Consider the following 128,070-nt stretch of genomic DNA (forward strand, 5'->3'; position numbering starts at 1 on the left):
AAATATAAATCAAGTACTTTCCCCCGTTTTCCTTCTAGATAAGAAAGTGAACAGAGGATGGAGCTGCAGTTGGACAATCTTCAGCAGACACTGAGAAAGAGAAAAGTACTGTGCTTATCTGCAAGATCTCTACCCTGAGGACTATTCCAACTACACCTGCTCTAAGTGCACATTCATTGCACTGCTGAAGGAGAAACTGGAGGATCTGGAGGCACAACTTGTCATGTTGAGACCACTGAAAAAGAGTTCTGGAGAAGGCAAAAGGAAGTTTTCAGAGTGAACATAGGAAGAAAGAGACTCTTGCAAGGAAAACAGGAGCCCTGGGGGAGGAAGATTAATAGCTGTAACTTGGAGGATTAAGAGAACCAAGGAAGAAAGCTCAGATTTCCTTGGAAGTAAAAACAGCAAGCAAACCTAAGGACAATAGTACGAAAGGACTCAGATGCTTACACCACTGCTCAGAATACAAGGAACAAGCAGGGAAAACACGAGGACAGTATGATATTGTTGGTATTACTGATACCAAGAGCCTTGGTGGAGCAGTGGGCTAATGCCTCCTTAAGTAACACCAGCTGCCTGCAATTAGTGCAGGTTCGTGTCCCACCAGGCTCAAGGTTGACTCAGCCTCCCATCCTTCCGAGGTAGGTAAAATGAGGACCCAGATTGTTGGGGGCAATAAGCTGACTTTGTAATAATGCCGCTTGGGGTTTGTGTGAAAGCCCTAATAAGCAGGCATATACATAGAATGAAGGCTACTGCTAAGCTTGTAAGCCGCCCTGAGTCTTCGGAGAAGGACGGGATATAAATGGAATTAAAATAAATAAAATAAAAATAAATCTGGTGGGATGGAGCCTATGATATGAATATACTATGAAAGGATATAATTCCTTCAAAAGAACAGACCTAATATAAGGGAGGAAATTGCATTACACATAAATAATAATGATATCTGTATGGAAACTCATGCAAGTTTGCTGAAAATGTCTGGGTGAAAACTGTTATGAGTGTGTATTTCAGACCATCCCAACAAGAGAAGATGCAGATGAAATTTTCACAGATCAGATGGCTGAGTTGTCCAGGAAACCTATCACGAGGTAACGGTTAATTTCAATTACCGCAACATTAAATAGAAGTCACATTCTGTGACAAGTGGGGAGATCTAAGAGGTTCTTGATATGTCTTGCAGACAATTTCACTACCCATGACTGAGCAAGGAACTAGAGGATCAGTTATACCGGATTTACTATATAATCCTGCAATCCCCAATATTGCAGGCAGAAAGTAGATAGTCAGATTAGTGCTCTAGCTTTCAAGACAGCTGACCTCAATAACTTAAGGGAAAGAGTAGGAAAGATGCCATGAGTGAACATCAGATCAGAAAAGCAGATGGGTTGGGAAATTCTGGGAAATAAGATAACCATGTTATAACAAAGAGAAAGAAACATGTGAGACAGCTGATGAAGTCAGCATGATTGCACAAAGAACTCTCTGATAAATTAAGAAACAAAAATGTCAAGTTTAAACAATGGAAAGAGGGGTCTATAACAAAAGCAGAATTACTGGGATATAGCCAAGGATGGAATCAGAAAGATTAAATATTAGCTGAGATGTACAATGCCAACAACAACAACAAAAACAAAAGGATTCTTTGACAAAATGCAGAACAAGAGGAAAGTCAAGGAAATGTCAATTCGTTGGTGAAGATAGCAATATGATGATGGACATCAGAGAGAAGGTGGATTGCTTAACTCCTATTTGTCTTTTCGCAAAATGAAAAAGTTGCTCAACCTGTTAGAAGCTGCACCATGGGAGACAGAATAGAAATGCAAGACAAAGTAGGCGATGAAGTGTGAGCGAATGCTTTGCATGAATTCAGATTGCCAGTTGGAAGCAGGCATTTGTCCAGGATGGTTTGAGGATTCCTGCCCTGGATAAAGAGTACGACTAGAAAACTTCTAAAATCCTTTGCAATCCTATGATTCTATGATTTTGATATTTAGTCATTTCATTTATAACTAAACCCATAATTTCACCTACTTCCCTGCATACATTTATCAACTTCATAACATTAAGCCACCTTCCTTCAACATTATTATATCCTTTCTTTTAATTTAATAGACATACAAGACATATGTTTTTCAGTACATTCATTGATTTATGTGATTTACTACTTAGTCCTCTTACATCCCACATTGTTATCTTCCTATGGCATGGTCATCACCAGATAAACCTACAGATATTGGATCCTCATTTGCTACTCATCGTGGTTTTGGTCAATCAAGGCTTTTGCATAGTGCCTTTTAGTAATATAGCAATTTCAATTACATTTACCTACTTACTCCCATTTGTGCCATATCTAGCATATGCTACTATGGTAAGGCAATACTAGTTGCATTAGTTTAACCCTATTTTTCCAGATTGCCACTAGTGTAACCAAGCTCCAGTTTTATTTCAAGCATGCTCATGTAATTTTATGCAGATTAGGATCTCCAATCTAGAAATTACTTCTCACCAGTATAGTCGCCTCTCACTACCTACCACATCTCACCGGCTAGGAAATGACCATTAGTTAGCCCACAGTCAGGGTGTAGCTGTTTAAGTGTATAGTTCTGTGTTATGTGGATGGGTTCGTGTTGTCTCTGTAACAAATGTATTATTGTGGTATGTGGCAATGACCTTGGGAGACAGGAGGAAAACCTTCAGACTAGACTAGGGTCAGACATGCTCAGCTGAGTCCTCATATGGAATGGGGGCATGGCAAACATCTCAGAAAAATCCTCCTAGTTTCTTGGATGGTAAAGGTGATGGGGGAGAGAGGAGAAATGTACTTTCAGACTTGCAAGATTCTGTTGATGTAACCTCAAAATAGAGTTAGTAATTCTAGGTGTGCTTCTTATCTGGACTACCTCACAAAGCTGATCTACCTTAAGAGGAAAACCGTAAACCATAAACACATACTCCCATTGATATAAACTATGGGCAACCTAGATTACTTCAAAATAAGTGTAGCAATTGCAAAGACTGGACATCTATAGATTCACTTGTTCTGACTCCCCCCCCGACATATCCTTATCTGAACTGAGAACAGCTAGCAAGGGCATATATTCATCCATAGTGCCATTAAGTGTACTTGGCCTCCTCACCACTATTCTATATTCTGAGATGATATGTTAAACCACACAGTACGGCCTCTGCATTTTCAGGGTTAGGATTTCACCATGCAGGAATTAGCTCATTTTGCCTGGAGTGCCTTCAATCAATTTCAGCTTAGCTTGCCTGATTGCATAACAGAGCCCACCCAACAGACTCTTTAGAAAAGGAAGCAAGTAGCAAATGATGGGAACAGGCTTTTTATCCAACTGGCTTCTTGCAGAAGTCTTGGCTTTCCCCACACAATTACTGAATTGCTAATAAATGAGCCTTTGGCTTAGTTAATGAGGCTGCTTGTGGCCAACGATGACCTCCATGATCTAATCTTCATCAGTTGTGACCATAAAGGAGAGAGAAGAGCAAATTGTTTAAGTAAAGCATCTAATGGGGGGGGGGAATTAAAAAGCTGAGACTCTGTTTCCAGCATTTACTTACTTTTCCTTAAGTCTTGTTAAAATTTGGCACTGCATCGGGTCCAAACAATGAAAAACAAAATGTTTGGGATGTATTTCTGATCCTTTGTAATTCCTCCAGTTATTTTGTAAAATCCTGAAATAGCATCAAGGACTATCTCTGTCTAGTGTACAAATGCTAAATTGAGGAGCTTACCTGATCCCCTAAGTGGACAATATCAATTTGATAATGCTGGCTATTAGAGCTTTCTCTTCACATATCCACTTAGTATCTAGTGCAGGTTGGCTGCAAGCCTGTGAATCAGTTGGATGTCCTTTATTATTATAATAATAATAATTTGGAAGGGACCTTGGAGGTCATCTAGTCCAACCCACTGCTCAGGCAGGAAACCCTATACCATTTCAGACAAATGGCTGGCCAGTCTCTTCTTAAAAACTTCCAGTGTTGGAGCATTCACCGCTTCTGGAGGCAGGTTGTTCCACTGATGAATTGTTCTAACTCTCAGGAAATTTCTCCTTAGTTCTAGGTTGCTTCTCTCCTTGACTAGTTTCCATCCGTTGCTTCTTGTCCTGCTTTCAGGTGCTTTGGAGAATAGCATGACTCCTTCTTCTTTGTGACAGCCCCTTAGATATTGGAACACTGCTATCATGTCACCCCTCACCCTTCTTTTCATTAAACTACACATACCCAATTCCAGCAAACCGATTGTATAGCTTGAGAAATTTTAAGCCCTACCTACAAGGTTGAATCTGAGCAGAATAAAATTGCACAGAACAGCAACAATATCCTGCAATCACACACCTGCATGCACCTTTCCACAAATATTTTGCCCCACCCCTGAAGATTTCAAAAGCCTGCAAATTTGCAGTTAAACTTTATTTTACAGATATAAATTTTAGATATAAATCTAAAAGATAAATAAACAATCCAAATCTGCTCGGTTTGTAGATACATGGGATTTCTTTGCTTCCCTTGAGCCAAATCCAGAAATGACAATAGGGGAAAATTGTGAGCCATTGTGCCTGTGGTGAAAAAGATGTGTCTAAGTCAACCTTTTTCAATTTTGTGCCCTCCAAATTCACTGGGGTAGAATTCTCAGTCTAGGAAGTCTGGCCTACATCTACCCAGAAGTGTCTTTAACTTGAAATGGCAAGCAATTTTGGGCTTGTTTATATATACCCAAGGGTGGAAAAGAGAGAAGGAAAGAAAGCAGAAAGTCAGTCCTACAAGCACATCTCAACTAATTCCCATTCTTTACTTTGGGAAGCCAACACAACAACAGATACGGGAGGTCTGGATATATGATGCTGTGTGCATTACTTCACTTTCCTTCTCCTAACATTTCCTGTGCCTCCTTTTGTGGGTCACACATCTGGGCCTTGTTTTGTCTGGCATTTACAGTTAAGCAAGCTGGATAAAGGAATAACCATTTTTAGAGAAAATCCCTCCTCCTTCTCTTTGTCATCAGTTATCTCCCGGAGAAGATAATCCAAAGCTACTTCAAAGTCTTTTGGAAATGGCCAGGATTCTTTCTCAATTAGAGCCCAGAAACAGTCCTTTCCCTCAAAGACGTCAGTCACCCGTCCTTCTTCCGCATAAGCATTTGGTGCCTTCTTATCAGGCATGTGTTGCTGTGGCAAAGTATCAGACTTCACCTCTTGGCTGTCTCTTTTTCTATTGTTTATCACTGTCAGCAAAAGTCAGGGTTTTTTTTTTTTTAACTTTAGATTTGTTGATTGCTGCAATTTGATGAGGAGTGGATGGGCACATCCATATGTGATTCATTTTGAAGAAGAGGAAAAGTCAGAGTGATGGGAAGTATCATTACTGAAAGGTTAGGCCAAGCAAGAAATAAATGCAGACAGCACCAAAAGCAGACAAAAGGGACCAGACGTCACTTTCAATTACAAATAAATGAAACACAAACAGACTCTCAATTTGCAAGATGAGTAGAGGAGGCTAAGGAAACCTGTTTCTAGTCAAAGTGGAGGACAAGACGTAACCATGAACGCAATTGTTCAAAACTACAGAGAGCATTATTTAAACATCGGAATACAGAGGATCACACAAAGAGCTAGGGGGAATAACCCTACACAAAAAACTGTTAGGCTACTAATCCTGTACGCTCTCTAGTTGATTCAGAGTTTTGCAAACAAGGGACAACCTCATGCCATCTCTTGAATGATCTTGCCTTTGTCCACACTTTTTTCAGAGTTCTGCTTCCACCCCCACCCCCCCGTCATGTGTATAATCAACTTCCCAAAGTTTGCTAAATGGCAATGTTTTAAAGATGGATATCGGCAATAAGCAAATATAGAAGAAATCCTTCTTCCTCTGGTTCCTTGTCTTTTGCTACCCAGAGAGTTGTCCTTCTGGGAAGAGATAAAGCTGTTACATACCAGATCTCCTCTACATAACTCTCTGGCTCTCCGAACAACTCCAACTTCACTTCCTTAGTTTCAAAAGCAATGAATTTTATTGAGAGCCAGGCGCCTATTTCACCAAACATAAACTCACCGTTATAAATTTGACATTTCAGGCAACAAAATAGAAGATGCCTTCTTTCTTACTGACTTTTTGCCTTTGTACTTATTGTTGAAAAGTTTCATATATGTATATTTTATATGTATAATTTCAGGAATGTTTCACCCAAAAATAACTCCTGTCCTATATAGCCTGTAATGCTGAGAAAGGTAGAAGGAAAAAGGATGATCACCAGCAAGGGAAATGGACTGAGTTATGTTCCAGGTTGGTAACAAATCCTGCTGGAGACAGTCTATCAATGTAGTCACTAAGAGTCAGCGCCAGCTTGATTGCATATCACCAATCCATTCCATTCAGCTTTATAAGTAAGCTATTCCTTACTTTGTCATGCAGTTACTAAATTTACTTTGCTACTTAGTGTTTGGAGGGGGGAAGATCAGTGTATTCCTCTCCCCATCACACCTCCTTAACTTTGTTGTTCCTGGGTTGCAAGCTCCTGATTGCTTCTCACCTTTTTAACTCATTGGTAGAATATTCCATTCCCAGGCAAAATGCCCCATGTGTACCACCGACCCTGCCAGCAACAAATAAATGACTTCTTCTTTCCCCAAACTCAACAAAACTAATTGCTTTCTGGCCTAACATATTGTACGAGCTGACTGTGCTTGGTAAAACATGGTTTAGATTCTGCATGTGCAAATAAACTAACTATGGTTTATTAAATTAACTATTGTTAAGCAAACAATGATTTAGCTAGCTGAACTGGGATTTAATTTGTTTTTCATAAAACAACTTTGTTCTAAATGCATGTGACCAGGAACTGGTCTAAAGTTACTATCTTGTTGGTATTATTTAGACTTCATGAAATTTCTATGGTGGAATGGGGGGAAGCAATTATGACATTCTGGAAATAATAATAATAATAATAATAATAATAATAATAATAATAATAATAATAATAACAACAACAACAATAACAATAATAATAACAACAACAACATCCCATGGTTGAAGAAGAAAAAATGGCTTTAGAAGAATATCTGAAGGACAATGATGAAGATGCACTGAAATTAGTATATCAGGAAGGCTTACTGACTACTGGAGACACCAAACTGGGCTACAAGACCAAATGAAGAACAGAATAGAAGCATGGGAAGACAAAGCACTACATGGCCAGTACATTAAAAAAAATAGCTGGGAAAGCAGATAATAACAAGACCTGGCAATGGCTAAGAGCAGGAAAATTGAAGAAAGAGACCAAGGGACTAATTCTGGCTGCACAAGACCAAGCCTTAAGGACAAATATACACAAAGTCAAAATTGAGAAGACAGCAACAGACAGTAAGTGCCACCTATGCAAAGAAGCTGAAGAAACAGTGGACCACCTGGTAAGCTGCTGCAAGAAGATTGCACAGACTGACTACAAGCAGCGGCATGACAAAGTAGCAACAATGGTGCATTGGAAGATCTGCAAGAAATAGCATTTGCCTGGAAACGAGAACTGGTGTGATCATAAAATAGAGAAAGTCATAGAAAATGATAAAATTAAACTGCTCTGGGACTTCAGAATTCAAACAGACAAGCACCTGCAACATAACACCCCAGACTTAACAATTGTCGATAAGAAAGACAAAAAAGTCTGGATAGTGGACGTGGCAGTGCCTGGAGACAGCAGAATAAATGAGAAGGAACTGGAGAAGATAACAAAATACGAAGACCTACAAATAGAAATAGAAAGATTGTGGCAAAGGCAAGCAAGGGTAGTACCAATAGTAATAGGCACCTTGGGCGCAATCCCAAAACAACTGGAGCACCACCTGAACACCACTGGCATTGACAAATTCACCATTAGTCAATTGCAAAAGGCGGCTTTACTAGGAGCTGCTTCCATCCTACAACAATATCTGTAATACCATCAAACATCCACATCTGCCTATCCCAGGTCCTTGGTATGGACTTGATAGGTCGACAAAAATGTCCAATCCAGCCTGAACATCTGGCTGACTGTATGAATAATAATAATAATAATAATAATAATAATAATAATAATAATAATAATAATAATAATAATAATAATTGTAAAGAGCCTTGGTGGAGCAGTGGGCTAATGCCTCCTTAAGTAACACCAGCTGCCTGCAATTAGTGCAGGTTCGAGTCCCACCAGGCTCAAGGTTGACTCAGCCTTCCATCCTTCAGAGGTAGGTAAAATGAGGACCCAGATTGTTGGGGGCAATTAAGCTGACTTTGTAAAAATGCCGCTGGGGGGGGGCAAAAGCCCTAATAAGCAGGCATATACATAGATTGAAGGCTATTGATAAGCACATTGATTTGTGCTTCTTAGATTGTAAGCCGCCCTGAGTCTTCGGAGAAGGGCAGGATATAAATGGGATTTAAAAAAATAAAAAAAATAATAATAAAGTTGGAAGGGACCTTGGAGGTCATCGAGTCCAACCCCTTGCTCAGGCAGAAAACCCTATACCATTTCAGACAAATGGATGTCCAATCTCTTCTTAAAAACTTGCAGTTATTATTATTATTATTATTATTATTATTATTATTATTATTATTATTATTATTATTATTCCAAATTGGCTCATTTCTTTCTCTCTTTTTCTGCTTTCAGCACTTAACCTGTTATTTATAATTTTATCCCTGATTTCCTCACTCATCAATAAATTGTTATGCATAAAATTCAAAACCTGGCAATAGACCAGTCCTGTAAATGACCATTCATTGATATGTCCAGTCTTTTGAATTGCTTCTACACATTGTGTATTTTCTACACAAAAATCAAATCCTATTCCCCAACTTTTTAGGGTATAAATGACCTGTTTAGGAACATGTATCAACTTCTATAGGAACAGATATCAACAAACATAGAATCATAGGGTTGGAAGGGAGCTCAGAGGTCTTCTAGTCCAACTCCCTGTTCAATTATTTATTTATTTATTTATTTAGTTACATTTATATACCGCCCTATTCCCTGAGGACTCAGGGCGGTTTACAGGGAATTAAAAAATCCACCATACAAAAGTTAAAAAACCAAATTAAAAAATATTAAATTGACCCTGTATACTTAAAACCCCAGTTAAAAATTTCTCCTCAGCCTGGGCCTGAGAGCTCAAAGAGCCAGGTCTTCAGGCCCCGGCGGAATGATCGGAGGTCGGGGGCAGTCCTCAGCTCCACCGGCAGCTGGTTCCAGAGGGCAGGCGCTCCCACTGAGAAGGCCCTATCCCTGGGTGTCACCCGCCGGCAATCTCTCACCGGCGGCACCCTGAGCAGACCCTCCCTGTGGGAGCGCACTGGGCGAAGGGCGTTTGATGCCGGCAGCAGGTGTTCCCTCAAATTATCCCAGTCAAGAGATTCCCTAAACACTGACATCCTCTAAACTCAGCTGAAGATCTTACCTAGCCTGGTAACGAAATGTCCAGAAACCAACCCAGAAACTCAGAGAGTGAACCTTCACCTTCAGTCAAGAGATTTTGAAACCCTCCAGAGATGGAGCACCCACAACCCCAGGAGGCAAGCTATTCCATTGGTTAGTTGCTGTTATTGTCAGAAAATTTCTCCTTACTTCTAGGTTGCGTCTCTCTTTGATAAGCTTCCACCCATTACTTCTTGTCCTGCCCTCTGGTGTCCTAGAGAATAAGTCAATCCCTTCTTCTTTGTGACAGCCTTTCAAATATGGAACACAGTTTTCATGTCTTCCTCTGATCCTTCTCTTTGATAGGCTAGGGAGCTCCAACTGTTCATCATATGATTTACCTCCAGAGGCTTTAATATCTTTGTTTTTCTTCTCTGTACACTTTCCAGAGACTCAACATTCTTTTTGTATAATGGTGACCAGATCTGGACACTAGTACTTTAGAGTATTTTACTGGACAGCCTTCATATTAGGATAGACCTATGGTCCTTCCTAAGATATTCCTAGAATATCCTTGACCAATCCTAAATTTACTGATTTTTTTTTGTAAAGCATTTTATGTTGGCTCTGGGTTGAAAAGGTTTTAGAAGATTCTCTATATTCAAAAAAATACCAACCTTGTAAACTTTGGGCAAGAAAAGGCATGGGGTACAGAAGAAAAGGAAGCAAAGTCAATGTGACAAGGAAAGAAATCAGAAGCACCAGGGGAAAGGTATTATGTATTTCTTCACAAAATCTGGTAGGATCTGACTAAGTGGTGAATTCTACACCCCTCAATTAAACAGGTTCCTTAGGAGTCACATGACAGGTTACATCTTCCTGCCACCCTCATCAATCACAAATACCCCCAGCTATGAAGGTCTCTGAGGGATGCCTTCTGTGTCATGGCACCAGCCCTCTAGAATAGCATTCCTCCAAAAATAAATATGGCTTCCATCTTCTAAAAGGGGCTGAAAACCTGTTTGTTCTTCCAGGTTTTAGGGAAGGGTAGTTGATAAGCCTCTGTAAGGTTTTGTCTTTTGGTACTGTCCATGGGGTTTTCATGGTAAAGATACTGGAGTGGGTTGCCATTTCCTTCTCCAGTGGATCACATTTTGCCAGAACTCTCTGCTATGACCAGTCCATCTTGGGTGGCCCCGCACGCTGTAACTCATCACTTCATTGAGTTACGCAAGCCCCTTCGCCGCAACAAGGTAGTAATCCATAAAGGGGCAATAGAAGAAGGGGACAACAGAGAATGAGGTGACTGGATGGAGTCACTGAAGCAGTAGGCATGAGCTTAAAAGAACTCCAGAAGATGGTAGAGGACAGGAAGGCCTGGAGGAACATTGTCCATGGGGTCACGATGGATTGGACACGACTTCGCAGCTAACAACAAGATTTTGTTCTAAATGAGTTTATTTGGAGGATGCAAAAATTGATGGAAGTGGCAGCTAGATACAGCCTCCCCTGGGGCTCCTAAGGGAGCTTGCTGTCCTCAGCATAGGTATCACTTATAACTGGAATAGAAGAAGCCACCCTCAGACCATGAGACTGCTCAGCTGATTAATGCAACACACATACAGTCAAAATATACATCTACTGGAATTGTCCCTTTGGCATAGCAACCAGCCTTCAATACTGGCAGCTTGTAGAGATTCTACAGCGACGTAAGCAGCTTGATAAATACATAATTCCTTCACAAGGACACACGTCCAGAGTGAAAGGTTCATTGTATTCAGACTGTGCTCTTGTGAATCAAAACGTATGCATGCCTTGTCCCTTTTTCCTAATTACAACTTCTCAAAGCACATGGTTTTAATATAAAATCCTATTCCAGGAATGTTCATCCGTCAGAAAATGACAAAGGATTTAGTGTCCTGGGAAATCTTATTTACAATGGACTTACTTCAATGCATTCTTATCAAACTCAGATTCTACCTCACCCCATATTTCAGATCCAGAGGCTGAAAAGTTCTTTTGATCAAACCACAGTGCACATGTACAAGTTACCACAGGGCTAAGCACAACCAGATCTTACTAATCCAAGTTGGGTGCTTTCCAGATGTGTACAGCTGCAGCTTACAGGGCAGCAAAAATAAATAAGGGATATCAGCTTGTTATATCACTTAAAGCTTATCCAAGCAATGCTTCCAGTTTTGGGGAAATTCAGGGTTGAATAACATGAATGAGACAGAATTCGTTGAAGGTTAACAGACAACCAGAACTGCTCAGGATATCAGCATCACATCCTCCAATGAACAAAACAAGTGTTGTTTACATTTCAAAGGTTTCCAGTTGCATGGATGGCTTAAGTTGAACCAGTAGTTGTCAAAGATATAAGCCATCTTCAAGATAGTTGCCAGAAACATGAAAGTTGCAGATACTTCAGACATCCACCAGCCCATGTCTTCACTGGGTGTTGAGCTTGTCCAACTAAACTTCATGAACTTCACTTTTCATCAAATTCATGAAAAGTGTAATAAATAGTGAGTTGCTCTAAGTCAAGATCAAAATTCCCAAATATACCTAAAGACAGAGAATCTCCCAAGTCTCTGTCTTGGAAGTTAAGATAAAGAAATGGAAGTTCATGAAAGGTAGCAATAAAAATGTTATTAAATACAGCTTGTAAGCTTAACTGAGCTTGATGAAAAATGTAAGGATAAAAAAGTAATAAGATCTGATTTCTATATTTTTTGCATCTGAGCATACAAATCACAGGTCCTCTGATGCTGTGCACAGGCAAGTAGTGGCTGATCTCCAGACGTCTGAGCTGGTTTAGTACCAGCAATAACTATTTCAGGCTGGTTCTTGCTCCATTATGCTATTAATTGGGTACAGATATTTATAACTAGTTCTTGTGCTCCCACCTTAACAAGAAGGGTTTCCTTCATAACCTGATTAGCCCAGGCAGATGGTTCAGGTACAGCTCATGTACCATGGGAAAAATACCATGGATGTAGCTATCCAAATGACCATATACAATTCTTGCTTGGGTCTTGGTTTAAAGTAGTCCAAACCCTCTTTCTAAATTGAAGACTTTCTCTCTCTAGTCCATCCAATAAATTCAAAGGCTTTATAGTCTCTTTATGGTAACCCAGATCATCAAGCTTTTGCAAGATGGGCCCTGAGAGACTCTGGGACACTTAGACACCTACATATAATAAATCTCTTCCAAACCAAGAGATATTGTTGCAGTTTGGAAAGCAAGGTTTCCCATCATGAGGCCTCCTTTACCTCCTAAAACTATTTTATAGAAAAGCTGGGATGGTTTCTAGATCAATATGATAACAATGGAAATCATAATTGGACAAATTCTGACTCTGCTGTTGCCACTCATCTCGTGCTGTCTTTCACACTCGAGTTAGGGAAAAGATGAGCAGGCAGATCAAAAGCAACTCAATGGAAAGGGGTGGTGCCAAATATTCCTCTTCACTTCTGACATCTCAGACACCTAGTTCTTACAAATGGGGCACTAAATTCCAAAGCTCATGACAGCAATCATATGTTCTAAAAATTAATTATGTTCTCCAAATATAGATCCTTTGGTAACCAAATAGAGCATCATCTGTGTACTAGAATAACGGATCCTCAGGCTGGAGTACCTACAACTTTATAGAGAAATAAAAAAATAAAACAAAGACCTCTTGGGCAAAGATTCATGAGAGTAGCCAATCATTAAAATTGGGAACTGAAAGGGAAATGAAATGGGGTCTATTCTTCAGGAGAGCATCGCCTCTTATGCAGAAAACCTGCATGCTGGAGACATTTTGTTGCACACCACAGTGATAGAATTGAATTTAGGGGATCCTGAAGTGAAATGGCTCTAGGAAAGGGAAGAAAGTTCATGAGAATTGCTCAGGGGAGGAAAGGGAGGTATAGAATCAAAAGACTAGCTGTCTTCAGGAAATGCTGTTTCCCACTTTCATTCTTAAAACAAATGAGACCAAAGCAGTCATAAAACAGCTCCTCTTTGCAGTGGTGGGATTCAGCCAGTTCACACCGCTTCAGCAGAACCAGTAGCTAATTTTTCGTTGCTCAGGCCCAGATTGGACTTTTGGAAGCAGCATCCACACAGAGAACTGGTTGTTCACATATTTGAATCCCACCACTGTCTGTTTGCATAAGTTGAGAAAAGTCAGGCTTGCGTCTAAGATCCATGTGTGTCTGAAAAAGTTCCAAGAATGAGAACTGCCTGAGTCATATCCCAAAAATCAAATGACAAAACCTTCTTTATTGGAACTAAATCTACTTATGATATTTTATACGTGAGAAGCTCGCGTACCTTGAACTATTCATTATCACATTTTTTATTTATTTTATTAAAACAATTAAAAACACACACTCTTGCTTGTTTGTTTGTTTATTAAAAAAACAGAACAAGGATAAGAAAACAAATCTGAACCATCATGGGAAAGCCTGAGAGAAGAAGTAAGACTTTCTGATGATTTTAATAGTCAACTAGGTTTGTAATGTATCCACTCTGCTTGGATATTTAGATCCCAAGTTGTATTAAGGATTTATAAACATAAGCAAACCTTTGAACCTGACTCAGTTGCTGATTGGTGCAGTTCAGTGGTGGGAGTCAGCCGGTTTGCACTAGTTCGGCAGAACCGGTAGCTAATGTTTTTTTGCCCAGGCCCAGAACGGACTTCTGGAAGCGGCATCCACACAGAGAACCGGTTGTTCACCTATTTGAACCCCGCCACTGGTGCAGCTGCTTCAGCAAAACAAATGCAGTCAGCTGTCCCGTTCTACAAAATAATAACCACCTTCTGCACCATCTGTAGTAGAGAACATTACAATATTAAAACAGGAGATCACCAATGCATAAACACGATTCCCAGGAAAGAGCAGAACTGCATCAGTAACCAAATGTTGCAATAGGATACTTGGAACTTGTTTCATTAGTGATTTCTTGGAGCACCTTCTAACCATATTCTGAGAGTGCTAGTCACATCCACCCAGTTCCCAGTTCCCAGTTCCTATACCTGGCAACCAGCCATGCGAAAGATCTCCATCTTCCCAGGATTCAGGTTGTTTATTGGCTCTTAGTCACCCAATTATCACATCTGGATTTTAATAGAGAATGGTTTGTTTTATTTTTAAACACAAAAGTGTAGTTTTGAAGTCAAAGGGGCCTCTTCTTTGCCTTAGTTTCCAGAATACAAATAAAAGTAGATATTGCACAGCCATTAAAATCCACCACTTTTTTTTACATGTGTGGAACAAAAACAAATGGCTAGGATTACTGTTATGCAGCCATAGCTGCCATCTTGACTTTTTTTATACACCCCATACCCATTCCTTGGACTCTGTGCTGCATTCATTCTGTCTGGTACTTTTAACAAAATCTGGGGATAACCATCTGTTTACCTAGAATACCCTTTGGTCTAGTCTGATAATCCAAGCACTGCTCCTTGGTGGAGCAGTGGGCTAATGCCTCCTTAAGTAACACCAGCTGCCTGCAATTAGTGCAGGGTCGCATCCCACCAGGCTCAAGGTTGACTCAGCCTTCCATCCTTCCGAGGTAGGTAAAATGAGGACCCAGATTGTTGGGGGCAATAAGCTGACTTTGTAATAATGCCGCTTGGGGTGTGTGTGAAAGCCCTAATAAGCAGGCATATACATAGAATGAAGGCTACTGCTAAGCTTGTAAGCCGCCCTGAGTCTTTGGAGAAGGGCGGGATATAAATGGAATTAAAATAAAAAATAAAAAATAAAATATGATGATTAAGAAAAGCTAATCTATAATATATTGCTAGCGGGGTTTTTTTCCTGGTGCAGGATCAAAATAACCAAAACCTTCACAGACATTTTTGTTTTGAATAGTTGAAACGTTTTAATTAAGTAGCTCAGTAGTTATGTAAAAATGGGCGATTGCATAGTCTTAAAAAATACATTGCTTTTTGTGAGCCTTACGTTTTTCTATTCTCTTACAACACTATTAATGTCCCAAATCCAAACTACTGTTACCGTACAGAAGAGGAAAAAAAACAAAAAACCTTCAGTACTACTATAAGTATGCCAACAGCGCACCACAGAAGTACTTTAAGAAGTTCTATAACATGTTGGTTGGATTCTTTCCATACTGTATATTTTTTTGTTATCTTCTTTCACACATGCATGAAAAAGAAGCCTAAATTGTAGTGCCTGAATGAAAAGCAAACGGTTGGTCAGAATTATCACAAAAAAGAATCTGACTGGCATAGCAGAGAAGGCAGTTTGCAGTTTGGTTCTTAACCACTAATGCCTAGAGACGGGAGAAACAGATCTATAAAAAAGCTCAGTAAACATGTCAGTGAAGTGGAAGTCTGAACCATGTCAACAGAGCAGCCTGTCCAAAGCTTGGACTTTGGCAGCAAACGAATGAAGCCATCCTTTCTCGCATTCAAGAGTCGCTCATTGTGCCTCCACATCCCCTGGAAATCATTGGCCATTGGGTAATACTGTATAAAGGTTAAGAGGTAGGACTTGGAGTGGGAAACTTCATTCAGTTTCAAGTTCCCCGTTAACCATCAAGTTCATTGAATGATTCTGGGCCACAAGTTTCAGGCTTGCTTGCAGGATGATGGGGCAGGGAGACCTACTTACATTGTCATATACTGTCCTGAACAATGTTTCTCAACTTTAGCAACTTTAAGACGTCTCCGCTTGCCCATTGAAGCCTAGATATCTTTTAAGTTGCTAAGGTTGAAAAATCCCCCTGGGCTTGCGGGAGCAGCTGTTGTTACTTCACAAAGAAATAGGACATAATAATGAAATAAAATTGACATTTAAAGTTTTGAAATAACACCATTCATCCAGGCAGTCCAAGAAACCATGGCTTCCTTCAGCAATCTCAATTGTTTCACAGACCTAGGCTTTCAGGATTTTTTTTTGGGGGGGGGAGATATTATTAATAACAAGTGCACAAGCAATTTTAGTTAAAAATCCACTGTAGATTTACTTCTTTTTCATTAATCAGAAATAGTATTAGACTGTCAGTCCTTGAAACACTTAACAGATAGGACTGCCTCTTGCATAGCAATGAAGGTTCTTCATCTTCCTGGTTTAAAATTGTTTCCTAAGGCTAACATTCAATCCAGCAATAAGCTAAGGTTTGGACCTCCCATTACTGAGACCGCATCCAAAGTCAGATGGACCAAATCTTCTTGGGAATTAAAAAGCAGTGGGGGAGGCCGAAGACGGTCTCCTGGAGCTCCATTCATCCTTGCTATAGTGAAATCACACTGATCTAGTTTAGGATGTTAAGATGGGGAAAAAAAGGAACTTAAGCCACAATGACAGACATCAGCCTTGAAATGCTTCTTTGGATAAAATTCTCCATGTATCCAAGAAGCCTTACCTGTGAGAGATTGTAGACTGAACAAGAGGAAGTAGTGAACTCTTAAGTCCAGGGTTTTAGATTTATTTCAGGATGGAGAACAGATTTATATTGTTCTTCTGGAAAGCTTATTTTTCAACATGCACTATACTTTTGAAAACCTTTTCATAAGGCACAGCAGATAATAAACTATAGGAAAAAATCTTTACTTCCACATTTCTAGTAACATTCCCCCCAAAAATTCATCCAAAGTCTAGAAAAATGTAGGCAGCCTTCATTATATTGGTATCTGCAGCACTCCAAATCTGCTGCATTTGTTTGCACCAAAACAAAATATTTATTACAAGTTACATACTCTCTTGAAACAAAGCAATCTTTAGTGGGTTACATAAAGTTAATCGCAATTCCCTTATGGAATGCACCTATTCTCTTTTCTGTTCCCAAATTTTAGCAGCAAAAAGGGAAGTTACCATTTATAAAATCATCCATATTTTATATTTTCATAACAGGGTAATAAAAGCAGAAGGGGAAATCTAATCTTTTTTTAAAAAAACCTGAAAACTATTTTACATTAGATATTCTAGTGAGAAACTGTAAAACAATTTATGTGCATTCTAGTTTATGCATACTTGGGGTTAAAAATGAGTTCAAAACCTTTATTTTTCTCTGGAAGAACCTATTTTTTTTTGTTTGTTTTTTATATTGGAGAGAATTTGAGCCAAACCAGGACCAGGAAATAGGGGATGAGAGATAGGAGGCAAAAGAATTTTCTTTTATCCTACCTCTTTTTTTTAATTTCAGAGGCAAGAACAATGTCCTCAGCTGCCGATAGCTATCATCTTTATTTTTGAACGTCTATAGTCTCCAAAGAGAGTGTTCTAAATTCTGAGGGTGCCAAAAGTTAGTACTTTCCTTTGCAAAGTGCCAGTTTCCCATAAAAAAACCCAGCCACTAATCAGTTGATGACTTTGGCCACCTAATGAGAAGGAAGGACTCACTGGAGAAGAGCCTAATGCTGGGAAAGGTTGAGGGCAAGAGAAGAAGGGGACGAGAGAGAATGAGGTGGCTGGATGGAGTCACTGAAGCAGTAGGCGTGAGCCTAAATGGACTCCAGCAGATGGTAGAGGACAGGAAGGCCTGTCCACGGGGTCGCGATGGGTCAGTCATGACTTTGCAACTAACAACAACAACAATCAATTGATGCAAGACAGGACAGGGAGCCTGGTGGATCCAGAGAACTGCTCTTTAGCCAGACTTAGTCACACACTTAGGTATCTCTGCTGTCTTTCACTTATTATCTATAAAGATGACCACATATCTATTTTTTTCCTTCTGCTGCATATATATGAATGGGTGAAAAGAGGATATTGTGAAGCCCTTCAGATTAGATTAGACTATGACTCAGAGGCTCCCCAGCCACTGTGGATGCTGATGGTTATAGTCCAAGATAGCTGGCAGGTAAAAGGTTGGACAGGCTATTGCATAGCACAAGTGGAGCAGAGAAAATTCAAAGTCTAAGTGATACCAGCAGTGAAAAACCACCCGAAAGGAATTCTTTGCCCCACCCTTTTTCTAATTTACACATTTGTATATGTGATTACTATATGCACTTAATTATTTCTCCATTAAAAAAGTTAACAATAAGAGGCACATCCTGATCAGTTTTTTAAAACCACAACATCTTTAACCAATTTCGTAGGCAACGACTCATCCCAAAGTTGAGAGAAAATGGACTCCTAGAGAGCAAAAGTTTTCAGCAGCTGGACCATCAGGTAACTGGGAATTTTCCATTTGGCATCCAGCTGGCATTTTTCATACACAAGACTTAAGAAAAAAATGGTAGCCATCCACAGGGCTCTCGTGTCAGTTTTATTCATTGGGCTTCTCAGATTATAACTATGGACCCCAGTGAGGCCAATTCAGACACAATAGGAATGTGGAAGTATGGACACCAACATTTATGTGTCAGGAGGAAATCAAAGCATCACTTTTGTAACTTCAATTATCTATAGTTCCTCTGATAGCAATGCAAGTACACTTAGTGAAAAGGAACCAGCATTCTTATATGTAAAGTAGCCATCTGAGTTTGCTGCAGGATAATCAGAAAGATACTCAGGGATTAAAAAATGATTTGATTTGTCATTTACCTTCATTTCATCAGATACATAGAATATTCATTTGATGTGGGCCTCTGATTGCAATGCTGCAATTCAGGCAATGTGCTAAATCAAAATATGGTTTGTTAAACACCTTTTAACATGGCTTGTTGAACAAGTCCCAATAGTCCCAAAGCTCTTAACCCAATGAATGGTCATGCATCATATGAAATCCAAAATAAACAAAACTACAAGGCAGCAGAAGAGAATCTGTCTAATGGTAAAATAAGCATAGAAGATACGGGATGACAAATTATTATCCTGATATTCAGTTGTTTAGTGTGATGTAGAAATTTTTGTTGGGATGCAGTCACATGACTCAACATCTCTGATCCTGGTTGAATCTTGGTTCTCTCTCTGACACCTGATATGAGGTAGCCTTCATATTAATTTTGCATGATACAGGTGATGCAAAATAAATTGCTGGTGATTTGTAGAAGGGAGATAAACCCAAAGATTCATTCAATCTAAGCTATGGTTAGCACCAGCCACGGTGTGCTAATGATCCTAGTGTGAATTTTTTTAGACAAAATATTTTTGATCTATTCCAACACAGATCAGCAATTATGTTTTGTTAATGGCATTTAAAAATCTGCTTTTAAAAATTAGAATTCCTACATTCAGATGTTATAGTGAAATGTAGTTAGTTTAAAAATGAAAGCTAATACTTGGGTTATTTTATCCTAGCACATGAATATATCTATTTATATATAAAAAAGAGCCATGTGGAGAAAGAACACTTGAAACCAAGGTTCATTCATGAATGATAAAGAATTATTTCTTAAGTTCAATCATAGGCTGATCATATTATAAATGCAAAGGGCTACATAAAAGCAAGGAAGGAAAATTAGACAGAAAAATCAAGCTACTAAAGTAGCCCAATTATAGTTTAAATTAATCTCTGTATTGCATTACTTAATTAGAAGAGGAATCCCCCAAAACAGATGTGCAATTACATAATAAATCTACAACAGTTCAGACACAGTTTAGTTTAACCTATTGCAAAGAAAAGCTGTTTTGCTTTTGTTATTCTTTGCATGGTCCTAAAAACTCACTCAAGCCACGAAAATGTGTGGCATTTAGCCAATGTTCGGTTTATTCAAATAAGGAAGACGGAATAAAACTGGTACAAAAGCATGTCCTCCAAGTACTTATGAGCACTGGTAAACCAGCATTTGCCATCATTTATTGCTACACGAACATTGCCAGTAAAAGATTTGGCATCTTTTGAAAGAAAGTCAATTCCTAACACTATGCACATTTGCTTAGATTAAATTTCCTGACTTTTTTTTTTAAAAAAAATAGACTTTCTGGAATTTTGAACAGTTAATAGTTTTTCTTTCCAGTTTATCTTAGATGAGCAAATATTGTTTCAATGACACAGTATTGTGATACCCGATTCAGCAAAGACTAAAAATTAGTTGAGATTATCTTACGGAAAAAGGTTTCCATGTGAATTTAAACAAGATTTTCCCAACTTAGAACCCTTCATGTTATAGATTACAAAAGAACAAAGGTAAGTCAGGTTCGCACTGATTGGCATCAGATTAGGAATCACCAAGTCCACCAATATCTACATTTTGCACCATATTTCTGCAGATATTGATACATCTTTGATGTCATATATGCTCTACAAATAGAAAAGAAGCCCACTGCTATTCAAAATATGATTTCCCCTTTTTCCAAGCCAACAAGCATGCACATTTCATGGTGTAAAAGGGATCTGTAAATGGGGGTATACAAGGAAGATACAATTTTGCACAGCTGCTCTATTTGTTATGACATTCCCCACACTGTGCATAAAAGTAGGCATATCATTTTAAGAAAAATATATCAGATTCACGTGCAGATTCTGCTAATTTAGCAACACAATGTTCATTTCATAAATGTGATGTAGTGTTCCTGAAGCCTACAAGACTAAAAATGCAGGCAGATGCAGGCAGGGAAATTCTCCATTTTGAGCCAAATGTCCTAAGAGGCACAGTTTTAGACATCCACCTGGAAAACAATAATTGGACTATAGAGTAGTCCTCACAGTCGTCATGTAGACTTCTTAGGAGAACCCTTGGTTCTAGCCTTTCCTACACCTGTATATAGTGAATTCATGATTCAACTTTCAGTTGCACCAAAGTGTAGGCCAGCAGTCCTCAATAAAAAGAAACTAGTGGGAAAACCCCCAATTTGGTCAACCTCAGCTTCTCAGCTCACGCTCATCCCCATCTCTATCGGAAAGAGATAATTTTAGCAGCATGTTCAGTGGTGGATTCTGACTGTGCATTCTGGAACAGAGTTTTTTTTCAGCAAAAGTCACCTCAAATCACCCTCGGTGGTCAAACTGCCATTTCCAAGGCCTTCACTCCAAAAACAAAACAAAACAAAAAACCAAAAAAAAAAAAACCCCCAACCCTATACAAAACAACAATATTTTTTCCACCAGGACTTGGAGAGGTTTTTCATTTTGTCCGGAGTCCTGTTTTTGGATTTCTTTGGCTGTTGCTGAGTATCCGAGTAGTGAATGCCAGCCACAATGGCTGCATCAAAGACTTCTTTGAGGTTTTTCTGAGTCAAAGCGGAGCACTCGATGTAAGAGGCGGCTTTTATTTCCTCAGCACAGAGCCTTGCGGCCTCCTCCGCCACAGGCTTCTCTTTGCATTTGTCAAGCTCAATTAATACTTTGACGTCTTCCCGGAGGTCCGATTGGGTCCCGACGAGAATAATAGGGGCCTTGGGACAGTGACATCGGATTTCAGGGACCCATTTCTCGGTCACATTCTGGAAAGATGAAGGGCTCACTACACTGAAGCACAGCAAAAAGATGTCTGTGTTGGTGTAGCACAGTGGGCGGAGCTTGTCAAATTCATCCTGTGCAAAAATAAAAGTAATGTGAATAGTAACTTTATAGTAAGAAAAAGACCTTTCTATGCTCCCTAAAACCAATGTGCAGGATAGAAAGTTGTGGTTTTCCTTATTAATATAACAAAACCATTCTTATCAGCTACTAAATGGGCATACAACAAGTTCTATAAAAATAACAACCATAATTGTTTTGCAGAGCAGGGTTATTCCCACCAACTGTACCAAGGTGGCATGTAGCAAGGAACCAGTTGTCTGAATGCTACCTCAGAGAGAAGGAAAGAGGACAAGGAAGGCAAAAGTCCCTGAACAAAGAAAACTAACAACTGTAGAGGAAATTAGAACTCTCCTCCTTGAAGCAATTATATTTTTGTTGTTTTGTTGTTTTACATTATATTATTTAGTTGTGCACTGTTTTAAATTATTTAGTTGTGCACTGTAGCACAACTACTCGGCCAAACCATAAATAGACTGTCCCATATGGTTCCACAATACAGAAGTGAGCACACAAACAGTACATCATTCAGCATGAACATTAGCTGGCAACCATATTTGGAAAACAGAATTGATTCAAGGCAGGGGTGTCAAACTGCCGGCCCACGGGCCGGATGCGTCACACCGAAACCACCCCCACCCCATTGCCGGCAATGGGAAAAAAGTCATGATACGTTGTGACACATCAGGTGACATTGAGAGTTTGACACCCCTGATTCAAGGGATTGGCTTTGCTATGATGCAATCTTCGTTCATTCATTTCAAAGAGGCAGCCTTCTCACAAAAGGCAGGAACTATTGTTGATGTTGGAAGAACAGAAATTACAGGTGGTTCTCGTTATCTGTGGGGCCCTTACCCATGGTTTGCATATCTATAGTTGTTAGGTGTAAGTTTCACCTTGTTGTGGGTTTCGTCTTGCTTTTTGCTACTTTATGCACATGCAAAATTGAGGGGGGGGGTCAGGTTTTGACACATATATAAAGTATTTACTAAGATCTTGTGATCATGAGGTGGGGATGTAACTCCCCTCCCAGACTTCAAGGGTAACCTGTGTACAACATGGATTGAATACCTATATGAATTAGAGAAAATGGAAGAACTAAAGACCTTCACAAAGTGAAGAACCATAAAGTATTAAAGTATTAAAAATAATTCAATCAAAAACCAACACTGCCATATGTGGTCTTCTTCAATTGAAGAAGGCTTGCCTAACATTTCCCAGGAATCAAAATCATAATACTGCCATAAACTGCCTATGCAAATGGGGAAAATCAATTCAGGGCTAGATCAAATCTAACATATTAGCTACAATCTAGCAAACAGTATTTGTGTGTGTATGTGTGTGTGTGTGTGTGTTTGCCTGTCTCTCTGTGTGTGTGTGTGTACACACACACACACACACACACACACAATACCATGGCACAGAATTTGTACATGAGTCATTGTCGCTACTGTTTGCTTTCTTTTTAATAGCTGCTTTGCTGCATTTATTTATTTATTTATTTATTTATTTATTTATTTAATTTATATACCGCCCTTCTCTCAAGAGACTCAGGGCGGTTAACAGGGCAATACGTAAAAAACAGATACAAAAGTTAAAATTATTAAAACATAATTAAACAGTGCCCATAGTACAAATTTAAAATTAAAGTCATAATAACAAACCCACCCCGTCCCATCAGGCCAGGCCCGCTTCCTTAAAAAGATGGGTTTTAAGGTCGCGCCGGAAGGAGCGGAGGTCGGGCGCCATCCGGAGCTCTACCGGAAGATGGTTCCATAAGTCCGGTGCACCCACAGAGAACGCTCTCCCCCTGGGGGCCACCAGTCGGCATTCTTTGACCGGCGGCACCCTGAGGAGGCCCTCTCTGTGGGAGCGTACTGGGCGGAGGGAAGTTGACGCCGGCTGCAGGTGCTCCCCAAGGTATTCTGGACCCATGCCATGGAGGGCTTTGTAGGTCATTACCAACACCTTGAACCTCACCCGGAAGACAACTGGCAACCAATGCAGCTCGCGGAGCAAAGGTGTAACACGGGAGTATCGGGAGACCCCCGACACAACTCTCGCGGCTGCATTCTGTGCCAGCTGGAGCCTCCGAGTGGTCTTCAAGGGTAGCCCCATGTAGAGAGCGTTGCAGTAATCAAGACGAGAGGTCACGAGCGCATGAGTGACCGTGCGCAAGGCATCCCGGTCTAGATAGGGCCGCAACTGGTGCACCAGGCGAACCTGGGTGAACGCCCCCCTAGTTACAGCTACAATATGGTCTTCTAAAGAGAGCTGTGAATCTAGGAGGACTCCCAAGTTGCGAGCCCTATCTACAGGAGGTAATGACTCACCCCCCATAATGAGGGGTGGGATATCCTGAATATCCCGGGATGCCGGTACGCACAGCCACTCCGTCTTGTCGGGGTTGAGACGAAGCCTGTTCCTCCCCATCCAGACCCGGACCGCCTCCAGGCACCGGGACATCACGTCGAGGGCATCACTGGGGTGGTTTGGGGTCGAAATGAAAAGTTGGGTATCATCACCATACTGATGATACCCAACTCCAAAACCACGAATGATCTCACCCAGCGGTTTCATATAGATGTTGAACAGAAGGGGCGAGAGGACCGACCCCTGAGGGACTCCACAAGCGAGAGGCCTCGCGGTCAACCTCTGCCCCCCCGTCAACACCGACTGCGAACGTCCCAGGAGATAGGAGGAGAACCACTGAAGAACCGTGCCTCCCACTCCCAATCCCCTGAGACGCCGCAGCAAGATACCATGGTCGATGGTATCGAAAGCCACTGAGAGGTCTAATAGGACTAGAACAGAGGAGTATCCTCTGTCCCGAGCCCTCCAGAGATCATTCACCAGCGCGACCAATGCCGTCTCCGTGCTGTACCCAGGCCTGAAGCCCGATTGGTACGGGTCTAGATAATCCGCTTCATCCAGGACCAGAGGGAGCTGATGCGCCACCACACTCTCAACAACCTTCGCAAGGAAGCGAAGGTTGGAGACCGGACGAAAGTTATTCAAAACAGCCGGATCCAAGGTAGGCTTCTTGAGGAGAGGTCTCACCACCGCCTCCTTCAAGGCGGCGGGAAAACTGCCCTCACTCAAAGAAGCAGCTATAACCGCCTGGAACCAGCCTCGTGTCCCCTCACGGGCTGCATAAACCAGCCAGGAAGGGCACGGGTCCAATAAACATGTGGTGGAGCTCAGCCTCCCCATGATCCTGTCCACTTCCTCTGGAGTCACAGGATCGAACTCCTCCCAGATGACGTCGACAAGATCACTCGTGTCCTGATCGTCCGATACTGCCCAATCGGAGTCCAAACCGGTCCGAATCCGAGCGATTTTGTCCGACAGATGTTGACTAAATTCCTCGGCACGCCCCTGCAAGGGATCCCCACTGACCTCTTGGTTAAGGAGGGAGCGGGTCACCCTAAACAGGGCGGCCGGGCGATTATCTGCGGACGCGATGAGGGCAGCGAAATAGTTAGATCTCGCTACCCTCATCGCAGTGAGATAAGACCTAATATGGGTTCTTAGTCGCAATCGGTCGGATTCAGATCGGGTGGACCTCCAGACGCTCTCTAGGCCCCGTCTCCGACGCTTCATCTCCCGGAGCTCCGCGGAGAACCATGGAGCCCATTGGGATCTGCGCCGGGTCAGGGGCCGCAAGGGTACAACTCGGTCAAGTGCCTCCGTGGCCGTCCTTTCCCAGGCCTCCACTAAGGCATCCGCCGAGCTGTGAGCTGGGGAGGCAGGTGGGGCCCCCAGCGCTGCCTGAAACCTCTCAGGGTCCATTAAGCGCCTGGGGCGGAACCATTTAGTTGGCTCAACAACCCCACGGTGGGGAGTGGCAAAACGGAAGACCAGCCGCAGGAGATGATGATCGGTCCATGACAGGGGCATAACAATTGGGGAGCCCCCACCAAGATCATCTAACCACCGACCAGATAAGAAAACCAAGTCAAGGGTGTGGCCTCCCTCATGGGTTGGTCCATAAATTACCTGCGTCAGGTCCATGGCCGTCATGGAAGCCATGAACTCCCGAGCTAACTCAGATACTCCTCCCAGGGATGGTAGATTGAAGTCTCCCAAAACCATTAGTTTAGGAAACTCAATCACCAGCCCTGAGAGGATATCGAGAAGCTCAGGCAGGGCTGCTGCTACGCGACTAGGCGAAAGGTACGCGAGCAGCAAGCCCAACTGCGCCCTAGGACCAAACCTCAATAAGAGAGATTCACAGAGATTTACTTACTAATTGGCCAGTTTAGCTTTTTACACCACTCTATTACTAGTTTGATAAATGGTGGCAGCGGCAGAAGCAGAGAATGAGTAATTACATATACCCCAAATTTTTCTTCAGCTTAAATCTGTTATCTTAAACTACATAATATTTATACATTAATTAGATTTATCAGAATAGCATGTGGTTTTCTATTATGATCCATTGGCATGGGATTTATTCAGAAGGGTCCCTTCCATTGTCTTTCTTCTAAAGCAGGGGTGGGGAATTAAGGTCCTTTTATGACTTGTGGACTTCAACTCCCAGAATTCCTGGCTGGCTCTGGAATTCTGGGAATTGAAGTCCACAAGTCATAAAGGGGCCATAGTTTCCCACCTCTGCTCTAGAGCTTTGGAGGTAGCAAACTGAATGGCTGCATACATAAATCAAATAAACAAATTGAATAAATCAAAATCCTGGATTTTAAGTTGACTTTAGAAACATCTTCCTCGAAATACAACTGCTAAGATTGCATTTCACATTGAGCCAGTTTTAATACTGTTGTGGTTTTTTTTTTTGACAAACCACAAGGGACTGCTTCTTTCATACAGTAATAAGCTCTGGTTTAAAACCATGGGATTTACCCACACTCTGATAAAATTACAGTTTAACATAAAATGTGAACCCAGCCAAAATGAATTTTGTTTCTGGTGAGGTATTGGCTCATGATTAGTGATCCAAACCTTGGATGACTTTAATTTTTACTGTGACAATGGTGCAGTTATTGCCACTGTAACTGGGTCTGTCCACCTTGCTGCTGTTTGTCAACGTCTCCTTAGACCAAAAGTTCCCCTACTCCCTGGATCATGTGGCTTCTTTAAAGAAGCACCAACAATGCATGCATGCCCAAACCTAACCTGAAGCATCTTTTGTATTCAAAGAACAACACTCTTCTACCAGTCTCTGCCTTTACATCTCTTTCACTTCTGTGAGCAGGTGAAATTTGTTTGTTCGTTCTTACTGAATATTGAAGGGTTTTTGCTAATCCAAAAATCATGCTGAAGAAATCTTTAGATAACACAATAGCCTGCTTTAGATTAATATTTATTATTGCCTTCTATTGCAATGATCTGCACTAAAAATAGCCCCTTATGGTCTCCTTCCCCAACTTCCTGGTTCAGTACAATGAACGTTGTCCTGTGCTCCATTATGGAACTCTTTACACAATACGCTTTTGAAAAAGCTTGGCTTTTATTGTTAGATCTGAACTCAACTTCTTTCTTGGAAAAAAGAGAGATCTCAAAGTAAAAAGGGAACAGCTTGATAATTATACAAGTTCCAAGAGCTAAAGTCAAGGAAAGTAAACAGAGGAAAATATTAACATGGCAACAATGGCCTCTTGAAGAGGTAGGATTTATCTCTTGTGCTGGTATTTTAATTAAAATCCAGCAATGTTTGTCAGAGGGCCTTAAATTAACACATGCAAAGAGCTAACAAATACGCTCTGAAATATCCCTCTTGTGCCAACATTTTGTTGCCAAGGTAGAACTTATCAATTTACAAAGGAGGTTTTGGTGGTTTGAGGTTCATATTTGGAAAAAATACAGATGTGCAGCCCCCATTTTCTTGAAGTCATCTGCGGGGGTACTTGCAAAAGAAAACTGAGGTCTAAGAGGCAAGGTTTCATTAGCTCACTTATTTGACAGATTTAACACCCCTCAAGAACACAGAATAAAACAAAGCACTCATCTCTTTGCTAAGGGATCGTGCATGTGGGATGCCGTATGGCAGCTATGTATTCCTACACGGTTTGCCGCTCTAAATAATTGCATAATTAGAAATCATGTCATGCATCTTATAGCTCAGGGGAATAATGGTAAATTTACACAACCAAGGAGTAAATGGAGAGGTCAGGGCAAGGTAGAAACGTGAAAGCCCCTAGATAATCGAAGGCTCTTGTCTCATCCCTTATCATCACCAAACACAGTACAGAAACAGCCTTGCTTGACAAAAAATGGCATTAGCATCCATAGTTCCAAGAGGCTTTCTAAAACCCAGGGGAAAAGGTTTCCAGGGCCTACAGCTGATGCTTCCTCTGACTTGATTATCTGACGTCAATCAGAAGTACTAAAATAAGTGTTATTTGTTACAATGTATGTACCCCACGCTTATCATAAGACTCCAGGTGATTTTAAGTCATTAAAAGGCAATAAAATCTCCAACTTGAACCATCTCAGAAAACTTCATCAAAACCATAATACAATCCAGTGTCCACAATTTTAAAACTCAACACAATGAATAGCACTAGACTTCAAATCTTACAGAATAACAGCATTTTAACTGCCTTTCTTTAGAAATATTGGGGGGAGGGGGTAGCTTCAAGTGAGGGTGTCCCTCTGGGCAGGGACAGTGACTGACAAAACCTGTTCTTTGGGTGCTGTCTCTCTCCTACCCCTTCCTTTGAACTGTACTCAGAAACTTGAGAGAGAGAGAGAGAGAGAGAGAGAGAGAGAGAGAGAGAGAGAGAGAGAGAGAGAGAGAGAGAGAGAGAGAGAGAGAGAGAGAGAGCACTCCATTACTGTTGATGGACATAAGTTTCCAAGACAGAGGAGCACAATCTAGCCCTCAAGGCTTGACTGGACCTAAGAGACCTCCAGAATTTGTTACTGAACTCTAATATGTCATGGACCAGAAGAGGAAAATGTTTTAATACATGACCAGAGGGATATCACAATCACTTTTAATTCTAACTGGATGTAATTGAAATGACCTCAGCTTAAGGTTTCTGTCCTGTTCTTGCCAACTTTTTGGATTTGAAAGCTAATGTAGCCTTCAGCCTAGAAAATGTTATTCAGTCCCGTTATAACTCCAGTGTACCAATGCCCAGACCCCACAAGGAACAAAAAGGCTTTTTCTACGGATTCTGGATGGTAAATAGGCTGCCAGATATAAATATATATGCCCACAAATACAAGTTAATTCTCTTGTACTCTTTCTTTCTTTCTCTCCATTGCACATATTCACATGCCACACACTTTCTTTCACATATAGGACACTCTTGCAAACAAATGAAGCAACTCTTTTCCTCTTCCCACTGTTGCCATATCCTGTTTAGGGACTGTCACTGTCCTGGTGACAAAGAATCCATTATAATCTTGGGCCCTCAGGGTAACAAAATAGCCACTTCCCAGCCATGGCTCAGGGGGGATGTAGGCTCCTGGGCTCCTCGTGTCACCCTGGGAAACCATCTGGGACAGAGTAGCACTGCTCCCAGGCTATCACCACGGCAACCCAAGTGTCCAGCCAAAGGCAGCAGGGGAAGGTTCAGAAAAGCAGGCCATGAGGTGGGCAAAAGGGAGCCAGTTCCTTAATGGCAGCTGTGAGAAGGTGGAAAAGGGTCTTAGGGCAAATCCAACATGGGAAAATCAAGGGAAGCCTCTTCCCCCAAGGTTAAGGACTTCTGAGGATTTAAGGAGGTGGAATCTTCTAAAAGAAGTCTAAGGATGATTTTTCCATCACAGATTCGCAGATGTGTACTGATATACATATGTGAGACACATATACTCACATACACACAGCAGGAAAACCGCTGTGTCAAGTACATAAGCAGCTTTACTGACCTGCCCGGCTGTGTCACAGAGCTGAAGTCTCACTGGTCGGCCATCCACAGACACCACAGCTGAAATGGAAGGAAGGAGAGAGTCAGAAAAACTTTTAACTGTGAATTAAGGATTACATCTGTCCTCACATTAATCATTTAACTTTGGGTCAGTTTGTGGTTAACAGCCACAAGTCAGCTTCTTCTCCCCAGCCTCCTCCCCCCCCTATTCTCAACAATCCCTGGGTTTACACAAGCCCTTTAGGGCTTCCGGCTTTCGTTACAAAGCAGAAAATTGTGACCAAAAGACCTTTGCCCAATACAAAGAGAGTTGTCCCAAACACAAATGAGGATTTTGCCCTGCAAGCATCCTCTAAACATGCTTGAAGATTGATTTTGGGGGGAGGAGGACCAGATTCTGTTTTAAAAGCATATAAACTAGGGAATCCTTCCCCAGTGCTTTAAATTACAAAGAAGACAATACAAATATTTACATATTTCCCCTGTGGAAAAATCTTCTCTTCTTATTCTGCTGTTTCTTCCTTGTGGATTAGGTTTCTCCCCCCCCCCACCCATTATACAAGGTAAAGTGGTTAAGAAATATGATTGATTAATTGATAAATAAATAAATAAATAAATGCTGCTTTTGATTAAGCACTAGAGATAACCTTTTTTGTCATCACTTTATTGTCACTACTCTATCAATCTGCAACACTGATAGCAAAATTGTGCCCTTCAGGTATTTATAACACCAGTTTACTATAAGCATAAGGCAATAAATGTGAAGTCTCAAAAACTGTACAAAAATCAAATACTTCATTGGTTCTTTTAACCAGTGAATTATAACAAACCATAACAACAGCAAACTATATACACTAGTGATTATACAATATTTTAAGAAATCAAATACACTACAGTGATTAAAATAAACATTTAAAAAATGAATACGAAAGGCAAATCTTCCATTGTAGAACTACAAGTTTGCAAAACCCCAGATAAGCTTATTTGGGAGTCAATTTCACTAAATTCAAGGGAACACATTTTCAAGTAAACTTAGATTGGCTTACAGGTCTTGCAGAAATAGGACAATTTAGAGTAGAGATAATCAACTCATATTTTGTATTACCAGAAAAATCCTTGCATTTTGACATCAGGTTAATTAAAGAGTGTCCTGTAATGCTGGCTGGAAAAACATGTTCCTGCACCGAATGAAATTCACACAAAACTCCCACAGTTGGAGCCCTGTGTTTACTGTTCGGTGTTTGCTTTCAAGCACATAAAAACTCTTCAAACCTTACAGAAAAGATTCAACTAATATAGATACTGCACTCAAGGAACCCATCTTTTGGGGGAAAAGTCAAGTAACAATGAATATCTTCTTCCAAAGAGAAGCATGATGAGCCAGTGTTTTCTCACTTAGACAGAAGGACAGTTTCCCACCCCCCCATGCCATCACTGCTAAAAAACTATGGTAATTCCCACAACACTGTCAAACTACCCAGCAGGGCTGTTGTATTACTATTATCCTTCTCATCTTTCCTATTACTTATTTCCTTATCTTCTTACGACTATAACTTTGTTGCTTGTATCTTACAATTTATATTCTTTTATTTAGTATTCTAGTATGATTTATGCTGATTGCTTATTTAGTATCCTCTGACTGTCACTGAATGTTGTTGTCTCTTATGATTTATGATGTTTTTTATGAGGATTAGGATCATGATTTATCACTTATTGCTTGTATATACACTGAGAGCTTATGCACCAGAGACAAATTCCGTGTGTGTCCAATCACACTTGGCCAATAAAGAATTCTAATTCAGAGCACCACCCTTTTCTTAAATATTAGGGAAGTTGTCAGGAAGAATGTAATTACAAACATTCACAAAGCGCACAGCAGAAAGCTCTCTCCACAATGGTTTTCAAGAAAAATAAAAGGAAGTCTAAAGTAACCTGCTGGGAAGGATGAGTAGGAGTTATCCACTATCTTTAAGGGATAAGGATTATGAGTTAGCCCAAAGGATTTCCAAAGCAAGAGAGAAGTGCAATATTGTAGACAATAATAAGAAATCCAAGGCTAGAGAACAGAGTGTAACTTCCCTGACCCTGAGATAACAGAATAACACAGTTGGGAAGTCTAATGCAACTCCCTGCTATATAAACAGATAAACCAAACTATGCCAACACCCCAAAATTACTAAGCTCTATATGCTGCATCACACAGCACTCCCACCAGCAAGCCTTAGCAACATTCCTAAAGATTCTGATTTTAATGCAGTTAACAAGTTACTAGTCCTCATCACCAGGACGAGTGGAAAAAATATGGCCCAGAAGGATCACATATTCCAAAATGAACTAAACAGAAAGAACACTACATTTTAAAAAATGCTACAGGGACAATAAATTCCCTGAATGCACTGAAGATTCCCAATAAAACATAGGAAACACAACGCTACCCTTATAGTTTTAACAACTGCAAGAGGCATATATACACCTTGCAACAAATAAAAAGATGCCCAGGATTTAACACAGTATTTTATATGAATAGCAGCAAGAGCTCGCTACACAAATGGGTATGGAAAACTAGCCGCATGCGTTCCGACTCTTTTTAACTACTGGATCGAGCACAGTAATGGTCAGAAATGGGCTTGCCCGCCTTAAAGGAGAAGGAAGGCGCCGTCCGCATGTTCTTCCTTCTCACAAAAAGGTCGGACAAGCGACTATCGGAGCTGCTTTGCACGCTGATGTCTTTTTCTTCTCTCCCCCCCCCCACTAACCCCGCAGGGATTTTACGAGGTAATTTACGATTGACCCCGCCCCAATCGCAATTGGGGATCGATCCGTTTCGTTGGTCTGCAAGCCTTTCTTGCCAGCACTCCCCTCCGCTAGGAAACAGCGATCTGGCCGGCCGGGCCAACCTTCGCTTCCACGCGTACCTACTTCAGTCCGCGGGCACCGCCCCTTCCCAAGTTGGAAGATTCAAAATCCACAAGAGGAGACGTCGCCGACAGGGCGAGGAATCCCCGGACCCCAATGAGGTCGGAAGTGACCAGAGGAGGGTGTGTGTGTGCTCTCCCATATAGGAACGGAGAGCCGGTAAGGTGCATTAAAATGCTCCCACGAAAACCCACCAGGAATCGTCCCGTCCCAATTACCTGAGAAATTGTCGAAGGCGGTCGGGATGTATTCCGTAGGGTAGCCGTTGGTGGTGTAACTCACCACCAGGCTGGTTTTACCCACCGCGCCGTCTCCCACCAGCACACACTTGATGCTCCGCCGAGGTTCCGTTCCGATCGCTCCGGCCCCTCCGCTAGCTCCAGCCCGGCAGCGGCTCCCCAAGGCAGCCCCCAGCGCCGCCGCTCGGCTGCTGCGGACCCGACGCGGAGGCACCGGAGGCACTTCGCAGCCGCCCGGCAGCGGCTTGCTGATGTAGCCGCTTTCTCCTTCTTGCTGCGGCGGCATCCGCCCGGCTCCGGTGCGGGAGACCCCCAAAGACGACGAGATCCGCCGAGCCACAGCCGCGGAAGGGGGAAAACCGCCTGCGGGAGAAGAGCTTTTCCGGATCCGAGCGCCGAGCTTTCGTTCTTCCCGATCTCTGCAGCTCCGGCACCTCAGGAGACGTGCGATCTCGCTCCTTCAACAGCAGCAGCAGCAACAGCAGGAGCAGCCGTCTTTGCTCGCGGGAAGACTACAGCAGCCAAGCGCTCGACCTGCCCGCCAGATGACATAATCCCGAAGAAGAGCGAGAAAACGAGCCAAGGAAGGCGGGCCAGCCTGGGACGGGCGGGGCTTTCTGGAGAGGGACTTGCCGGCAGGGGGCGCTCCACCACAGCGCCGCTCGACCGGGCCGAAAGCGCGAAGAAGGAAGGCGACGTTTCTGGGCCGGCGTGGAATCAAGCTCGGCTGTAATCTGGCGCTTCCCATTGGCCAATCTGCTTCTTTTCGAACGCTGACGACAATTGGGTATCTCATTTGGCTGGACGTTGGAACGAGGCCGCGTAAACCGGGCCGCCTGCGGAGGCGTAGCGCGATCTGTTCGTTCCAGTCTTTAAAAAAAACCGCTCTTCCCTTCGTTTCTTCAAACTTAATTTTCTTTCCACAGCCGTTTCTTCAATCTTGTCGGGTCCCTTGTGTTTTTATTTTCCATTTTCCCGTAGTTCTTCTTTTTGCACGTGTCTTCCTTCTGTCTTCTGCCAGAATAATTGCATTTCTTTTTCCCGGAAAGGTAATCGAAATAAGATCGTTGTTGTAAAAATCAAATTTAGAACACGTTAAGGGGTGACGCTTATTACGGGATTAGGACTCAAATACCTTAAACTTTCTAATGTAATAAAGCGTATTTTGGAGTTTTTCAGTCTGATGCCACGATAGTACTCCAGCATATTTTCTATGAAATAATATTAGTATAAATCCCATCGAGGTTACTCTTCTGGTTACGGTATCTGGAACACCTGTTGTACAGTGCTATTGAGAATTGAGATGTTCAAGGATAGACACAATGTAGTATAAAGAAGTGTAATGTGTGTGTAATAGGCAACCGGCAACCCTAGCTATTCTGATATATGTTAAGTAATCCAAGAGCAAAGATGTCTGAATATCAATACTTCATTCTCACCTGTTTCCAGCTCTTTAAGACTTTGCATTTTTAAAATTAAAGATATCCATATTGCTATTGATTGGAGATTAACTTTTGCAACTATATGGATGCCACCATGCAGTTTTCTTGGCAATAATGCCAAACTCATTTGCCATTCCCTTCTTCCAGTATATTTTTCATGTTTTCAGTCTGGCCTAAATTTTCAATCTAAATGCTGACCTTACCTTCCGTGTTCCGTGTTAAGACACACAGGCTTGGCTTACGTCCATGCCAAAAGTTAAGCAAAACCAGTCTTGGTTAATACCAGAAGGCAAATGGGAAATCCAGGATGGTAGGCTAGGCTAGACTAGAAAAGTTGGGGGGGAAATTTAAAAGGCAATGGAAAACCACTTCTGTAGTGGTTTTAGTTTTCTGTGTTCAAGTTCCCTCTCATCTATCTGTGTATATGCATACCTGGGTGTGCAAATATGTATACTGTACTTTTTTTAATGAAAATGTCATAAATATGGAGACAACAGGCTATAAACTTTCAAAAATGCATGGGTTACTGAATTATATTAGTGAGAAATATTTATGAATGACATTTTAAAAATTAAAAATGTTTTCTGCTCCCTGTTAAGCCATTGATTGTTTAATACTGAATTGCTGAATAAACAAAAATGGGTTGGATTCATCCAATCATTACATCCAAAAGTTGTGTTTACTCAGTTTATTAAAATGAAACCTAGCAAACCATACTATAGTTTAGGTTATGTTTTAATTCAGCCACTAAGTATAATGGGACTTCCACATAAAAAGCCTTCCAGATGTGGGAGGCTACAATTCCCATTGTTTGCTGCCAATGTCCAGATCTTGAATAAAGAATTAATGGAATAAGTGGAGGTGATTATCGCCAGATTACTGCCAGATAGATTATAGGACAAAGATTGCAATAGAATTGTTTGCAAATATTGGACATTGTGGCTGCTGCAGTCTACCAACTTTATGATTAGCAGAGAGGCGTGTCTCAGATGATGCTACGTCTTCTCTGAGACTGGCTGATGTAAAAGTTTTACTGTCTAAGAAAACAAATAATATTCTGTCTTGCTGCTTTTGGAAACTCATCATTTTTGGCCTCTACGTGCTTATTTTGGTGACACTTTTGCTGACTTTCATCTGCCACGAACTCGGATGCCAAGAATTTTGGTGTTCATACTGGGAATTATGCAGATGGCACGAATGACATAAAGTACATCACATTTGGTGACAACAGACAGTTTTATACCTCCCTCATTATTCCCATTACAGCATCTTTGTCAGTGGGGGAAAATCCACCACCATAGAGAAAGATCATTCATATAGAAACGGTTAACTGATCTTTTGGTCAGATAAATGATTTTGAGAATCCTATTGTGTAGAAGCAAAAATAACTGCAGAGATATAATTACTTAATGAAATGACTGTGTACTGTGGGAAAAATGCTCTGTGTTCATTTTAAACATGTAGTCCAACTTCAGTGTAAGAAACATGAATATTCAACTTGTTCTTAAATTTTCAAAGTTGCTTTATCCTTCTGTGGCCAGTATTGAACTGTAATGTGTCTTTCAGAGTACAGTACACTAGGCTTTTGTTTAACAGGATGATCAACTAGCTGTTGTGTAACACCCCCAGTTAAACCATTTTTTTTGCTATGGTGAAATTAAAAAGACTTTGTTGGCGATGTGACATTTCTTTATTGTACAACTAAAGGCCTTTTTATGTGTAAAATCTATAGATTTCTTTCTGAAGATTTCTGAATACTTTCTTTGAACCTTTGGTATGAACAATATATAAAAAGAAAGAAATGTGATTCATGTTTAGGGACAGAAGCCAGCAAACAAAGTTCAGATCCTAGGATCAGGTCCAAGTATACAGGTAACACCAAAAGAGTTTTTAGATTCAGGTTATGGGCTAGGATTTATACTTGATCTCACTTCTAATGTCAGGTATGACAAAACTAGATTGTTCCATTTATAATAAACAAAAAACAGGACAAATTTACAAAAATAGCATGTGTTGGCATGACTCTATCTTTGCTGATGTCAAGGTAATAAAATCAATACCATATAAAAAGATAGATCATATATTTTGTGGACTGTGCTTCTCAAGATTAACTTCTGAGTTTTAGAAATGCTTTGTTGTGATGGAATTTATGGATTATATGCTGTTCAGTATTTGGTTTATTGATTCATAATCAAACGGACTTTTGGAGTTTATACAGTTTAGTTACGGTAAATATGCTTGCTTGAATCACAATTTTCTATTCTTGACTTTGCATCCAAAAGAATCCATAGGAACACAACTACGGAAATGCATTCCCACTTCAAGTCTTGTTGTGTTGCTTTCTTTTGGGAGGGATGAGCAAGGAATATACCAAGAGTACATATTCCCAGCAAAGTGTGAAGATCACTTCAGCTGCCAAGCTGAAGCAAGTAGACACCTACACCAGATAGCAGTAATATAAGATATTGGAGACAAATTATCACTTAGTGGCAATGGTGAAAACATAAATTTCATGCTGTGCAGGAGAAAGGACTGAAAAACCTCATAGATATATTACCCGAAAAATTCCATAGCTCTCTTGAAAAAAGGAAAAGTTTGCAATTATAGAATCATAGTGTTACCCTCCAGCTCAACTTTCCAAATAAAGTGCAGGATTACTTTCATTTCTGAAAAGCTTACTGGTTTATTGAATACATGGCATGGTATATAGGTGAAGGAAAACTAACTCTAAAATCCCAAGGCATCTAACCATAGCATATAACAAGGACATTCCCAGCCAAACCACCCCAGATGTTCACATAGCTCATATAAACAAATTCTCTTTGTTATGAGAACCGTCTGCTGTCTTCTTCACACCTGCTAAAATGTCCTTGAAAGGTTTCCAGACAGCCTTCTCTCATCAAACTTCCAAAGAATTGGAGAGGTTTCATTTCTCTAACTAACCCAGTCAAAGCATCATTTTCCCCAACTTACTCTAATAGCAAGATAAAAACAAAGAGGCACATACTGTAGCTGCCAAATTTTTACTCTTGACACATAGGACTGGAAGGGACCTTGGAGATCTTTTAGTACAACTCCCTGCCCAAGGCAGAAGCCCTTATGCTATCCTGATCAAATGGTTGTCCAATATTTTCTTGAAAACCTCCAGTGATGGAGCACCCACAATGCCAGGAGGCAAGCAGTTCTGTTGATTAATTGTTCTCACTGTCAGGAAATTCCTCCTTATTTCCAGCAGCGAGGTAGACAGCCTCAGTCATTCAAGGTATAGTACGTAGATGCTGTTAACAGTATTATATAGTGAACCAGAGTTACTCTTGGCGTAACTCTGTTATAGTAAAATAAACACCTTTTGATTTTTGTTTAAATTTAAGCAATCAGCACTTATTTATTTATTTATATTTCAGTTTAAACAATCAGCTTATGTAGAGATACTGATGCTCTAAAAATGTATATACAACATAAGCTTTTGTTTTTAGTTTTCTGCTTCCTTCATGCCTCCTGCAATTAATGATCGACCATGGCACAAGGCAAAAATATGTTTTAGTATAATGTAGTGGAAGTACTACACTTCCAAGCATGCAGATGTTGAAACCCAATCTATTTCTTTAAAATCCTTTAAGGTAGGTATCCAATAAATATGGAAAAAATATTTTGTGCAACTAATGGCATTTACAGATCACAGAACTCTGCCCTACCAATTATGTAGCTTGTAGCTTTACAGGATGTTGCAGCTCTGGAAAAAGTCATCCACGGTATTGCTATCACTGATATCAATGGGGATGGGAAAGGGAGGTCAGAATGATGAATGATGACTTTCCATCGCCCAGTGCGCTCACACAGAGAAGGCCTCCTCAGGGTGCCGTCGGCTAGACAATGTCGGCTGGCGACCCCCAGGGGGAGGGCCTTCTTTGTGGGAGCGCCAGCCCTATGGAACCAGTTCCCCCCTGAGCTTCGGATGGCCCCAGATCTCCAGTCCTTTTGCCGCGGCCTCAAAACACTCCTTTTCCACCAGGCTGACCTGGACTGACGGATTTTAATTATGTTTTTAATTTTTAACTTTAATTTTTAACTTATTTTAATTTTAATTTATTCTACAGGGCCATTAATTTAATTTTCTTTTAACTTCTGTATTATTGTATGTTATTGTTGTTAGCCACCCTGAGTCCTTCGGGAGATAGGGCGGGATATAAATCCCAATAATAAATAAATAATAATAAACATCCTAGCATCTCAGTGCAAGCCCCACCCCTTTTCTCTCGCCTGTGTTGTATCATCCCCCCAAAGGTGGAGCTTGCAGCGTTACAGGGCTTTTGACATTCTGATGAAAGCAATGTGATCCAAGCACTTCTGGTTACTTCTGTAACTGTAAATACTATACTATGTACCCGTGTTCTAGAAGAACAAGACAGAAGGATCAGGTCAAGAAGAAAACAGAACGAAAAACAAGGTGCACTTAAAAGGTCAGATCGCAAGCTAGTGATCTATTGGAATCAATTTGGTCAAGAAGGGAAGATGGTACTGTAGCTGTCCCCTTCTTTTTAGATTAAGCATTTCAAGCATTTAGGAGTCTGTTTTTGTAATGATTCCATTATATTCACAACAATGATCTTAAAAGCATGCTAATTTTTGAAACACAGCAAGAAGAAAGAATAATATTGAATGCACTCCAAAGAAGCTTTCAAAATTCACATTAAATCTTACCATGATATGAAAAAAGTTTGTTGCAAGGGTTTGTTATAGTGCTGATAGGGAGAACAAGATAACAATCCTAGGCTCCTCATAGCAATATATCTTTATACTAAATTGGGATTAAACTAAAAAATGTAAACCCAGCTAACACCAAAACTCAATTCAATAAGGCTATTCCATAAATCAGTTCAAGCACTTCTTTGTTATGAACGGGTAATTTTGCAGCTGAGTAATTAAAATGTAAACCATGATACGAGGGGGTTTAAGAATATTGCCCCAACATACAGTTTTATCTCAATTAATTAATGAATCACTGTATTCAAGATATAATCCACTGTCTCCTTCGTGGGCTCACGTGCAAAGGTATCACTTGAATCCAGTGAGTGATGCTTAGTGGACTGACAGCTAAAAATGGCTTTTGTTTCCATGCTGCCAGACAAGCAGTATATTGGATCCCATTTAAATGTCAAATTATGAGACATTTTCTGGTTATATCCAGTTACCTTTTTTTTTTCCTTCCTAGCATTTTTCTGCAAATGCGGGATTCACTTGAAAGGTTTTTTTTAATCAATTGAGTATTAATTCATTGGTTGTGGCAGTAGTTGACCAACCAGCTTGTTTTCTGAGTCTGACATGGGGGGGGGGTCACCCAACTGGCTTACAGGCCTAAAGTGGGACTAGAACTCAAGTCTCCTGGATTCCAGCCTGGTGCCTTAACTATTAGACCAAACCACTAGACCAGTTGCCCTTCTACTCAGACATAATTAACAGTCTATAGCGGAAGCTTGGGTGGGTGGGTGGGTGGCCTAGTGGGCTTGTCAACCAGAAGATTAGCAGTTTGAGACCCAAGTACTGTGGGATGGGATGAGTTCCCTGTGTTGCCCCAGCTCCTGCCCACCTAGCAGTTCAAAAGCATGCAATTGCAAGTAGATAAATAGGTGGGAAAGTGACAGCATTGCATGTGCCTCAGCATGTAGTCATGGTGACCACATGACCACTGAAGTGTCAATGGACAATGGTGGCTCCTGTGGCTAGGAAACAGAGATGATCACTGCCCCCTAGAGTTGAACGTGACTGAACAGGGGAAACCTTTACCTTTTTAGCTGAAGCATGCTTTCTAATTTAAAACATTTGCTGAAATAATAAACAGCTGAATGACCCAAGCCCAAATTCAAAACAGTTGATGTCAGTGGCTAATGAGTGTCTATTAAATCAAGCCTGCCAACCAAGAGCCTTCCAGTCAAAAAGGGTAATTCTGATTGGCAGTTATTATGCAATTCATCTAGAGGACACAATAAAAGGCACAAATGGCTTAAATTGTAATCCTAGCCATTTTTACTAAGAAAGAAATTCCCCTAGCTTCTTCTGAATAAATATATTTGTGAGATGGGTGGGAATTAACCCTGCAAAATAATAGCATACAAGATTTCATATATAGCTTTTAGTAAATAAGACTTCACATATAACCTTTTATTAGAACTTTTAAAAAGAAAGGTAAGAAATTAATACAAAGTAATATAAAGTAAGAAAGAAGAAACACAAAGAAGTAGCTTCAGTTGAAGCCAGAACATAATTTTTTTAGGACTGATTGATAAACAATTAGAAAAAAAGCCATGGAACATTATTTCAATAATATCATATTTCAAGATGCGATTGTGTTGCGATTATTACATACCCAGAGTTGGAATGATTCGATACTACCCACTATGGCGGAATGGTTATTGGAATTGACAGATCTTGCTGAGATACACTAACTTCTTTGATTAGAGAAAAGACATCTACATTTTTGGTAACTGAAACCTCTTATGCACTTTTTGCATAAAAATAAAAAAATTGAATTTGTGATTTATGGCTTTGATGATTAGAGAGATTATAGAAAGAGTTTGACGATGTAATTTAGAAACAGGTTAAAATATAATTGTACTTATATAACTGCTGTGAAGAATATTGGAAACTATTTCTTTGTATCTTTTTTTGTTTTCTATTTTTCTTTAGTTTTCTTTTCTTGCACTTTTGGCTTTTACTTTTCTTTCTTTCTTTTTCTTTTCTTTTCCTTACTTTATAAAAGCATATGAGATTTCAGATTACCTTTAAGGAGAGAACTATTTCGCCCACATTCCCTCCTGAAAGCCTTTCATAAAATAGGAACTACTACGTGAACCTGTAAAAAAACTGCTAAAGAAAAGGATGGAATGATCTTATACTAACCTGGTCGTCTCTCTCTCTCTCTCTCTCTCTCTCTCTCTCTCTCTCTCTCTCTCTCTCTCTCTCTCTCTCTCTCTCTCTCTCTCTCTCTCTCTCTCTCTCTCCCTCTCCCTCTCCCTCTCCCTCTCCCTCTCCCTCTCCCTCCCTCTCTCTCTCTCTCTCTCTCTCTCTCTGTGTTGTCACTCTTGCTGCTTTCCCCCAAAATCACTTGGTTCCTATGATACCTTCACATATACAAAATAAAAATATTATCTAAAATAATTTTAATCACATGAAAGGCTGGAAAATGTTCCAAATGTAGTCTTAACAAACCAGACATGTCCAACCTGTGACCGCTGGCTGCATTCAGTCCTGGACAACTAATAATGCAGCCCCATGTTGTAATTAAAAAACATTAAACAAGGAAGATTGCTGTTTATTTACATTTATTATATATTTTACATGTGGCCCAAGACAATTCCTCTTCATTCAATGCTGCCCCAGCAAGCCAAAAGATGGGACATCCATGACACAAATATTCCAAATATTGGCAGAAAGCCTCATTATAAAGTTTCAGTGGCACAATTTGGAAGACCGCCAGAACTACAGAATAAACTTTCAGGAATCCCTGCATTCTACGTTTCAATGTGCCAACTCCTGCTTAGTCTTGTGACTTTCAGTACCTATCAGAGATGTAATGACTGATGGAAGCGATGGCTATCTTTACTGCATCTTATCGGATTATTGGCCATCTACCAATTGTGTTATTGTCCTTATTTACTTCAATCCTACTTGAGCTAGAAAGTGTGCAGGTTTCATCTTGACCACACAAAAAGCTGAGTGAGGATCCAAAGGTTTTAAAAAAGAAAAAAAAGACACAAAAAAGATGGAAGAATACCAGGTCACCAAGGAAGAGGCCATAAAGATTGTTCAGAATGGTAAATAAGTTGTCCGGAAAGCCACATAGATAGTGATCACGTTATTCTCTTTCAAGGTAAATAGTGTTACGCAAAGCACAGGAAAGGGGCATGAAGTAGGCGGCCATACTGATTAAAATCACGAGGAAAGGAACATAGCTTTTAAAAAAGGGGGTGGCGGGGAGGGGGAGAAGATTGTTAAGTGCTTGCTAGCCAACAGCAATGCATGCAAGTTAACTCATGCGTTAGTAGTAGCAGAGTTCTTATTCATTCAAATGAAGACTATGAGTTCAACTCAGGTCCGGTGGGGGAAAAAAACCCTACATTTTGATATAACCACACTTGAGCATCTCATTATATGTTCCAAGGTCTGAATCGACCTCCTTCTACACAATACTTAAATTCTGAATATGTCCTGAGTTCACTTCAGTATCCCAATATGTAAAGAACTTAAATGGTGACAGTTTATTTTATCTGGAATTATGGCTTGGTGGCTCTTTTCCTCGTTTTTCTAATTTTCCCCTTTTCTCAAATAAGTTCTTTGTTTTGTATCAAGAGACTTAGTCCAATTGTTTTTAAAAGAAATTCCTCACAAATCTTTGTCACATGCAAGTCTACTTAGTTTATAGCAGCGTTTCCCAACCTTAGGAACTTGAAGATGCGTGGACTTCAACTCCCAGAATTCCCCAGCCAGCATAGCTGGCTGGGGAATTCTGGGAGTTGAAGTCCACACATCTTCAAGTTCCTAAGGTTGGGAAACGCTGGTTTATAGCATGTGTTTTTATGTGTGTGGAGGTCCTGTGTTTCTGGATATGAGACCATAACAATCAGAAACTGATCATTCTGTCCTTAAAAAAAAAACTAGACAGAAAGGACCCTATGAGCTGCAGAAGGATTAAAATACTGACAGAAATTAGGTACTAGCCAGGATTCAGTGACAAAAAGTTTACATATTCACTACATAACTTTCAAAGTGTAGTTTATTGAAACATTTAATTATCCATAAAATTTCATCACTTTTCCAGATCCTATTCGGTCTGGACAGCAACAGATTGAAGGTTTTTTCTTTCTAAAATTGACCTGATAAATGATATTATGCGCCACTGCATTATAGCTGTCTCTGTTACAGTGTTATCATACTACTTCAAATATACAAAAATGATTGCTATCATGATGCCCTCTGTGTTGCAAGTTAGATTTAAATTGCGTCCACTAAATTGTTGGCACATTTTATTTATTCAGCTGCTTTAGTTTAGAGGGAGAAGACTGCCACCTGCTGCACAGATCATCTATTGCTTATGTTTGATTCGGCCAATGGCCAGTGTTCATATAAGTTAATCTATAGTTAAGAGAATTGTTTAATGAATTAAACCCAAATTGATTGAACTGTAATCCGTAATACTGGTTGACTTTGCAAAACACTCTAAGCCAGCGATTAGCCAGTGTTTTATTCCAGCATGATACAGTCAATGTTTTAAAACACAGGCGACTAATTGAACAGACCGAGGATTTCCCAACAACCAGCCTGGAAACTATAAGATGAGGGGAGAAAAGTCAAACTAGCTCAGAGCATGCCAAGACTCCTCACAGCTGATACTCAAAGTTGGCTGGCTAAGCATAGGTATCAGAGGTTGCTAGTTGTTGTGCCTTACAATTCCTAGGAACCTAATCAAGACAATTGCTGGGAGTTTAGTTCATCAGTATCTGATTTGAGACAGGCTGTCTAGTCTTCTTGCATGTAGCTACTGATAATTTAGTTTATTGTTAATCACCAATTTAATTATCTGCCTAGTCTTGCATGTAGCTAGTGATGATGATGACGATTCACCAATTTAATTATTAATATATCAATAAGTAATCTATAGTGAGTAACTATAGAGATCTAAGATACATTTTTTTAAAAAACAAGGTTGGGTAACTTGAAGCCCTCTCTGACAGTGTTTGCTGAAAATTGATGACCATTATGAGGGAAACTTAACATGCATAGAGAATATTGATAGGCCTCCAAGCTTTTCCATAAAATCCAGGAAAACCATGCAAAGAATCTTGATGCAATTTACTATGATATCCATGGTAACCCTAAATGTGATCATGCGCAAACAAAGGTTATCTTGCTCTTAAATTAACATGCTAAAAAAATTAAACACTGCTGCCTACCTTCTGGGTTTTTTTTAATTTGCAAATATCAAACCTTAATTATAGCAAGGTAAAATGCCTTAATTTTGATTGTCCCATAATGTTCATACCACAATACATAATGGTTTATAATATTCAGCATTGTAACTATTATATAATTAAATTAAAAACTAACCAACCACAAAACTTATCTGATTACACATTTGAACTTTGCAATCCTGGCTTGTAACCTGTGGAAAAAGTAAACTAATATGGTGGTTTTGTGCCAGCATTTCTGAATGATTATATATTGGCACATTTGCTAGGATTACAGTATCCTGAACCAAATTAGAGGCAGATTTTGAAACAAACAAGAATGAATCCCCCGTATTATCAGATTACCAACATGTTGGTAAGGACGGGACTGTTTCTTTGCATTTTGTATGTTGAATATGAGGATATAGATTAGAGAAGAAACTATGTTTTGAAAATCACTCTTTGAAGTAAAGTGATATTCAAATGTTTTCTTGAATGGTTACTAACTGACCAAATAATGTCTAACCAAAAGATAAGAGCAACTATTTCAGAGGTTCAAAAATATTAGTATTAAAGCTATGCCCTACAGCAAAATACTGCATATGATAAATATGTATCATTTTCCAGTTGTCTCCCTAAGTAGTTATGCTGATCAAATAAATAGGTAACCGATGGACATAAATGATTGAACACAGCTAATTTCATTCATCTGGAGGTTATAGCATTATTTGTATCGGCATTTAATGTGTCATTTCAGGCTTCAGTGCAAAACATAAATACAGTTAATAGAGTCTGACAAGGCTTGTGCCTGATCTAATTAGCAGCTGAACATTGGAATAATAATCTGGTGTAGCACCATGACGGTGACAATGTGGATTCAGCAATCTTAATCTCCGCATCTCACAAATTTAAGTTTGTTAAGAATGCTTATCATAAATCAATCCAAGACCCATAGCATCAAGTCTCATCTCCAGCCCAGCATCATGGCTAATAGCACTGGATACGCTTTTTCTCCATAAAGGCATCTATTCCTTTTATAAAGCTGCCTTCAAAAAGGGTCTCTCCTATCTTTGGGGAGTGCTTATTAGCATTTTTGTGAATTGAAATTTTGTGGGCATGTTACAGGCATTTCACCAAATGGGAGGCTGGTCTTTCACAAAGCAGCTGTCATAATGGACAATTATAAAATTTATTAATTAAAAAAAGGCTAACAAGGTAGCTGCCTGTTGCTGCCTTTAAGACAGCATCAATTTTACCTTTTTATGTAGTTGGATAGGTAATCAGGGTTCCTTACATAAAACATTGGATAGCAGCCAACCTTTTTTCCCTAAATGATTTTAGGCCTGATTTTTTTTTATTCTTGGAAACATGCTGCTGAAAATTGGTCCTTTGCAACATTATCAGGCTTCTTTTGGGCTTTGATTAATGAAGAGCAAGTGTCAATATTTAAAACCGTCCTCAATTGCATACTTCGTATCATATGATACGAAGTATGCATATGATAAATATGTATCATTTTCCAGTTGTCTCCCTAAGTAGTTATGCTGATCAAATAAATAGGTAACCGATGGACATAAATGATTGAACACAGCTAATTTCATTCATCTGGAGGTTATAGCATTATTTGTATCAGCATTTAATGTGTCATTTCAGGCTTCAGTGCAAAACATAAATACAGTTAATAGAGTCTGACAAGGCTTGTGCCTGATCAAGTTCAAGTGACTGAATATGAAGTAGCCTTAGATATGCCAGAGAGGTTTCTTAGATGACCTTGGGTCAATTTATCTCAGCCCAGCTTACCTAACAGGGTTGTTACGGTGGGGGAAAATAGAAGGGGTGCTAAGTATGCTGACTTACTTGTAAATAAAAAACCTGGACATTGGGCAGTGTTTCCCTTCACTAAGTCTGCATGCATTCTTAGGGCGTGACATAAATTCCTAAATTCCAACTATTTAGTATTGTTCAGATACCCAGATCTGCCCTATAAACTTCCCTCCAATTAAATTGTAGCTTCTTTGGTCTGCTGAGGCCGCTGTAAGCACAGTCCTAAGTGTCATTCTATCTATACATGAAACTGCTGTAACCCTCAGCATTAGGGCTTTTCTTTTGCTGCAGCAAATCAAGTGGCAGAATTTAATTTTGTGTCCTTTGAAATACAGGCCTGTATATCTCCAGTGAATATTAGATTGGTTATGTTCAAAACATTTTTATACCCACATTCCTCTGGAGAAAGGTGCAGATATTCTGCTAATAAATTTTTTTCCATGACCATCAGCTAGAACAGAACATGTATGATAGTCCCACATTCATAACAGTTTGACTCAACTATAAATGTAGGTAAGAATAATTTTCCCCTTGCCTCTTTTTTTCTGGAGTATTTGTTTAAATGGCAAAGTCAATTCACCCAATCTCCATTCCACAATTTTAAAGGCCACAATACAGTAGTAGCAAGTCTAATATTTTCAGTGTAGCATTTAATTTTACATTCTACTGAACATAATGTTGTTTTCTTACAACAAATTGGAGCACTTTCCTAGAATTATTCATTCTGGCTTAGTGCTCATTAGATAATTATATTACACCAGTATATTTTGATAGGGATTCCTTCAATAGGCATTTACCTTGTTTAGCGTATTTATTCTTTAAAAAGAGAAACAAATCTAACCCTCTACCCATATTAATACATAATCACTGTGGGCAAAACTATGGAGTTACTACAGTTTTACACAATGAATATTGCCTGGGTAAATTTTTATTTTTTTTAATCCAGGTAAGCCCCCATCCAATTTCTTCTTGCCGTACCCTAAATGTTCCATCCTTCACTACTTAATTGTACATGGGTGATTTTTCATACCATGGAATTTTCAGAGAATCAGATTTCTTAACATTGTAAAACTGTTCTTCATTTCTTTCTAGTTTTCACTGATCACTGGAGCACTGATGACCACATAAAGACATAATGAACTGAATAGATTACATATCTTCTCTCAAATTAACATCACTGTTTGCAACTGAAAGGATATGTGTAAATGGATACCGTACATGAAAACTTGGATCAAGCACAACTTTTGTGGTTAGTTATAGCACTTTCCATTTCTAACTAAAACGAGTTTCATTTTTTTAAAAGTAGATTTGGCTTCAGTGATGTCAGGAAGCACTGGCAAAACTGCAGCAAAATTCAGAGATAGCGGCAGGCTTGCCTTTTTGAGACAACTATTATATTATTTGAAATTATTCTTCACCTGCTGAAAATCAAAAAGAAGCAAGTGGTATGTTTTAAAGTAGCATTTATTATTGCCATAAAAATATGTGTACAATAGAAATGCTATCATTAAGAGTGCAGACCCCGTGCTGAATGTTAATTTTCAAAAAATTAAGCTGGATTTTTTTTTTGAACTGAACTACGGATTGCAGCTTTTGTAGTATTTCCTCATCACCCGAGAGGGGTTTATGCGAGAATGCTTTGTTTCCTACACCAGTTCTGCTGCTTTAGAAACAAAGGGAAATTGGCTAATACTAAAGATGTACAAAATGTTTCACGCATTAACAGCCAGCTTTAGGAGGACAATGCCCAAACTGATACGCATGTTTTGGCTTGATGGATTGTGAATAGCAAACAAGAGTTGTTTTGTTTCAGGCAGAAATGATCTTTTTGGGGTGGGGGTGGGAGGGGGAAGAGAGACACGCAGGAACCCTGGCACCTGAAGGGAAGGCAAATCCTGGGCCAATCAGGGAGAAAGGCAAGCCAGTGCTACATGCCATTCTGGAATGTCAGCAATGGCAAAGAAGAGGGAAGGTGCCAGGGAAATAGGGACAAGGGCCACCGGGATATGCCCTACTAGAACACTGGAGATGGCTTAAAGGGAAAAGTACTGGGAAAAGGCTGGCGCAGATCTCCTCTTTTCCCCTTCCTTCCATTGGCTGTTCCCAGTATGAGGAGCTATGGCTCACTGGGAAGCATTGAGGGAGAGGAAGGGAAAGAGGAGTAATACATGCCACCTTAGCCCTATTTGGCCCACTTGGATTTTGTTCCATCTGAAACGCAGAATAACCAAAGTATTCTGGGCTTGGGGGTCTGCTTAACTCTGGCTGATACGTAACAATTCAACAGAACGCTTGGAATACAGCAGATTGTTTAAAGCATTTTTCCCATGTCATGTACGTATACTCCTACCTAACGTGAAGAAATCAATAGATACATCTCATAATTTACATTCCTAAAAAGGGTCAGATTTTTTTTTTCTTGAGCACCTAATTACATTTATATATTTAAATAAAATTTATTAACATAAGCAGATGTCATCATATAGGGCATCTTGAAATTTAAACGGTCGCCATCCGACCTTCAAAAAAAGTGATGTTACTTGAGCTTTCTAACTACATCATTTGCTTTCTTTTCCTTTATTTTCTGTCTCTTGTATTTGCTGAACATAATTAACTTACGAGAGCTTTGCTATATTTGATAAGCATTAGTTTATGCATACATGTACATACATATCTTTATGTATGTATGTACACAAATATATACAATCTTTATATAAAAACTACTGAGGCATTACATGTCACACCACTGAGGTAGTACTTTCAGGATTAATACGCATTAGTCGTGAAACATTCCTCAGATCCTGCAACTGCTTAGCAGGCTTTCCAACACCTTCCTCAAATCTTTTTTCCACAACAGGAAGGACAGTTTCATAGAGGAAAGATGCATTTTGCCTGATGAATGCTTTCTTCTCAGGATCCTGTTCACACCGTAAACTGTAATCAACATGTTGGATGGCCACAAGGATTATCTCCATCAGACTTTCTAGCAGAACCATGTGCAGCTCAGGGAAATACAACTTGAGAGCTTCCTCCAAGAAAGCCATGGTCTGTTTCGTGAAAGCCACAACAGTGTAGCTAAGATTCACCCAGCAGTCATCTCCAGTGTACTGGTCAAAACTGGTCACACCACAATTCCTCATTTCCTCTCTAAGCTTGCCTAAGGCTTCAGGGGTCATCAGGTTCATTCTCCTCCACATCTCTTCAGAGTTACGATGTTTTGTGGCCTCAATTATGATGTCTTTGTAGCTCTGCAAAGCCCCTTCGATATCTTTTACTAGTAGGGCATGAATAATGAAGGTCAAATCCAGACCAATACTGCTGAGTTGCTTACAATGTTCCTTGGCCACCTTCAACAACAAATGACATGATTAATTAAATTAAATCTAAAGAAATTGCACAACAGAGAGATGGTAAAATTATCTTCCCATGGGAAACATTAAAGAACACTGACACATAGCTGAGGACAGAGCTTTTCAACCTTTTCACCCATTGTACCACTTTTAGGATATGGCAACATCCAAGTACCACCAGTCGCCTAGCAAGGTGTCAAAAACTTGACCAAAAAAAGAGGAAAAAAGTGATGAAGTACAGGTAGTCCTTGACTTACAGCAGTTTGCTTAGTGACTGTTCGAAGTTACAATGGCACTGAAAAAAGTGCCCCCCCAAGCCACAGCCGAGCAAGACACCCGCCTGCCCACCCGGCTGCGCTCTTCCTCCTGTCCGAGGTTTTTATTGTTGTGAGCATTTCTGTCGAGGATTGGCAGCGGGGGTGGGTTGGGTGTTTGGTTTTTCTTCCGCCCACTTTGCTAGATGGTTGCAGCAGGTTTTGGTCACTTCACATGACCCCGGGAACACTGTGACTGTCATAAATATGAATCAGTTGCCAAGCATCTGAATGTAAATCACAGGACCCTGGAGATGCTGCAACATTCCAGCTGATCGGCGCTTCTTCTGGGCTCAGCAGGAGCACCAGGATCAGCTCCAAGCTCCAGCTGGAGACTGGTGCTGATCCTGGCACTTCCACTGAGCCCTGACAGCCCCGAAGAAGCGCCAATCAGCTGGAAAGCGGTGCTGAGCCCTGACAGCCCTGCAGCTCCAGCTATCTCTCACTCAGGCTTCTGCCGTGCTGCCACCGGTTTAGCTCATTCCCCTCCCCCACTACCCTCTTTCTAGGATGGTCACGTACCACCTGCCAGGTGCCAATGTACCATAGGTGGTACCCGTACCACTGGTTGAAAAGCCCTGGCTTAGGACTACTTCAAAACCAATCTCTGGATAGTATCACAGTGTGGATCATTAATAGATAATTGTCTAATCCAGGGGTGGACCACATTTTAATCAGCTGACAATCACATTTCTTGGGAGAATCTGCTGCCGAATGTCAATGAGGGATGTTAACATCTATTACATAATAGGCAGAAAGATGAAGGGGATGAGGGAAGGAAAGTTATAAATACTAAATGTAATATGAATTCAGAAGGTGGTTCTTTTCTACCAGGACCTAATTCAATATATGGCACAAGTACTTCAAAGTTTGTATAAAGCTCAAAAGAGGCTTTGTGCCACTCAATAAATATGAACAGAGACTGTCTCATGTTTGGAGACTGCATTTCAAGATACATTATTTCTTAAGTTTCTTATTCAACCTGCCCACAAATATACGACAGAGGAAGAATGAAATTTATGAACAGTTTTAAGCCTCATTCTTGGCTTTTATTGTCCCACTTAATTTTATTAAAGGCAACACAGATCTAATCCATGTAACATTACTTAGGCTAAAATTTAAGTAAAAATAAAAAAATTTGCTGTAACCATCTTAATTTAAAACATATAAATGAAACTTGCTTCATACATTTAAAAGAAACACATTTAAATTATTTCCCTAATGTTAATGTCTATATGAAATAAAACTGGATAAAAGACAAGTTTCATTTCCATTACTCCCACCATTTAGGTGAACAGAAAAGAGTAGTCTGTATTCCATTCCATTCTTTTCAGAGATAAGAGAAAAAATAAAACCTGACAGATATGTGCTTGCAACTTGCTTTGAACAGTAAAAAAGCAACATTATAAGGAGGCTCATCCTTTGTTCTACAAAGCAAAATGTACTTTTTCAGGTAAGACAGGATCTGTGGTTAAGATCCAGCTGCTGTGCAAAGGCAGTGCACATGACTAACCTGTCTTTTCCAAATTTTAGAGGGCAAGTCCGTTTACCACAAGCAGAACTGGAAATGAAAATGTTGCTGTCTTCCAGCTCTTTTACCAATTGAACATAGGCATTTTGTTTTGTGTAACAAAACAAAATGCTGTATGTGTATTTCTGCTCTCCTGTGTGGCATTTATGTGTATATATGTATTAGGAGGCATCAGCATAATCTCCAAGCTGCTGATATGACTAGGCAGGAGAAGGATTTAGAATTGAACAGCCACTACATTCCAAAACACTGCTCAAATACTTCTCCCTTAGGGATGCACTGACAGACTTTTCCAGTTTTTATTCCATTCCCCTCCATTTACTTACCTTTACACACTCAGCAGCAGTAGATAAACTCTCCTTACTATCAAACACCTGTTTGCTGAAGGCATCTACAAACATCCGCATGGTAGACCGGGCCCAGACCACAAAAGCTGAGTAACACCCGCTGTTTCCAGCAAAGTCTGTCTGAAACTCTCTTGCAGTCTCTAGCAGGCTGGTAAAGAAGACATGACAAAGTTTGTGAATATACAGCAAAGTGGCACCCTCAATGCGCAACTGTCGGATGGCTGTGTGAACAGCAGCTTCCCTATTTTTCAAGAAAAGCTCACATGCTTTCGTTGACTGGCCCAAGCGAATGAGCTGAGAAACAGCTCGTCGGGTAGCTCTGGGCCCTCCTCGGAGAGACCTATCTGGAGACAATTCAAACACAAGGACCTCAGTGAGCTGTCGGACCCTTTCATCTACCTTTGCTCGCAATTCTTTAACCATCTGGGTCACAGGTTTGTCACTCAGATATTCCTTCAGCTTATCTAACAAATCAACGGCCCCTTCGAAGTCTCTCTGAGCAATGCAGACATCTAAGTCTTCCGGCAGTTCCTGAATCCATTCTAATGACAGATCCACCATTTCTTCTTCCAGTGTTGCCTTCCCTTCCTCCTTCTCCTCTTCTTCCTCGTCTGCTTCAAAAGGATTTGTAGTCTCAGCAGGCAGTGGAAGAGTCCGCGTCGGCACCTCCTGCTCCAGCCTTCGTTTCTCACTGAGAACTCGATTTCTTTTCGCCTCCTCCAGCACTTCCAACCACTCTTTCTTGATCTTGGCATTCTCAGCCTGGAAGATGCGACTCTCGGGGAACATAAGCAACTTGAACATATCCTTCATGGGGGGGTTGTCCTTGACATTAACCACAGCCAGCCCATCCAGCGGGTAGAGGGCATCGTAACGGTACACGCCCCGCCGGTTGGGCAGCCAGGCTGCCACCAGCAGGCAGTCATTCATGAGGAAAGCGTGCACTTTCTGGATCTGCACCATGTGGTCGGCGTCGTATTCCACCAGGTCCCCGTTGTACACCAGGTACTTGCCGGGGCTCTCTGGAAGCAGGTCTCGGCAGCCCTCCACTTTCTCCAGGAGGGTGGTGAGAGTTCGCTGTCGGCCTTCCTCGCTGGCCGAGGCGTCCTTGCCGGAGAGAGGCAGGAAGGGGTTGGCGTGGGGGTCGGTGGCGGCCGCGGCAGCTCGCCGGGCTCCCGCCACAGCCGGGTCTTCTCGCTCGCCGGCATTGGCCTGCAGCAAGAGGGCCTGGGTGACGGTTTCCATGATGCCTTTCTGCTCGGTGAGGATGTGGCTGAGCTGGTACATCTCGCTCTCCAGGTAGCTGATCTCGCGGGCCGTCTCGATGAACTGCCGGTAGTTCTGGTAGACGTTGCGCTTGAGGCTCTGCGCCGTCTCCTCGCTCAGCGCCTGAATGCGCTGCCGGTGCTCCTGCAGGTCCCGGTCGCCGTCCGACTGCTGGGACAGCTGCTTCACGTACTCCTCCGCCGCGTAACTGCCGGACTCCAGTTGCCGCCGCAAACGGCTAGCGCCACCCACGGCGGCCACCTCCCCGAGAGACACCGCCATGCCTGAGCCGGAGCAGCGAAAAGACCCAAAGGGCAGAGACGAAGGAAGGAGGCCCACGGAGGAAACACTCCGAAGGGCGCCTGCGCCGGGAAAAAAAAAGAAAAAAAAAGGAAGAGTCGCTCGCGAGGATCTTCAGGCGAGAAGAGCCTGCGGGAAACGTCAAACGTCAAGGAACGGCGACACGTCGCTCTCCGTTTCGCACGTTACCATAGATGTATCTCGCGTAGACCAGCCTTCAGTTCCGGATGTCTGGAGAGAAGCGCAAGCGCGTTGCAGCATCGAAGCCTAATGAGAGATTTTTTTTACCAGACGTGGGGCTTAGCGCATGCGCCAGATTGAACAGCCGCTTCCGGCGGGTGGATGGCGGCTGGCGGCGGCTCGGATGTGGCTTCTTCCGAGGCACGATGGACGAGGACTTTTTGCTGGCCCTGCAGTTGCAGGAGGAATGGGAAGCGGAGGACGAGGAGGTGCGGGCTCGGACGATCTCCTCTGATCCTCCGCGGCCGCTCTCGCTGATGGACGATGCCTGGGAGTTGCTGGACCCGAACCCCGACGTGAGGGGCCTCTTCCTTCAGTTCAACGAGACCCTCTTCTGGGGGCGCCTGGCGGCGGTGGAAGTAAAATGGAGCCCGCGCATGACTCTGTACGTGTACGCCGGGGAAAGGCATCCCTAAAGAGACGCCCTCCAGGGATGGTGGGACTACCACTCCCAGAATTCTCTGCTGCTTGCAGTTCTGGGAATGGTAGTGCAGAGAATATTGGGGGAGGCGGGGGAAGGAAAGACTGTCTCGCAGGCTCAGGTTGTCAACAAAGATGCCTCTAGAGCAGGGGTCGGCAACCTCGGCTCTTTTATGACTCGTGGACTTCAACTCCCAGAATTCCTGAGCCAGCATAGCTGGCTCAGGAATTCTGGGAGTTGAAGTCCACGAGTCATAAAAGAGCCGAGGTTGCCGACCCCTGCTCTAGAGCTGCTCCCATTGCGCCCCCCCTTTTTAAAAAGGTAGAGCACATCTACCCATTAAAAATTTGCAACATTTTTATCTGATGATGGTTTGATAGCTTAAGTTAAAGGTAAAGGTTCCCCCGCACATGCGTGCTAGTCGTTTCCGACCCTAGGGGCCGGTGCTCATCTCCGTTTCAAAGCCGAAGAGCCAGCGCTTGTCCGAGGACGTCTCCGTGGTCATGTGGCCGGCATGACTAGACGCCAAAGGCGCACGGAACGCTGTTACCTTCCCACCGTAGTGGTCCCTATTTTTCTACTTGCATTTTTTACATGCTTTCGAACTGCTAGGTTGGCAGAAGCTGGGACGAGTAACAGACGCTCACTCTGTTACGCGGCACTCGGGATTCGACCCGTCAAACTGCCGACCTTCTGATCGACAAGCTCAGCGTCCTAACCCACTGAGCCACCGCATCCCTTTAGCTTAAGTTACGACCCTGATATTTCTGATTCTGATGAGCTTTCCTAGTCAGCCAAGGTTGGATTGCCTGATTGCAAGCAGGCAGAGTTTTTACCTGACAGCCAAGCAGGGCATGCATAATGAGATACATATACTGGTCAAGATCAGCGATATCAATAAAGTTTTTGTACTTGAATCTTGGATTTTATGCTACAAGAAACCAGCAGGATGAGGTAGCAGTGTAATTCAGACCGAGGACTGGGCTGCTTTTAAATACTTTTCTACTTCTCTTTCTTGAAAAATTGCCCTCTTATTAGCAAACTAGTAGATCACAATGGATAACTGTTCCAGTCACATTCTGATATGGTAGATTTTTGTTGTTGGGAAACAAAAATGATAGCTTCTGCTTTGCCTTTTAGGTGTGCTGGAGTTTGCTGCTATGAAGGTCATGGTGGAATGTGCTCCATCCGACTAAGTGAACCACTTTTAAAATTACGGCCAAGAAAAGATCTTGTGGAGGTATTGCAAGATGGAATTCTTTCTATAAAGATGGAATGCAGCATGTACATTTCTTGCAGCCTAACCTGGTTGAAGGCATATATAAACTGGAATATATTTTGTCAGTAACAAATCAGATCTCGAAATATGCTTAATAATATCTGGATAATAGTAAGATATCTAAATGTAGCAAGTAATCATATGAATAGCCAGAACTTTTCTATGAATAGAGCACTTTGATTGATACGTTAGTATTCTGTGTAGTTGCAGAAGTTCAGTACTATATATATGTAATGAAGTACTTTTTCCTAGGAATTAGCTCTCATTTGCTTTAAAGAATGTTTTAATTCTACAAAGATAGAAGAAATAACAAATTCTGTATTGTAAAGAATACCAGGGAACTCCCGTGTACTACTATGTGCCTTATTTCTGATCTATACTAGTATTTTACTTTCTTATATAATGAGATGAGAAATGTCATATGTTGAAAATCCAAGATCTGCTTCTCAGACTCTTTTTCTTCCTCATTATAACATAATAGTGATTTTGACCAAGGGCTTCTCTTAGTTATTGGATTTCAAACAAGGAGATACAAAATTTTGTTATTATGAGGATGGAGAGCCTCTGGTCCATGGCCAGTTAGCTAAGACATCCCATCCAGCCTGTCTTAGTTTTCATGAGATCTCTCCTCCATGATTGTTTTGTGAGAGAGAAGCAAGCTATCTTTCTTAATTTGTTTTGCTTAACTCATTAATGGGGCAAAAAACTTCAATGGATCTATTTGCTTGATAACTGCAAACAGTTCTACATAGCTGTGGAATAAATGCAAAGTAAAAACAATTTAATGAATTCCCATTGTACATCAAGTACATTTGTGCAAACCTGAATTCTAAGCATCAAATTTCACAATACAGTTCATATTTTTCTTACCATATGGGAGATAAACCGAAATTGAGAAATTTCTTTAAAAAATATGCATATGCAATTGTCTTTTTTTTAGAAAATGGATACTTAAGTAATCAATTAATTTCAGACTCTCCTGCATGAAATGATTCATGCCCTGTTGTTTGTTACTAATAATGACAAGGATCGCGAGTCCCATGGTCCAGAGTTCTGCAAACATATGCATCGGATAAATCGCTTAACAGGAGCCAATATTACGGTAAAGGCTTTTTGCGATATATAGACTCATTTTGATTCTTCAAGCACAGAATAAGAGATTGCATGATGAGATGGCAAGCCAGTTCACGGAGGGATAGTATACTCTAGCAGAGTTGATATTTTCAGCCAATCCTCAAGAGTTCTGTTATTTGCAAATGTAGTTTCATCTTTTGGGTTGAGGGCAACTAGAGCAAGTAGAAGAATGTATACCTTCATAAATGTTTACTGAAAATGGGAAAATGGGTAGTTGTGTAATACATACAAATGCTGGTAGAAACACACATATTCTGTAAAAAAGGAATGAATTTATTTTTTTTTAATTTTAATTCCATTTATATCCCGCCCTTCTCCGAAGACTCAGGGCGGCTTACAAGCTTAGCAGTAGTAGCCTTCATTCTATGTATATGCCTGCTTATTAGGGCTTTCGCCCCCCCCCCCCCAAGTGGCATTATTACAAAGTCAGCTTAATTGCCCCCAACAATCTGGGTCCTCATTTTACCTACCTCGGAAGGATGGAAGGCTGAGTCAACCTTGAGCCTGGTGGGATGCGAACCTGCACTAATTGCAGGCAGCTGGTGTTACCTAAGAAGGCATTAGCCCACTGCTCCACCAAGGCTCTTATATGTTGGAAGAAGTGAAAAATAGTTGTATTTAAGAGTGTCCTTTTGCCCATGTTAACAATGTGAAAGTAAGGATTTGAGTATACAGGAGAAACATAAGAAAAGTAGTGAGAGTGGGAAGATTAGTCTTCTGGGCAATAGATTACGGTCAAGAATGAGTGGGTGATTAATTCATACGGACTGAACTTTGAATTGATAATACGAAAAATATATATTAAAATAGTTTGCTTATGTAAAGAAAATACATGTTAATCAGTTTGGAAAACAAATATATGAAGGAAGAATCAGTACACACAGAGAAAGTGAAAGATCAAGAAAGTAGTAATTGGATGGGGGTGTCCAGACCCTCTTATACCTGTAATTTGTTTGATTTATTGTTTCTCACTCCTTTTCTGCACTATGAATTATCACTGCTTACCCTGAAAGGGAATATAGTATAGTATAGCATAGCATTACAGATATGTACGTATTTACATAAAATGAAAATGAAAGTTGTACTGTATTTTTCCCCCCTCCTTGGATTAATTTCAGATCTATCATGAATTTCACGATGAGGTGGATTTCTATCGTCAGCACTGGTGGCGTTGTAATGGACCATGTCAAAATAGGAAGCCTTATTATGGCTATGTAAAACGTGTAATGAATAGGGCACCATCTTCCAATGACTATTGGTGGGCAGAGCACCAAAAGAGCTGTGGAGGAACATTTACCAAGGTCAGAGAGCCCAATAATAGCTCCAAGAAGTGCAAAAAGAAAGGTGATCAAGCAAAAATCCTAAGTGATGATTCACGTATGTACCTTTTGTTATTTACCAACTACGTAACTAAATTCTGTAAGGATAAACGAAAAGGTTAATTAGAAAGCTACTTAATTTTTTTTCTCAGCAGTGCTGTATATAGAATAGTATATAGAATTGTGTTCAGTACAAAAGCAAAAGGCACTGAATTTCTATTTTCTACATGAGGGTGATTTGAGATAAACTTGAACTAGTGATTTGGATTCTAAAAGCAGTTGGAACAGAATGACGTTTTCCGTAAGAGACTTTCTCATTTCCTCAGCTCCACTAGTAAATTAGTTTCCCATCCCAGAATCCTTAAATAGGTATATAGTGGATTTTGTGTGCATGTAGGCCTTAAAGTCTTGATTCCTGGTAACTGCCTGGACAAGTCCTTGTAGTTTTCTTGGCAACAGTTTTCAGATGTTGTTTGCCATTGTTTCCTTCCTAGGTCTACAGAGACCTAAGCCTAAAGTCATCCAGCTGGCTTTATGCCTAAGATGAGATTCATGGTTTCTAGCCTTGTGTCTTAACCACTATATCAGACTGGTTCTCTAAAATAAAAATAGAAAAAATAAATTCCACATAAATTAAAATTTAGCTTGTTGTGCTCATATCCCATATTGGTTTTGCAGAATTCTCACTCCACAAGTGCAATTTTATGGCTGATACATCAAATATTCTGGAAACCTTTCAAGCTCTGTTTTTTCCCCTCTCTACCCACAAATAAATCTGCTAAGTTCATTGTGCAATGGGCATTCCTTAGTACATGTAAATATATCAAGTAGAAAGCATTTGGAATGATTGACATTTATTTGAACTAAAAGAACTTCTGGTGTAATTTCAGGAAAAGCTCATGGAAGCCTCATACAGAGCATAATACCTTTTAGTGGGAAAGGATATATCCTTGGAGGAAAAAGAAGTGAATCATCATTAGAGGGAGCTGTAAGTCCAAGCATTAAGACCAGAGAACTGATCCAGTCACAATATCATTCACCTGCTGGTTCATCTAGGTCAAAACCTAAAAATGAAATCAAGTTTGAGCAAAATATTTCCTGCACAACCATTTCCTCTCCGTTTTCTCAGAGCGATTCTGGAAATAGTTCTGCTTCTAGTATCACATTCCCTAGATTTTCAGTTGCTAACCATAAAGCTTATACTAATGTTAATGGCTCACCAGTTAAAAATGCTTCTTTGGTTGGAAAAAGGTCAGAATCAAATTCTACAAAGGCTCCAACAGATATATCTCACAAAGGGACTCCAGAAACCACAATTTCTATATCAGCTACAATGACTCCAAGATCCCAGTCGCCATCTCAGAGAAATAGCAACACCCATAATGGTGGCCCAGCAAAACGAGCCAGAATGGAAGATTCAGTTATGTTTGTCAACTATTTTGTAAAGAAAGGAGAACTCAAGGAGACTAGTAAACCAGCAATCTCAGAAACATCCACTAATGACCAAAATAGAAACGTGTGTTGCCCTGTCTGTCAATCTGAAGTTTTGGAAACCAAAATCAATGAACACTTAGACCTCTGCCTCTGAAATCTTTTAATGTGATTTTAATCTAAAGCTGCTTTGCCCAAGATTTCTCTATCTGTATTTTTATCTACTGTGTTTTATGGAGAAAAGTTTATATTCAATTTAGTTTTGTGTATGAAACTTTCCTCGGTTTGAAAGTTTTTTCTCAGTACCTATATGCTAATAACACAGTTAACACCGAATGCAACATAAGCCTTGAGAAAAGTGTGTTTTTAAGAGACTGTTGCTTAGTTCTATAATAATTTGATCTGATATTTAACAAAAGGCATGTGTAAGGTAAGAAATTGGAAGTGATATTACATGTATTAATTATGTTGGGAAAAATAATTTGCTATTTTTACATTTTTGTTTGGTTAGGGTTTTGTTAAGACGTTTAAATGCTACATAGGAGAATATAGTTTGAATGTGTGCATTTATTGTGTAAGAGATAGACATGAGATTGTTTTTCCCTGAACTTGAAAGCTGATGTCATATAGTAAACAATACGGGCTACTTTTCTGTTTCCACCTAAAGAGATGGCTCACTAAGTGTTCGCTTTAAAATTATGATGTCCTCTTTTTATTACCAAATTTATAGATTTGGGTTGGATTTCCAAAGCTTTTTTCTTTTGAGTTCAGAAGGGTTAGACAGATTATATCTTGTCTTATGCAATTTTTGATCAGGTAGATGTTTTTCTAAATCATAAGTATATAGGGAAGGCTATGTCATGCTACCATTTCATTTATAAAGTGCCTGTTAGAATGATGTATGCCTATTATTAATAACTTTTGAAACTTATTTCCTCTGAGATGGAAATATATTCTTGCACACAACGCAGTTGATTGTCAGCTATTTGTACAATTAAAAATAAATAACTTTTCAGAAATAGCATCAGAAGTAGAACTCTTCCAAAAATAGATCATGAATTTCATAATCTGCCTTTAAATAAAATTTAGAATGTAACTTGTCTTTATAGGTCAGTTATGTTTTGGTGATCTGATGCGATGCTCCTGTACTAGCTTTTGTTTTTGAGCAGCAATGTTAACATAAGCAAGCAAACATCTATTCAGGCTCGCATATTAGTGTTGACTGGAAAACCTACAATAGGCCACTGCTATGAAAAGAACAGCAGTGGCATCCCTCAGGTTCTTGCTCATCTGAGATTCTACCAATCTGCTGATGTTGGTTCCTTGTCAATAGCCTAGAATGACCGATAAGTGGCCAATAAGGAGAGCAGTTGTTGCTTCATTACACGTACACCTTTCTCTACAATGACGCAACCAGTCTCAAAAAATTATTCAAAATCCACTAAGAAATTTTGAGTTGGAAAAATAAATAAGCAAGTCATCCAAATAGAATGTATTGAAATAATAAGTAATATAAATTACTTCCATTGTGGTTATGCTACATATATATACATGATGATGTTGGCAGATATATGTTTGATTGGGAAATGTGACTTTGATGCCATCAAGATCAACTTTATATGTAAGATGCAGGTTGGCAATAACCTTCAGCACAATCATATTCAGCTTCAGACTCAGATGATGGAATGAGAGGAAGGATCTAGATCAGGGATCCCCAACCCCTGGCTCCTGGACCGGCACCAGTCTGCAGCATGCCAGAAACCGATCTGCACAAACAAAGCCCCATTTGTGGGATGCAAGCAGTACACCTCCATAGAGCCGGTCCCTGGTGCCCAAAAGGTTGAGGACCACTAATCTAGATAAAAGGAAATTTAGAGAATCAACCAATTGTCCAAGGTGCTTAGAAATAATTTAAAATAATATTTGTTGTTAGTTGCGAAGTCATGTCCGACCCATTGTGGACCCCATGGACAACGTTCCTCCAGGCCTTCCTGTCCTCTTATCATCTTCTGGAGTCTATTTAAGCTCGCGCCTACTGCTTCAGTGATTCCATCAGCATTAGGCTCTTCTCCAGTGAGTCCATCCTTCTCTTTTGGTGGTCAGAGTATTTGAGTTTCCATGGCTTTCCTCCCCAGGAGCGTCTTAATTTCTTGGCTGCAGTGATCTGTGGTGATCTTGGAGCCCAGGAAAATAAAATCTGTCACTACCTCCATTTCTTCCCCATCTGTTTGCCAGGAATTGAGAGGGCCGGATGTCATGATCTTGGTTTTCTTCTTGTTAAGTTTCAACCCAACTTTTGCACTCTCTTCACCCACAAGAGGTTCTTTAGTTCCTCTTCACTTTCTGCCATTAGAGTGGTATCATCTGCATATCTTAGGTTGTTGATATTTCTCCCGGCAATTTTAATTCCAACTTTTGATTCATTTAACCCTGCCTTTCTCATTATGTGCTCTGCATATAAGTTAAATAGGCAGGGCAACAGTATACAGCCTTGCCAGACTCCTTTCCCAATTTTGAACCAATTAGTGGTTCTGTGTCCAGTTCTCACTGTTGCTTCTTGACCCGCATATAGGTTTCTCAAGAGACAAATAAGATGGTCTGGTACTCCTATCTCTTTAAGAACTGGCCACAGTTTGTTGTGATCCACACAATCAAATGCTTTAGCATAGTCAATGAAGCAGGAGGTAGATGTTTTTCTGGAACTCCCTAGCTTTCTCCGTGATCCAGTGTATGTTGGCAATTTGATCTCTAGTTCCTCTGCCTCTTTGAAATCCTGCCTGTACTTCTGGCAGTTCTCGATCCACATACTGCTGAAGTCTAGCTTGTAGGATTTTAAGCATAACTTTACTAGCATGTGAAATGAGTGCAATGGTGCGATAGTTTGAACATTCAAACTATCTGCCTTTCTTTGGAATTGGAATGTAAACTGATCTTTTCCAATCCTGTGGCCACTGTTGAGGTTTTCAAATTTGCTTGCAAATTTGAGTGTAGCACTTTTACTGCATCATCTTTTAAGATTTTGAATAGCTCAGTTGGAATACTGTCACCTCCACTAGCTTTGTTGTGGCTCAGCTTTCCTAAGGCCCACTTCACATTCTAGGATGTCTGGCTCGAGGTCAGTGACCACCTTATTGTGGTTATCAGGGACGTTAAGCTCGTTCTTGTATAGTTCTTCTGTGTAATTTTTCCAACCTCTGTTAGGTCCCTGCCATTTTGATCCTTTTGCATGAAACGTTCCCTTCCTCTCCAATTTTCTTGAAGAGATCTCTGGTCTTCCCTATTCTATTGTTTTCTTCTAATTATTTGCACTGTTCATTTAAAAAGACATTCTTATCTCTTCTAGCTATTTTCTGGAATTCTCCATTCAGTTGGGTGTATCTTTCTTTTTCTCCCTTGCCTTTTGCTTCCCTCCTTTCCTCAGCTACAGTATTTGCAAAGCTTCCTCAGATAGCCATTTTGCTTTCTTGCATTTCTTTTTCTTTGGGATGGTTTTAGTTGCTACCTCTTGTACAATGTTGCAAACCTCCGTCCATAATTCTTCAGGCACTCTGCCTATCAGATCTAATTCCTTAAATCTATTTCTCACCTCTACTGTATATTCTTCAGGGATATGATTTAGTTCATACCTGAGTGGCCTTCTGCTTTTCCCTACTTTCTTCAGTTTAAGCCTAAATTTTGCAACGAGAAGCTCGTGGTCTGAGCCACAGTCAGCTCCTGGTCTTGGTTTTACTGACTGTATAGAGCTTCTCCATCTTTGGCTGCAGAGCACAGTCAATCTGATTTCTGTGTTGACTGTCTGGTGATGTCCATGTGTACAGCCGTCTCTTGGGTTGTTGGAAAAGTGTTTGCTATGACCATTGTATTCTCTTGACAAAATTCTGTCAGCCTGTGCCCTGCTTCATTTTGTACTCCAAGGCCCAACTTGCCTGTTATTCCGGTTTAAAATAATATAAGCTCAACTAAAACATAAACTACAGTTGTTTGAAAAGTGCATCAAACCAATGTAGTGAAAAGACAGACTGTAAAATACATTTCCATTTAACAATATGGAAAAACAAGCAGAAAATTTGCCAAAACAAATGTAAGTTGACAATTATTGTGTTCACGCATTATGGATTATACTCTATTAAACAAGCTACATTTTGGCTGGATTCAGATAATACATCAAAACTACTCTGTACAAAGAAACAAAACTTTAGGGTATTAACAGCAGACGTATAGATACAAGAAACAGGTTTGCTCCCAAAGCTGATTGGATTATGGCAACAGATATAGGAACAAAAAAAGTTAAAAGATTCACTAGATACAAAAAAGAGGGATGACGTAAAAACTTTGCATTAGAATATTGAGGTAAATAGAATATGAAGCAACTTTTAGAAGAAAAATATGAAGAGAAATGTAAAGGAAACCATGATTATAATCACAGGCATCCATGAAGGGGCCAACATAGAATGAAGGCTACTGCTAAGCTTGTAAGCCGCCCTGAGTCTTCGGAGAAGGGCGGGATATAAATGGAATTAAAATAAAAATAAATAAATAAAATAAAAATGTGTCATGATGCAAAATCTACAACTTATGTGCTTGCATTAGACTGATACAAACATGTAAGGATGGAGTTTGCCTCATGACATCATGTGAGACAAATAATTGTTCTGTTATAATCTGTACATTATGTTCTATGCCTTTTGGGTAATGCAGCTTGAGCATAATTACCGAGTCTAGATGGTATCCATCTGAATTCAATTGACATTGCTAATTAACAAAAATATATAAAACAAGCATAGAACAAGACATACGTGACTTATTCAAGTAACTGATCAAATTTATTCATTTTTTTATTTTATTTATTTACAGGGAGTGCAGAATTATTAGGCAAGTTGTATTTTTGAGGATTAATTTTATTATTGAACAACAACCATGTTCTCAATGAACCCAAAAAACTCATTAATATCAAAGCTGAATATTTTTGGAAGTAGTTTTTAGTTTGTTTTTAGTTATAGCTATTTTAGGGGGATATCTGTGTGTGCAGGTGACTATTACTGTGCATAATTATTAGGCAACTTAACAAAAAACAAATATATACCCATTTCAATTATTTATTTTTACCAGTGAAACCAATATAACATCTCAACATTCACAAATATACATTTCTGACATTCAAAAACATAACAAAAACAAATCAGTGACCAATATAGCCACCTTTCTTTGCAAGGACACTCAAAAGCCTGCCATCCATGGATTCTGTCAGTGTTTTGATCTGTTCACCATCAACATTGCGTGCAGCAGCAACCACAGCCTCCCAGACACTGTTCAGAGAGGTGTACTGTTTTCCCTCCTTGTAAATCTCACATTTGTTGATGGACCACAGGTTCTCAATGGGGTTCAGATCAGGTGAACAAGGAGGCCATGTCATTAGATTTCCTTCTTTTATACCCTTTCTTGCCAGCCACGCTGTGGAGTACTTGGACGCGTGTGATGGAGCATTGTCCTGCATGAAAATCATGTTTTTCTTGAAGGATGCAGACTTCTTCCTGTACCACTGCTTGAAGAAGGTGTCTTCCAGAAACTGGCAGTAGGACTGGGAGTTGAGCTTGACTCCATCCTCAACCCGAAAAGGCCCCACAAGCTCATCTTTGATGATACCAGCCCAAACCAGTACTCCACCTCCACCTTGCTGGCGTCTGAGTCGGACTGGAGCTCTCTGCCCTTTACCAATCCAGCCACGGGCCCATCCATCTGGCCCATCAAGACTCACTCTCATTTCATCAGTCCATAAAACCTTAGAAAAATCAGTCTTGAGATATTTCTTGGCCCAGTCTTGACGTTTCAGCTTGTGTGTCTTGTTCAGTGGTGGTCGTCTTTCAGCCTTTCTTACCTTGGCCATGTCTCTGAGTATTGCACACCTTGTGCTTTTGGGCACTCCAGTGATGTTGCAGCTCTGAAATATGGCCAAACTGGTGGCAAGTGGCATCTTGGCAGCTGCACGCTTGACTTTTCTCAGTTCATGGGCAGTTATTTTGCGCCTTGGTTTCTCCACACGCTTCTTGCGACCCTGTTGACTATTTTGAATGAAACGCTTGATTGTTCGATGATCACGCTTCAGAAGCTTTGCAATTTTAAGAGTGCTGCATCCCTCTGCAAGATATCTCACTATTTTTGACTTTTCTGAGCCTGTCAAGTCCTTCTTTTGACCCATTTTGCCAAAGGAAAGGAAGTTGCCTAATAATTATGCACACCTGATACAGGGTGTTGATGTCATTAGACCACACCCCTTCTCATTACAGAGATGCACATCACCTAATATGCTTAATTGGTAGTAGGCTTTCGAGCCTATACAGCTTGGAGTAAGACAACATGCATAAAGAGGATGATGTGGTCAAAATACTCATTTGCCTAATAATTCTGCACTCCCTGTATTTAATTGATTTTATATACCACCCTATTCCCGAAGGACTCAGGGCGGTTTACAGGGCGAGTTAAAACAATACAAATAAGTACACTTTAAAATAGAATTAAATAAGATAAAATAATAAAATAATAAAAATAATATTTTTATTGTAACCGTGTAGACATTGTTATGAAGAATCTCCAGATTTACTATACTGCATAACAAGAATGTCACATTATTTACATTTAAAAGGCAATTTGTTGTCAAGCAATGTATATATATCGTAGCCCAAAAGGCTGATAGTTTACATTTTTGTACTGTAGTTTTTTCTAAACTGCATTGTATTTTACTGTTATTTTTATATGTATGGTTACTTGTATACTCTTATAGAGAGGTCTCCCTAAATATTAGAAATAATAAAAGTACATCAGAACGTAAACTAAGGCTCTTGCATTTATTTATGTGTTGAAGAAAGACATTTGCTTATTGTTTTGACTTAAAACTTATTCAATTAAAAACCCATTTGTAGTAAAAAGATGGTCAGAAAATTAAATTTCTCAAAACAAAGTTTCTTCCAGCAATGCAAAAAACAAAGTGAACTACTGATTTTATTTAAAGATGGTTTGAACCATCTGAAGATCTCTAACCAATTTAAAAATAACTCATAATCTGAAACCAGTGCTTTATGTAGGCAATTAAAAGTGAATCCTTCTAGTGTCTTCTGACAAGTGTACGTATACAAGTGTAATTGTCCCTTCCCTGGGAGATGACTAGCCTTGAAATGTATCCAGATAGTACATTTTGCTTTTTGTGGATTAGAATAGTGCATTTCAACCTGTGGTATGTCAGCACCTGGCAGGTGGTATGCATAAGACAGGTTGAAAAGCACTGTAAAAAAAAAGGGTAAAAGTGTAGTGGGGGAGATGAGCTGGAGCTACAGTATTGCTGGGGCTCAGCTGACTGCCCAGGATTGGCACATGGTTCCAGCTGATTGGCGCTTCCAGGAGCAGCACGCAGCCTTGGGGAGACAGCTGGAGTTGTACCGAAGAGGAGGGGGGGGAGAGGATATAAAAAGAGGTGGTTTTGGTGGGAAAAGGAGAGAAAAAAAGATGATGGGGAAAAAGGGGATGGAGAAAGAGACAGAGGTTTCTTTGAGACAAGCAGAGGGAGAAGGATAGAACAGTGCAAAGATTAATTTGAAAGAAACAGGCAGAAGTTCATTAAAAGTGTGGTAAGTAGGTGTACAGATAGTCCTCAACCTACGACCACAACAGCCCAAAATTTATGTTGCTAAGTGAGAAATTTGTTAAATGAGTTTTGTCCTATTTTATGGCTTTGCTTGCCACATTCGTTAAGTGAATCATTGCAGCTGTTAAATTAGTAACGTGGTTGTTAAGCGAATCTGGTTTCCCCATTGATTTTGCTTGTCAGAAGGTTGCAAAAGGGGATCATATGACCCTGAAACATTGTGATCATCATAGATATGAATCAGTTGCCAAGCATCCGAATGTAAATCATGTGACCCTGGGGGGGGCTGCAATGGTTAATAAGTGTGAAACATGATCGTAAGTCACTTTTTCCAGTGCTGCTGTAACTTCGAAGTCACTAAGCGAACCATTGTAAATCGAGGACTACTTATATTTTATAACTTTTTTCCTTTGGGGGGGTTCATCACGTTTTTGACACCCTGCTAGCTGAGTGGTGGTACTCAAATATTGCCATAACCTAAAGGTGGTACAATCTGTAAAAAGGTCGAAAAACCCTGGATTAGAAGACACAAGGGCAGGATTGTGAATCTCTGAATTGAGTTTGTGTGGATATACTCAGAATACCTCTCTACGACTCTCAATCAAGAACTGTGTTTACAGCAAGGGAGGCACTAAGGTAGTAAGAGATAAAATGTTTATCATCATAGTGTTGACTTACTAACAGGCCACAGCACTTTTCTCCCTCTGCTTATTTTCCCTCAGCAGCCTCACTTTTAAAAACAATCACAGCTAGATTAGATAATTAAAAACAGGGTTTATAAATAAAGCTAACAGACTTTGGACTACAGTTACAGTGTCACTGCCTGCTAAAAACAGGCACACACACGCGCACTCACAGTTTATCAGATTACAAATCAGTGGCTGTGGCATAGGCTTTAAAAGAGTTACATAATTACAAAATAACCACATTGTTTCAAGAACTTTTATAATCTTTTAATTAGATTAGCTTTACAAGCAACTCCAGAGCTCTTTCAGGAAGGAACACCGATTTTCAAAAGTTACATGACTTTGTAATAAATCTGCAAATGAATCCTGAATTTCTTTGCCTGCTAGATAAAAGTCTTGTTTTACAGCTGGCTAATGTCATGAAATAAAAATAGCATCATGAAGCTTTATCTTTAACCAGGACTAAATAGAAATACAGGCCATAGGACAGTCGGAAACAGGTTTCGATTTGGTGATGCCCCAGGCTGAAAATTTAACTGACGTGAACTGTTTTCAAATGGGCATCAGAGGCCCCGGTTTGGTAAATTTTGTAAATAATGAAGATATTAAAGAGATCATATATCTCCCCAGCAAGCGCAAACGTAAGATGCTGATACCTTTGAATAATGGGACAACAAAGTAAAGTCTTAGGTTTGCATTTTAACACATTAAACATAATACAAAAGCAGTTAAAAGTTAGATTTACTAGACCTAAACTGTGCATTGCGCTGCAGACCAGTCAGTAAAGAATTTACACTCCTTGGCCAGGCTTCCAGAGGCACTTAAAAGATGTGTTTTCTTCTGATTTACCAGGATGGAGAGAAAAGTTAAACTATTGCAAGTTTGACAGCTAGTAAGTAATTTTTGGAGAAGGGAACAGAAGGGAACAACAACAAAAAAACACCCAGATTTTTTTTGTAACTTTCCCCAGCATGTTATTATGATGTTGAATTTTCTCCCTTCTGTCAATGGTCGTTAAGCACGATCCTTGTTGTTTTTCATGTTTTACATGAATAGTAAGTTTTTTTAAATAAAAATTACCGAGCTTTCCATAGAAAAGGACTTTTAAGAATACAAACTATACAGATGTTAAGTTGTATACAGAGAAACATTTCTGTACACTTACTTTATTTTGATTAAGTGAGGCAAAAAAGGGATTGGTGATGCTATCGGTAAGGCTGGGAGAATTTAAAAGCTTCCCCCTTCAGGGAAATCACATTTCAGCAGAAAACTAAAATAAATTTCACATAGCTGGTAAATGAATGTTACTGTTCCTCACTGTTATTTTTCCAGAAACATCAGACCATTGTAAAAATTTCTCCACAGTATGAAATCCTTCACATATTAAGCCTGCAGTGATGCACTTCAGTCTTAATGTATTTAATCTACCCCTGACACTATGTAAGAGGATCAAAGGGCAAACAGTAAATGATGAGGGATGATAATGTTTTGAGAGAAAACGTTATCTCTGATTTTAACTCACACAAATGAGAGAAAGCTTTGAAATGAGTTAAGACAGATCTCCCATCGAAGTAATAGATGGGGGTGTTGCTTCATCTAAAAGCCTAGAAAAGCCCTTACCGTTTAGGTATTGAATGATATCTGTGGACAGAATCCACCTTAGTAATTCATCTGCAGAAGTTGCACAAGAGCCCAGCTTTTCTTTGAAGAACTGCGTTTCCATCAAATGGGTTCACAGATTGAAGTTCCCAGTGGAGTACACCCATAGCGTTCAACACTATGACAGTACAGATAGTGTGAAGTTCACTTAGTGGCCAGCCAGTCACTTAGAAAAACCCAAATGAAACAGATTAAAAAATGGTTACTTTCTGGATTCGGTAAGTTAAGCCATAAGTAACTGACAGAAAGACAGGCATCTTTTTCATGTTGCTTAAGTTTCAGAGAGAACACAATACAATCAATCAAATCAGTATAAGATATGAAAAAATGGGTTCTTAGATGATTATTAAAGTGCTCCTTTTTAGATTTTAGGTAAAAAGACAATCATTTACTGGCATTTCATTTATTTAAATTAAGTTTTATGTGGTAGAATAATGGGGAAAATAGCAGATTTACAAAAATAGATAAATGCTACTTTGGACAATGTTTTGTTCAATTTTGATCACTGAGCCTAGTCATACAAAATTATTTAAACTCCATATTTATCACTTTTTTAAAGAGTAAGATGAACAGCTCTGAACTGAATGTCAAAAGATGAATGATAGAAAATCTCTACTGTTGGGCACTTCATGTGTAAACTGTTTCTTGTCAATGCTTATCTTTACATTAGCAGTCACAGGACTGGAGTCATAGTCGTGGAGTTACAATGCTTCAGCAGTTAAAATGCCATTTGATGCAATATTGAAACCCATTGTTTACTGATTCAAAATCCTGATTTGGTGTTGATTTTCTTTTTTTTATTATTCACATTAAAAAGTTAATAGATCACCAAAGTTTGATGAAGGTGAGGTGAAAAGAGCCAGGATGTAGAGGAGGGAACTGTAAGACCAAAGGCTTTACAAATGTTCTTTTCCATTTGAATCCAAAGGTTTATTTAGTTCAACCCTCACACCTTTTTCACCTGCAAAAAAGGGAGGATATTAATATGGAGAGATGGTACTGATACATGGATTGAAAATAAGTTATAATTTTGCAAAGGCCCTCTTAGCCATCACACTCACCTGCTATTTAAGCAGGAGTTGTGAGTTCAGGAGGATCCCAGGTAGCACACCAGATCTGTTAGGGGGGCAACCCCATCTCAGCACTGAAGTTCGCATAGTCCTAGATCTGGCAACCCCTGAAACCCAACACCAGGGTTCAACTGAAGCCTATCGTTCCCCATCCAGACCCTCACAGCCTCTAAACACCAGGGGAAGACATCCAGGACATTGCTTAATTCACCAGGGGTAAAGATGTATAATTGGGTATCACCAGCATACCGATAACACCCCATCCCATGGTGATGGATAAGCTCACGTAGCGATCTTAACTAGATGCTGAATAGGGCACTGAACCCTTTGGCACCCTATAGAGTAAGGGCTAAGGCAAAGATTCCCCCTCCAACACCCACTGACTAGAATCAATCCAGAGAAAGAAGGTGAATCAGCACAACACAGTGCCACCCACCCAGCATCCTGACTGTTCCTGTTGCTTGTTGAGTTATGCAAGTAGACCTCGAGTTATGAGTGTAATGGAGCCTGCCCATTCCACTCGTAACTGACAAACCTGTGGAGTGAATCTCATACCTCGAACAAGATCACTCCCTTGCTCGTTAAAATGCACACAGCTCATTAAGTGAACAAGAGGTATCTCAGGTGGGGAAGCCCTTGGGGGGGCCTAGTGATGGAACAGGCCCCTAAGACCTCCCCAACCCACTATGATACCTCATACTTCCCCCTCCCTTCCTGCCGCACCAGACCTGGAAAAGATCCATCTCCTCTCTGCCACGGTTCCTGCTGCCGCCTGGATCTGAGGTTGGGGAACGCTTCCATGCCCCCTCCCTGCCACCTGGAAATGGGCTGCTGGAGGGATACATAAGTGTTCCCCAGCCTCAGATCCAGGCGGCAGCAGCCTGGAAAAGGCCTCCGGAGCCTCGATCCGGCCTCCGGAGGCACATGGAAGCGTCCCCCTCTGTTGCAGTGAACAGAGGCCTAAAGTACCATGAGATCATGCAAGATCAGTAGCGTGGGATCTTGCATGATCTTGGAGTCACTTTAGGCCTCCATTCTCTACAAACGCACCGAAGGCCTGGAGCAGCCAAGAAAGCAAAGGATCTCGATCTTTGCCGGGTGAGTACTGAAGGCCTGGTGCCTAGGGAGACCCGGGGCGGGGGTGGGGGAGGGAGGGAATAACCAGGGTGAATATTGCAGAGCCTTTGCGGTCGCTCGTAAGGGCGAACGACTGCCGTGGTGCTGCAATATTCGTAATTTCGGGACTTGCTCGTAAGCACTAGGGGGTGCTCATCACTTAACTTTGAATGAGCGTTAAGTGAATGCTCCTAACTCGGGGATTACCTATATTCTCCTTTTTATTCAGGAAGACAAGAGTGCTCCCTCTTCTCCCCCACAGCAACCATGTACGGTAAATTGGATCATCATTCACTGAATCTCCCACTGAGGGACTATTTGAATTTGGATCTCCCTATTTTAATGGCTGATTCTGTTTTAAAATAGTTGGAATTATTTGGTTCCATATTTTGTACAGTTAGCTGTCTCAAGCAATTTTTGCAAAAAAATAGGACATAAAACCAACAGGTTACTAAACAAACTAAGACTGTTAATTCTGACAATGCAGATCCTTTGATGGACAGTCAGCAAGTAGAAGCAAAATTTCAGGACATTTCAAAGAATCAAGCAAATAGATCCTCATCTTTTAGAAACTATGCAATGTGCCTATTCAAAGGCTACATACTTTCCCCACTTCACTCTTAATTCTTACACAGGAAAAGTAATCTAACACAATATATAATCCTATTTTTGCCAAAGTAGTCAGTTTTAGTAAACTATCCCCCTAGAGTGGCTAGTGCTTGATATTTTAATACAGTGACAGTAAATCAATGTCTATGCTCTAGATAACAGCGTAATTTTGATTAATCATAGTTTTTAAAAATAATTTAGAATTATCCTACTAGACCAAATTTAAATAAGAAATTTGTAAAACACCCAGTAAGAAAATATGGGAACTTACTTACCTGTTAAGTATTTTACTTTTGCACGGGCTCTTTCATCTGCATCAAAATACCACACTGTTATTGCGTACCTTTAAAATAACGAAAAAGATGAAGCAGTAATGGTACATTAAAATCATGTTTCTGTCAAGATTAGTTTAGATTATTTCTATTATACTTGAAAAGTACAATTCCAAAACAATTTATCAGTTTTATAGAATTATTTCCCCCTTAAATGGGGTCCATGAATATCATGATCTTTCAGTTTATATAAATTATTAGGGAACTAGGCAATTTTTAAAGTGAAGCTCAAGATACCTGCTATCTTAATCTCTCTAGAACCGAAACCTCTGTAATTTATGGAAATTCATTTTTAAATCAATATGAAAAGAAGAAATATTGAAGTATCTTCTGATTAATATGCTTCAAATTAATTTTACCAGTCTATTAATTCTTAATAAAACATTTGATGGATATTCCTAACTTACACCATGTAATGGTTCCTTAATTTTTCAATTTAGTTTATTTCAGTTTATTTTTTTGCCATAGCATTAATTAAAATAATACCATAATAAATTAAATTTATTTACTTTTTTTGCAATCTCTGAAAGAGTACAGGCCCAGCCCAAGAACAACATAGAACAATCCAGCCAAAGTTTTTCTTTATTTTTACATTCAATATAATCACTAGACTTTTTCACTAAACCCAACTCCACTAAAACAAGATCCATTAAAGGTTCATTATTGCAAAATAGTAGTCCAAAATTCTAACTTTTTATTTATTATATATTCTACAGTACTTAAACTGATAGACTTTGACTCTGATGGCCCACAATAGCAGCAGCAGGGTAGACCCCCAAATTGCAATAAATATTTTAAATGTGAAGAAAGTTTTGTTCATCTGTAACTTTCCAGATGTAATTAACACAATTAATAATAATTTTTGAAAGCTAAAACAAGTTTTTAACATTTCACACTCTGCCATGCTTCTTTAAAATCTGTATGTACGATTCATTCATCTCACCTTGTAGCAAATGCAGGCTGTACTTCATGAGGGTTACGGCGATCAGACCAGAAGAACAGCAGTCTATCAAATTTAGGTTCAATATCAGCAAACTGGGCTTTGCCTTCTGGGAATATTCGAAGAATACCCCCACTTACCTTGAAAAAAATTCAACAGGAATTCACAGTTTTAGTAGTTATCAGTTATTGTAAAATATTGTTATCTGCTACAATAGATAACAGCAATAATGGCAATACTTCCTAATATTCCAAAATTATTCAGGAGGAAGCATAAGTAATAGAAAATTACAGTTATAAAGGGCCATCAAACGAAGATGGTAGAAATTATCTTCTGGCTGTCTTTTCACAAACTTTCCAAAAGATTATTCTTCCTCTTCCTTCCCCTCCTCCCTTTCAACATATACACTGAACACCACAATTAAAGATATAACACATTTGGTATTTTATCATAAGTATCGTAGTTTCCGGCGTATAAGACGACTTTTTAACCCATGAAAATCTTCTCAAAAGTCAGGGGTCGTCTTATACCCGGGTGCTGAAACTTTAGGGACAGGGCTGGCTGGAAAACCTGGAGCGGATCTCCCATTTAGTCTGCGCAGGGAAAGCGGGACCAATTGGAGAAGAAGCTGCAGTCTGTGATTTTTTACAGGCTGGAGTCTGGGCGTCTTTCCTTCTAAAGTTGAAGAGCAGCTGTAGTCTATCCCAACTTGAAAGGCAGGTGGGGAATGCCGCAGCCAGAGCAACTGCTTAGCTCTAAGGACACATTTGACTCAGGAACTGGGTGGGCTGGCTGGAAAACCTGGAGCGGATCTCCCATTTGGTCTTTTTTTAAAAAAAATCCCATTTATATCCCACCCTTCTCCGAAGACTCAGGGCAGCTTACAATTTAAAGCACAAATCAATGTGCTTAGCAATAGCCTTCATTCTATGTATATGCCTGCTTATTAGAGCTTTCACCCCCCCCCCAAGCAGCATTATTACAAAGTCAGCTTATTGCTCCCAACAATCTGAGTCCTCATTTTACCTACCTCGGAAGGATGGAAGACTGAGTCAACCTTGAGCCTGGTGGGATGCGAACCTGCACTAATTGCAGGCAGCTGGTGTTACTTAAGGCTCTGTGCAGGGAAAGCTTTAGAGTGAATTAGGAAAAGTGAAAAAGTGAATTAGGAAAATAGGAAACGGTTGCTGGAATTGGGTATGTGTAGTTTAACGAAGAGAAGGGTGAGGGGTGACATGATAGCAGTGATCCAATATCTCAGGGGCTGCCACAAAGAAGAGGGAGTCAAGCTATTCTCCAAAGCACCTGAAAGCAGGACAAGAAGCAATGGATGGAAACTAGTCAAGGAGAGAAGCAACCTAGAACTAAGGAGAAACTTTCTGACAGTTAGAACAATTAACCAGTGGAACAACCTGCCTCCAGAAGTGGTGAATGCTCCAACACTGGAAATTTTTAAGAAGAGACTGGACAGCCATTTGTCTGAAATGGTATAGGGTTTCCTGCCTTAGCAGAGGGTTGGACTAGATGACCTCCAAGGTCCCTTCCAACTTTCTTCTTCTTCTTCTTCTTCTTCTTCTTCTTCTTCTTCTTCTTCTTCTTCTTCTTCTTCTTCTTCTTCTTATTATTATTATTATTATTATTATTATTATTATTATTATTATTATTTTATTATTATTATTAAAGTTTAATCCACTTGCACTGTTTTATGTTTACATGTTTGATGACAAACAGCCTTATGTTTATAAGTGACAGTTTTCCTACTAAGTACCTGCATGTCATAAGCATTTGAATTAAAATTACCATATTAAAATCAAATCTGATGTTTTTTTAATTTTTATTTGGTGTGCGTTGGAAGAGGGGTAGTCTTATACGGCGAGTATAGCCCAAACCCTATAATTTAACAGGAAATGTAGAGGGCCGTCTTATACGCCCAGTCGTCTTATACGCCGGAAAATATGGTACATTTATTACATTTTCATTTGAATTACTTTACCAACAACCACAAAACATAATGTTTATTGTAGTAAAAACATAATCTGAGGGTAGGAGAATTACTTAAGGCTAAAAGTCTCAGTTTACATAATAGAATTTTCAATATATTTTTCAAAAGTAGAACTCGATAACATTTTCGGTCCTAGACAGAATATATTTGCCCTGGAGACCCAGGCTTAGTTGCAAATGCAGTCTTAAGAATAGGTATGCCAGGTATTCAAGGGTGTCAGTTAAAAAATTAGGGAAAAACCATCTTAAGTATTTGTTATTATTATTATTATTATTATTATTATTATTATTATTAATTATTATTATTATCATCATCATCATCAACAACAACAACAACAAAAATTGGAAGGGACCTTGGAGGTCATCTAGTCCAATCCCCTGCTCAGTCAGGAAACCCTATACCCGTGGTAGCAAGCCTATGGCACACGGGCCACAGGTGGCATGCAGTTGTCCCAGTTGTCCCTAGGCCTTTAGCTGGGTTTTATAATATCTTTTCGCTTTAGGCCTCTGCCACCGTGTGCAAAAAAAAAAAAAGGTTCAATCAATCAAATTTCAACTTCTCGTGGGAAAAAAAGATCTTGCAAAGTTGGAATTGATTGAACTTTTTAGTCCCACCCTGTCTGCCATTATCACCGCAGCCACACCCAACCAATGGGCCACACCCACCCGGCACCTGACAATACATAAGTGAGTTTTGGGTTGCAGTTTGGGCACTTGGTCTCTAAAAGGTTCGTCATCACTGTCCTATACCATTTCAGACAAATGGCTCTCCAGTCTTTTCTTAAAAACTTCAGTGTTGGAGCATTCACAGCTTCTGGAGACAGGTTGTTCCACTGATTAACTGTTCTAACCGTCAGGAAATTTCTCGTTAGTTCTAGGTTTCTTCTCTCTTTGGTTAGTTTCCATCCGTTGCTTCTTGTCCTGCCTTCAGGTGCTTTGGAGAATAGCTTAACTCCCTCTTCTTTGTGGTAGCCCCTCAGATATTGGAATACTGCTATCATGTCACCTCTCGTCCTTCTCTTCATTAAACTAGACACACCCAATTCCAGTAGCCGTTCCTTATATGTTTTAGCCTCCAGTCCCCATATCATCTTTGTTGCTGTTCTCTGCACTTTCTAGAGTCTCAACATCTTTTTTTACATTGGGGTGACCAAAACTGGATGCAGTATTCCAAGTATGGCCTTACCAAGGCATTGTAAAGTGGTATTAATACTTCACATGATCTTAATTCTATTCCTCTGTTAATGCAGCCTAGCACTATGTTGGCTTTTCTGGAAGCTGCAGCACACTGCTGGCTCATATTGAAGTGATTGTCCACTAGGACTCGGAGATCCCTTTCACAGTTACTACTGTGAGCAAGGTACCACCTATACTATACCTGTGCATTTGGTTTTTCTTGCCTAAATGTAGAACCTTTTTTCACCATTGAATTTCATTTTGTTAAATAGCGCCCAGTGTTCAAGTCTGTCCAGATCCTTCTCTATCTTAAGGCTATCTTCTGGAGTGTTGGCTATTCCTGCCAGCTTGGTGTTGTCTCAGATTTGATGAGTTCCCCATCTATCCCCTCATCCAAATAATTGATGAAGATGTTGAAGAGCACTGGGCCCAGAACAGAGCCTTGCGGCACCCCACTACACGCTTCCCCCCATGTAGATGCAGTTCCATTGAGGACCACATGCTGAGTATGGCCAGTCAGCCAGCTATGAATCCATCTGGTGGTGATGCTGTCTAACCCACATTTTTCTATCTTATCAAGTAGTAGGTTGTGTTCTACTTTATCAAATGCCTTACTGAAGTCCAAGTAAATTATATCCACAGCATTCCTCTTGTCCACTAATTTTGTCACCTGGCCAAATAATGCAATAAGCCTTGTCTGGCATGATCTGTTTTTGACAAACCCATGTTGGCTTTTAGTAATGACTTTGTTTGCCTCTAGGTGTTCGCTGATTCGTTGCTTATCTTTTCCAGAATCTTTCCAGGTATTGAGATCAGGCTAATAGGTCTGTAGTTTCCTGAATCCATTTTCCCCCCTTTTTTGAAGATGGGAACTACATCAGCTCTTTTCCAGTCCTCTGGTAGTTCCCCAGTTCTCCAGGATCTTTAAAACAGAGATCCCCAACCTTTTGGGCACCAGGGACGGGTGCCATGGAGAAAGGTTTTTCCGCGGACCAGAGGGCCTGTGGTTTTGAATATTGCCTGCATCCTGAGGATGGAACTTTGCTTATTTGTGCGGCCCGCTTATTGGCATGCTACAGGCTGGTGCTGGTCCATGGACCAGGGGTTGGGGACCCCTTCTTTAAAAGATATAGTTCAGTGGTTCTGAGATCACATCTGCCAGTGCCTTGAAAACCTTGGAGTGTAATCCATCTGGTCCTGGTGATTTGAACTCGTCTAGGGTGGACAGGTGCTCACTTACCATTTTCTTGCCTATCTTAACTTGCGTTTCTATTCTATTTTTTACGATACTGTTTTTGATAGTGGTTGGACTGGTTTTTTTCTCTTTGTGTAAAGATGGATGCAAAAAATGAGTTAAGTAGTTTTGCTTTCTCCCTGTTGCTTGTCACCTTCTTGCCACTTTCTCCCACTAACAGACCAATCATTTCCTTAACTTTTTTCTTGTTTTTTACATGTTGAAAGGAGCTTTGTTATTTTTTACTTTTGTCGCAAGCCGTGGTTCATTTTGAACCTTACCTTTTTCCTCACTTCATCTTTTGCAGGTTTAAACAACTTAGCATAACACTCAACCACTTATTACAATTAATATAAAAAGAATGCCATTTCTTAATATATGTACTACAACCTTCTCCAAAAATAGAAAGTTACCTTGGCATCCCAGTCTTTATTAAGGTAATATATACATGTGACACATCTTCCGTCTCCATTTGGATTATCCACATGTCGCACATATCCTGTTCCATTGCCTGGGTAACAAGCTACCATTGCCTGCAATTAACAAGAAAGCATAAAACATGAACATAAATTGAGTTTTTCTCTATCTCAAGAAATGGATTTCTGAATTTCAGCATTTTGAAATTCATCTTGTAAAAATATTTAATAAATATGTAAGTATGTGTAATATCCCTGAAACTATTTTTTAAAAGCATATTCATTCAGACAGTTGTCTAACACATTAGGTAAAGATAGCCTTATACATATTGACAATTTGTAAGTGTTAATCATCTGGTATAATTATTGTGCCAGCAAATATGGAGAAATTAAAAAACAAAACAACATCACAGGTCAACGCTCAACAGAGTTTACAATTTAAAGTTTAAAGCAGGAAGAAACCAAAAATATTTTGCTAGAACTTATTCTGGGCTCAGGTATATGAAGGGTCCCATCTCTTGATTGTGATAATGATATTCTTGGCTGCCATGTGTTTTAATTTTTCTAATTGTCATTGTTTTATTTTATTGTTCACTGCTCAGAGTTATTCACTGAGATGGGCAGCTACATAAACTGATGAAATAAATAAATTCATAAGCAATACATCTATATTCAATCATTTTCAAGTGTATTTCTGCTCCCACAATTACTTTTTCTGGTTTTTTCCTCTGCGGCCCTCTCTTGTTCCTGGGTTCCTTACCTCCCTAAACGGCATAAATCTTTTCTGTCAGTAAACTGATATAACTTGAATCATCCACATTGTTTTATTATGGTATAAGAATATTATAATTTGGAGGAGAATACAGAGGGCTCTCCATTAAATTTTAGCCTGCTGTTTATAAATTCTATTGTGACAATAATGTAGGAAACAGATGATTAGTGTTTTTGCTGCTGTCTAAAGTTAGTTTTTAATACATTTATATTAGTGGTGGGATTCAACTAGTTCGCACCACTTCGGCAGAACTGGTAGCTAACTTTTTGTTGCCCAAGCCCGGAATGGACTTCCAGAAATGGCATCCACACAGAGAACCGGTTGTTCTCATATTTGAATTCCACCACTGATTTATATGTAGTTACATGCAAAGAAACGAGAATGACTTTTCACTGGCATTTCAAAACAGTATAAAAAATTTTCAAAGAACACTTAAAACAGACACATGAAGGAATTCAACAATTACTTTCCTATGAGGAATTGGAAAGTTACTTTATATTCTACACTAAAACCTAAGTTTCAAAATGGGCAAGGCAAGGAATTGTAAACATTATTTGGGTTCTACACCTTAAAATAGATTAACAAAAACAAAACAAAACTGCTGTATTTGAATAATATGCTATGTTAAAGCAAATATAATACACTAGAGCTAAACAAGACTGGTTACTTCATATAATGCTAGGACACTGATATGAACCCCAACAATACACTGAATTACAAACTATCCAACAGCACTTTAGACTAGTATAGTGTGTTGTATGAAATCATCATGTCTGTTTGTTTATAAGATTTACATGGCTGCCCATCTTAAGCAACTCTGGGTGGCTCATAACAACAGTAAAACCAGTAACTATAAAACAACCATAAAATGAAACAGTAAACCAATCAAACAAAAGCCCTAGGCCATAATCATCCCCACAGCAAACTCTAATTACCCTCAGTATGGTCAGCTGAAATATATCTGTAATCTTTTAAAGATTATCTCTTTCTCCATTTATCTGCAGTAATAAGTAATTTTGTTGTAAGTACCTTTAGATTTCCCTCCAAAAACATTCCAAAAGAAAATAATAGTTACAAGAAAACTAATAGAACTCTTAATGAATTAAGAAATTGAATACCAAAGGAGTATTTTTTACCAGAAGCAATATAATAAAAATATAGTTTTTATTATATATATATATATATATATATATATATATATATATATATATATATATATATATATATATGCTAACAAAGAATTAAAGGGAGAGTGATATGCATTTCAAACTTATTTGTTTTTGAAATGCATATCAGTCTCCCTTTAATTCTTTGTTAGCAATCTAAAATTTACACAAATATGAGCTATCACTGTTGTGACTACTGCCTGTGGATGGCCTTCGGTTAGGCCGAAACAGTGTGTGTGTGTGTGTGTGTGTGTGTGTTCCAAGCATGAAACATTTTGCACATTCATAGTATGAATGAATTTAAGTGTTCCCGTGCAGAATGTTAAGAGGTTTAAATATAGTAGCCACTGTTTTGTAAGCAATCAAGCAAGCATGCATCATAGTTTCAAGCGGTTAGGGTTTCAAAAGGAAGTTGTTCATTAAAACTAGGGGAAAGTTTTGGTTTCACATTTGACAGGTGCAGCATAATGTGTCTATTTTTGCTTCAGACTTCTTTGTAACCAATCATGGTTTTTACATGTCTGTAGTTCCTTGTTGGCTGATAATAAATAAACCCAGGTTTTTTTGTTTCAGGGTCTGGCTCTTGGAATATTACGGAACGTGTCCCCCTGTGTCTGACCAGGCTTTGAAAACCCTTTTCAATAAAGAATGGAGACCTGAAAGCAGAGATGAGTCCTGAGGCTAGGAAAAATGAACCTCACTGCATTTCATACAATCAAGTAGAAGAAAAAAAAGTACTGTTTCTTATAGATTTTCCCCTCATAGCACTTGTTAAGAGCTGAAGTGGGATCTGATTCTCACCATTAAAATAGTTGCTTTGCATATCTTTAGCATCAGGAAATGAGCAGCAAAATTGTCACTGCTTATAAAGGTTCAGAGAAAGAAACTCAAGATTTAAATCTTGGGAATACATATGGCAAGATTCTGGATTCCGTTAGATACAGAATTTCTTTGAATGCTTGACTTTCTAATTGTTTACAACAAATCTAATAATCTAACTTTGTGTCTGCTTGGGAATACAAAAATGAGTGTGTTCAATTGTTGTATCAGGTACAAAGTATCTTGTATTGATACTTAGTTTATCATTATCATGGCCCTAGGTCAGGGGTAGGCAACCTTGGCTCTTTTATGACTCGTGGACTTCAACTTCCAGAATGGCTCAGGAATTCTGGGAGTTGAAGTCCACGAGTCATAAAAGAGCCAAGGTTGCCTACCCCTGACCTAGGTTATTTGGGGGAAATTGCTTTTCTCCAGTTACATCTACCTGTCCCATAGGTCTGGCCGAAGGGGCATGTTACAGGACTCCTCAGATAGGGAATTTTTTCAAGTGAGATCTAGGAAACCCTTTTCTGCCATGCTGCTCACCTTGTGGAGCATTCTTTCACCCAAGGTGAGGCTAGCTCCAATTTTACTGATCTTCTAGAAATCATTCAAAACATGGTTATGTCAACTGGCTTGGATCCCATAATAGAGCGGAACCTGCCAGATGGTTACATGATGGCCAACTGAATGAATTCTCTATACAGCTCCCCCCATTTTAAAAATCTTTTTAATTGTTGTATTATTAATTGGCTTTTTGGGATTATCTTGTACACTGCCCAGAGTCACTACATGAGATGGGTGGTAATATAAACGTGATTGATAGGTGGATGGTTAGACAACTGGATGGATGGATATGCTTTATTAAAAGTGTTTTTAACAGCTACGTGAAAACATTTTGCATAATATTTCATTTTTACACAATAATTTAAAATTAGTCTTTGTTTCTAAGATAAGTTTCAGATTCTGTGTTCCCATTCAACTGGCAATATGTGATATAGCAACATACTATAACTAAGATACCTTTAAATGTGTTATAAACACAATTTTTTCAGTTTGATTTTCTTAAATATTTTTATTTCAGGACTCCTCCTTACTACTGACCACACAAAGCCCTTATAAACAGAAGAACACTGACACTGTTATTCCCTAAACTCTGCTGAAGATGTTACCTAGCCTGGTAATGAAATGTTTGGAAATCAATCTACAAGCTCAGAGAATGAACCTTCATCCTCGTCCTACACCCAAGCTGTAGATATTCACCACTATTGCAGAGATAAGAAAACTAAAATGCCTAGGGTAAAAATTGGTATGCCACAAACTAAGCCCAATATATCCCAATAAGCTAATTGTCTATTTTTCCCCCCTCAACAACAGCAACACTACAAGTGAGAAAAGGATGCTTCTCCTACAAAAGTGGTCAACTCCTAAGTCAAGAGAAAGCCAACCTGGAAAATAACTAATTCTCTATTAAATAAGCTCAATCAACCTTTGCGGTTCTTTATATTATTTTGCACAAAAAGAATACATAACTTAAAAATAAAATAGAAAAAGGAAAGAATTTATAAAATTTAAGATGCAGAAATGTATTCAACCTACTTTGAGTTCATCTTCTGGAATATTTTAATAAGAACAGCTAAGAAGATGAACTCAAACTAGTATACCATGAAGGCTTATTGAGTACTGTAGAGACCAAATTAGCCTATAAGACAGACCAAAAGAAGAATAGAAAAAAGACAAGGCAAAATATTACATGGCCAGTATATTAAAAAAATCAGGTAAAGTATTATTATTATTATTATTATTATTATTATTATTATTATTATTATTATTTATTAAATTTTTATACCGCCCTTCTCCCGAAGGACTCAGGGCGGTGAACAGGGCATATCTTAAAACTACAAAAGTACAAAAATTAAAAAAGAATTAAATTATTGCCCACAATAAAAACAATAAAATATATATATAAACATTAAAAACCCTAAGTGATTCCCCATCAGGCCAGGCCAGCTTGTTCAAATAAATGGGTCTTTAACCCGCGCCAGAAGGAGCGGAGATCCGGTGCCATCCGGAGCTCAACCGGCAGCTGGTTCCCCAAAGCCGGAGCGCCCACAGAGAAGGCCCTCCCCCTGGGGGCCACCAGCCGACATTCTCTGACTGGAGGCACCCTGAGGAGGCCCTCTCTGTGGGAACGCACGGGCCAAAAGAAGGAAAGCTGAAGAAAGATACTGGCTAATTTTGGCTGTACAAGACCAAGCCTTAAGAACAAATGCATACAAAGCCAAGGAACAAATGAAGCCTCTGCAAATAAGCTGAAAAAACAGTAGACCTAGTTAACTGCTGCAAGAAGACTGCAGAGACTGACAAACAACAGCATGACAAAGTAACAACAATGGTGCATTGGAAGATCTGTAAGAAACACCATTTGCCAGCAAGGAAGAACCTGTGAGTCCACAAAATAGATACATAGAAAATGGAGAAGCTAAAATGCTCTGGGATTTTAGAATTCAAACAGATAACTGCTATAACAATTGTTGATAACAAGAACAAAAAATCTGGATAGCGGACTTCGTTGTACCGCGAGATAGCGGGAAAGAAGAAAAAGAACTGAAGAAAATCACAATATGCAAAGACTTTCAATGATTATGACAAAAGAAAACAAAAAGTACATAGGCACCTTAGGTGCAATACCAAAACAACTGGAGCAACCACAATGACCAAACAACTGAACAGCAACAGCATAGACAAAATTGACTATCGGTCAATTGCAAAAGGAAGTTTTCTTTGGAACAAAACATTACATCCTGTGATGCTGATATCTTTAACACCATCAAACCACACCTGTCTAATCTAGGTCCTTGGGAAGGACTCCATAGGTGGATAAAAATGCCAAATCCAATTGGCAATTAGCAATTGCAAAAAAAATTTTTTAAAAAAAAACAAACAAACACCAAATAGCAAAAAAGGAACAAAGATGGCACAAGTAACAAACTCAGATGGGAATAAAGAAAAAGAGGAAAGAAGGTCCGCAATCACATTTGCCAAAAGCAAGGCCTTCAAAGCCACCCAATCTCAAGGGAAACCTCATTCCAGAGGGCAGCACAGCTATAGAGAAGGGGTACTTCCAGAATTCTGAGAAATGACATAGTAGTTTAACCAAAAAAATTTGGAGTGTGCCAACTCTATTCTACTCCTAACAGCTTTAAACCAAGGTGAACAGAGCAAGACTTTACTGATACCACCTTCAGCATTTATTAGGTTCCCTGATCAAATACCATATTTATAATTATTTAAATAATAAAAAAGTGGAAAGCTGTTCAGTTGCATATCAATTACCTTACCTATACCATCGTCTTTATTTACATCAATGTCCCTGGGGTCTGTTCTCAGAAAGTGAAAATGAGTAATGGCTACAAGCTAATATTTGGTTTGAAATTCTATGAGCCTATAATTTTTTAAAAAAGTAAATTTAGAATGACAGAGAGGTGGGGGGGGGAGAAGGACACAAAGTGCAGCAGGAAAAAGCACCAATAGCTTGCTTTCTGAAACTATGACTGACCTTGTTAGCCAGATAACTGAAATGGTCACATGGCATCTCAGTTAATCATCACTTCCCTCAAGCATTAAGATTTGGGGCCCAGTCATATTCATAAGTGGAAGAGTACCTGTATATATTTCAAACAGTTATATGACTCCAATCAATTTTGCTGATATATAAAAAGCAACAACATGGAATAAAAGCAACTTTATAGAAATCTACTTTTATGGTAAATACTTACTGACCTTTAAAATAAGTGAATAAATAGGACAAACGGATCTAATGCAAAATTGACCAACACATTTATGACATTAAAATCAGAATTGCAAAATGTGTTCAAAATAAATTAAGTTTTGAGTTACAGGATTAAACTAGAACAGGTAGAAGGGATACTAGATGAGTGGCCAACTCTCAAAAATGACTTGCAAGCCTGCCATTTTAAGCTACATTTATTTTTTATGATACCCTTACCTTGTTTATTTCAAATAAGCAAAATTCATTTAGAATGTACTTGCATCTAAGGGCAGCAATATTCTAAGAATGAAATATGTATGATAGTGTGATACATATGATTTTGCAAATGGTTGTTTTCTACAAAGAATATTTTATATAAAGCAAAGGTTTCTAAAGAATACTTTCCATCAAAGGTTTTTATATTACCCTTTTAACGATCCTGGAGTTTTAAAATAGTTGTTCACTCAAAACAAAATATTTTACTAAAGTTAAGCTTATGAGACTTACTCAAAGGTATATTATGACAACTTATGGTTAATATTAATATATCAATAGGCAATACCTGTTTTTTTCTTCTAAAACTGTGCTAACTTCTACGCAGCACACAAATGTATCACGGTCCCTTCATAAACAGTTGTAAGTTATATTCAATTGACAAAATTACAGTATGGAATGAAATTTAAAAAAATGAAATTGAAAAGTAACAAGGCTAGACAAGTTCATTTAAGAAATATAGGTAAATCCTTAACTTGCAGCAATTGAGCCCTAAATTTATGTTGCTAAGCAAGACAGTTGTTAAGTGAATTTGGCTTCCCCATTGATTTTACTTGTTAGGTCACAAAAGGTGATCAATCACATGACCCAAGGATACTGCAACTGTCATAAATATGAGTCAGCTGCCAAGCTTCCGAATTTTGATCACGTGACCATGGGGATGCCGCAATGGTTGTAAATGTGAATAATGGTCATAATGGTCAACAGCATTTTTTCAGAACTGTTGTAACTTCAAATGGTCACTAAAGAAAAGGTTGTAAGTCAAGGATTACCTGTAATCAGAGGGGGGTGGAGTTTTGAAAGCAGAAATAGTTAGTCTGACACATTGAAGTCACCGTACTACATACAGAGGTAGTTATGGAAAAAACCAGGAGTCTTCAAACTTGGCCCTTTTATGACTTACGGACTTCAATTCCCAAAACTCCTCAGCCAGGCATGCTGGCTGAGGAATTCTGAGAGTTGAAGTCCACAAGTCATAAAAGGGCCAAGTTTGAAGACCCCTGGAATAACATTCAGTTGAATATAAGAAAAATCCTATAAAGAAAATTGAATTTTATATAACAAGAATAAAAAAAATGGAATGAGAAGAAAGGTATGTGTTCTAAAGCATCTGAAGTGAAATATTAGCAAATAGTTTGAGTAGTAATCTCAGCTACTCCTGTTCACCAGCATTCACTAAGAAATTTAACTATTTTCTGTAAATAAAATCTTGTTCACATCATATGTCAAATCAGCTCGAGTAGAAAAAAATTTTAAATGTTAATTTTTCTCAATCCGATCATTACATAATCTGTAACTGATTCTACATTTCATTTTACTTTGACTTCACAGTTGTTCCATAAATTATTTTCATGTATAATTATAGGTCTGTGCATAGGTTTTGATTTGAAGGCACAAGATAGTCCAGATCTCAGAGAGCAAATGTAGCATCTCCTAAAGCAGCCTTACCTCTTCTTGGGATTTTGTTCAGGAGGGTTGCCCTCTGAAACTGCTGCACAATTCTGGGAGAAGATATGGGTTTGTGTCTTCAAATCTAAACTGCTACATGGCTGTAATATACACATTCATATTTCAGGAAAATATTCCAGGCAAGCCTTAAATGATTTTTTTCTTCAATTGCCCATAAAAACTCTAGAAGGGCTTTCACACAGTCTTTTTCTTAGCACTATCAAATGCACTATTCCCATGAGGTTCAAAAGCCACCAAATAACATGATTTGTCTAACAAACAGATTTAAGGAATTCATAATTCAGATTATGTACCAGTTTGTCCTATTTTATAAAACAATAAACATTTTTTTCTTAATATATGTGGGACACAAAAGTGTAGATGACTCTTCTCTTTATATAAAGCATGTCAAGCTTGTGACATCACGCAACGTATTACAACTTTTTCCCCATTGCCGGCAATGGGGTGGGCGTGGTTTTAGTATGATGCATCCAGCCCATGGGCCGGCAGTTTGACATGCCTGCTTTATATTAACTGTATTCTTCAAAAGTATATTCTTAAGTGGACAATAAATAAATAAAATAAAAACAGACCTGATTCTCTATGATTGCCTAGCACAATGATTTATAGAAAAATGGGGACAGGAGCCTTTTCCCTAAAATTATACTTACCTAATCATGAAACATTTTAAACAATGGTGCTACCCAATTATATTTTTACTGATGGTTAGCAAAGATACAACTTTTCTATCATACTGGACTTAAGCAGCACATTATTAGTTTTATCACTGATAATTATAAATGTTTATAATATTAGCACATATCCCAACACTTTTTCTAATGAGTGGATATTGTCTGTATTTTAAACCTGATAATTTCTTCCCACTCAGTTAATCCTCATCAAAATTTGCTTTATCCTCTTGGTTACAGACTGAGAAGAGAGCATATAATCCAGGCAATTTCTTCATCTTCAACTAGCCTAATCAAATGTTTATATATTAAAAAGAACTGTTGCTAATCTACATTAGTTTACCTCTATCATGTGCAAAGAAACAAAACCACCATAAAGATTTATAATACTGTCTAATCATAATACAGTTCTGCTGTTATGTAATGTGGTAACACCATGAAACTTTGGTCCTTTATATCAATATAAGATCAAAAATGTATTTGGTCCTAAAAGAAAATTAAAAACTAATTTTATGCTTGCCATAATATCCAAAGTAAAGAATGCCTTTTCAGTTTACTAGAAGAAATAATTACTACACCTCAGTAAGTATAATTGTGCAATATTGACATTAGGAGCCTCGTGCTATAGATAACAAGATGTACTTTTAGCATTAGAAAATAACTAAGACTGAATAGACTGTCAAGAAGTAAATTCAAATTCCCCAGGATTACATCATGATAAATACTGTAGTTCTAGCTAATATAACACTTAGCATCTATATATTATTATAGGCATATGGGTAAAATGAGAGAAGATAAACAGCACACATATTGGCACTATGGTCTGTTTTACTGTTTTTCCCCCCCCCACACACACTTTACTCAAGAACCTCACTTTACAAGAGCCTCATTTCAATCACCTCGACACATGCTCTGAAACACAACTGTGGCATTAATTGGTTATATGAAAAAAAAGGTAACTGTGGCATCAATCGGTGATAGGGAAAAACTTAAAATTTTTCAATATTTTGTCTTCGTTTCTCCTCTATGAATTTTAAAATGGTATTATGGTTGAATTAGAAGCAAGAACAAGTTTTATCACATGGTCATTTGATAAAGGTTTGGGATGGTTTAACCATTGCCTTCATTCATTAATCCAGTGCTTATTTAATACATAATTATTCAACCAGAAGCATTGAAGTTCTACTAAATTCGGCTGGGATTAACCCCAAGCATACAAAAATTAAGAAACCCTCAAGGATCTCTTATAGAAGGTCTCTCACAATCTTTCTCTTGACCCTTGTCGCTCACCCACAATTTGAGGCCTTCAATTAATCTATTAAACCGTCCTAAAACTAAATACGCTTAGGGAACATAAAGAAAAAAGGCCTCTCGCTTCAGATAGCTGCTTAAGTACCAGACTACAGGATGGCAAGAAAGAGGAGGGTGCCACTCACTTTCGTTCTGCCGTTGATTTTGTAGTTACCCAGTTTGCCATTGCAGTGGCGTATAAGATCGTCCATACTGTTCATAAGCTTTCCGATGGTTTTGCAACCAGGCTCTTTGCCTTCCACCCAGGTGATTTTATCGCCACGAATGTCCCTGGAGGAATCGCTCTTCTGACTGACCAGCTGCCCGTCGGTGAAGCGTCCAGTATGGTGCAAAGCAAGAACCTCCTGCTCGATCTGCCCGCCCAGCTCCTTGCCCAGAAACTCATCCACCACGCAGATGCCATGCTTGTTCATGCAAGGCACGATGTACTCCGACGCCAGGCGCTGAGGCACCAGCGACTTCATCTGCCCATTGGGCCGCAGGGACGCCTCGCCCGTCAAGTTGGATTTATCCCGGTAGAAGTGCCCCGCCTCCGCGGCCGGACCTGCCGCGGCAACCGCCGCTTCCTTGTCCTCCTCTTCTTCCTGTGTTCGGGCTCCTGGCGCCAATTTGGCAACGTGGTTGTTCGTTACCGCCGCGCTCTCCTCCGAGTTGGCGTCCCGCTGCGGCTTGGCGGGGAGCGCCGTCGCTCTCTTGGAGGACCTCTCCTCGCCGTCCCGTCCTGCAGCAGGCGGGCGGCCGTGGCGAGCGCCCTGGTGGAAGGGCTGGTCGCCGCCGCCGCTGCCGCCGCCGCCGGACTTTCGAGGCTCAGCAGCGCCCCCTTCCGCCGCCAGAGAGCCGCCGCTGTCGCTTCCCCGGCAGATGAGCTTGTGCTTCTTCCAGTCCTGTCGCTGATGCTCCTTGCTACAGTAGAAAGAGCTGCGGCAGCGCCCGCAACGGAGCAGGTTCTCCATCTTCCCGCACAGCTCGCAGTACTGCCGGTCCCGCTCTTGGCTGGCGGCGCTGCTGCTGCTGCCGCTGCCGCCGTCGCATCCCCCGCCTTGGCCGGCCCCGCCGCCGCCGCCGCCGCCGCCACTCCCACCGCTGTCATTGGCCATGTTCTCGCGTCCCCCTCCTTGGTCGCCCCTGTTTTTCCGCGGCCTCAGGAAAGCGGCGAGTGGCTCACTTCATCATGGCCGCCCCCTGCCCGTCAGAGCTGCGCCGCGGCTCGGCTGCTCCGTCCGTCCGCCGCCTCCTCTCCTCCCGATGGGCGGAGGGCCGCCACCAAAGCCCGCCGCCTTCTCGCCTGCCGCTTCAAGAGGCGCCCTCCTGCTGCCGCCGCCTCATAGCAGCCTCGGCAAACGGGGCGTTGAGGCGTCCTCTACCTCCGCCGACTCCCTTTTCTTCTCCTCTTGCCTTCTCCTCCTCAGGCAGCGGGAGAAGCCAGGGACGCGTCCGCTGCCGGCGCGAGCCCTTCTCGCCCTCGCCTGTCTCCTCTTCCTCTCACCGTTGCCCGGGCCTTGGGGGCGTGGCTTGCGCCGCCACTCTCCGGCTCTGCTTTGCACGTACACCACTTCCAGTCAGTCCACTCCAGAAGAAGGGAAGGGCGAGGGGGAGGAGCGCGCGCGGGCGGGCGGGCGCGCGCTCGCTCCCGAACCACCCCGGAGGTTCAGTAGAAGGCGGACCCCCGGGTGGCCACGCGCGTTGAGGGGCTTTCCTTTCTTTCCCTCTTTCTCTTGCGCGAGGCTCGGGGCCGCGTGGCTGTGGGCGGGGGAGCTTCGCGGCGGCAGCGCCACCCGATGAATCCTCCAGTTCCGTTTTAGCTGAGTTATGCCAGCGTTTCCCAACCTTAGGAACTTGAAGATGCGTGGACTTCAACTCCCAGAATTCCCCAGCCAGCGTAGCTGGCTGGGGAATTCTGGGAGTTGAAGTCCACGCATCTTCAAGTTCCTAAGGTTGGAAAACGCTGAGTTATGCGACCCGGTTGAGCCGATTGAAGGAGATTTTGTTCGCGATTTCGGAATCTCTCTCTCTGTCTCTCTCTCTCTCTCTCTCCCTCTCTCTCTCTGTGTACGCATTTTTTACTTTTGGTTCTCCGAAGCTAAAGCATCCAGCCACCCGCAATTCAGTGTGCGTCGTTTATTTGGTCTGCCAGTCGAACCCAGGAAATCTGGTTGAATAAAGCAAAAGGGAGCCTGCCTACCTACCATGTGAACCTGAACCAGGAGATTTAACAGTGCCGAGAAACGTCGTAGCTGCTAATGTGAAAACACAGGAAGCTTTTCTGGATTTAATGCCCAGGATTCCTTCCACCAGAAGAACGCATAAAGCAGCGGTTTTCCAACATGGCAACTTTTTGACCAATTCTTTCAATAATCGTTTTTACAAATGTATAAGTTTGGTCTATAAATTGCTGAATTCTGGGAATTGAACTCCACACAGTTGCCAAGTTTGAAAAACGCTTGCATAACGGAACCCCCACCCCCATTCTGTATCCAGCTAGGTGTGGATCCTATGTGTAGAAGCTATGTAGGTCGGGATCTTTGTAAAAATTTAGAAAGTTTACATTAAAAAAGATTAACGTTATTACTTAAGAGTGGAGTCTACTGCGTTGTTGGGTCTACTTGGAATTCTATTCGTGCCAGAGGAAAAACAAGTTTATTTGGGCTATCCACCCTCCACCCCCACCCCCCACCCCCGACTTGCCAACCGTGGGTGTATCAAGTTGATTGGTTTTGATTGATTATGGCTATCTAGTTGATGTCAGCTCTTAGTGATCACATATTTCCAATTATCAGCGGGCTTGTGGTTACATAAGGATGAAGAAAAATGTGTATTGCTCCTTCCTTGACCTTGCTCATGATAGCCATTGATAGGCATTGCTGAAAAAGAATATACTAATGAAGTATTTAAAACATATGTGCTAAGATAAGATGGAAATTTTAGAATTAATAAATGGTGAGTAACCTATAGTCCTACTTGTGGTACTGCTGTCTAGATGCTATCAGTAAACAACTTTTGAGCCTTCTATAGCTGATGATCTTGAACATGTATTCAACTAAAGAATATCTTCACCCCGTCTTTCTGAAAAATGTAACCAAACAATAGATTATTTTTGTTGTGATACCAGAATGTGACATGGCCTTGAGCTTTAATAAAGAATTAGTAGTAGCACTTTCATTGTGAGCTTGGATTTTCACATTGTATTTAATCCAGTATTTACGGTAATTGTAATGTATTGATTATATAACAATTTGAATCAGAAAACAAGATCAAAGAAACCAAGTTGTAGGTTAGTGCAGTGCAAATGCTGGCCTCAATATACTTCTATAAATGAAAGATCACTTCATGGATTGATACAGCTTGTTTCTATTAATTTTTCTATAGCCAATCCTAACAGGCTCACAGTTTATAACACTTCTGAAAACTTGTAAGACATTCTTATATTGCCCTTGTCCTCATTTTAAACTCTGTCCTGTGAAAAACTGAAATACATTGTATGGGAGATTTTCAAGTAGCTGCCGTACTTGAGACGTTTGGACTATACAATATGCCCTCTTACTGAAGTAAATGACTTGCTCTTAAGTGCTAAATTCTGATACAAGACAGTTGAGGAAAATAACTTACAAATTCCAGGAAGTTTATCCAGTACAGTAGCAATAGTTTTCTTCATTGCAAAACTATTAGAACAGATTCCTGGAAAAACTCAGCAGTCATTAATTTCTAGAAGAACAAATAGTATACACAAGAAATCTTAACACATCAGTGTAAAAAAATAGAGGCTTTTTTCCAGGACAAACATTGCATTTTGAAAGAAACTGAAAGCATTTGTGAAGAATGCTTTCAAAGGAACTATCTAACATTCAGTAGAGTATAATTATCAACTTATCACATGTAATGTCAGAATGAGAGTCTTAATAATTATACAGCCATGAAGTAATAGGCAGGCAATTTGATAACCTCCAGAAGAATTGATTTCAGTTCAAGTCAGCTTCAGCAGAACGAATTACAAAAATTTCTGAAGTACCCTTGTTTATACTGTAATATCGATCAGTATTAGGTTAGCCTACATGTTTTGGCTTCAAAAATCTGGACTACTATTGGATGGCAATAGATAGGAGATAGTTTTCTATACCTCTGTTTCCCTTCAGTGGTTGTCAGGTTTTCTGGTGGTCCAGGGATGATATGCATAATTAGCACTATCAGTTTGTAGGTTATGTGCTGCAGAACCAGAGTATGCTTGGGGAAAAAAATGCCTTCCATAACCAGAACATTTTAGTCACAAATGTATTTGCCAAGGGAACAATATACCTCAAACATATTCAGTTTGTATAAGTTTCAAAAGGTATAAATGTTGACTGAGTAGCGAATTTTAGAATATTTATGACTCTAGGTATTAAATTCTTGGCAAACAATAATTCTAAAACAGTTCTAAAAACAAAAATGATTGGAAATTGCCTCATAGCATATTAAATTTACAAATGCTTAGTAGAAATCTGTTTAGCAATGTTCTTTCCCTCCCTGCTTTCAAAGAAAGGCACAATCTGGCCATGACCTTACTTTGCATTGTGATGTTTACTTAATATAGTTACATCACCATGACTCAGCATAGAAACATGAGAGTCTTGTGAAAACAACAGTAGAATGCCAATTCCTGCTTTTTTTTGCAAAAATTTGTTTAATAATTAACCTATTTTATGTCCATCCAGTTCTTTTTACAGCAGTTTTTATGCATTGTTTAAATTCTAAAGAACAATCATATACACTGTGACTTTTCTGTTCTTTAGCAATACTTGCATCCTACAAAGCTGGATGTTGTGATATGGAACAATTCAATAATAAAAGCACAGCTTTATAACCCACATGATGTTTGTTACATTTTGCTTTTGAGTTTCTTTGTTCTTAAGCTGTGAACAATAGAATATTCGACATGTGGGCTTTGCATGAAGATCAGTCATAAAGAAAACATCTACATTTGACTGCCTTGTAACTGCTACTAGAATATATTCTAACTTCTGACAATAAGGTTTTATTTTTAAATAGATAACAAAAATGTATTTTTATACATCTTCCACTTCTTTACAATATTGGCTTTAATATTAGGAGCTTTAGGAGAAACCCACTGTATGTGGAGGAAGATGCATGGTTTAGAAACACGAAATATAAATAACTAAAATGTTGTTTGAAATATGTACAATTCTTTCTACAAAATAAGCACATTTTGTCTTGCTAGTATGACAGAATTAGATCTAAAAGAAATGCAATTATGAATTCCTGCATAATTTCACGTTCCAAGAATCACACTGCTATATTTTTCAGGAGTAATGAGAAAATATCAAGTCATACCAAGTAGCTCAGACCATATCATGTAGCTATTGTCAAAGGAGGCCCAGGAGGACCCACCATCTGGTGGAGAATCGATTGATTCACCGGTTTCTTCCGAGAAATCCCTTCACCTATGACAGCAGGGAAACGCAACCTGAAGCAAGTGCTTTATTTTACCATGAATAGGGCTATTGAAACATGAAATTATTGATTTGTTTATTCAAAAACAGCTTGGATCATTAGATTTGAGGGAAAAGACCAATGTGAAATGTATCAAGTTAAACTGGATTTTTTTTAAAAAAAAACAACCAGTTATTTGAATAAGTTCTGATAATCTGACATTCATATCACACTTCTCTTTAATGAACAGGTTCACATATCTCCCTAAGCCAAAAATAGCAGAAATACTTTATTATTTATATCTGAACTAAGGTTTTGTCTAAATTTATTCCAGGTGCAGGATTTTTTAGTTGTAGCTGAGAGAGTATTCAGGCTGCAGATATTCTTTGGCTAGATTTTACTTCTGGTCCTTAACACTTGTCTTTTGTTGTTCCCCCATGTTCTGTTTTCTCCTGAAAATCAGTGGATTTTATATATTTGACACAATGAAAGAGAAAATTCAGAATATACAACTTCTTTCATTTTGCTGAGCATTGTTTCTTTTGATTTCAGTGTTACCTTCTGCCTGCCTGCTTCTTTTAAACAGGCAAAAATGAAGAGACATAAATTCTTATCCTTCAGCAATCTAATCTGCTCTTATTGTCACACAAATTAAATACAGTTTAAAGCAAATCAATAAATGTATCATCTTTGTCAATAAATTCATTTTCATTTTATACCCTTAGCACTTTTCTAAGCAAACCAAATTATGCACAGAGTAAAACCTCAATTTTACAGCCTAACTGGGGAGAAGAAATATCCAATAGACTAGAGCCATATGTCCGTTTAATAGAATTGATGAAATTTACATTGTATGTATATTTACATTATTGTGCAAATAAGTAACTACACAGATAATATAAATTATCAGTCATCTGTACTACTTTGGAAATAATGGACTTTATCCTTTATTCAGAGTTTGTTCAAGCTAATATTTTATCTAGAGGTATGTGTCTTGACTGCCTGTCCATCCATTCATCCATCCAAAACCCTCAACAAAGAGGCCTTCACGTAGTGATGATTTGGGCTGATGCTATTAAGAATTTCTTGTAAAATGTATGTTATGTATAATATGGGTAAGTGCATGTGTGTAAAATGTACAAAGTTTCACTCTGCATATATATTCCTTTAGAAACAAAACAGGAAAAGTTGTTTTCCTTTTAACAAATATGGGCATTACTTATTCATAAGTAATGCCCATATTTGATTCCGAAGGAAGACCAAGATGCTACTCAAGTTAAAAATTATAGACCGATATCGCTTTTAAATACAGATTACAAGATATTTGCTAAGGTGTTGGCTAATAGACTGATGAGGGTTCTGCAACAGGTGATTCATGGGGACCAAACGGGGTTTATTAGTGGTAGGCAAATGAAAAATAATGTGAGGCATATAGTTGATGTGTTAGAGTTTTTGGAAAGGAACAACCAGATCCCTGCGGCGCTAATTTTTCTAGATGCTGAAAAAGCTTTTGATCAATTGAATTGGCAATTTTTGATGAAAGTTTTAGATAAAATGGATTTTGGGGAAAAAATTTTACAACCGATTAGGGCATTATATCAAAAACAAACTGCCCGAATTATAGTTAATAATAGTTTGACAGAAGTATGTAATATTGAGAAGGGCACAAGGCAAGGGTGTCCGTTATCGCCCTTGTTATTTGTGTTAACATTAGAGATATTATTGGTTAAAATACGGAATTCGGAAAAAATTAAGGGTATACAAATTAGAGATCAGGATTATAGATTGAGAGCATTCGCAGATGATCTGGTTGTTACAGTGACCCAGCCAGAGAACTCTGTTGTGGACCTGATGGAGATAATAATACAATACGGGAAGGTTTCTGGATTTAAAGTTAATATACAGAAAACCAAAATTCTGGCCAAAAATATGACAGTTTCGCAAAAGGCTCTCTTAGAAGGATTAACTGGATTTGAGATTGTTAAAAGGGTTAAATATTTGGGGGTGCTTTTGTCACCCTCTAATACAAAGTTATATAAAAATAATTATGAAAAACTATGGGGGAAAATTCAAAAAGAATTGGAGAGTTGGGAAAAATTGCAATTGTCTTTGTTGGGACGGATCGCAGCAGTGAAAATGAATGTCCTGCCTAAATTTTTATTTTTATTTCAAATGATACCGATTCTTAAGAAAGATTCTAATTTGGAGGAATGGCAGCGAGGTATCAATAAATTTGTTTGGGCAGGGAAAAGGCCACGAGTTAAACTTAAGATTATGCAGGACCCTCGTGAGAGAGGTGGTCTTAAAATGCCCAATCTTAAACTATATTATGAAGCTGCTGCATTAGTAGGAATAAGTGATTGGAATAATTTGACACAAGAGAGATTATTAAATCTTGAGGGCCACGATTTGTTGTTTGGCTGGCATGCATATTTGTTGTATGACAAGAAGGTAGACAATGTGTTTAGAGTGCATATTCTAAGACAGGCATTGTTGAGAGTTTGGAAGAAGTATAGACATAAGCTAGATTGCAAGATACCACTGTGGGCAATTCCAAAACACGCAATAGAAAATATACATGCTGGTTTCAAACATGATGTGACTATGTACAAGGAGATTTTGAGCTTGGAAAGAAATGTCTGGTGTTTGAAATCATATAGCCTCTTGCGAGAAGAGAAGGTTGTTCAAACTTGGTTTCAATATATTCAGCTACGGGCCAGGTGGAAAGAAGACCAGAAAATTGGTTTTACAATGACTGATGAAAATTTGATAAAGCAAATTAGAAATCAGGGTCCAGCACATATCAAACGGATATATCTTGCATTGATAGAAATTGATTGTATGATTAAATGGGCCCAAAATATCCAAGAAGTTATTACAATGGATACGTGGGAAAGGATTTGGGTGAGGAACGTAAAATTTACACAAGCTCAAAATCTAAGAGAGAATTTTTACAAAATGTTTTATAGATGGCATTTAGATCCTAAAAAGCTTGCAAGTATGTATCCGAATTATCAGCCTAAATGTTGGAGGTGCGGTGACGAAGACGCAACATATTTTCACATATGGTGGACTTGTAAAAAGGTTAAGGCTTTTTGGATAAAAGTCTGGTGGAACATGCAGAAGATTTTTAAACAGAGGATAAAGTTTTGTCCGCAACTTTTTTTGTTGGGAATAATTACAGATGCTACAGTTGTGGACACTAAGTTGATGTTGAATTTAATTACGGCAGCAAGACTCTTAATAGGTCAGTATTGGAAGAAGGAGGAACTGCCGACTATAGAAGAATGGACTTTAAAGGTTTCTGACCTGGCAGAGATGGCAAAGATATCAGCCTATTTGAAAGATCATTCGCAAGAATGCTATATTATGGAGTGGAGAAAATGGATTGAGTATATCCAGAACAAATACGGGACTAAGAAGTTTCATGTAGCATTTGAATAAGTCTTCCTTTTTTTTCTCTTTCTTTTTTTTATATATATTTTTATATATTTTATATTAATAGTGTTTGTAGTTATCCTATATGAGCTAGAGAGTGATAGATTTTAGAGTTTACTGTTGTTAGCATATGGTTGTTTATGATTCTTTTTTTTTTGTTTTTTATACCTTGTACTTAGCTCTGGGAAGTCGGGGGGGGGGTGAGGGGGGAGGGGTAAGGAGGGAGGGATAGGGGAGGGGTAGGGGGGTTTGTTAAAGATAAAATGTATGATAAAACTTTTCAATAAAAAAAAACAAATATGGGCATTACTTATTCATAAGTAAATTTTAATATGGTTGAATATACAGAATGCAATCTGGATCAGTTACCGGAACCAGAGGTTTTGCCTTCTGAGCTTTTGGACTCTTGCTGGAGCCCCTCTTCAGGGAAATATTCGACCCAGATTGGATCCTGAAACATTATCCTGGGACATGCATATTTGCCTTCATTCATGGTTGGATATGGTTTGTGAAATTTTAATTTAGCCCATTGTTATCAGTGCAGCCAGTGTAATTTGTAAAGCCATGTCCGTGGCTTGTTTACAGTACAATATGTTATGGGTTACCTGCCAGGTGTATATTATTCAATGAACCTTGGGTAAGGAAACCATGACTGAGTGCTGTCCATTTCACAAATCAACAGCATAAAGCACTAGGTTGGAAACAATACTTTGTTAACAGAGTGGACATAGCAACCTAAGATAGATCCAAAGAAAGGAAGACAGTGGAAGAATGACAGTGATTTATGTTACAACCTGATGCACCTCCCATATGAAAAATTATAATAAAGGGTAAAGTTACATACTCACCAAACTTATGCAACAGGCTAGACCTTGCAAAGTTCAGCAACAATGATTTTATCTTCCTGGGTTGTCATAGAGGATTTAGAAAACCAGGACAGCATACCCTTACATTGGAGTATTCAGGATATTTTCTTTAGACAAAATATACTGCTCAAAAAAATAAAGGGAACACTTAAACAACACAATGTACTGTATTTAATAGTAGGATGTCTTATCTTGTGTTCCCTTTATTTTTTGAGCAGTATATATCAGTGAAGAACAGTCCTTTATTGTCTTGCTGCTAATGGCATCATCACAAGATGTGGAATGCAAGATGTTCACCTTTTTACTCTTGGTTACTAATATGTGTCCTTTCTCAATTAAATAATGTTTATTTTGGCATTTGGATCAGCGGTCCAACAATTGCTAGATCTAATAGTAACTTCTCTTGGTTTGCTGAAACAAATATTATTACACTGCACTTCTACATTTAGTCTAAACAGCATACTTTTTTATTTTATTTTATTTACTTGTATTTCCTATTTCTAAACTGCCCATCTTATTTTATCTTGACATAAGCAAATTTATGTTTGGTTTCTCTTCCCCCCAAAAAAACCTTCCCTCCCCACAAATATAACTTTTGTTCCCTCCCCCCTTCCTGCTCTCTGTCTTATACATACATGGTGTTTTTGGCTTTTTGAGTGTAGGATAATGTCAGTGTCTGCTATACTGGCAGCAGACTTTTTAATTGCACTGCCAGCCAAAAAGGAAAAAAAAAAGGTTTAGCAGCTTGTCTCAGAGTCCAACTATTTGTTTTGCTTCATATACTTCCTTCCTACCCAGACCATTCTGACTCACTAACCTGCAGACTCCTTGAGGCTAGCTAAATCAGTCATGCAGCGGTGTGAATTTTTACTGCCTCCAAATTAAGACTATAACATCTGCGCTGCAGAAATTGAGACAACCATTAATGGCAGTAAAAAGATTTTTAAAAAATCTGTTACTCTCTAGTGGCCATCCAGATGTTGGCAACCCAGGTATGATAGCTTTGCTCCAAGGCCCATCACATGAGCTGTCAGAAAAGTAGATCAAGGTTAGAGCAGGCAAAAAAGGTGGACAAAAGTGTGAATAGAATGCAACGTTTTTAAAATCCAGATGATCTGGCAAAATTCCAGGTATCTGGCCACCCTATTCACTGAACTGTCATCGTATATTTTTGTTTTATATATGTCAAGATGTTTTGATTATGCTTGCATTACACATTTTACTATATACCACCCAGAATCCCTCTGCAAAGAAGATAGGTAGTTCTTAAATATGATAGACATACAAACAACCTGGAAGCAAATTCTGTTAAGGCTTAGTGGCATTCAGTCTGCCATCATTTGGTACTGCTGTCTGCCTTGAGTATAGAACAAAAACTGACATAACTTAAATTCAGTGATTTCTATTGGTAACTTGCTATTTGAACATCCAAACAGTGGAGGTTTCTAGTTACGTACACAAATTGAGTTTCTAATTACAACTGTGCATTGTGCCTGAAGGGATAACATAGTAGCGTGTTCATTGAGCTTTCCCTTATTGTCTCTGTAGGGCTAGGCAAAGCTTAAAACCAACTTGAGAAAAAAAAGCTTTGGAATTTGCAGGATTACAAGTGCAACATCTGTTTCTGAATGAGCCACTTCTGAAGCTTTCCCTGCAACCCTGGAAACAGAAGAGGTTGGGGCAGGATGAAAGCACCTGAATGCATGTGTGGAAGAATCCCCTTATTATGCATGTGTAAGAATTAAGGGAATTAAGGGACGCGGTGGCTCAGTGGGTTAGGACGCTGAGCTTGTCGATCAGAAGGTCGGCAGTTTGGCGGGTCGAATCCCGAGTGCCGCGTAGCAGAGTGAGCGCCTGTTACTCGTCCCAGCTTCTGCCAACCTAGCAGTTCGAAAGCACGTAAAAAATGCAAGTAGAAAAATAGGGACCACTACGGTGGGAAGGTAACAGCGTTCCGTGCGCCTTTGGCGTCTAGTCATGCCAGCCACATGACCACGGAGATGTCCTCGGACAAGCGCTGGCTCTTCGGCTTTGAAACGGAGATGAGCACCGGCCCCTAGAGTCGGAAACGACTAGCACACATGTGCGGTGGAACCTTTACCTTTACCTTTAAGAATTCCTTGGTCCATGACTGACTTGACTTGACAGACTTTCAGTTCAGAGAACCATACCTATGACTGCCTATTAATATTTTCTTTCTCTTGTACCTTAATGTTTAGTTTTCACAGTGTACACTATAAGAAATCTATCTTCTAAATATTTAATATTAATTAGCAATCAAGGAATTAAATTTTTAACAATCTAGATTTTTTCACTGTTTTATTTTCACAACGAAAACCTCCTTTTAGCTTTGATCAACAAAGTGTCATAATCGGCATATCTCAAATTTGTAAGTGTTTCACGCGCCAATTCTGATTCCAGCTCTCATTCCTCCCATTCCTGAAGTTCTTACAGTTACTGCGCTGGGCACGCTTCACCCGAAGTAAAACTACGTTTCCCATAAGGTCTTGCTCGACCGTAGGTCTTAAGGGAGCCCTACAGCAAACCGGAAATAGCTGACACACTAATGCCTGATTAGAGAAATGAATGGATTCTTCTGCCTGCCAAAATACTTCATTAGGGGTTGAGAAGAAGCCTGGTTCCTTTTCTGCCTTGGCGGAGTGGAGGTATTAATCCCAGCGAGGCTCGACTTAACAAAAATTAATTAAGCGTGGCTATCAGGGATCGGATTAGACACCCCAAGAGCGGTGGGAGGGATGGATTGGTTGAGGTCCTGACAGGTGCGGAGACCGAATTTGGAGCTAGGGAGCAACGGGGAATCTCTGCTGAGCGCGCGACGAGCCGTTCCGCGTGTCGGTTGCCGAGGTCGAGTCTGCCAGGAGCGGACTTGCTGTGTCGGGATCAGCGCGGGCAAGATGAGCAGCAAAGAAGGTGGCGGTGGGACAAGGGGAGGAGGGAAGAGGCCCTCGCCCGAGGAGCAAAATGCCAGGGCGTGGGGGAAGGCCAGCGGCCCCGTTCGTCACCGGGTGCCTTTCCCAGGCTCTTTATTCAACCGCGGTTCTTCATTTCATGGCTTCGTTTCTAATAATGGAGTAACAAGAGTCGGAAGGGAGACCTTTTTAATCCAACCCCAGCTCAAGCCGGAGTCCTATACCAGGGGTAGGCAACCTGGGCTCTTTTATGACTCATGGACTTCAACTCCCAGAATTCCTGAGCCAGCTTGGCTGGCTCAGGAATTCTGGGAGTTGAAGTCCATGAGTCATAAAAGAGCCGAGGTTGCCTACCCCTGTCCTATACCATTCCGAATAGATCATGGGTCTTCAAACTCGGCCCTTTTATGACTCATGGACTTCAACTCCCAGAATTTCTCAGCCAGGCATGCTGGCTGAGGAATTCTGGGAGTTGAAGTCCATGAGTCATAAAAGGGCCGAGTTTGAAGACCCCTGGAATAGATGGCCGTCCAGTCTCTTCTTAGAAACCTCCAATGGGGGATCACCCACAACTTCTGGAGGCAAGTCGTTCCACTGGTTCATTGTTCTCACAGTCGGGAAGTTTCTCTTTAGTTCTCTCTTTGATAAGTTTCGGTCCTGCCTTCAGATTAAGGAGAACAGGTTATCTATCCCTCTCTGGTTAATGACAGCCCCTGAAATGTTGGGAAACTGCTATCATTGTCCACTAGGACTCCTAAATCCCTCTTGCAGTTACTGTTGTTGAGCTAAATACCACCTATGCTATCTATACCTCTGCGTTTGGCTTTTCTTGCCGAAGTGTAAAACATTACTTTTCTAGCCACTGAATTGCATTATGTTGGATGGAGCCAAGTGATCAAGTCTTGTCTTTCTGGATCTTGAGCCTGTCTTCTAAAGCAGGGCTTTTCAACCTTTTCACCCATTGTACCACTTTTAGGATATGGCAACATCCGAGTACCACCAGTCGCCTCGCAAGGTGTCAAAAACATGATGACCAAAAAAAAGAAAAAGAAAAAAAAAGTGATGAAGTACAGGTAGTCCTCGACTTACAACAGTTTGCTTAGTGACTGTTCGAAGTTACAATGGCACTGAAAAAGTGCCCCGCAAGCCACAGCCGAGCAAGACACCTGCCTGCCCACCCGGCAGCGCTCTTCTTCCTGTCCAAGGTTTTCATTGTTGTGAGCATTTCTGTTGATTGGCAGCAGGGGTGGGGTGGGGGGGTGTTTGGTTTTTATTACCCCCTTCTGCTGGGTGGTTGCAGCAGATTTTGGTCACTTCACATGACCCTGGGACACTGTGACTGTCGTAAATATGAATCGGTTGCCAAGCATCTGAATGTAAATCACAAGACCCTGGAGATGCTGCAACATTCCCGCTGATGGGCACTTCTTCTGGGCTGAGAAGCACCAGGATCAGCGCTGAGCTCCAGCTGGAACCTGGTGCTGATCCTGGCGCTTTTGCTGAGCCCTGACAGCCCCGAAATGCTGATCCCGCTGCTTTTGCCCTGACAGCCCTGAAGCTCCAGCCATCTCTCGCTCAGGCTTGTGGGGTGCTGCCACTGGTTCAGCTCATTCCCCTCCCGCACTACCACTTTTCTAGGATGGTCGCGTACCACCTGCCAGGTGCCAATGTCCCATAGGTGGTACCCGTACCACTGGTTGAAAAGCCCTCTTCTAAAGCACGAGTGTTGAACTTGCAATGTCACGTGACTTTTTTCCCATTGCCAGCAATGGGCTGGGTGCAGTTTTGGCATGACGCATCCAGCCCGCATGCCGGCAGTTTGACACCCCTGTAAGTGTTGACTATTTCCCCTAGTTTGGTGTTGTTTGCAAATTTGATGAGTTCCCCTTCTATCCCCTCATTTAATTCGTTTATGAAGATGATACGATAGCAGTATTCCAATATCTAAGGGACTTCCATAAAGAAGAGGGGGTCAACCTATTCTCCAAAGCACCTGAATGCAGGACAAGAAGCAATGGAGGGAAACTATTCAAGGAGAGAAGCAACCTAGAATTAAGGAAAAAATTCCTGACAGTTAGAACAGATAATCAGTGGAATAAGTTGTGGGTGCTTCAACACTGGAAGTTTTTAAGAAGAGATTGGACAACCATTTGTCTGAAATAGTACAGGGTTTCCTGCTTGATCAGGGGGTTGGACTAGATTAGAAGGAGCTCCAAGGGCCCTTCCAACTCTGTTATTCTGTTATGTTGAAGAGTACTGGGCCTAAGACAGAACCTTGTGATACCCCACTGCATACTTCCTTCCGTGTATATGTAGTTCCATTAAGGACTACATGTTGAGTGCAGTTTGCCAGCCACTTATGAATCCATCTGATAGTGACGCTGTCTATCACCAAGAAGTAGGTTGTGGTCTACTTTATCAAATGCCTTACACAACCAAATTTACAAGGGTTGTTTTTTGGCAGGAAGCTCTTGTGCCTGTAACAAGTATGATGAAGCACTTCATATAATGGAAGAGGCAGAAACCCACCATCTGAAATATCTTATTTATACCTTTGGTCCAGGAGTTCACATATCAGAGCATAGCATTGCTTTTGTTGCTTCTTATTTACACATGAAGCATAGGGCAAGACTGGCAATGTGTACTTCCTCAGAAAGCAGATTTTAACAATTCTGTTTTAATGGCCAATTCACTTAGAACGTATAGAAGTAATATCTGGAGAGAAGCACACATTGTCCATGAAAATAGGGAAACATGAAATGTAATTAATATTACATTACTTTTATGCCTGTTCAATCAAATGAATTTAATAAATTTAAAAACTGTTAGCTGACCCTTGAAACAACCAAAATCAGCTGACTCTGTATGTTGCCTCATTTTTTTAAATGATAAGCTTTATCTGTTATATATGAAGTGCCATTGCCTTGTTTGACAGTTAGCGCTCGTCTTAAAATACCATGAAATCAAAGTTTCCAGATCAGTAGACTGAATCCAATTTTCTGTACAAAACAGTGAATGGAACTGTGGACAGTTTTCTAGTTTCTCAAATGCCCATGATATCAAGTACTGTATACAATTTTCAGCTATGAAAAGTTGTGAACATTTTTTGAGAACTATATTATAATTTGATAATACTTTTTTCAATCTTACACAAACAGGTGGCTTCAGAAAAAGGAAACATGAAAGTTTTCCACATGGTCATAGGGAAGAAAAAGATAGCATTAACGTTTCTTCATCTGTAATGACATCCTTCAAGAGTAAGTAATTTTAGAGACCTGAATTGTGTGGTTCATATAGTTGTATATGAAGTAATGATAACTTCCCTCCGCCCAGTACGCTCCCACAGAGAGGGCCTCCTCAGGGTGCCGCCGGTCAAAGAATGCCGACTGGTGGCCCCCAGGGGGAGAGCGTTCTCTGTGGGTGCACCGGACTTATGGAACCATCTTCCGGTAGAGCTCCGGATGGCGCCCGACCTCCGCTCCTTCCGGCGCGACCTTAAAACCCATGTCTTTAAGGAAGCGGGCCTGGCCTGATGGGATGGGGTGGGTTTGTTATTATGACTTTAATTTTAAATTTGTACTATGGGCATTGTTTAATCATGTTTTAATAATTTTAACTTTTGTATCTGTCTTTTACGTATTGCCCTGTTAACCGCCCTGAGTCTCTTGAGAGAAGGGCGGTATATAAATTAAATAAATAAATAAATAAATAAATAAATAAATAAATATACATGATTTTCCCATGCAATTCCTCTTAATCTATGGTAGAACAATTCTGCACCATTTCTATAACAGAGTACTGTGCTTGCAGAGATGGTTACAGATGGTTTCTGTATTGACTGCTTCATATTGTAAGTGATTACTTCCATAAAAATGGGGGATTGGACTATTTTTTCCTTTGATATGTATGAATTGGATACGATTCTTTAAAGATTTGGGTCAGAATTTTGCAGAATGAAGTTTATGAACCTTTAGCAAACTATTAACATTCTAAACAGTTAAGCTGTATTTAAATAAAGATTAAAATGTATTTTAGTAGCTTTGTGGGTTTTTCAGAACACATTAAATCTGTTTTTATACATATATATTTTGTAGCGTTTGAGTGCTCATATCTGTATTTCTAATATTGTTTTATTATATTTATCGGCATTCATTTTCAGTGTTTCAGCTGGAACTTGATACAAGACATGATAAATATGAAAGACTTGTGAAACTTAGTCGTGACATAACTATTGAAAGTAAAAGGACCATATTCTTACTTCATAGAATTACCAGGCAGGTATCTATGTTTGTCTTTCACATTTCCTAATATATACCTTTCGCTTTGGTCAGATATGTAAAAACAAAGGAATCCTGTATAGGTAACATAAAAGAAAGAGTTAGGAATGGAGGGAAGAATTTTTTTCTATATATTTTTGGATATACAAGAGGCCAACATTCTATTCCCTAACTTTATTTTTGGACGAGAGTTTTATCCATTCCCTAACAGTGGTCAGTATTATACTAAACATACTAATGGATTTTTTCCCTACAAATGAAAATTTATGCAAACCTTATAATTCCCACATCATTTCATTCTTGATATGAATGGTGCTCTTAGGATATGTTAGGGTTTATATGTTTTTAGAAAAAAGGGGATATGTTAATTCCCTTTCCATTATTATAAGTTACATGAGCTTTGGTATAGATCACAACTATTTTCAAGATAATGCTATTTTTATTTTCAAAATCATATATGTAATATTTAGAAGCAGTTTTTATTCACTGAATTACTGTGGCAGTAATAGAAAATAGTACCTCAAATTTATACTGTAAAGGGTAACTTAATCTTTGTTAATCCGAAGCGTGTTTGCCAAGTGATATAACACTTCATTAGCAAAAGATGGTTTATATATAGACAGATGTCTGGGGCTTAGTGTTTGAAAAGGATAAATGTGATACTTTTAGAGCAAAATAAAAATGACCTGTGTATAGCATATAACATTAGCTTCTTTGCTGATGTTTTAAAAATAGTCATTTTTAAATTTGATTGTATTCTGTGATCACAGTGCTTCCAATGTAGAAGAAATACTAGCGGAATCTGAAGTCAAATTAGATCTTGTGAGACAGAAGATAAAACAAGTAGCACAGGAATTGATGGGAGAGGATATGCATCAGTACCATAGAGCTATTTCTCCAGGTATGTGTGAAAAATAAAAAAAAAGCAAACAAAACTTGCAAAAGGGATAATTCTAGATATTTTATCAGTCTTGATTTTATTGCATTGGGCAACATATTGATGACATCGTTTGATTCTGTCAATGTCTGTTTTGATTCCATTAAGATATTTGGATATAGGAATTTATAACATTGAATTAGGGAGAGACTTTGCATTGTACAGAAATCAGTTGCAATTGTTCTGGGCTATCTAATTAGAGGGTTAAACCTTAATTTCTCTCGTACTTATTTCTACTATAACAATTCTACTATAAAATTCTACTTATGTTATATAATCAAAGAGATGCAACCCCCCCTCCCAAATAAATAAATATTTACTTAATTATTTAAAAGAAGTATATGACTGCCCATCTTGAAAATCACAACTCTGGGCAACTCACAACAACAATAAAAACTACAACAATAATAATAAAAAAACAAACCAAAGGTAATAAATCAGTCATCTGATCTACAATCTTTAGTCCAACAAACAATGAAATCTTTGGGCTCTACCTTAGTGCCTAGGGTAATTCTTTATGGCTTTTTGGAAGCTAAATGTATGGGAGCCTGCTAGATCCCAGACAGGAAGGGGCTGCTTTGGAAAAGGTATGCTTCCTGAGTCCTACCAGATTTAAGAGATGGAACCTGGAGTGTCCCCATGCTATCTAGCCTAATAGAGTGGGCAGATGGCGTCGGGGAGAGCCCATTCCACAAACAACCTGGCCCCATACCATGTAGGGTTTTAAAAGTAATGAAGCAATAAATTGTATTGCACTTGGAAAGAAATCAGAAACCCAAAGCCTCTCCAGGGTTGCTAGGGTTGAAATGGAGCCGGTTTCTTCTTATATCCAGAATTGCTGGGACCTGTAGTTTGGTAATATCTGCTGTGTCACAATAATGATAGAAATGCTTGATAATTTTTTGCATGGTGAGGAGTGCACCGTGCAAAAAAAAAAGAAAATAAAGGAAATGCGTTTGAAGTATTGCTAATTTGAACTTCGGGGATCACGCACGCAAATTTGCAAGTGGCAAACCTATATAAGGTTGACCCAGCCTTCCATCCTTCCGAGGTAGGTAAAATGAGGACCCAGATTGTTGGGGGCAATAAGCTGACTTTGTAATAATGCCGCTTGTGGTGTGTGTGTGAAAGCCCTAATAAGCAGGCATATACATAGAATGAAGGCTACTGCTAAGCTTGTAAGCCGCCCTGAGTCTTCGGAGAAGGGCGGGATATAAATGGAATAAAAATAAAAATAAAATAAATAAAATACAGACTCTCGTAGGACCTGGGTCAACACTAAATGCTACCTTGGGTAGAGAAAGGAAAGTGGGCACAATCACCATACTGTATCTCACCCAGCGGTTTTATGTAGGTGTTAAAGAGGAACAGTGAGAGTCCTGAGGTACCTTGCATTGCAGGAGCCTAGGGCTTGACCTCCCCCTCCCCCCAAGCACTGACTGGGACAAAAGCCAAAGAAGTGAATTCGGTGACAGCCTTCTGTGAATCTGTAGCGCTGAGCAAGAGCCACAAACTTCGTTGACAACAATTGATAATGACCATTTGATCTTAATCCAGAAACCTTCCAGAAGCTGATTAAAAGAGAGAGCCGTACATCTGAAGCTTTCTGAGTGGGGAAAAACTGCAGAAAAATCTACTTGGTTCAATAATTTCCACAAGTCAATTTGATCAAGGAAAGCATGTTTACACTAGCCCTCAACTTACGGCAAGTCATTGAATGACCAAGGTTATGACACCTTCAGAAAGGGTTCCTAATGGCCTGTAAATCATTTCTGCATATCCTAAAATGTGCTCTTCCCCCTGTGGTCTTATGATAGCAATATCTGGGTACTCTGGAACTTGTTTGCACTTACAATATAGGCATTCAGGAGGAAATTGCCTGCCTGCCAAGAGGACTTGTGTTACTGGGGGTGGCTGAAAGAGCTCTCCTGGTGAGAGAGCAGAACTGAAGATCTGAGCTCCATTCCTGCACTGAAGGAATTGAAGGAATTCCTTTCCACATGTGAAGGAAGTGCTGACATCATCCGGCAGAGTGGAGAAACGGAGCTCAGATCCCCAGGTTCCTGCATCTTACTGAAGGAATTCCCACCTACAAGTGAAGGGAAGATGATCTTCTCACGAGAGGTGGAAAGATGGAACCCAGATTCTGAAGATATGAGCTGTCTTCATGGGAGCTGAACTCCTTTGGCAACTCTTTCAGCCAGCCTCTAGAGACAAGAGGAAGCCAAAATCCGAGCAGAGCAGCAGTGCAGCAAGATAAGGAACGTGGTTTGCCTCAGGTGAGTGGGGAAGGCCCTGGGAGTATGAATGAACCTTTATTATCAAAGTACAACAGGTGTACAGTGAGATTGGCTGAGCCTCCCTTCGTGCACCCCCCCCCCCGCAACTCACAGTGACAACAAACCCACCATCTTGTTACACCATGTGAGCTAATTGCACAACGCGCCGGCCCCGCAAGTCTATCATACGTAGAGTTATTTCCCATTCAGGAGCCTGACAGCCCATGGATAGAAACGTCTTCAGCCTGTTGGGGCGGCTGGCTATACGTCTATATATCCTACTCAAAAATCCTGTTTGAATTTTGGGAGGGAGGATTTTCAGCTCCTGAGGGGAACCTCCCAGGGAGATCCTCTTCCAAGGCACCCTGCAGTCATTATCTGGGACTCTGTTCGCTTAATGACATCCACTGGGATTGCCAGAATTGTGGGTGTTGAGCAAAGCAGTCCTGGCAGTCTTTGGACATCTCACTTAATGACCACTTCATGGGATTCTGGTCACAATTGTAGTAGTTAAACGAGGACTATTTGCATAAAAAAGAAATACATAGACACCATAGGTGGTTCAACAGTACACACCTATTTAATGCTGCAAAAGGAAACGGAAAAGCCAGGCCCACAGTTCAATTTGGTACAGAATTACTAATGACACAGCAATTATTTCAGTTTGTTTTACATTTTTAATTAAGTAAAAGACCTACAGTAGATGGGTTCTAATTTAAAAAAAATCTGGTCAAATTTTAATGAGGTACTAGGACTGCAACTTTTATACTTGGTGGAAAATGGTACGGTCAGGTATTGTCAATATATAGCTTCTCACACTATCCCTTACTAATTTTAGTGATTCTCTTAAATGTTAGCACTTTATAATGAAATTCTACAACATTCAATTAGCTCATCAGAAGAAGGACAGTTTTCCCAAATTAAACTGTGTGAATGTTCAGTAAGAAAGAATGCGATTATTTTAATTCTTGGAATTTTTACAAAGTACTGTATTTCTTCAAATGTTTTATAGGACTGGATGAACAGTTGTATTAGAACAATGAATAGACTCAGAAATATGGAAATAACACCTCTGTATCAGTCTCAATAATTCAACACTGAGCAAGATAATGGCAGAAATTCTTAGAAAAATAAATTGGGAAAGCATACTAATTATCCAAACTACCAGAACTAAATTGATACTTTGGAAAGCAATAGAGTGCTTACAACAAATCCAAGGATTTTTAAGTAGGAGTTAAAAAATCACATTCTTGGGTAGTTTTTCAGACCACGAACCATCAGTAGAATCATAGAAACTGACAGTGATTCAAGAAATGTGGAAAAATTTACTATTTGGTGTTTCATATGTAGCCTGAGCTCCAACATAAGAGGTTTTATCTAAATTGTAATCACAACTATATTAAACAAGTCAGTATTGATGAATGAACCTCCAGATGTTCAGGGATATAATTGATTTCTACTCTAAAGTTTGTGAGTGCAGATTACTGCACTGTTGCATAAATCTCTGTGTGTACACTTATTGCTGTGCGTCATACAAGATAAGAGGCTCTTGCTGAAGATTTGAAGTCTAATAAAACAAGGCTCATGAGAGAAAGGGTACCTGGAGAAACGAGAAATAACATGCCAGATGCCAACTAGAAATAGCCAAGGAAGACCATAAACAAAAAGGAATAAGTAGATCAATTTTTATGTCTTTTTTTTTAAAAAAAATAGATCACTAGGAAAAGATTGTTATAGGCCAGTGAGATATAAAAGCCACAATTCAAAAAATATAATAGGACTTGGAAGATGATGCTTCAAAATATTTTAGGATGAAAGAAATAGCTGCTGGCTTTTTCCTTTGTTTCTGCATGTGTTTCCAATTTCAGGTCATCAGTGATCTGTATTGTGCTTGGGAACGGAAATGCCCACATTTGGTCTTTCAGTGCTGGTATTGTGGTTAGTTCCTCAGGGTCTGAATTGTTAGGTTCATTACCTTGATCCTCTTTTGAGAAAGACCTTGTGTCATGATGGTGCTCTGATTGCTGTCAGACATTTTAATTGCTTAGAAAAGACAAGAGAATATTGAGAATCATATTAGTAGACAAGGATAAAGATCTCATTGTGATCTGATATTAACATCCAAAGATTAGACTTCCACAATGTTTGGGGAGAAAGAGGCCAGAGTCTGCACTTAAGTTAAATAAAAAAGTATTACAGAGATACCGTATAGACTCCCAGGGGGAGATCTTTCTCTGTGGGCGCCCCAGAATTATGGAACCAGCTACCAGTTGAGCTCCGGACGGCGCCCGATCTCCGCTCCTTCCGCCGCGACCTAAAAACATACTTGTTCGAACAAGCCGGCCTGGCCTGAGGGGGGATTGGGGGGGTTTTATTATTATTTTATTGGGGTTTTTTTATTATGTATTAATTGTTCTTTTAACGGGCATGTATTTAATTACTTTTAACTTTTGTAATTTTGTATTTTATTCTTGCCCTGTACACCGCCCTGAGTCCTTCGGGAGAAGGGCGGTATAGAAATATTAATAAATTAAATTAAATTAAATTAAATTTTGGTTTAAGCATTCATTTGTTTTAATATTGCAATAGGATTGTGGTAAGCCGCCCTGAGTCTTCGGAGAAGGGCGGGATATAAATAGAATTAAAATAAAAATAAATAAATAATACTTAGTTGCTGTGAATTGGGCTTGACTGCTGGTTCCTGCATGGACTGTTGTTCACTGTTTTCTCATCTTTAGCCAGTATTTTTAAATACTTAGTTTTATTTCTCCCATTTCCAATAGGTCATTTGCAAAAATCTTCTAGTGCAGATGATCACTAGATAACAGCAAAGGATAATAATTTTTGTGTGTTACCTAATGGTTGTCTGGATGTTTGTAACCTATGTATGGCAGCCCAGTCCTGTTGCTTTTACATTTTCTAGAATGTTTTTCACTTGAGGCAGCAATGTAATATTTCAAATAGGTTTTTGAAATCATTCTTTCAAATTGTTCAAGGAACAGAGTAGTCAAACTATACATGTTATTGCTGAAATTATTTTGAGGGCCATCTGAAGCATTAAAAAGGTTCTATTTTATACTGTTCACAAGAGCTGTTGCTTTTTTGGAAAATATGCACTTAAAGGTTTGACTTCAGAGGTTTTAGCACTAACTTTTAATGAATAGCATTTGAACTTTTAATGGTCAGCAATCACAATAAGATCATATTGTACTTCAGAAATTTTGTATAGTATGGTACCCGTTTTATGGTATAGCATTCAAACTTTACATAATCAAAAAGAAATTGTAGGATTTTGGTGACATGCTGAGAAAAAGTAACTGAAGATCTTACTCCGTACATCCTAACTAAATTGGTTGTATTGTTTTATTTTATTTAGATTTTATCAAAAATGGTGCAACAATAAAGGCTAAAGAATGGAATAATCTGTTAATTTTTTAAAATGTAGTTACAGTAGTGACTGTAACAAAAAAAATCTAACAAGGCTACACAAACATTGAGTGTAATAATCATATCTATAAATAGACGTGCCATAAATACGATTCCTGGGAATATTGCTTGGCGTTGGTTGTTACGAAATGCTTTTTTTGGGGTTATTCCAAGCCACTGTTCTTTGACTTAAAGATAAAATAATTCTGGCAAAGAACTAAAGAAGTTCCACTTTTTCCCTCATTAAGAGTAGTGCTAATGGCATTCAGAACATTTCCCCTAAGGATACTCATATGAGCTCAAATGCTGAGTATAGTACTAATAATTGAACAATAACAAAAATGAGGACTGTTCTCTACACATTTCTTAAAGTACAGATTGTCCCAAGGGATAATTAAACAAGCAAACAAAGATACGCTGAAATAACTAGTTAAAAAACAAAGGCAGACCAACTTTTGCACATTGTTATTGTTATCTTCTTGTGGTTACTTTTGAAGTAGGTTTGCAATAATAAAATCTCTCTTTCCTACTCTGTAAAGGATACATATCCTTTGGAATATATGAACAATTCGTCTTTAAAACTGAATTAGTGGTAGACAAATGCAAGACTTATTTTGCACAGTACTTGCTTTTGTTATTCTAATAGTGTTACGCTGGTTGAAAAGTTAATTTTATTTAATAAATGGAATTCCCATATACTTCAATTTAGTGCCTTACATTAAAATAAGATTCTTCCTTAATATTAATGTACTCGTATCTTGAAACATGTGAATAAAGTATCATGATTACTTATCGCCTTACTACTTTGCATATTCTGTGCTTGTTTAGTTGGAAGTAAATCCTAACAATTTCAATAAAACCTCTATTTTGCAGTAAGTATGCATATTTTAACTGTATAGCCTTATATGTCTTCCATAATCCATAAAGCACTATTATTATGCACTACAAAATATAAGGACAACATAATGTAAAATTTGATAAAGGAAGAATAGCAGAGGGAAATTCCCAATATAAATGAGCAGGAAATTGGTTTGTGTTTGAACTAGAAAAGAACATAAAAATGGAATTTTATCAAGGTTTCATGAAAAGGTGTCACACAGGTGCTTTGGTAAGCAACTCACAGGAGCAGAAAAGGAGAAAGAGCAGAAGACCTTTGAAAAGTCTGTTGTGGAGCTGAATAAGTACAGATCTAGGCAAGGATATATTATGATAGAAAAGAAAAAAATGGGTGACTTCTGAAAGTAAACTGTTATCTCATGAAGAGGTTTATAGAAGGGTACTATTTGACAGGAGTAGGACAAATAGCCCAGATTGGGTTAATATTAGAGAATACGGAAGAAAATCATTCTTTGAATTATGTCCAATTATAATATTTTGAGAATTTTGTGGTGGCTGTGACAAACATGGCAGGTGAGTCGGGGTCTTTTTTAAACAAAACAACAAATTGTGATACAAGTTGCTTACATTAAGAAACGCTCTGCCTCCTGGTCACATGACCCAGAGTAGAGCTACTATAAAGGAATGGGGGGAAAAATCCAGAAGTCTGATTTCTGTGCCCTGTTCTTTTCAATCCAGCATGATATTGGAAATCGTGTAATCTGGATCAAGGCTGCCTCTGAGTCCATCCTTAAGAGAACTCCCTGAAAACTAAACAGAACAGAATCAAATTATTGGGGCAGGGGGGACGTTGGCAAAAGAAAATTGAGTATAAAAAGGAGCTGAATCTCACCAGGGGTTAAAGAGCAAAACATTCCAGAAAATAATGGTGGAGCCCTACAAGAGACAAAATTGGGCAACAGATTGGAATGTTGCCAGCAGCTCCATTCTAAGCTCTTTTTCCCCTAGTCATGTGACCAGAAGACCCTATTGCAAGGGTCTTGTGCACACATATCAAACAAAGATATAAGCAGAACAAAATATAAATGCTTCCTACCACGACTTCTCTAGCGGCATTGGAAAGAATTCTAGAATCGTATTCTGCATACTTTCCCTATTTGTTTATATGCTAATCTTATATTTTAAGAGAGATGAGAGAGAAAAGGGAGAAAAAGTTGGACAGTATAAAAGGAACACGTATTGATTTGATGTATCTTAAAGGATCTCCATTCTAAGCTTTCTTGTAAGCTACTCACTTCCCAGCAGTGAGATTTCTAAGTAATTTTTTTCTTGGAAACAACCCAAAACTAAAAGCAGGAAGATGTTGTTGGATGAAATAGTGAAGTGGGATAGGGATTTTTTCTTTCCACCTTGGGAATTATTTGTGAAAATAACGGATGTCCTTCCATTAAAACTACAATATATTTAAACATCCTTTTACCTGCTTAGCAAAACCACCTTTTGTCAAGCTCTTGGGTCATTTTAAATGTTAATACCAAGCTGCTTTTTGTGGAGAACTTCTGAAAGGCACGTATTTAATGTCAAACATTTATTGTAAGAAAGAAGATGCTGTTAAAACAATTCTCAGTGTAATCTAGGACTAATGTGTGTAGAATATTTTCTTCAACTTGTAATGTTCATGCAACATGGCTACTCGTGAGCTGCCCTGGTTTCCAATAAGTGTACGTAATGCAAGGTGTCTATGTACGTTTAACGTTATGCGAGGCCTAGGACTCGCTCTCAAGAATGTTGGCTTTTCTCACACCTTCCCAGAAGGAAGGCACATTCCCTCATTTAAACACTGGTGTCTTATGGGACCTGGAGGCCTTCCTTTTCAGTGGCTGCTCCTGTGCTCTGAAACAGTTCCCCCTCCTCCCACATGATGTATAACTGACCCCAACCTTGCTGGCCCTGAAAAACTGTTTTCCTCAGTCATTGGGGTCTAATTGAGTAGAGTCCCCTTTCATCTTTCTCTTCCTCTTTTACTACTTCAGGTATCAAGGGGGAGATACAAAGTTTTGGTTCTTGCACTTCTCGTGTCCTCAGCCATTGCTATTTGATGCTACTATATGCTGTGGATTGTTTTAAATTATCCTGTTCAATTTGCCATTTTATATACTGGGCTATTGTTTTAATTATATATGTTTAGGGTTTTTTTTGTTAATATTTATTTTTATTGTATGCTGACAGGATCACATTATTTGATTTTGGTGGATATATAAATGCTTGAAACAAACAAAGAAACACATCCTGCTTTTCTATTTTCAATTCAATGCAGTCATGACTTACATATTATCTAACAAATCCCTCACAATTTAAATTGTGTCTTATGTACAGATTATATCTTTAGAAAAATGGCGGGGCAACTATCAATGAGCAATTATCTACAGAATATAAAGATTCAGATAATTAAATGTATATTTATAAAAACAAACAGAATAACCGAAATTTTGTTATATATTTTTTAAGTTCGTAAAAATTGAAGACCAGCATTTAATTCTTTTCAAGAACTGAAAATACATGCAGTAATTTATGCTGACCATTTTTTCCATAGGTTAATTCTCCCCTTAATCTCATGTTCTCTATGGTTTACAATCTTTCAGTCATGCTGATTTAATTTCCAAGATATTTTATTACATTAGCTTGGGCAGGGAGAAACATACATTTGGATAGTTTGCTTCTCCAAGAATCATTGCAGTAAAGGCTAATTTTATAAAATACTAATTTTATATTTTTAAAAAATACTTGGGAGTGCAGTTAATAAGTAGCTGGCTTGGTCGCTCAGCGAGACACTGGTGAAGCAGGCAGAGCACCGCCTGCATTTTCTGCATCACATGAGAAAAGTACATCTTCCTTCCGCTGTTCTTACCACTTTCTACAGAGGGACGATCGAGAGCATCCTGTCATACAGCATCACAGCCTGGTTTGGAAGCATCACTGCTTCAGGCAGGAAGGCGGTGCAGAGAGTGGTGAGGATGGCTGAAAAGATTATTGGCAGTTCCCTGCCTTCCATCCAGAACATAGCATTTAAGTGTTGTTTGAGCAGGGTCCGCAAGATTGTCTGGGACACTACACATCCTCTTCATGACCTGTTTTCCTTGTTGCCTTTAGGGAGGAGGCTCTAAAGTGTCCTCTTTCTGTTATGTATTCAAGATGGACAATGATTAATATTTATGTTATTTATATGAGTGTAGGTTTATACATATGGTGTATATAGCATGTTTAAATGTGTGTTATGTACTGTGTGTGTACACTTTGAGAGCAAGCAACTAAATTTCATTTTTAATGTGTGCCAATGTGCCCACAATAAAAATGATAACAAAGGTTATCTAATCTAATCACTGCAACTAAAATTGTCATATACATACTCTAAAAGAGTCTCCAATACATAACCGAAAAAAGTCTGTGTCAATCAAAAAGCGATTAAAAGCTGACATCCCTAGAATATCATTTAAACTCTTATTGTGAATCCCTACAGTGTAATAATATACTTTACATTTTTCCATGTCAACCAGGTCTTCAAGAGTACGTGGAAGCTGTTTCATTTCAGTATTTTATCAAAACCCGGTCATTAATTAGCTTAGAGGACATCAATAGACAGCTGATATTTGCAGAAGTTAATAAAGAGGACGAAAGGAAGGTACTATAATCTTGTCTATACAATTTTCACAATTCATTGATCATTTCTAAATGGATATTATAAAGAATTGGTATAGAAGATGGACAATAAGCTAATATTTGATTATGAAAAATCTCCTTGTGTTCCTACTTCCTGCAAGTCTGTCTTCTTTGTCACTATTATTTCTAGCATAATCTTAGGCTGTTTTCCTTTAAAATTACTACTGAGGCATAAAAGAACAGCAGCACTGGGAATAAGTTAGGAGTGTACAGCTGATATTGTGGTCCTGTGACAGACAGAATGAAGAAAAGAAAGGTTTCTTTAGGGTAAATGTCTATAGTAGTTGGAAGTCTGAACTTCCTTTTTTCAATTTCTTTTTTTTTCCTCTGAAGGTTGCAATTATTTTCCACTTACAAAATTGGCTTAAAAAAAAAGCTTATCAGGCTATACTAGGGATACTATATCTAGACTTCAAAATTATAGGAAGTTCCAATTCTTGTCAGCCACCCCATTGTACTCAGGCTTCCCTCATCATCCCTTATATCTGTGGGCTGGATGCGTCACGCGCAGGCCACGCCCACCCCAGCTCCGCAAAAGCAAAAAAAAGTCACAATACGTCACGTGACATGATCGACTTTGACACCCGTGCCTTATATGGACCCTCTAGCTTGCCATAGCTCCAGGCATTCTACTAAGCAGCAGCCATGCAGTATTAGGCTAGCCAGCAGCTGCTTGTCCTTTCCTCTGCTCAGAATGAGTACCATCCTTCCATCGCTTGTAGAGCTTGGCAGAAGGAGTACTTAGCTTTTCATCTCTGTTCTTAAGGGTTTTTTGCCCTTCAAATTTGGGATTTATAGTTAATCTGATCTTGCTGCTTAAAAACTGCATATATCTAATCCAGGGTTTCCCAATCTTGTCATATAAGGCTGTGTTCAACTTCGAGAATTTCACAGCCAGCCAGCAAGTTTCCATTCTTCTTTAGTCTCTTCCTCTTGTAAACTGCCTCTGGGAAATTGACAAATGGTTGGACTTGCATGTACCTAAGTGTCTGGTAAAGCAATTGGTTTCTTGAAATATCACAACCTCTCTCAGTTGATCCTTGGATAAAGAGTGCATCTTGAGGATAAATTTTATGTGTATTTGTTGATTATGGAATTTTTTTTTAGTTCAGTTCATTAAGCTGTGAAAACTAACAGCAATATATAGAAGTTTGTTCCACAGTGGTGATGATAAATATATAGTAGTGGCAAAATATTTATTGTTTTCAAAATAGAAATAATGCAAAAATAGAAATAGAAAATACATATACAGATACATATGCATCTTCTCTTTGATTTAGAGACTGGCATCTTGCCATCTGAAATGAGACTTCCATCAAGAAAGTCATCCATTAAAAAGTTCCATAGCAAAGCCATCTTATTTCTAAAAATGTTTTTGTTAATTTCCTGAAATGGAATGGAATGGAATGGAATGGAATGGAATGGAATGGAATGGAATAGAATAGAATAGAATAGAATAGAATAGAATAGAATAGAATAGAATAGAATAGAATAGAATAGAATAGAATAGAATAGAATAGAATATGGAAGGGACCTTGGAGGTCTTCTAGTCCAGCCCCCTGCTCAAGCAGGAGAATCTATACTATCTCAGGCAATTGACTGTCTAGCTTCTTCTTGAAAATGTCTAATGATGGAGTGCCCACGATTTCTGGAGGCAAGCTGTTCCACTGGTTGATTGTCCTCACTGTCAGGAAGTTTCTCCTTAATTCCAGGTTGCTTCTCTTTTTGATCAGTTCCAACCCGTGTTTCTTTTCTGCCCTCTGGTGCTTTGGAGAATAACGTGACCCCCTTTTCTTTGTGGCAGTTGGAATGCTGCTATCATGTCGCCTCTTGTTTCTTCCTTTTTTTTAGACTAGCCAAACCCAAGTCCTGCAGCCATTCTTCATATGTTTTAGTTTGCAGGCCTTTGATCATTTTAGTTGCTCTTCTCTGAACTTTTTTTTCAAGGTCTCAACATCTTTTTTGTAGTATGGTGACCAGAATTGGTTGCAGTATTCCAGATGTGGTCTTACAAGGGTTTTATAAAATGATACTAATTTACAAATTGAAATTTCTCTTTGTAATAAGCTGTTTTGTATTATGTTGTATTACTAGCCATCTTCGGATTCTCCTAATAATCAAAATGACACCTGGAACATAAAAGTGACACCTGTGGATTATCTTCTGGGAGTGGCTGATCTAACTGGAGAATTGATGCGGATGTGTATTAATAGCGTTGGCAATGGTGATATAGATACACCATTTGAGCTGAGCCAGTTCCTCTGTCAGATTTATGATGGCTTTTCTTACATTGGTAACACTGGACCGTATGAAGTTTCTAAGAAGCTCTATACTTTGAAACAGAGCTTAGCTAAAGTGGAGAATGCCTGTTATACACTGAAAGTCAGGGGTTCTGAGATACCAAAGCATATGTTAGCTGATTTATTTTCCAGTAAAACAGAAATAATCGATCAAGAGGACGGGCTTTCCTAACCATACTGGGAACCTCACAACACACAAGATCAAGAAATACAGGATCAGAGCAAAGCCAATCAGAAATCTTAGCCATAATTCATGTTTTATGAATAGCTGAAGTAAAATATGTTGTATTCTAAAACTCTTATTGTGTAATGATTTAACGTACCCATCAAGCTTATTGCCCAGTGAAAATATTGATTTTATACAAGGACCACTTCTTATGTTCTCTACTTTAGTATTGTGGGCATACTGCAGGTTACCTTAAACCAGGTAACAGTGAAGGACCATAGTCTGTAATATACATGCAATATGATAACTGTTTGCTTAGCTTTGTTTTGTTGTTGCTTTTATCTAAATGGTTAAAGTCTTTGACCGTTCAGAATGTTCTGGGGTTAAAATTTACGTATTGATTTTTAAATGACCGAAGAGAAAGTTAATTGAATAGAAAAGAACCTAGGAAAAGCTAACAAGTTTAGCTTACATTATTCTTTCATAGGATACCTTTCTGTGTATCTGAATGATGACTTTTTATAGAAGGTTAATACTAACACCTTGGAAATTAAGCCAGACAAAAGCAAAAATTTTGTGAAGAGTCTTAGCATAAGTAAAATTTGGAAGCGAATGCTTGAGAAAGTAAATAAGACAAATATTTGAAATATGTTTTAAAATTGAAGTTGACAGAATTTGTAAATTATGTATCTACTGTATCCTACATGTGTTCTTTAAAGGATTACGATATTGTTTTGTGTTTTTAGTTAATATCTTGCTTCAAATTCTTGATTAGCGACTCCAGCTTAGACTTTAACTTCCTTTCTGTGAACAGAATAGAATTAAATTTATAGAACAGGCTTTCCTGCTTCCCTTTTCTCTGTGTAGTCCTGTATCTCTTGTAAATCTGTTCCTGAGAACAGGGAACTCTTGAGCATGGAGTGGAATAAATTATAAAAGGCCTGGTTGGTAGTAATTCCATGTATGAATGAAAGAATTCAGGATTCAAGTTATTGTGTTCTTGGGGAAATATAAAACGTATTAGTAGGTGAGAATCCAGGCTCTCCACTATACACAAACCCACTGAATTTCCTACCACAGAACTTCCATGTTTTTATATTGTTGATATTTAGCATGGTCTGTTTTCAGTATATGATATAGTAGAGCAGTATTTCTCATGTGATAAAAATTTAGAAAGCAGCGTTTTCCTCCCATTATAAGGCTTAATGATGTTTATATATTTTTATATAATAAACAAAGGAATCTTGTAAAAGTATTGTTTGGCATTTGTTTTTCTGACAAGACAATTTTTTTTCCTTTTCATACTTTAATGAAAGGAAATCCTTTCTTCCCTGACACTTTCCAGTTTGCCACATATACAAAGCCCTACATGGCATGGGTCCGACTACCTACGTCCTGTGCGCTCCCACAGAGAGGGCCTCCTCAGGGTGCCACCGCTCAAGGAATGTTGGCTGGTGGCCCCCAGGGGGAGGGCATTCTCAGTGGGTGCGCCAGCCCTCTGGAACTGCTTGCCAACCGAAATCCGGATGGCCCCTGACCTCCGCACCTTCCGGCGCGACTTAAAAACATACCTGTTCCAGCAGTCCAGCCTGGCCTGATAGCTCTAATTGGGGTCCCAGTTGTTTTTACTATTGTTTTTCACTATTGTTCAATCTGTATACCTACCTTACTCTGTACACCGCCCCGAGTCCCTCGGGAGAAGGGCGGTTTATAAAAACAAACAAACAAATAAATAAATTTGCCATGTAATTAATTTTTTGCAAAAAAAATTAAAATTTCTAATTGTAGTGTCGCTCATAATGCTCACAACTTTGGGTTGGCTTGCCATTCAAGATAAAAGAGGTATTGGCAGTTCGTTGCTTGTCCTGTTTCCAATACTTTATTTGTGGAGAGATCAAAAGAAAAACTTTTGTTTGATTTTTGATGGGTCAGAGGCGCCCATGGTTCCTCCTTTAGCACTTACAAGATTCCCTGCTGATTTTTTACCCCATCCCCAAGGGGATGGTGGCAGTGGCAGGGTGCAAACAGAATGGCTTAGGCCCGGGATATTTGCAGGACCGTCTGCTGCCAGGAACGACTTCCCATCGCCCGGTGCGCTCACACAGGGAGGGCCTCCTCAGGGTGCCGTCGGCTAGACAATATTGGCTGGCGACCCCCAGGGGGAGGGCCTTCTCTGTGGGAGCGCCTGTCCTGTGGAATCAGCTTCCCCTTGAGCTCCAGATGGCCCTGGATTTCCGATCCTTTCGTCACGACCTCAAAACATTTCCATCAGGCTGACCTGGACTGATGATAGGGGTTTTTAAAAAGAAAATGTTTTTAATATTTTATCACTGGGGCTTGTTAGTTTAATCTTTTTTTTAACATTTGTATTATTATGTTTTATTGTTAGCCGCCCTGAGTCCTTCGGGAGATAGGGCGGCATATAAGTCCCAATAATAAATAAATAAAATGCCAAAATTTAACATCTTTACAAAAATGCCTCTGTATGGCCCCTCAGAGATCCCATAAGCAATATTGGAAATGAAAATGGTGAGTAGCTGCAGTCAGGTACTTGGTTTTGAAATCTGCCATCTACCAGAAAAAAAGACAACAGTATGCTGTGGAGAAAAATGCTATTTGGGTGTCTAGAGGGGGTAATGATCAATTGCTTTGTCAATCTTTTTTCTAGAAAATGTGTTTTGAGTCATGATACATCTACTGTACTCAAACTTCCAAATTGCTCACCAACTCAAAAAGTTGTCCTACGTATCTGAAATACATTTACCTAGGCAGTAGTTAGTTGTCTATGCATAATTAACCATTGCTTTCCTGAATATGATGTTCTTTAGATGTGTTGGATTAAAAACTGATCAAACATAGCCAACACGGCTAAAAACAAGCAATCTAGTGTGTGGGAGGCACCAGACTGAGATTGGTAGTCTAAAACCTATGTAGAAATTGTGAAATTCAAATTGTTCTCTGAAGTGATGAGCAAACATTCCTTATGGAACTATGTGGTCTTTGGAAAAAGAAAGACAATATATAAGATTACCTGTCTATGGAGATTCTCATGGTTGTCCCAAAGGTGCTTTTTCAAAAGGCAACTGGATTTTATTGTTGCTTCAAGATTTTTTGCTTCTCATTCAAGAAACTTCTTCAATTCTGACTGCATAGTCAGTCTTGGTACTCTCCATTCTCGGTACTCTCTGTTCAATTTATTCAGAAGTTTCCGTAATACAAGTTGATCACCATTAATAAATGCTATCCCCTTCATGGATTACTGCCTTGTCGTGGCGAAGGGGCTTGCGTAATTCAATGAAGCTATGAGCTATGCCGTGCAGGGCCACCCAAGACGGACAGGTCATAGCAGAGAGTTCTGACAAAACGTGATCCACTGGAGAAGGAAATGGCAACCCACTCCAGTATCTTTGCCATGAAAACCCTATAGACAGTACCAAAAGGCAAAACGATATGACGCTGGAAGATGAGCCCCTCAGGTCGGAAGGCGTCCAATATGCTACTGGGGAAGAGCAGAGGGCTAGTACTAGTAGCGCCAGAAAGAATGAAGCGACTGGGCCAAAGCCGAAAGGACGCTCAGCTGTGGATATGTCTGGTGGTGAAAGGAAAGTCCGATGCTGTAAAGATTTTTTCTCCATAGGAACCTGGAATGTAAGATCCATGAATCAAGGCAAGCTGGACGTGGTCAAACAAGAGATGACAAGACTGAACATTGACATCTTAGGTATCAGTGAACTAAAATGGACAGGAATGGGTGAATTTAATTCAGATGACCATCAGGTATACTACTGTGGGCAAGAATCCCTCAGAAGAAATGGAGTAGCCTTCATAGTCAATAAAAGAGTAGGAAAAGCAATACTGGGATACAATCCTCAAAATGACAGAATGATCTCAGTTCGAATCCAAGGCAAACCATTCAATATCACAGTAGTCCAAGTCTATGCCCCAACCACCGGTGCTGAAGAGGATGAAATTGACCGGTTCTATGAAGCCCTACAGCACCTTATAGAACTAACACCAAAAAATGATGTCCTTATCATCATGGGGGATTGGAATGCTAAAGTAGGAAGCCAAAAGATAACCGGAATAACAGGCAAGTTTGGCCTTGGAGTACAAAATGAAGCAGGGCACAGGCTGATAGAATTTTGTCAAGAGAATACGATGGTCATAGCAAACACTCTTTTCCAACAACCCAAGAGACGGCTCTACACATGGACATCACCAGACGGTCAACACAGAAATCAGATTGACTATATGCTCTGCAGCCAAAGATGGAGAAGCTCTATACAGTCAGTAAAAACAAGACCAGGAGCTGACTGTGGCTCAGACCATGAGCTTCTTGTTGCAAAGTTTAGGCTTAAACTGAAGAAAGTAGGGAAAAGCACTAGGCCACTCAGGTATGAATTAAATCATATCCCTGTTGAATATACAGTAGAGGTGACAAATAGATTTAAGGAATTAGATCTGATAGACAGGGTGCCTGAAGAACTATGGACAGAGGTTCGCAACATTGTACAAGAGGTAGCAACCAAAACCATCCCAAAGAAAAAGAAATGCAAGAAAGCAAAATGGCTGTCTGAGGAAGCTTTGCAAATAGCTGAGGAAAGGAGGGAAGCAAAAGGCAAGGGAGAAAAAGAAAGATACGCCCAATTGAATGCAGAATTCCAGAGAATAGCTAGAAGAGATAAGAATGCCTTCTTAAATGAACAGTGCAAAGAAATAGAAGAAAACAATAGAATAGGGAGGACCAGAGATCTTTTCAAGAAAATTGGAGAGATGAAGGGAACGTTCAATGCAAAAATGGGCATGATAAAGGACCAAAATGGCAGGGACCTAACAGAGGCAGAAGAAATTAAGAAGAGATGGCAAAATTACACAGAAGAACTATACAAGAATGAGCTTAACTTCCCTGATAATCACAATGAGGTGGTCACTGACCTCGAGCCAGACATCCTAGAATGTGAAGTGAAGTGGGCCTTAGAAAAGCTGAGCAACAACAAAGCTAGTGGAGGTGACAGTATTCCAGCTGAGCTATTCAAAATCTTAAAAGACGATGCAGTAAAAGTGCTACACTCAATTTGCCAGCAAATTTGGAAAACTCAACAGTGGCCACAGGATTGGAAAAGATCAGTTTACATTCCAATTCCAAAGAAAGGCAGTGCCAAAGAATGTTCAAACTATCGCACCATTGCACTCATTTCTCATGCTAGTAAAGTTATGCTTAAAATCCTACAAGCTAGACTCCAGCAGTATGTGGATCGAGAACTACCAGAAGTACAGGCAGGATTTCGAAGAGGCAGAGGAACTAGAGATCAAATAGCCAACATACGCTGGATCATGGAGAAAGCTAGAGAGTTCCAGAAAAACATCTACTTCTGCTTCATTGACTATGCTAAAGCCTTTGATTGTGTGGATCATAACAAACTGTGGCAAGTTCTTAAAGAGATGGGAGTACCAGAACATCTTATTTGTCTCTTGAGAAACCTATATGCGGGCCAAGAAGCAACAGTGAGAACTGGACACGGAACCACTGATTGGTTCCAAATTGGGAAAGGAGTCCGGCAAGGCTGTATACTGTCGCCTTGCCTATTTAACTTATATGCAGAGCACATCATGAGAAAGGCAGGGCTAGATGAATCAAAAGTTGGAATTAAGATTGCTGGAAAAAATATCAACAACCTAAGATACGCAGATGATACCACTCTAATGGCAGAAAGTGAAGAGGAACTGAAGAGTCTCTTGTTGCGAGTGAAGAAGGAGAGTGCAAAAGTTGGGTTGAAACTAAACATTAAGAAAACCAAGATCATGGCATCCGGCCCTCTCAATTCCTGGCAAATAGATGGGGAAGAAATGGAGGTAGTGACAGATTTTATTTTCCTGGGCTCCAAGATCACTGCAGATGGGGACTGCAGCCAAGAAATTAAAAGACGCTTGCTCCTGGGGAGGAAAGCCATGGCAAATCTAGACAGCACACTAAAAAGCAGAGACATCACCCTGTCAACAAAAGTGCGTATAGTCAAGGCTATGGTCTTCCCAGTTGCAATGTATGGCAGTGAAAGTTGGACCATAAGAAAGGCTGAGCGCAAAAGAATTGAGGCCTTTGAACTCTGGTGCTGGAGAAGACTCCTGCGAGTCCCTTGGACTGCAAGGCGATCAAACCGGTCAGTCCTAGAGGAGATCAACCCTGACTGCTCTTTAGAAGGCCAGATCCTGAAGCTAAAACTCAAATACTTTGGCCACCTAATGAGGAGGAAGGACTCACTGGAGAAGAGCCTAATGCTGGGAAAGATTGAGGGCAATAGAAGAAGGGGACGACAGAGAATGAGGTGGCTGGATGGAGTCACTGAAGCAGTAGGCGTGAGCTTAAATGGAGCCCAGAAGATGGCAGAGGACAGGAAAGCCTGGAGGAACATTGTCCATAGGGTCGCGATGGGTCGGACACGACTTCGCAACTAACAACAACAATAAATGCTATGGAAAAGCACCAGGCTTTCCTAGAAATACACTTGTCATACATATGCCTGCATCTGAGGTCAAAATAATGGTGAAAGCAAGTGGGTCTTTAAAAATAATTTTTGAAGTTCTTAATAAACATATAAAAGCTAATAAATGAGAAGAAAATAGGACAATAAAATGCATAAAGTGCAGGAAAAAAATACCAGAAAAAAGACAACAAAAGTAATAAAAAGTGGCTTCGAACCTCCATACCAAGCATAACAATACATTACCTTTTCACCTTCTTTAAAAGTTACAAATAAACCCCGCCCCCCTCTCTAGCATTTTATCAATGCATAATCCCCATATCAATTTTTCAGTCCTAATTCAGCAAACAGTTCCTTAGCACTTAGACTTACATACCACTTTACAGTACTTTATAGCCCTCTCTAAGCAGTTTACAGAGTAGTAGGTGACCTCCCAATCTCTTCTTTGGAGAGATACAAAGGAGTGGTCTATTTGCCAGTCTTTTGTTCTTCCTAAAGGTTGTCCCTGTTCATTTGCATATTGATGAGTCAGCCCTGGGAGTGTTTTGGGAAATACATTTCCAAAATGTTTTCCAATGGAAGTCATGAAATCCTGAGGCCTGCCCAGTCCAACCCTTGATAATACCGGAAAGCTGACATCAGATCCAGAAGTTCAGGCAATAAGATGGCTGGTGCACAAATAAGCTCTTCATCTTATTCCCTTGATCCAACTTAACACAAAAGTTCTCACATCTCTCACCTCAAAGCAGAATCCCTAGTCCCAGGGAACAGCAGCCCCCCTTCTCTTTCCCAGCCTTGGAACGTTGGCTGTTTTAGGATCAGACACCGATCTTTAAAGACCGACATCTTGGTAAAATTCTGACAGGGTAATATCCTTACTCTCACCCAACTAGGTTTTTTAGGAAGAGTAGAGCTGCTCACTTACCCATTACCTATTTATAGATGAACATGGATTCTGCTTTCATCAACATTTGGTCAAGCTCAACAGCAATCTCGCAATCAGGATCCTTGGAAAAGCACCTCCAGAAAAGAGTAAAAACACGTGTTTTTATTAAATTTATGTATTTATTTTACATTTTTATTTCATGTTTCAAATTTAGAGACTGCCCAATTCTCAGATTTTGTAGATTGCATTTCACATTTAGATAGATGGCCAGTCAATGTGGAATTTGCATGTTTAAATTGGTTAGTAGCATTTAGCGGTCCTAATGGAGCCCATAATACTTTTGAAAAAGATGATTTGCAAAGGAAAAATGGCACAAGAGCTTTCTGGCTATATTAAACAAAAACAAAGAGAAGTAAGATCCAGTCCCGATCACCATTTATTATTTATTTGGCCCTCCGTAAAAAATACATGCTATAGAAAGTTAAATGCCTTTTCAAGTTTACATGACTGCTGTGAGTATTTGGCAAAATGATACTGAAGTCACACAACAATAAGTGACAAACCCCCCATTTCTTAGCCTGATTAAGCCTGGGCTTGATCATAAGCTTGGTATTCAGCCAAAATCCAAGCATTGTTTAAACAGATGTTGCTTTGCACTACAAAATTCTATATTATTGGGAGCTGTTTCCTTTTAAGGCAATCAGTTGCTTTGAGCTATGAGAAGACTTTTATTTTAGAAAGTAGTGAGTTGAATGAAGCACATAATATACCCTTTTGCCCATGTCTATTCTGTCTACTTCCTTTGGAACCAGGGGAAGTATAATCAGCTAAAATCCAAGCAACATGTCTTTTTGCATAGCAACTACTGAAATTTAGGGGTTCATTATGAACGTTATATAGGTTACCTGGAATGTCTATAAACAGAATATGAAGAACAAAATTTGAGAAATGACCAGTGTTCACAAATTGTTCCTGGAAAATATTTCCAGATTCCACTCTTGACACTTTTGACTGTTTCTACATTTTACCAGTGAAACACGTGAGGTAGCTCTAAACGTGGATAAATCATGATTTGCTTTCTGTAGGCTATGTCCTACAACCTTTTGTTTAAAAAAAAGGAAAAAAAGCCATTCTTGCTTTTAAAATTCTGCAGCTTTTTTGCTGACAGAAATCACAGTATCATACTTTAAAGGTACTGTATGGGTTCCTAATGCAGTCCAATAGTGACATCTTGTGGACAATATTGTCTATCGCTTCAAACTATTCTGTTTCAGCCTGTCAGGAATTTTTATTTTATGATTTTGCATAATTCCAATAAAATAAAATAAATCAATTGTTGTTCAACAATGCCAACCAAATTAAAGGGAGTTGCTTAATGATTGCCTTGTTTACCAACAGTTTGCAATTACAATGGTGATAAAAAAGTAACTTTGCGACCAAATCTCACATTTATGACCTTTATAGATATGTAAAGCAAAGGAAAACAAGTAAGATCAAAAGCACAGCTACTGTTCCATTTAGTGACCACTTTGCTTAATAACTGAATTGCCGATCCCAATTATAGTTGCTAAATGGGGACACTGTCATTACCTTATTTATGGTAAATAATGGGAGTTTTCCATTTAATGCTGAAGATAAACTGCCAAGGCCAATTCCTTCAAGATACCATTTCACTCTCATTTATGCAATGCAAGCATAATTTCCTGCCTGTAGACCTACAAAATGTATGCATTTATTCATCACATTTCTATACCATAGAAAATATCCATAAGCTATTAAAAAGCTATACATTCCAGTCGTTTAAATATACCCAAATATATTGCATATTTCATCCAAGAAATTTAAGCTTTCTGATACCTCAGCATTTTGATGCATGCAATATATTAGTATTTTGATGCAATATATACAGGAGGAAAAAGGACTATTTCTGGGAAATTCAAAGAGATTTACAATCCTGCACAGGCTTGGTTGCTTCAGCTAGTACAACTTATTTTGGACCACACTACTAATGTACCATCTATACCAGAAGTAGGCAACCTCGGCTCTTTTATGACTCATGGACTTCAACTCC

General features: G+C 39.5%; 5 protein-coding genes across 6 annotated transcripts; 2 read left to right on the plus strand and 3 right to left on the minus strand.

The window, feature by feature from the left end:
• Nucleotides 1-18,591: 18,591 nt before the first annotated feature.
• RHOU (ras homolog family member U) lies at nucleotides 18,592-33,118 on the minus strand. Its single transcript, XM_083350287.1, has 3 exons — nucleotides 32,752-33,118; nucleotides 29,619-29,677; nucleotides 18,592-21,796 (listed from the first exon to the last, which is right to left on the minus strand). The coding sequence occupies exons 1-3, from the start codon at nucleotides 33,056-33,058 to the stop codon at nucleotides 21,341-21,343; spliced, it is 822 nt and encodes a 273-aa protein (XP_083206413.1). The 5' UTR covers nucleotides 33,059-33,118; the 3' UTR covers nucleotides 18,592-21,340.
• A 13,907-nt stretch (nucleotides 33,119-47,025) lies between these two features.
• On the minus strand, nucleotides 47,026-53,349 carry EXOC8 (exocyst complex component 8). The gene is made up of 2 exons (XM_083352913.1): nucleotides 51,501-53,349; nucleotides 47,026-49,326 (listed from the first exon to the last, which is right to left on the minus strand). Exons 1-2 carry the CDS (start codon nucleotides 53,067-53,069, stop codon nucleotides 48,718-48,720), a joined length of 2,178 nt encoding a protein of 725 aa, XP_083209039.1. The 5' UTR covers nucleotides 53,070-53,349; the 3' UTR covers nucleotides 47,026-48,717.
• Nucleotides 53,350-53,426: 77 nt separating this feature from the next.
• On the plus strand, nucleotides 53,427-59,976 carry SPRTN (SprT-like N-terminal domain). Its single transcript, XM_083361279.1, has 5 exons — nucleotides 53,427-53,712; nucleotides 54,889-54,988; nucleotides 56,001-56,129; nucleotides 57,280-57,538; nucleotides 58,371-59,976. The coding sequence occupies exons 1-5, from the start codon at nucleotides 53,474-53,476 to the stop codon at nucleotides 59,066-59,068; spliced, it is 1,425 nt and encodes a 474-aa protein (XP_083217405.1). The 5' UTR covers nucleotides 53,427-53,473; the 3' UTR covers nucleotides 59,069-59,976.
• On the minus strand, nucleotides 58,462-89,552 carry EGLN1 (egl-9 family hypoxia inducible factor 1). 2 transcript variants are annotated; one of them, XR_014492338.1, is made up of 6 exons: nucleotides 88,163-89,552; nucleotides 77,784-77,903; nucleotides 72,963-73,099; nucleotides 71,963-72,030; nucleotides 68,854-69,853; nucleotides 58,462-58,544 (listed from the first exon to the last, which is right to left on the minus strand). XR_014492338.1 is itself a non-coding variant. In XM_083361290.1 (5 exons), exons 1-5 carry the CDS (start codon nucleotides 89,132-89,134, stop codon nucleotides 69,789-69,791), a joined length of 1,362 nt encoding a protein of 453 aa, XP_083217416.1. In that variant the 5' UTR covers nucleotides 89,135-89,552; the 3' UTR covers nucleotides 66,232-69,788. The 2 variants fall into 2 exon arrangements, 1 of the variants encoding a protein (XP_083217416.1); XM_083361290.1 differs by lacking the exon at nucleotides 58,462-58,544 and having other exon boundaries at nucleotides 66,232-69,853.
• Nucleotides 89,553-100,531: 10,979 nt separating this feature from the next.
• Nucleotides 100,532-119,926, plus strand: TSNAX (translin associated factor X). Its single transcript, XM_083361303.1, has 6 exons — nucleotides 100,532-100,696; nucleotides 103,854-103,952; nucleotides 104,855-104,969; nucleotides 105,743-105,873; nucleotides 116,006-116,130; nucleotides 118,263-119,926. Exons 1-6 carry the CDS (start codon nucleotides 100,681-100,683, stop codon nucleotides 118,638-118,640), a joined length of 864 nt encoding a protein of 287 aa, XP_083217429.1. The 5' UTR covers nucleotides 100,532-100,680; the 3' UTR covers nucleotides 118,641-119,926.
• The last annotated feature ends 8,144 nt before the right edge of the window (nucleotides 119,927-128,070 follow it).

This window comes from Vipera ursinii (assembly GCF_947247035.1).
Source record: "Vipera ursinii genome assembly, chromosome: 1".
Lineage (NCBI taxonomy): Eukaryota > Metazoa > Chordata > Lepidosauria > Squamata > Viperidae > Vipera > Vipera ursinii.

Excerpts from the sequence above, each read along its gene's own strand:
- RHOU (XM_083350287.1), bottom strand. The coding sequence starts at position 33,058 with ATGCCGCCGCAGCAAGAAGGAGAAAGCGGCTACATCAGCAAGCCGCTG. Across the intron at positions 29,678-32,751 it reads CGCCTTCGACAATTTCTCAG|CTGTGGTGTCTGTGGATGGC; the intron begins GTAATTGGGACG and ends CTTCCATTTCAG. Across the intron at positions 21,797-29,618 it reads TCTGTGACACAGCCGGGCAG|GATGAATTTGACAAGCTCCG; the intron begins GTCAGTAAAGCT and ends ATTTTTGCACAG.
- EXOC8 (XM_083352913.1), bottom strand. The coding sequence starts at position 53,069 with ATGGCGGTGTCTCTCGGGGAGGTGGCCGCCGTGGGTGGCGCTAGCCGT. Across the intron at positions 49,327-51,500 it reads CTGCTGCTGAGTGTGTAAAG|GTGGCCAAGGAACATTGTAA; the intron begins GTAAGTAAATGG and ends TTGTTGTTGAAG.
- SPRTN (XM_083361279.1), top strand. The coding sequence starts at position 53,474 with ATGGACGAGGACTTTTTGCTGGCCCTGCAGTTGCAGGAGGAATGGGAA. Across the intron at positions 53,713-54,888 it reads TGGAGCCCGCGCATGACTCT|GTGTGCTGGAGTTTGCTGCT; the intron begins GTACGTGTACGC and ends TTTGCCTTTTAG. Across the intron at positions 57,539-58,370 it reads AATCCTAAGTGATGATTCAC|GAAAAGCTCATGGAAGCCTC; the intron begins GTATGTACCTTT and ends GTGTAATTTCAG.
- EGLN1 (XM_083361290.1), bottom strand. The coding sequence starts at position 89,134 with ATGGCCAATGACAGCGGTGGGAGTGGCGGCGGCGGCGGCGGCGGCGGG. Across the intron at positions 73,100-77,783 it reads ATAAAGACTGGGATGCCAAG|GTAAGTGGGGGTATTCTTCG; the intron begins GTAACTTTCTAT and ends ATTTTTTTCAAG. Across the intron at positions 72,031-72,962 it reads CAGCCTGCATTTGCTACAAG|GTACGCAATAACAGTGTGGT; the intron begins GTGAGATGAATG and ends GTTATTTTAAAG.
- TSNAX (XM_083361303.1), top strand. Across the intron at positions 104,970-105,742 it reads TTACTTCATAGAATTACCAG|TGCTTCCAATGTAGAAGAAA; the intron begins GCAGGTATCTAT and ends CTGTGATCACAG. Across the intron at positions 116,131-118,262 it reads ATAAAGAGGACGAAAGGAAG|CCATCTTCGGATTCTCCTAA; the intron begins GTACTATAATCT and ends TTGTATTACTAG.